The sequence below is a fragment of the Pecten maximus genome, chromosome 5 (genome assembly GCF_902652985.1).
Source record: "Pecten maximus chromosome 5, xPecMax1.1, whole genome shotgun sequence".
NCBI classification, from domain to species: domain Eukaryota; kingdom Metazoa; phylum Mollusca; class Bivalvia; order Pectinida; family Pectinidae; genus Pecten; species Pecten maximus.
Genome location: NC_047019.1, coordinates 1,702,947 through 1,847,125, shown reverse-complemented (window position 1 = coordinate 1,847,125; position 144,179 = coordinate 1,702,947). Strand labels below are relative to the sequence as shown.

The following is a 144,179-nucleotide window of genomic DNA, read 5'->3' as shown; positions in this document are numbered from 1 at the left end:
GGTCAGACTAACCCCATGGTCTGGTGGTGTTTTTTTACCGTGACGACCATTTACACTGCTGCCCCAGGGTCAGACTAACCCCATGGTCTGGTGGTGTTTTTTTACCGTGACGACCATTTACACTGCTGCCCCAGGGTCAGACTAACCCCATGGTCTGTTGTCGTTTTTCACCATAGATCATTTACACTGCTGCCCCAGGGTCAGACTAACCCAATGGTCTGTTGTCGTTTTTAAGGTTTTTCTTTTACTATTGTAAGCAAAGGGAGACTACTCCTTCAATTTCAACGGGTAAATTATATTTATCCTATTATAAAAAAAAAATTAGGGGAAATCGGTATGTACACCTACAATGTTCAGAAAAACGACAAAATAAAAAGTAAATGGAATTTTATACGTGCAATAATTTATAAGAAGGTGAAATATAGTACTTTATATACCAGTTATGGAAACATCATTTAAGTGTATTGATGTACATCACTTAACTCATACTTGTATATCATTTCTAATCTATCATATTGTTCTTAGTGGATTTGGATTGATGTACATGTATTATATGTTGTAACAATTGCATATCTGATCAATAAAATATATATGAGAAAAAGAAAAAAAATTCGTATCGACAGTAACAGACAAAAATATGTAGAGAAAGACAAACTAAGTGAGGAGAGAGGAACAGAGAAAAACAAGATGTCACAAAACCCTTATAGCAATGTGGATTGAAGTTTCCGACTGTTGTAGAAAATGGCGACATTTCCATTTTCCGTGGTGTCGTTCGTAGGAGAAATAAATTGTTCTTTATAAATAAATCTCAGAAACAATTAAGATGTTATTTATATCTTAAAGCTTTGATCAAATCAAGTGTTTGTCATTTGTGTGGAATGACTTCTGCCGATATAATTAAACAATTGATCAGCTGTAGTGAATTGCTAAGACAACGAAACTCAGTTCTTATTGTAGTTGACGTTAACAAACACGATGATAGAATACTGATATTGTCCAACCAGATTGATAAACCAACCAAACTCAAATGGACTTATCAAAACAAGCATGACCCACTACGGGACATCACGTGATTATGTAGAGTACAATTACACATATGTACCTGTTTATATTAGTCACGTGATACCTATAGTTTGCTTATTATGAAATGTTCATCTTTGTATAATCTTTCTTAATATCTGAAGGAAATAAAGAAAATAAATTCCTTCATTAATTCGAGTTCAATGATTCAAATCGTCATTTAGGAATAAGTTTAGTAGTCGTCTTTAGTCTTACGGCATTATATATATAGAGGATATCTAACAGTGTCTTCAGTAATACCAAATATATTTCACGAGTGGGGCTAATATTTTGATATTTTTCACGAGTGCGCAGCACGAGTGAAAAATATCAAAATATCAGCCGCACGAGTGAAATATATTTGGTTTTACTGAAGACACTGTTAGATATTCTGTTTATTACATTTTTTATCAACTAAAACCTGCTAACTAGGACTACAGCGATAATTTGCAAACAAAAAAGTAGTTTCCCCTGTCCAGGTGCTGACATATATGTCGGGCTTTCTGATTGGTCAATTATTTTGGTATTTTCTAATCATTAATTTGATTGGTCAAATCAGCAAAAGTGATATTTTTCACTAGTGAAAAATATGATATTCTTCACTAGTGAAAAATATCACTTTTATATAATGAATAAATTTTGATATTTCAGTGGTAAAAATGTAATAAATAATTATATATAATTAGTCTCTCGCGAGTCGCTACACTTCCACACTGGATAGAAACAGAGAAGGGCATCAACTGTGTACTTTTTATTACATTTCAAATAAGGGTGCCCCAGTTTATCTACAACATTTATACCGGGAGCTAAGTACCGCGGATAATTATCAAACACCCCGAAATCGTCCTAATATTATGAACAATCTTTTATTCCATCGTCCATTATCATTATTATTTCTTTATTTCCTCCAAATTGAAGAGTTACAAAAAGAAATATACATTGTTGTCAAAATACAAATCAAGTATCATCAATTGGTAATTGAATGAACATAAACACACCAGTTGATTACAGATATGAAAGGATAAGGTAATGCATTTTGAAATAGTTAAATAACTACAGAAAGAAAGGTCACGTAAATAGTAAATATTCCACAATTGTTATAATGCATGTGAAGCGTGATGTTTCCAGGGATTGGGGAGAGCCCTACCAGCAAAGTCCTATCAGGCTTTCACACGCATTAACACACACGAAGTAAGAGGGGATATAATGATAATAATAAAAAATAATAACAGTTATTAATTCGGCACTACTCACGTAAAAAACATTTTATGTCATACGTGTATTACAATATTAATGCTGATACAACAGCAACATTTTGTCAACAAAAATAGCACTATGCAGTACAAATATCACATGATCAGATGGACTTAATATGTAGGGAAGACTACCACCAAGTAGTACATGAATTAAGTTATATTCCGATAAGGAGTGTAAGAACACGCTAAATTCTATATCAAAAACAGCACTAATAAGACACCAGAGATCGTCTCTAAGACTTTCAGTTTTTGTACAATGGAGTACTATATGTGATATACGGTCATTATGTAAAATACCACAGAAATGGCACAATTCTATAATGTTTGTTGATCTTAAATCATTACATAATCGAACTATGTTACTTAACTTGCTGAGATGTTCAGAGAATTTTAGTACTGCTCTTCATAAAATATGTGGAGAAATTACATCTTGAATGAGCAAAAACCTACTGAAATCTGAATCGTTATTCATTCTATTGTACATCATTAATTCTTCCCAATTAAAAACAGCTTTATAGACGATTGACTTCCATTTTGAACTACTCGGAAAAACTGTATCTGAAGTATACTTCAACAACTGATTAAACAAATCATACTTGCGAAGTATTCTCACGATATCAGGAATAAAACCAGTTTGACATGATTCCTTCAAAAGATACATGAATAGACGTTTGAGAAATATAGTACGAGTTAAGTATTTACTGTCCAGTCTGCAAAGACAGCCGAGAAATAAAAGTTTTCTGATGTCAATTAAACCTTCTATAGTGGTCCATCCAATTAGGGAAATGGCCATATCAGTTCTAGTTCTAATGTTTAACCCTTAAATGGATTTTACGTTAACATTTTGAGCGCGCTCTAATTTGATTAATTCGGTTCTCGATAATTGCCATAGTTCACATCCATACAGGGCAGCCGGGAAAACTTAATCACCTTTGAAACTGTTAAAGGATTAAGGGTCCTAGGATGAACACCAGATTGAATAAGAGCCATGGTTAAACTCTTCATTCTTTTACATGCAGACTCCGTTCTGTCTGATGAACACAGTTTGAAATTCAAAACAACACCAACGTGCGTAATATTCCCAAAAAAACTGCTAATGCTTTACCACATATATACACATCTGTTACCAAAACTTGTTTTCTGCCTTTTGTAAAAACAAAAAAAATACTTTTATCTACAGAGAATGAATATTTCCAGACTATTAAGAGTAAAATTTTCCGTTTACCTCCATGTGGGTCGGATTATTTGTATACTAGGAATCGCCACAGGGTGCCAAAAGGCGCCGTTGTAGTGGTCTACGGTCAGATTTATATAGGGTAGGTGTGATGGCAGTGGTGAAGACCAATCTCCGTTATCAGAGGCGAGTTCCGTTTAATATCTTACATGATTTAATTGTAGACTTCAATATACTTTTATTTTGTGAGGAGATGGAAACAGTAATATATAAGAAACAACCTCCGATATTGTCAGCTCTGTACAATCATTTTTAAATGCTTACAAGGATAGTCATCAGTTGTCATTGTCTACATAGACTTAGTCATAAGTTGTCAGTGTCTATATAGACTTAGTCATAAGTTGTCAGTGTCTATATAGACTTAATCATCAGTTGTCAGTGTCTATATAGACTTAGTCATAAGTTGTCAGTGTCTATATAGACGTAGTCATCAGTTGTCAGAGTCTATATAGACTTAGTCATCAGTTGTCAGTGTCTATATCAACTTAGTCATAAGTTATCAGTGTCTATATAGACTTAGTCATAAGTTGTCAGTGTCTATATAGACTTAGTCATAAGTTGTCAGTGTCTATATAGACTTAGTCATAAGTTGTCAGTGTCTATATAGACTTAGTCATAAGTTGTCAGTGTCTATATAGACTTAGTCATAAGTTGTCAGTGTCTATATAGACGTAGTCATCAGTTGTCAGTGTCTATATAGACTTAGTCATAAGTTGTCAGTGTCTATATAGACTTAGTCATAAGTTGTCAGTGTCTAAATAGACTTAGTCATCAGTTGTCAGTGTCTATATAGACTTAGTCATCAGTTGTCAGTGTCTATATAGACCTAGTCATCAGTTGTCAGTGTCTATATAGACTTAGTCATCAGTTGTCAGTGTCTATATAGACTTAGTCATCAGTTGTCAGTGTCTATATAGACTTAGTCATAAGTTGTCAGTGTCTATATAGACTTAGTCATCAGTTGTCAGTGTCTATATAGACTTAGTCATCAGTTGTCAGTGTCTATAAAGACTCAGTCATCAGTTGTCAGTGTCTATATAGACTTAGTCATAAGTTGTCAGTGTCTATATAGACTTAGTCATCAGTTCTTAGTATATATGTAAACTTAGTCATAAGTTGTCAGTGTGTGAAGACTTAATCATCAGTTGTCAGTATATATGTAAACTTAGTCATAAGTTATCAGTGTCTATATAGACTTAGTCATAAGTTGTCAGTGTCTATATAGACTTAATCATAAGTTGTCAGTGTCTATATAGACTTAGTCATCAGTTGTCAGTGTCTATAAAGACTCAGTCATCAGTTGTCAGTGTCTATATAGACTTAGTCATCAGTTGTCAGTGTCTATAAAGATTAAGTCATCAGTTGTCAGTGTCTATATAGACTTAGTCATCAGTTGTCAGTGTCTATAAAGATTAAGTCATCAGTTGTCAGTGTCTATATAGACTTAGTCATCAGTTGTCAGTGTCTAAATAGATTAAGTCATCAGTTGTCAGTGTCTATAAAGATTTAGTCATCAGTTGTCAGTGTCTATATAGACTTAGTCATCTGTTGTCAGTGTCTATATAGACTTAGTCATAAGTTGTCAGTGTCAATATAGACTTAGTCATCAGTTGTCAGTGTCTATATAGACTTAGTCATAAGTTGTCAGTGTCTATATAGACTCAGTCATCAGTTGTCAGTGTATATATAGACTCAGTCATCAGTTGTCAGTGTCTATATAGACTCAGTCATCTGTTGTCAGTGTCTATATAGACTCAGTCATCAGTTGTCAGTGTCTATATAGACTTAGTCATCAGTTGTCAGTGTCTATATAGACTTAGTCATCAGTTGTCAGTGTCTATATAGACTTAGTCATCAGTTGTCAGTGTCTATAAAGATTAAGTCATCAGTTGTCAGTGTCTATATAGACTTAGTCATCAGTTGTCAGTGTCTAAATAGATTAAGTCATCAGTTGTCAGTGTCTATAAAGATTTAGTCATCAGTTGTCAGTGTCTATATAGACTTAGTCATCTGTTGTCAGTGTCTATAAAGACTCAGTCATCAGTTGTCAGTGTCTATATAGACTTAGTCATAAGTTGTCAGTGTCTATATAGACTTAGTCATCAGTTGTCAGTATATATGTAAACTTAGTCATAAGTTGTCAGTGTGTGAAGACTTAGTCATCAGTTGTCAGTATATATTTGAACTTAGTCATAAGTTATCAGTGTCTATATAGACTTAGTCATAAGTTGTCAGTGTCTATATAGACTTAATCATAAGTTGTCAGTGTCTATATAGACTTAGTCATCAGTTGTCAGTGTCTATAAAGACTCAGTCATCAGTTGTCAGTGTCTATATAGACTTAGTCATCAGTTGTCAGTGTCTATAAAGATTAAGTCATCAGTTGTCAGTGTCTATATAGACTTAGTCATCAGTTGTCAGTGTCTATAAAGATTAAGTCATCAGTTGTCAGTGTCTATATAGACTTAGTTATCAGTTGTCAGTGTCTAAATAGATTAAGTCATCAGTTGTCAGTGTCTATAAAGATTTAGTCATCAGTTGTCAGTGTCTATATAGACTTAGTCATCTGTTGTCAGTGTCTATATAGACTTAGTCATAAGTTGTCAGTGTCTATATAGACTTAGTCATCAGTTGTCAGTGTCTATATAGACTTAGTCATCAGTTGTCAGTGTCTATATAGACTCAGTCATCAGTTGTCAGTGTATATATAGACTCAGTCATCAGTTGTCAGTGTCTATATAGACTCAGTCATCTGTTGTCAGTGTCTATATAGACTTAGTCATCAGTTGTCAGTGTCTATATAGACTTAGTCATAAGTTGTCAGTGTCTATATAGACTTAGTCATCAGTTGTCAGTGTCTATATAGACTTAGTCATCAGTTGTCAGTGTCTATAAAGATTAAGTCATCAGTTGTCAGTGTCTATATAGACTTAGTCATCAGTTGTCAGTGTCTAAATAGATTAAGTCATCAGTTGTCAGTGTCTATAAAGATTTAGTCATCAGTTGTCAGTATATATGTAAACTTAGTCATAAGTTGTCAGTGTGTGAAGACTTAGTCATCAGTTGTCAGTATATATGTAAACTTAGTCATAAGTTATCAGTGTCTATATAGACTTAGTCATAAGTTGTCAGTGTCTATATAGACTTAATCATAAGTTGTCAGTGTCTATATAGACTTAGTCATCAGTTGTCAGTGTCTATAAAGACTCAGTCATCAGTTGTCAGTGTCTATATAGACTTAGTCATGAGTTGTCAGTGTCTATAAAGATTAAGTCATCAGTTGTGAGTGTCTATATAGACTTAGTCATCAGTTGTCAGTGTCTATAAAGATTAAGTCATCAGTTGTCAGTGTCTATATAGACTTAGTCATCAGTTGTCAGTGTCTAAATAGATTAAGTCATCAGTTGTCAGTGTCTATAAAGATTTAGTCATCAGTTGTCAGTGTCTATATAGACTTAGTCATCTGTTGTCAGTGTCTATATAGACTTAGTCATAAGTTGTCAGTGTCTATATAGACTTAGTCATCAGTTGTCAGTGTCTATATAGACTTAGTCATAAGTTGTCAGTGTCTATATAGACTCAGTCATCAGTTGTCAGTGTATATATAGACTCAGTCATCAGTTGTCAGTGTCTATATAGACTCAGTCATCTGTTGTCAGTGTCTATATAGACTCAGTCATCAGTTGTCAGTGTCTATATAGACTTAGTCATAAGTTGTCAGTGTCTATATAGACTTAGTCATCAGTTGTCAGTGTCTATATAGACTTAGTCATCAGTTGTCAGTGTCTATAAAGATTAAGTCATCAGTTGTCAGTGTCTATATAGACTTAGTCATCAGTTGTCAGTGTCTAAATAGATTAAGTCATCAGTTGTCAGTGTCTATAAAGATTTAGTCATCAGTTGTCAGTGTCTATATAGACTTAGTCATCTGTTGTCAGTATCTATATAGACTTAGTCATCAGTTGTCAGTGTCTATATAGACTTAGTCATCAGTTGTCAGTGTCTATATAGACTTAGTCATAAGTTGTCAGTGTCTATATAGACTCAGTCATCAGTTGTCAGTGTATATATAGACTCAGTCATCAGTTGTCAGTGTCTATATAGACTCAGTCATCTGTTGTCAGTGTCTATATAGACTCAGGCATCAGTTGTCAGTGTCTATATAGACTTAGTCAAAAGTTGTCAGTGTCTATATAGACTTAGTCATCAGTTGTCAGTGTCTATATAGACTTAGTCATCAGTTGTCAGTGTCTATATAGACTTAGTCATCAGTTGTCAGTGTCTATAAAGATTAAGTCATCAGTTGTCAGTGTCTATATAGACTTAGTCATCAGTTGTCAGTGTCTATATAGACTTAGTCATCAGTTGTCAGTGTCTATATAGACTTAGTCATCAGTTGTCAGTGTCTATAAAGATTAAGTCATCAGTTGTCAGTGTCTATATAGACTTAGTCATCAGTTGTCAGTGTCTATATAGACTTAGTCATACGTTGTCAGTGTCTATATAGACTTAGTCATCAGTTGTCAGTGTCTATATAGACTCAGTCATCTGTTGTCAGTGTCTATATAGACTTAGTCATCAGTTGTCAGTGTCTATATAGACTTAGTCATAAGTTGTCAGTGTCTATATAGACTCAGTCATCAGTTGTCAGTGTCTATATAGACTCAGTCATCTGTTGTCAGTGTCTATATAGACTTAGTCATCAGTTGTCAGTGTCTATATAGACTTAGTCATAAGTTGTCAGTGTCTATATAGACTCAGTCATCAGTTGTCAGTGTCTATATAGACTCAGTCATCTGTTGTCAGTGTCTGTATAGACTCAGTCACCAGTTGTCAGTGTCTATATAGACTTAGTCATCAGTTGTCAGTGTCTATAAAGATTAAGTCATCAGTTGTCAGTGTCTATATAGACTTAGTCATCAGTTGTCAGTGTCTATATAGACTTAGTCATCAGTTGTCAGTGTCTATATAGACTTAATCATAAGTTGTCAGTGTCTATATAGACATAGTCATAAGTTGTCAGTGTCTATATAGACTTAGTCATCAGTTGTCAGTGTCTATATAGACTAAGTCATAAGTTGTCAGTGTCTATATAGACTTAGTCATAAGTTGTCAGTGTCTATATAGACTTAGTCATCAGTTGTCAGTGTCTATATAGACTTAGTCATCAGTTGTCAGTGTCTATATAGACTAAGTCATAAGTTGTCAGTGTCTATAAAGACTTAGTCATAAGTTGTCAGAGTCTATATAGACTCAGTCATCAGTTGTCAGTGTCTATATAGACTTAGTCATCAGTTGTCAGTGTCTATATAGACTTAGTCATCAGTTGTCAGTGTCTATATAGACTTAATCATAAGTTGTCAGTGTCTATATAGACTTAGTCATCAGTTGTCAGAGTCTATATAGACTTAGTCATCAGTTGTCAGTATGTGATGAGTTTCGGCTGTAATCAGTCGCTGGCCTATTCCTTAAATAATCGACTGATTTCATTCTTATAGCAATCCCGGATGCTAAAGATATACAAGTATATCTGGTGCTCCTCTGGTCAATTATTTAGAAAGAAAATAATCTGTGTGCTGATTAGGTAGGAAGTAGAACATCAATCACTTATATTAACAAGAAATCGTCCTGATCTGTAGTAAATAAACAGTATCGGAACAACTTTAGATTAATAACACAGACGAGAAATCGTATTTATTTCGTGTAAAACGTTTGGATCGATAATTACAGAATGTAAATTGTTGTCTGTGTTACCGAAGGGAGACAATCGTGCGACATGTTCTGATGATTAGCGAGACTAACCTCCCCTACACTGAACCTGTTGGATGTTGGTTTCAGCCTGATAGTCGTTTACATTCAGGTGAACTTTTAGAAAAAACGCACTTTTACACAACATTTGAATTTCTTAACAAAGTATGTGTAGTAAAGTCGAAAAGTGTTGACATTCGATGTTTGTTCTAAATACTCTTTTCAGTGATAGTTAATTACCAGTAGGTCTGAGGATGTCCGTCATCAGTGATAGTAATGACCAGTAGGTCTGAGGATGTCCGTTATCAGTGATAGTAATGACCAGTAGACCTGAGGATGTCCGTTATCAGTGATAGTATTGACCAGTAGGCCTGAGGATGTCCGTTATTAGTGATAGTAATGACCAGTAGGTCTGAGGATGTCCGTTATTAGTGATAGTAATGACCAGTAGACCTGAGGATGTCCGTGATAGTAATGACCAGTAGGCCTGAGGATGTCCGTTATCAGTGATAGTAATGACCAGTAGACCTGAGGATGTCCGTTATTAGTGATAGTAATGACCAGTAGACCTGAGGATGTCCGTTATCAGTAATGACCAGTAGACCTGAGGATGTCCGTTATCAGTGATAGTAATGACCAGTAGACCTGAGGATGTCCGTTATCAGTGATAGTATTGACCAGTAGGCCTGAGGATGTCCGTTATCAGTGATAGTAATGACCAGTAGACCTGAGGATGTCCGTTATCAGTGATAGTATTGACCAGTAGGCCTGAGGATGTCCGTTATCAGTGATAGTAATGACCAGTAGGCCTGAGGATGTCCGTGATAGTAATGACCAGTAGGTCTAAGGATGTCCGTGATAGTAATGACCAGTAGACCTGAGGATGTCCGTTATCAGTGATAGTAATGACCAGTAGGTCTGAGGATGTCCGTTATCAGTGATAGTAATGACCAGTAGGCCTGAGGATGTCCGTTATCAGTGATAGTAATGACCAGTAGACCTGAGGATGTCCGTGATAGTAATGACCAGTAGACCTGAGGATGTCCGTTATCAGTCAAAGTAATGACCAGTTGGTCTGAGGATGTCCGTGATAGTTAGGACCAGTAGACCTGAGGATGTCCGTTATCAGTGATAGTATTGACCAGTAGGCCTGAGGATGTCCGTGATAGTAATGACCAGTAGGTCTAAGGATGTCCGTGATAGTAATGACCAGTAGACCTGAGGATGTCCGTTATCAGTGATAGTAATGACCAGTAGGCCTGAGGATGTCCGTTATCAGTGATAGTATTGACCAGTAGGCCTGAGGATGTCCGTGATAGTAATGACCAGTAGGTCTAAGGATGTCCGTGATAGTAATGACCAGTAGACCTGAGGATGTCCGTTATCAGTGATAGTAATGACCAGTAGGTCTGAGGATGTCCGTTATCAGTGATAGTTAATGACCAGTAGGTCTGAGGATGTCCGTTATCAGTGATAGTAATGACCAGTAGGCCTGAGGATGTCCGTGATAGTAATGACCAGTAGACCTGAGGATGTCCGTTATCAGTGATAGTAATGACCAGTAGACCTGAGGATGTCAGTGATAGTAATGACCAGTAGGCCTGAGGATGTCCGTGATAGTAATGACCAGTAGACCTGAGGATGTCAGTGATAGTAATGACCAGTAGGCCTGAGGATGTCCGTGATAGTAATGACCAGTAGACCTGAGGATGTCCGTTATCAGTGATAGTAATGACCAGTAGACCTGAGGATGTCAGTGATAGTAATGACCAGTAGACCTGAGGATGTCCGTTATCAGTGATAGTAATGACCAGTAGGCCTGAGGATGTCCGTTATCAGTGATAGTAATGACCAGTAGACCTGAGGATGTCAGTGATAGTAATGACCAGTAGGCCTGAGGATGTCCGTGATAGTAATGACCAGTAGACCTGAGGATGTCAGTGATAGTAATGACCAGTAGGCCTGAGGATGTCCGTGATAGTAATGACCAGTAGGCCTGAGGATGTCTGTGATAGTAATGACCAGTAGACCTGAGGATGTCCGTTATCAGTGATAGTAATGACCAGTAGGTCTGAGGATGTCCGTGATAGTAATGACCAGTAGACCTGAGGATGTCCGTTATCAGTGATAGTAATGACGAGTAGACCTGAGGATGTCCGTTATCAGTGATAGTAATGACCAGTAGGCTTGAGGATGTCCGTGATAGTAATGACCAGTAGACCTGAGGATGTCCGTTATCAGTGATAGTAATGACCAGTAGGTCTGAGGATGTCCGTGATAATAATGACCAGTAGACCTGAGGATGTCCGTGATAGTAATGACCAGTAGACCTGAGGATGTCCGTTATCAGTGATAGTAATGACCAGTAGGTCTGAGGATGTCCGTTATCAGTGATAGTAATGACCAGTAGACCTGAGGATGTCCGTGATAGTAATGACCAGTAGACCTGAGGATGTCCGTTATCAGTGATAGTAATGACCAGTAGACCTGAGGATGTCCGTTATCAGTGATAGTAATGACCAGTAGGTCTGAGGATGTCCGTTATCAGTGATAGTAATGACCAGTAGGCCTGAGGATGTCCGTTATCAGTGATAGTAATGACCAGTAGGTCTGAGGATGTCCGTTATCAGTGATAGTAATGACCAGTAGACCTGAGGATGTCCGTTATCAGTGATAGTAATGACCAGTAGACCTGAGGATGTCCGTTATCAGTGATAGTAATGACCAGTAGACCTGAGGATGTCCGTTATCAGTGATAGTAATGACCAGTAGACCTGAGGATGTCCGTTATCAGTGATAGTTAATGACCAGTAGGTCTGAGGATGTCCGTGATAGTAATGACCAGTAGACCTGAGGATGTCCGTTATCAGTGATAGTAATGACCAGTAGGCCTGAGGATGTCCGTGATAGTAATGACCAGTAGACCTGAGGATGTCCGTGATAGTAATGACCAGTAGACCTGAGGATGTCCGTTATCAGTGATAGTAATGACCAGTAGACCTGAGGATGTCCGTTATCAGTGATAGTAATGACCAGTAGACCTGAGGATGTCCGTTATCAGTGATAGTAATGACCAGTAGACCTGAGGATGTCCGTTATCAGTGATAGTAATGACCAGTAGACCTGAGGATGTCCGTGATAGTAATGACCAGTAGGTCTGAGGATGTCCGTGATAGTAATGACCAGTAGGTCTGAGGATGTCCGTTATCAGTGATAGTTAATGACCAGTAGACCTGAGGATGTCCGTTATCAGTGATAGTAATGACCAGTAGACCTGAGGATGTCCGTGATAGTAATGACCAGTAGACCTGAGGATGTCCGTTATCAGTGATAGTAATGACCAGTAGACCTGAGGATGTCCGTTATCAGTGATAGTAATGACCAGTAGACCTGAGGATGTCCGTTATCAGTGATAGTAATGACCAGTAGACCTGAGGATGTCCGTTATCAGTGATAGTAATGACCAGTAGACCTGAGGATGTCCGTTATCAGTGATAGTAATGACCAGTAGACCTGAGGATGTCCGTGATAGTAATGACCAGTAGACCTGAGGATGTCCGTTATCAGTGATAGTAATGACCAGTATGTCTGAGGATATCCGTGATAGTAATGACCAGTAGACCTGAGGATGTCCGTTATCAGTGATAGTAATGACCAGTAGGCCTGAGGATGTCCGTTATCAGTGATAGTAATGACCAGTAGGCCTGAGGATGTCAGTGATAGTAATGACCAGTAGACCTGAGGATGTCAGTGATAGTAATGACCAGTAGACCTGAGGATGTCCGTTATCAGTGATAGTAATGACCAGTAGACCTGAGGATGTCCGTTATCAGTGATAGTAATGACCAGTAGACCTGAGGATGTCCGTTATCAGTGATAGTAATGACCAGTAGACCTGAGGATGTCCGTTATCAGTGATAGTAATGACCAGTAGACCTGAGGATGTCCGTTATCAGTGATAGTTATGACCAGTAGGCCTGAGGATGTCCGTTATCAGTGATAGTAATGACCAGTAGACCTGAGGATGTCCGTTATCAGTGATAGTAATGACCAGTAGGCCTGAGGATGTCCGTTATCAGTGATAGTAATGACCAGTAGGCCTGAGGATGTCCGTTATCAGTGATAGTAATGACCAGTAGACCTGAGGTTGTCCGTGATAGTAATGACCAGTAGACCTGAGGTTGTCCGTGATAGTAATGACCAGTAGACCTGAGGATGTCCGTGATAGTAATGACCAGTAGGTCTGAGGATGTCCGTTATCAGTGATAGTAATGACCAGTAGACCTGAGGATGTCCGTGATAGTTATGACCAGTAGACCTGAGGATGTCCGTGATAGTTATGACCAGTAGACCTGAGTATGTCCGTTATCAGTGATAGTAATGACCAGTAGGTCTGAGGATGTCCGTTATCAGTGATAGTAATGACCAGTAGACCTGAGGATGTCCGTTATCAGTGATACTAATGGCCAGTAGACCTGAGGATGTCCGTGATAGTAATGACCAGTACACCTGAGGATGTCCGTTATCAGTGATAGTAATGACCAGTAGGCCTGAGGATGTCCGTGATAGTTAATGACCAGTAGGTCTGAGGATGTCCGTTATCAGTGATATTAATGACCAGTAGACCTGAGGATGTCCGTTATCAGTGATACTAATGGCCAGTAGACCTGAGGATGTCCGTGATAGTAATGACCAGTACACCTGAGGATGTCCGTTATCAGTGATAGTAATGACCAGTAGGCCTGAGGATGTCCGTTATCAGTGATAGTAATGACCAGTAGACCTGAGGATGTCCGTTATCAGTGATAGTAATGACCAGTAGGCCTGAGGATGTCCGTTATCAGTGATAGTAATGACCAGTAGACCTGAGGATGTCCGTTATCAGTGATAGTAATGACCAGTAGACCTGAGGATGTCCGTTATCAGTGATAGTAATGACCAGTAGACCTGAGGATGTCCGTTATCAGTGATAGTAATGACCAGTAGACCTGAGGATGTCCGTGATAGTTATGACCAGTAGACCTGAGGATGTCCGTTATCAGTGATAGTAATGACCAGTAGACCTGAGGATGTCCGTTATCAGTGATAGTAATGACCAGTAGGTCTGAGGATGTCCGTGATAGTAATGACCAGTAGACCTGAGGATGTCCGTGATAGTATTGACCAGTAGACCTGAGGATGTCCGTTATCAGTGATAGTAATGACCAGTAGGTCTGAGGATGTCCGTGATAGTAATGACCAGTAGACCTGAGGATGTCCGTGATAGTATTGACCAGTACACCTGAGGATGTCCGTTATCAGTGATAGTAATGACCAGTAGACCTGAGGATGTCAGTTATCAGTGATAGTAATGACCAGTAGACCTGAGGATGTCCGTTATCAGTGATAGTAATGACCAGTAGACCTGAGGATGTCCGTGATAGTATTGACCAGTAGACCTGAGGATGTCCGTTATCAGTGATAGTAATGACCAGTAGGTCTGAGGATGTCCGTGATAGCTATGACCAGTAGACCTGAGGATGTCCGTTATCAGTGATAGTAATGACCAGTAGGTCTGAGGATGTCCGTTATCAGTGATACATGTAGTAATGACCAGTAGACCTGAGGATGTCCGTGATAGTAATGACCAGTAGACCTGAGTATGTCCGTTATCAGTGATAGTAATGACCAGTAGGCCTGAGGATGTCCGTTATCAGTGATAGTAATGACCAGTAGGTCTGAGGATGTCCGTTATCAGTGATAGTAATGACCAGTAGACCTGAGGATGTCCGTGATAGTAATGACCAGTAGACCTGAGGATGTCCGTTATCAGTGATAGTAATGACCAGTAGACCTGAGTATGTCCGTTATAGTAATGACCAGTAGACCTGAGGATGTCCGTTATCAGTGATAGTAATGACCAGTAGACCTGAGTATGTCCGTTATAGTAATGACCAGTAGACCTGAGGATGTCCGTGATAGTAATGACCAGTAGACCTGAGGATGTCCGTGATAGTAATGACCAGTAGGCCTGAGGATGTCCGTTATCAGTGATAGTAATGACCAGTAGGTCTGAGGATGTCCGTTATCAGTGATAGTTATGACCAGTAGGTCTGAGGATGTCCGTTATCAGTGATAGTTATGACCAGTAGACCTGAGGATGTCCGTTATCAGTGATAGTAATGACCAGTAGACCTGAGGATGTCCGTTATCAGTGATAGTAATGACCAGTAGGCCTGAGGATGTCCGTTATCAGTGATAGTTATGACCAGTAGACCTGAGGATGTCCGTTATCAGTGATAGTAATGACCAGTAGACCTGAGGATGTCCGTTATCAGTGATAGTTATGACCAGTAGACCTGAGGATGTCCGTTATCAGTTCCAGTTCCTTTATTAGCTTAAGCTTACAACGTTGCTTGATACATATACAATCTACATTTCACATTTCAATGTCGCATTAATTTAATAAATGGTATTACCTTCAAAATAAAAACTAACTACATATATTAGAAAGTGTCAGTTTGATTAAGTTTATATTATCATCGTACACAACAAAATGTATCCTATCCGGTCCTACCATTCGACCTCTGAGATATCGAGTTCGGATTGTCAACCTGACATAGGATTCTTCCGTTTACTCCGTCTTACAGAAGACTTTAACCGAGAGATGTCCTCTCCAATGGAAGCTATCGTCTGTCTGAGTTCAGTCATCAATGTCTCCATGTTCTGAATCTGTATCAAAATAAATCAAACGTTATATCAAGGTTGTACATCAGTATTAGATACAGTCTGATAATAAACAGGGACAAGGACCTAAGGGACAGGGACCTAAGGGACAGGGACCTAAGGGATAGGGACCTAAGGGACAGTGACATAAGGGACAAGGACCTAAGGGACAGGGACCTAAGGGACAGGGACCTAAGGGACAGGGACCTAAGGGATAGGGACCTAAGGGACAGTGACATAAGGGACAAGGACCTAAGGGACAGGGACCTGAGGGACAGGGATCTAAGGGACAGGGACCTAAGGGACAGTGACATAAGGGACAAGGACCTGAGGGACAGGGGCCTGAGGGACAGGGACCTAAGGGACAGGGGCCTAAAGGACAGGGACCTAAGGAACAGGGACCCGAGGGAAAAGGACCTTAGGGACGGGGGCCTGAGGGACAGGGACCTAAGGGACAGGGACCTAAGGGACAGGGACCTAAGGGACAGGGACCTAAGGGACAGGGAACTAAGGGACAGGGACCTAAGGGACAGGGACCTAGGGGACAGGGACGTAAGGGACATGGACCTGAGGGACAGGTACCTGAGTGACAATGACCTAAGGGACATGGACATGAGGGGCAGGGACCTGAGGGACAGGAACCTAAGAGATAGAGTCTCAAGGGACAGGGACCTAAGGGACTTGAACTTAAGGGACAGTGACCTACACTGCAAGTAATAGAGTCTTAGGGGACAGCGGCCTAAGGGCCAGGAACAGTAAACAATATAAGAACGTGTATGTGTTTGTGTTACACTTGACAGTGGTAGAGGAGCTACGGATATTTCTGGCGAGGCGATTATGTAGAGGTTACACAACGAGTGATTGTTGGATATGGAATAAATTTCACACTCGTAAGTTATTTTCTTCAAAGTTGCAAAAGACACTCGCTTTAAAGGGAAACGTGGCCAAGTATAATTTCGCGTATGCAAATAAAGTGTACTGGTGACGTCCGGGACCCGGTGATGTGACGTCATTCGATTATTGATGACGTCAATGACAATTACAGCTTGGGTCAAAGTTCGAATTTTTGACCAATCAAAAGACCGGAAGGTCATATACCACTTGTGGTATATAACATACAAGTGGTATATAACATATATCTAAGCATTGAACTGCTTTCAGTTGGAAGTTATTGGCTGTTGGCATTAGCGCTTCATGTTGAATTTGCCTTTGTCCAGTTGGCATTCATCAGCCCATAACTACCAAATGAAAGCAGTTCAATGCTTATATTTACATTTGACAACGATTTTTAAAGGCTCTATCCAGGAATTTTGCTTCTATGATGAATAAACAAATTATTATCGTCAAAGACGGAACAGCCTTTTCCAACAGCCATCTTTCGTTATTGCCGACGTTATTGACGTCACTATAATAATGATGTCATAATAAAGATTTGGAATTGATGGACTCGTAACCTTCAAGTGAGCTTGGTAAAGTTATATAGTGGGGCTGCAGTGTAAATGTAAATATTTATCCAACAGTCGGCATATTTATACAATGGCTTGAGAGTGGAAGAACACGGCGTATTGTGGTAGACATATAGTTAGGTACGTAGATCGTACGTTCGAAGCCCGGTCAGAGAACGAGTCATGAAATTATCATCCTTCGTCATTTGTGTTACCATTTTACAGGTACAGGTATATACATTGTTTTACAGACGTATATCAAGATACAGCAGTATCCCCGTATATAACGTGCGTTTGATTTAACAGGTTAACGATTGTCAATGATAGTTATTTGTTATAACGAGGAACACATTATCATTAATTATGTTCAAACTTTCAAGTGACCATTGAAATGTAACGATATGTACCAATATTTGAGATCATTAGTCGCCCCCAGACTGAATGTCGTCACGGATAATACGTCATACCTGGTTTCGCCTCGGTTTCACCTGTAACTCCAAAGCGTCCAGTCCAGCCTTCACCTCCCCGTACTTCGTCCATATGCTGTTCACCTATTGTTTATAAACATTAACACAAAACGCTGTCAATTTGTATATTGTTTTGGTGTAATCAATTTTATTGTTCAGTATAAACATTGTTTATGACCGATTTAAGTTGAGACATTCGATACAATATGACGTGACGAGATCTCGCGATACCGACGGTAATTTCTAGAGTTATGACGTTCTTTAGTTCAAAAGTAAACCTGACCAAAATAAGTACAAACAAATGTATGTGGAATCGCTGTCCTCTGATAGCCTTGTCACCGTGGCTTACAAACACTAGAATTGTGTATTACTCTTTCGTCGAGATTTTAAGCACGGGACATGTGCTAAGACGAAATAAGACGTGAGCTTTTTGTATTTTATAATATATATATATAAATTAAGAAATAATTAACGATGATTCGTGTATTGTTGCAGGATATACAACGAGGACGAGGATGTTTTGCAATTAAATTAATAACGAAGGCCGCAGGCCTGAGTTATTAATTAAAATTGCAAAATATCCGAGTCCGAGTTTGTATATCCTGCAACAATACACGAGTCAAAGTTGATTATTTTTATTCTACCGTGTACTGTTTAGTTCTGAGATCTACCTCTTTCTAATAGAAAAACGGCAAAGAAACTCCAGGAAAACCTCGTAATTTATTTCTTGAATATTGCATTATTTGTTGATAAAATATACATTTCTTTACAGGCACTACAGTACTACGATCACGAACATCTATCATATGGCATTGATTTTGAAAATTTCAAATTAAAGGGATGAAAAAACAACAAAATAAACGGCCTTCGTAGGATTCGAACTCGCATCGTGATAAAAAGTTGATGAGAGACTAACCCATTAGCCCACTCGGCTACAGTAACCGTATAGTTATTTGATGCACATATAGCGTGACTCACGAGCGTGTATTATTGGAAAATAATACATGGTTTTAAACCAATCAAAATTGGCGTTGCATAGCAAACATGGTAGAATATAAGATAATATACACTGTATCATCATGCTGAAAACAATATACTGTATTTGTATTTTAAATCAACCAGGTAAATCATATCAAGAAAGGTTAATCTTTCGATCCGTGTGTGAAAACGATTATTTGTTTTCCTTAGTTGTGAGAACTTCTTAAAAAATAGTATCAAAAATAGAAATATGTTGGGAAAATCTAGAGCTTCAAACATGTCCCTTAATTTTAAAACAAACAGAGGGTCACGTGTAAGGAGAGAGGAAATATATGTAGTCAGGGTAACATGTACGTACAGTGTGATAACTTACCTCCCCGTGTAGGACATCAGACTTACTGTCCGTAAGTAGTCAGGGTTACATGTACGTATAACTTACCTCCCCGTGTAGGACATCAGACTTACTGTCCGTAAGTAGTCGGGGTTACATGTACGTATAACTTACCTCCCCGTGTAGGACATCAGACTTACTGACCGTAAGTAGTCGGGGTTACATGTACGTATAACTTACCTCCCCGTGTAGGACATCAGACTTACTGACCGTAAGTAGTCAGTGTTACATGTACGTATAACTTACCTCCCCGTGTAGGACATCAGACTTACTGACCGTAAGTAGTCTGGGTTACATGTACGTATAACTTACCTCCCCGTGTAGGACATCAGACTTACTGTCCGTAAGTAGTCAGGGTTACATGTACGTATAACTTACCTCCCCGTGTAGGACATCAGACTTACTGACCGTAAGTAGTCAGGGTTACATGTACGTATAACTTACCTCCCCGTGTAGGACATCAGACTTACTGACCGTAAGTAGTCGGGGTTACATGTACGTATAACTTACCTCCCCGTGTAGGACATCAGACTTACTGACCGTAAGTAGTCAGGGTTACATGTACGTATAACTTACCTCCCATGTAGGACATCAGACTTACTGACCGTAAGTAGTCAGTGTTACATGTACGTATAACTTACCTCCCCGTGTAGGACATCAGACTTACTGACCGTAAGTAGTCCGGGTTACATGTACGTATAACTTACCTCCCCGTGTAGGACATCAGACTTACTGACCGTAAGTAGTCGGGGTCACATGTACGTATAACTTACCTCCCCGTGTAGGACACCAGACTTACTGTCCGTAAGTAGTCGGGGTTACATGTACGTATAACTTACCTCCCATGTAGGACATCAGACTTACTGACAGTAAGTAGTCGGGGTCACATGTACGTATAACTTACCTCCCCGTGTAGGACATCAGACTTACTGTCCGTAAGTAGTCAGTGTTACATGTACGTATAACTTACCTCCCCGTGTAGGACATCAGACTTACTGACCGTAAGTAGTCAGTGTTACATGTACGTATAACTTACCTCCCCGTGTGGGACATCAGACTTACTGTCCGTAAGTAGTCAGTGTTACACGTACGTATAACTTACCTCCCTGTGTAGGACATCAGACTTACTGACCGTAAGTAGTCGGGGTTACATGTACGTATAACTTACCTCCCCGTGTAGGACATCAGACTTACTGTCCGTAAGTAGTCGGGGTTACATGTACGTACAACTTACCTCCCCGTGTAGGACATCAGACTTACTGTCCGTAAGTAGTCAGGGTTACATGTACGTATAACTTACCTCCCCGTGTAGGACATCAGACTTACTGTCCGTAAGTAGTCGGGGTTACATGTACGTACAACTTACCTCCCCGTGTAGGACATCAGACTTACTGACCGTAAGTAGTCAGTGTTACATGTACGTATAACTTACCTCCCCGTGTAGGACATCAGACTTACTGGCCGTAAGTAGTCAGTGTTACATGTACGTATAACTTACCTCCCCGTGTAGGACATCAGACTTACTGTCCGTAAGTAGTCAGGGTTACATGTACGTACAACTTACCTCCCCGTGTAGGACATCAGACTTACTGTCCGTAAGTAGTCAGGGTTACATGTACATGACTTACCTCCCCGTGTAGGACATCAGACTTACTGACCGTAAGTAGTCGGGGTTACATGTACGTATAACTTACCTCCCCGTGTAGGACATCAGACTTACCGTCCGTAAGTAGTCGGGGTCACATGTACGTATAACTTACCTCCCCGTGTAGGACATCAGACTTACTGACCGTAAGTAGTCGGGGTTACATGTACGTATAACTTACCTCCCCGTGTAGGACATCAGACTTACTGACCGTAAGTAGTCGGGGTCACATGTACGTATAACTTACCTCCCCGTGTAGGACATCAGACTTACTGACCGTAAGTAGTCGGGGTCACATGTACGTATAACTTACCTCCCCGTGTAGGACATCAGACTTACCGTCCGTAAGTAGTCGGGGTCACATGTACGTATAACTTACCTCCCCGTGTAGGACATCAGACTTACCGTCCGTAAGTAGTCGGGGTTACATGTACGTATAACTTACCTCCCCGTGTAGGACATCAGACTTACTGGCCGTAAGTAGTCAGGGTTACATGTACGTATAACTTACCTCCCCGTGTAGGACATCAGACTTACTGACCGTAAGTAGTCGGGGTTACATGTACGTATAACTTACCTCCCCGTGTAGGACATCAGACTTACTGACCGTAAGTAGTCGGGGTTACATGTACGTATAACTACCTCCCCGTGTAGGACATCAGACTTACTGTCCGTAAGTAGTCAGGGTTACATGTACGTATAACTTACCTCCCCGTGTAGGACATCAGACTTACTGACAGTAAGTAGTCGGGGTTACATGTACGTATAACTTACCTCCCCGTGTAGGACATCAGACTTACTGACCGTAAGTAGTCAGTGTTACATGTACGTATAACTTACCTCCCCGTGTAGGACATCAGACTTACTGACCGTAAGTAGTCGGGGTTACATGTACGTATAACTTACCTCCCCGTGTAGGACATCAGACTTACTGTCCGTAAGTAGTCGGGGTTACATGTACGTATAACTTACCTCCCCGTGTAGGACATCAGACTTACTGTCCGTAAGTAGTCGGGGTCACATGTACGTATAACTTACCTCCCCGTGTAGGACATCAGACTTACTGTCCGTAAGGAGTCAGTGTCACATGTACGTATAACTTACCTCCCCATGTAGGACATCAGACTTACTGACCGTAAGTAGTCGGGGTTACATGTACGTATAACTTACCTCCCCGTGTGGGACATCAGACTTACTGTCCGTAAGTAGTCAGTGTTACATGTACGTATAACTTACCTCCCCGTGTAGGACATCAGACTTACTGACAGTAAGTAGTCGGGGTTACATGTACGTATAACTTACCTCCCCGTGTAGGACATCAGACTTACTGACCGTAAGTAGTCAGTGTTACATGTACGAATAACTTACCTCCCCGTGTAGGACATCAGACTTACTGACCGTAAGTAGTCGGGGTTACATGTACGTATAACTTACCTCCCCGTGTAGGACATCAGACTTACTGTCCGTAAGTAGTCGGGGTTACATGTACGTATAACTTACCTCCCCGTGTAGGACATCAGACTTACTGTCCGTAAGTAGTCGGGGTCACATGTACGTATAACTTACCTCCCCGTGTAGGACATCAGACTTACTGTCCGTAAGGAGTCAGTGTCACATGTACGTATAACTTACCTCCCCATGTAGGACATCAGACTTACTGACCGTAAGTAGTCGGGGTTACATGTACGTATAACTTACCTCCCCGTGTGGGACATCAGACTTACTGTCCGTAAGTAGTCAGTGTTACATGTACGTATAACTTACCTCCCCGTGTAGGACATCAGACTTACTGACCGTAAGTAGTCGGGGTTACATGTACGTATAACTTAACTCCCCGTGTAGGACATCAGACTTACTGACCGTTAGTAGTCAGGGTTACATGTACTTACAGTGTGATAACTTACCTCCCCGTGTAGGACATCAGACTTACTGGCCGTAACCTGGGTTATGTACATTGTCATCAATATAAACACTAGTATTGACTTGTAGATCATGATGTGTAAACTCTCTATCAAAATCCGTGTTCTATATTGTGAATATCTCCGTCAGTCAGTGGAAATCAACACAAATGATCATCGTCCCTGACATTTTAAAGTAATTTTGCAAATATGCGTGATGACATTTCGTGCCAAATTGGCGATCTACTGGAATTCCATTGAGTTTTGTAAACAACTTTAAATGGATTTACCACTTAGATGTTATACTGAACATTCCACCATTTTGTCATCAAACTGGTCTGTAATAATTCTATTGTATGAGCCTGTGAGATATAGTAAACTTGTTTGTGAACATTTGATAAGTATGTCAGTTGATCAGAATCTCAAAGTGGTCTTGTTTAATTCGCTAACTAGAAACATGTGTCATAATTAAACGGGAACGTAGGACAATAACTCACATACCAAGGACGAAACAGTTGTAAAATCAAAGGCCTAGGACGAAACAGCTGTATTAATCACATCCTAGGTCGAAACATTTGTAATAATCACAGGCCAAGGACGAAACAGCTATAATAATCACATACCAAGGACGAGACAGCTTTAATAATCACAGGCCTAGGACGAAACAGTTGTAATAATCACAGTACCGGGGCAAAACAGCTATAATAATCACAGTCCTAGGACAAAACAGCTATAATAATCACAGGTCAAGGAGGAAACAGTTGTAATAATCACAGGCCTAGGACGAAACAGCTGTAATAATCACAGGTCAAGAAGGAAACAGTTGTAATAATCACAGGTCTACGACGAAACAGCTGTAATAATCACAGACATAGAACGAAACAGCTATAATAATCACAGGCATAGGACGAAACAGCTGTAATAATCACAGGCCTAGGACGAAACAGTTGTAATAATCACAGGCCTAGGACGAAACACTTGTAATAATCACAGGCCAAGGACGAAACAGCTGTAATAATCACAGGTCAAGGACGGAACAGCTGTAATAATCACAGGTCTAGGACGAAACAGTTGCAATAATCACAGGTCTAGGAGGGAACAGTTGTAATAATCACAGGCCTAGGACGAAACAGCTGTAATAATCACAGGTCAAGGACGGAACAGCTGTAATAATCACATGTCTAGGACGAAACAGTTGTAATAATCACAGTCCTAGGACGAAACAGCTGTAATAATCACAGGTGAAGGAGGAAACAGTTGTAATAATCACAAATACAGTATAGGACGAAACAGCTATAATAATCACAGGTCAAGGACGGAACAGTTGTAATAATCACAGGCCTAGGACGAAACAGTTGTAATAATCACAGGTCAAGGACGGAACAGTTGTAATAATCACAGACATAGGACGAAACAGCTATAATAATCACAGACATAGGACGAAACAGCTATAATAATCACAGGCATAAGACGAAACAGCTGTAATAATCACAGGTCTAGAACGAAACAGTTGTAATAATCACAGTCCTAGGACGAAACAGCTGTAATAATCACAGGCCAAGGACGAAACAGCTGTAATAATCACAGGTCAAGGACGAAACAGCTGTAATAATCACAGGCCTAGGACGAAACAGTTGTAATAATCACAGGTCAAGGACGAAACAGCTGTAATAATCACAGGCCTAAGACGAAACAGTTGTAATAATCACAGGCCTAGGACGAAACAGATGTATTAATCACAGGTCTAGGACGAAACAGCTGTAATAATCACAGGTCAAGGACGAAACAGTTGTAATAATCACAGGTCAAGGAGGAAACAGTTGTAATAATCACAGGTCAAGGAGGAAACAGCTATAATAATCACAGGTCAAGGAGGAAACAGCTATAATAATCACAGGTCAAGGACGAAACAGTTGTAATAATCACAGGTCAAGGACGAAACAGTTGTAATAATCACAGGTCAAGGACGAAACAGTTGTAATAATCACAGACATAGGACGAAACAGCTGTAATAATCATAGGTCTAGGACGAAACAGCTGTAATAATCACAGGTCTAGGACGAAACACTTGTAATAATCATAAGGCACGACTGTTTAGTGAGATTTCATTTTGAGCTTGGCCTATCCCAAGCTGAAATTTTGAGGGTTTTTTTTACAATAGTGGATAGAGTTGTTCTAAGCAATTCAACACTTCAACGATATTTGAAACGATAGTGTTTAACAATAAGTTCTCGGATATATACGATGTTGCAATATTCATTCTCAATGAATTATAAAATTCTGAACAGAAAAAAAATCTTCGTTCTCGCCCTCCATCTTTACAGTCAGTATCTGATACTCTGAAACCATTTCATCGTCTGATATAACCTGCTTCGCATAATAACGCAATAGTTTCGTGATATTATACAATTATCGACCTGTTTTCAGGTGAATATGATGATTTATAAACTTCAGAAAATGATATTTCCCGTGGCCGAAGGTCATCGTATTCACCTAAAAACAGGTCGATAACTGCTTTATTATATGACAAAACTGCAACATTTTCATATTACAGAATGATTATCATTACCTGTCATAGGATTGAATAAATAATAGTGATCGACTGGAGAAAAGTTCAAAATGACGATTAATAAGTCAAAGTCAGCAATGTCAAAGAATTTAAACTTCATTATTTATTATTGCTTAAATTTCAACAAAATGTATGCTAAAACATTTAAGAATTAAGTCTATTAAACTCTGTCCGGGAGCACATACCTACATGTACATGTAAGCTTACATTTTTGACGAAACGGATAGTTAGAGTTCCCTTGTTACTATATTTGGGTGCGTAATCGAGTTGTTGGATTGTTATGTCACCCTAGATTTGACGTCACGGATTGCGGTCCTTTGTTATTATACTCGGGTACGGACTCGAGTTATTGGGTGGTTATAACACTCTGAAGCGCTGATTCGAGGTTGATATTTAGAATTGGCCAATCAGGAAAGGGGGAAAAACACAGTCATATAATAATACGTAATAACGCGAAAGTTCCGCGATATAACGCGTTAGTTTCGCGTTAAGTTTCGCGTAATAACGCGAAAAAAATATTATTTTCTTCTACGAAAATGGTCCCAATTGGCTTTCGTAGTTTAGCCTTTAATGTGGTCTCGCTGAATGAACAATGCACGTGCGCTACCTGCACACCTGATTTCTTACTCGGGAACTTTCGGCACTTTCCGCCTCTTTCCATAATAGGAGAAAACAATTTCATTCTAATTCATTGCATTTAACCGAAAGAAATGATATTTTTACTTGTATACTGGGCAGTCTGACGGATTGAGTTCCTGCGTGCTGTCACTTTCTCTTCTCGGGTATTTATAGTTAGGTTAGGTTTTAGGTAAATAACGTTAGGAATGGGCCGGGATGAGTTTAGTTTCGTAGGTATTGTCGGGTATGGAGGGTCGGTATATGTAGAATGTAGTATTATTTGTTGGCTAAGCCTAGGCTGATTGTCTCTGTTCATGTGTTAATTGTTGTAAATATGTATGTTATTCATAATAAATTGTTAACTATTATTCAAGTGTCTGTTCTTCCTCTCCCCAACAAACAAGCACATACATAAAGTATAATACCCAATCGAACCTGGGTTGCATCGGTACACAGGGGCGAGTCGGGTGCTTTTTACATACATAAACCGGGCCCAACACGCTCCTGTTACAAATGCTTAAAAGACATCTATTTCAAGGTAGCACTCTCTTAAACTCATAGGATCTACAAAGAAAATACATGAAATTGTTTTGTATTTACCGTTATAATCGTAATTAAGGAAATGTTGACGAGTGCTTTCTGCCAGTTTATTGTGATAATACCGATACTAATCACCTACTGATTTTCAGGTAAATTCAAGGTAAAAGGAAGTCTCATACGGCTTTTCCATGACAAATTACGTATTTATATCGATTAAAACAGATAATATTTTGTGAGAATATTAAGTGATCGTATGTGTTTAACAACATACAGCATGATATGTGCAAATCATTTAAGATCACCAAAGCATTGAGGTGACACGGACCACATGGTAATCTGGACACAGATACGACACTCCATCCGGACATAAACTAGCTATTGTAATAATCATAGCGTACACCGACCTAGTACGGATGGTGTGGGAATCAAACTAGCTATTGTAATAATCATAGCGTACACCGACCTAGTACGGATGGTGTGGGAATCAAACTAGCTATTGTAATAATCATAGCGTACACCGACCTAGTACGGATGGTGTGGGAATCAAACTAGCTATTGTAATAATCCTAGCGTACATCGACCTAGTACGGATGGTGTGGGAATCAAACTAGCTATTGTAATAATCCTAGCGTACATCGACCTAGTACGGATGGTGTGGGAATCAAGCTAGCTATTGTAATAATCCTAGCGTACACCGACCTAGTACGGATGGTGTGGGAATCAAACTAGCTATTGTAATAATCCTAGCGTACACCGGCCTAGTACGGATGGTTTGGTTTGGGAATCAAACTAGCTATTGTAATAATCCTAGCGTACACCGACCTAGTATGGATGGTGTGGGAATCAAACTAGCTATTGTAAAAATCATAGCGTAAACCGACCTAGTGCGGATGGTTTGGTTTGGGAATCAAACTAGCTATTGTAATAATCCTAGCGTACACCGACCTAGTATGGATGGTGTGGGAATCAAACTAGCTATTGTAAAAATCATAGCGTAAACCGACCTAGTGCGGATGGTTTGGTTTGGGAATCAAACTGGCTATTGTAATAATCCTAGCGTACACCGACCTAGTACGGATGGTGTGGGAATCAAACTAGCTATTGTAATAATCCTAGCGTACATCGACCTAGTACGGATGGTGTGGGAATCAAACTAGTTATTGTAATAATCCTAGCGTATATCGACCTAGTACGGATGGTGTGGGAATCAAACTAGCTATTGTAATAATCATAGCATACACCGACCTAGTACGGATGGTGTGGGAATCAAACTAGCTATTGTAATAATCATAGCGTACACCGACCTAGTACGGATGGTGTGGGAATCAAACTAGCTATTGTAATAATCCTAGCGTACACCGACCTAGTACGGATGGTGTGGGAATCAAACTAGCTATTGTAATAATCATAGCGTACATCGACCTAGTACGGATGGCTTGGGGAATCAAACTAGCTATTGTAATAATCATAGCGTACACCGACCTAGTACGGATGGTGTGGGAATCAAACTAGCTATTGTAATAATCCTAGCGTACACCGACCTAGTACGAATGGTTTAGGAATCAAACTAGCTATTGTAATAATCCTAGCGTACACCGACCTAGTACGAATGGTTTAGGAATCAAACTAGCTATTGTAATAATTATAGCGAACACCGACCTAGTACGGATGGTGTGGGAATCAAACTAGCTATTGTAATAATCCTAGCGTACATCGACCTAGTACGGATGGTGTGGGAATCAAACTAGCTATTGTAATAATCATAAGGTACACCGACTAGTACGGATGGTGTGGGAATCAAACTAGCTATTGTAATAATCATAAGGTACACCGACTAGTACGGATGGTGTGGGAATCAAACTAGCTATTGTAATAATCCTAGCGTACACCGACCTAGTACGGATGGTGTGGGAATCAAACTAGCTATTGTAATAATCCTAGCGTACACCGACCTAGTACGGATGGTGTGGGAATCAAACTAGCTATTGTAATAATCATAGCGTACACCGACCTAGTACGGATGGTGTGGGAATCAAACTAGCTATTGTAATAATCATAAGGTACACCGACCTAGTACGGATGGTGTGGGAATCAAACTAGCTATTGTAATAATTATAGCGTACACCGACCTAGTAGGGATGGCTTGGGGAATCAAACTAGCTATTGTAATAATCCTAGCGTACACCGACCTAGTACGGATGGTGTGGGAATCAAACTAGCTATTGTTATAATCATCGCGTACACCGGCCTAGTACGGATGGTGTGGGAATCAAACTAGCTATTGTAATAATCCTAGCGTACACCGACCTAGTACGGATGGTGTGGGAATCAAACTAGCTATTGTAATAATCCTAGCGTACACCGGCCTAGTACGGATGGTGTGGGAATCAAACTAGCTATTGTAATAATCATAGCGTACACCGACCTAGTACGGATGGTGTGGGAATCAAACTAGCTATTGTAATAATCATCGCGTACACCGGCCTAGTACGGATGGTGTGGGAATCAAACTAGCTATTGTAATAATCATAGCGTACATCGACCTAGTACGGATGGTGTGGGAATCAAACTAGCTATTGTAATAATCATCGCGTACACCGGCCTAGTACGGATGGTGTGGGAATCAAACTAGCTATTGTAATAATCATAGCGTACATCGACCTAGTACGGATGGTGTGGGAATCAAACTAGCTATTGTAATAATCATCGCGTACACCGGCCTAGTACGGATGGTGTGGGAATCAAACTAGCTATTGTAATAATCATAGCGTACATCGACCTAGTACGGATGGTGTGGGAATCAAACTAGCTATTGTAATAATCATCGCGTACACCGGCCTAGTACGGATGGTGTGGGAATCAAACTAGCTATTGTAATAATCATAGCGTACATCGACCTAGTACGGATGGTGTGGGAATCAAACTAGCTATTGTAATAATAATAGCGTACACCGACCTAGTACGGATGGTGTGGGAATCAAACTAGCTATTGTAATAATCCTAGCGTACACCGACCTAGTACGGATGGTGTGGGAATCAAACTAGCTATTGTAATAATCCTAGCGTACACCGACCTAGTACGGATGGTGTGGGAATCAAACTAGCTATTGTAATAATCCTAGCGTACATCGACCTAGTACGGATGGTGTGGGAATCAAACTAGCTATTGTAATAATCATAGCGTACACCGACCTAGTACGGATGGTGTGGGAATCAAACTAGCTATTTACTTGTTGTTATATATCGATTCGGTTGACCGGTATCCGAGCTCTTGCACTAGTTCTTACTTAACCATGTCTTCACGTGACCAGCGCGAGGGACTATATACATGTAATAATTAGTTGGTGAAACTGGCCTGTGAATCCAATTATCGCATTTTATTGCGTAAATGAATTTTCTAAAGTATAATTGTTCTTTTCAATTATAGAGATACATGTTGAACACCATTTCAAATATTCATATAATGTTCAAAGTCATAATTGGTAAATCAGAAAAATATTCCTTGACAAATTATAGCATTTTCATAAGAATTCTCGGATTTAGTATTTTTAACTCAAAATAGTTTTTTGTTCAAATTAATTTGATCAGTATCAATTTTGAGTAATATTCATGTTTCAATTTCGGAACTCCTCTATGTTTTTGCCATCGGAGGGCTGCACAGAAACACAACAATCATTGACATATGAATACAAATAGTTCGTATTTCATTTTCGATTTATCAGCACAGTTTATGAGAATACTCGTGTCATAAGCAACACAAATTAAAACTGGGTTAAAATCCACACATACAACATTAACTAGTATTTTACATTTGTACTTAGTACAGAGTTTATGTTTTATGTACAGTAGAAGGCATTAAGTGTTCACGGTGTATAAGGTTAGATGAGCGAGCGTTTCACGGTGTATAAGGTTAGATGAGCGAGCGTTTCACGGTGTATAAGGTTAGATGAGCGAGCGTTTCACGGTGTATAAGGTTAGATGAGCGAGCGTTTCACGGTGTATAAGGTTAGATGAGCGAGCGTTTCACGGTGTATAAGGTTAGATGAGTGAGCGTTTCACGGTGTATAAGGTTAGATGAGTGAGCGTTTCACGGTGTATAAGGTTAGATGAGTGAGCGTTTCACGGTGTATAAGGTTAGATGAGCGAGCGATTCACGGTGTATAAGGTTAGATGAGCGAGCGTTTCACGGTGTATAAGGTTAGATGAGTGAGCGTTTCACGGTGTATAAGGTTAGATGAGCGAGCGTTTCACGGTGTATAAGGTTAGATGAGTGAGCGTTCGAATTGACAGTATCATGTTGGTTTTCCTTACAAGTTTGTTGTTACCTTCAACAGCTGATCCGAACTCAATCACGAATGCATTGACAAAGAGAATGTTGAAGTCTGACTAGTTTTTCGTCAAATAACAATATTACCGGGTATTGTTTGATTTCTTTACACGTTGTACTTATAAACAGTCAATCGGAACCCCTCGTCATTTTCTCCTACGTTCGCAGACGGAGGCGAGGTGTTCCGATTGATAAACAGTGTAACGACATCGGACTGTAAAAATGCAACAAAGTAAAACAGTGTATATTTTATAGGACTAGATTACGCATATTGCGAATTGACTCAGTTGTATTCATTCTTGTGGGGACTTTTTTTTCATAAAATAAGAAAAAGGTACCTTTTCCTTTTTAAGAAATGCAGCCGCAATATAACGCCATCCTATCCAAATTATGGTCCGTTTCTGGACAATATCAATTTTCATTTAAGCTGGAAATCAACTTAATAATATGTAAAATAATCAATGAAAAATTCCCTAAATATGCTAGTCTATGGATCACCGTTTTAATTAAAAAAGAAAGTGAAATTATGTGATTAACTGACCAAAACAGCAATAACAACAGGACACGTCTGGACAGTCACATAAAGTTGTAGCAATAATCCACACAGAAACACTTTTCAACCCAAAATGTTGTATATTAGTATATAGGGGAATCGTGTTAAAATAAACGTTTTTTCTTGATATTATCCCACCAACATGACATTTGAATGACCAGTCAATATATAACAATACTGAATCTATCGCTTAATTCATGTCTATAGATGGAATTCCAACATTCTGATTGAACACCATTCCACACTATTTTCACACTTTGGAATTACCTCAAGTAAAGTTCCAGGAAAAAAATCGACACTTATATGTACATTATTTCTTGTATTTGGAAAATTTCAAATACATCACTTCACATTTTACTTTGGCCAATGGGGGCCATTATCTTCAAAATGCTGGATATTGCATAAAGACAAGGAGGGCCAATAGAGTATACTGGAAATGTGTTAGAAGCAACATTAACAACTATTGATAATATTCATTTTGGGAATTATTGACAGAATCACAGACGTAAAGACTTTGATAGAGAAAATTGAATTTCTGTTTTTGAAAATTTGAAGTCAGCTCTTTAAATTGTAACAAATTATTTTACGGTCACATCAGAGACCTATATACTAGTATATAGGTCTCTGGTCACATGTATAGATAACTTAGTAAGTAACTTTAAGTGCAATTAGTCACCTGTGTTTACTAATGAGTTAATTTATGTTGGTTTGTATGTGATGTAAACTGTCGTCTGTTACAGCTTGCATTGTCATTCTGGTGACTGGTTCACCTGTGTCATGCTTGACTGCCTAACCGGGGTCAAGCATGTGTATCGGGGGTCAGGCACCCAGTGTGGACAGACAGAGCGATAGAAGACCTCAGTTAGTAACACTACAGCGAGTGGAGCAGACGACATGTCGCAGGCTCAGTTAGGGGTGAGTTTACCAACAGTCTAGGGTGAAGTCCACCCCAGAACTTGGTAACTTCTACCCAGGGTGAGAATCCCCTGGTGAGAGTGTGGTAGAATCTGCGGTTGACCTCAACGACACAACTATTATTGTACCTATAAGCAATGTGTAAAGTATAAGAATAAACCTTGTATTATTTTGTACCTCTGTTTTGTGTGATGTTTTCTGTAGGGCCGTGGTGACACCCAGGTTGAAAAGTCATCACAATATTCTCAGGATGAAACTAATTCCAAAATTACCAGCTTCGCAGCAGGAAATCGACCTTCAAGGAAAATGGAAAGAAAGATGCTGGGGAAAGATTTCGTTTAACCGACGGGGTTATGCTCAATGGACAAAGATTTTTGATTTTTGCTACAGATAGAAATTTGTAGCATATCAGTGAATCCCCCATCATTTTCGGAGATGGTACACTCTATTCATGTCATGGACTGTTCTACCAGTTATATACCTTACACGGCCAGGTGCAGCAGTGTTTCCATTTATATACGGTCTATTACCGAACAAGACTCAGCAAACATACAATAGTTTCTTTAGTGCTATTAGCCAGCTTTTGACCGAAAGAAATATTGAGTTGACAACGCATTCAGTTTTATTGGTCTTTGAATTTGCAGCAATGAATGCCGTTAGGGCTGTGTTTCCAGCAGTTCCTGTCAAGTCCTGCTTTTTTTCACTACACACAGAGGATAGCACAGTATTGTGGTCTTGTTACAAGATATAGCAATGACGATGATGTTAAAACACTTGTCCGTAGAGCAGCAGTGCTTCCATTGGTAGCAGTGGATCAGGTTGAGGACGTATGGTTCAACTCACTTGAGAATAGGGGAGAATAATAATAATAGGTAAGTAGCACTAAATAGGCATATGTGACAATGTCATGACCTTAGGGCTTTACAGTTATTGAGAAGAAGTTGAAAATGTGAATTCTTTGCTACGCATGGTGCCAGACAACAGGCGAAAGGCTTCCTAGTTCCGTTTATCTTAAACGGAACTCGGAACTGGTTCCTAGTTTCGTTTTACTTAACGGAACTCGTAACTCGGAACAACTTCAGGCTCCCATTTATAAATTGATGGTGCTGATAAATAAATATTTTAGATAGTATATAACTGTAATAGTTTAGATTATTATTATTACAAGTAACATATACCTTTTATAAACTTAAAATTTTGAAATGTAGAACTGTTATGATCATTTAATTACCAGTGCAATCAAATAATCTCTTTCTTTACATGTTAAATCAATGTTTAATTAATTTCTTTATGTGTTCAGGTTTCTGACTTTAAGCATTGGATGTATACACATAGAAAGTACAACATATATTATAGGCTGAATTAGGTTTTAATAAGCACAATATCACATCAAAAATAAAATCAGGAATATGCTGCTTAATTCAATCTGAAATTAAACTACAATATAAATTAAATGTATCAAATTGAAAATGTTCAAGTAACGATAATTGTTTTCAAATGTTTTACTATATACTTTCATGTGAAGAAAACAAAATTACTGGAATTAAACATGTGAAGTATATAACTGATCAATCAATACAAAATATAAAGTACCAAAAGATAAATGAAACTTGGCTTGAACAATTTAACTTAGTTAAAGGATTTATAAAGTAAATTTGTCTTAACTTAGTTACAGTGTATAATTAACAAGAATAGAAAGGTTGAAATATAACATCAAACTAAACTTCAAAAAACCTTTTTAATAACTCTTTGAATATAACGGCTAGATAGCCTTATATGTAGCCTTGGGTACTGTCCATTACCTGTATGGGGGTTTTGCTGTTCATCACCTCTTAGGGTGTAGTGCACTACTAGTTTACCTGTAGTTTAAATGTAGTGCACTACTAGTTTACCTGTAGTTTAAATGCAGTGCACTACTATTTCACTAGGTGTAACGGTTAGCTAACACTCAACTGTAGGTGCAAGCAGACACTGCTATTTCAAAATAACTGTTCGTTTTATTTGATACGATAGCTATGAATTAAATAAGTGTTACCTTTCGTTGTATTCTAGCACATTGGTGTCTCAACAAATGCGAACAAAATCCAGTCATATTCGATAATCTTCTGTTTTTATTATCGTCATGTTTCTGTCGTCTATAGGTGAACATTACTTTCGGGTCACATTCTGAAATCATGCGCTTCCGGTTACGTCATCAAATGTCATTTCCCGTGAATATATTGTGAATCTAATTTTACCTTTAAAATGAAATAAATAAAGATTATCTAAAATTTAAAAAAAACACATCAATATTGAGTAGAAAATTAAATTTCCCTTGTAAATAATTGCTACGGTGCGCAAACATAACGTATAACCAATTAAAATGAAATGTTTTAAAATATATTTTTCGTTTCTTTTTTATAATTTAAAATTTTTTTGAACACAATATCGTTTATTATTAGAAACTTTGCAGTACTTAGTGTTTCAAACGCACAGATGCTTTGATTTGAACAAAGATGGCGACCTGAAGCTGCCATGCGGTTTTGATTGGAATTAAATTCCGTATTTTCCGGCAAGTAAACATCGTACAATGTACCCGTGTGGTCAGATCATCTAGTTTTTTCAATACATATTCAGAACAGTTGTTGTTTAGTCGCTACGGTCATTAACATAAACATTCGGATTATTATATAAATACTTAAATGCTTAATTAATTATCAATTATAAATGATATATATGTAAGTATTAATAACTGTGATAACTTAATTATTAACAAACTATTTATAACTGGTTAATAAAAAATCATATTAGATAATATAAAAAATGTGGTGACTTAATTTTCTTCTGAGCTTACCTGTATGTCAGCGTTTTTAATGCAAAAAAAACACACCTGTATTGATTTAGTAAAATACACCTATTCTACTCTGGCCAACATTTTCCTCTACCTATTTCTCACCTAAAATCTCAAATGTTAGCTAGACTGTATGACACCATTTGAGTCCGTTTGGCTTGTGTATCAATCACTGTGACATAGTCAGATCGTGTCTCCTTTTTCTCGAACAGACAGACATGTTTGGTTAGAATTGCTACACTGTTTATCAGCTGAAGATAGCATCACATTGTAGACGTGCTGCATTAAAATCCAGTGAAAGTTGAACATAATTCTAACTATTTGCACTCTGAAAAACATGTCACATCTTCGGTCCCTTCCTCAGACATTTAACAAAATAGACGTCTATCGTTTGTGAATCAGAAATGAATCGGTACGATTATTCTGTCTATTCCATTGACATTGAAGACTTGACAGATAAATTTCGTAGGCGGAGTGGTAGTTGCCGCCATGTTTACATTGAACGTAACTATATATCCAGATCTCGTTGAAGTCTCGTTGGATGTGTACATATGACTCTTTCCCCAGATAAAGTCGCCCCAATCGTCATTTTCACGACAGCTGATGGCAGGCTTGGGAGGAACTGAGTGCTTCACAAACAACTTGACAATAACCTACAATAACCGGAAAATTACAGAAAATTAAATACTCCAGCTTAAGTATGGTTGTTACGGTCTCCTAAATGTTCAAAACATAAAAATCACTCAAAAAATCCTCGCAAAATAAATGTTGTACGTGGGACTACATTTTGTTTGTGTTGTTGTTATGACGGTTGCTAAGACCGTGCCAAGAACTGTCTGACAATTTCCCGCAAAAAACGACTGTTCTCTCTCCGACGTCACTACCAGGAAAAAACATGAATAAATGTATTTTATTGTTATTATTGAGTGTTTTAACAGATATCAGGAAACAATCATAATGTACATGGAATTTATTTTGTAACGTAAACGCGATTTATGTCCACAAGCCAATGTTGTTATGACCTGATGAAATTCATTCCTTTTTTAAGTAAACATCATTTACTTCGTCCAAATCGTTCAATTGATGTAAGTCATCCGAGGTATTTGTACTTTTTTTGATACAATTAACTGCTCGAATATTAACAAAAGGACAGTAATATCCGAGTATTTACCGAAGTAAATGGGGAAATAATATGAGTCTTCTGAAAATCACAGATATTTATTTGACGATAATAATGATTACAGACACTCTAACGTTAACCTGTATTATGTGACCCTTTCATACTCACGCTTTCATCTTCTCCCCGATGAACCTCATATTTCAGAAACTTAGGTGGAACAACAATTCTCGTTGGTAAGGACAGTCTGCGTTCGATTCCGTTGGAGGTTGCCGCACAAACGAAGCTGATATTACCTATTTCTGGTACGGTTGGTTTGATCACGAGCATGACGGTTGTGATGTATTCCCGGTTAGATACCACCGATCTATACCCGGTGCTGGTCTCGTGACCATCTCTGTTCAGTTTCAGTATAGCCATTCTCGGTCTGGGATTACCCATTGCAGAACAGTATAACAAGTTACTCTCTCCAATACAAAGTCTGGAATACCTGGGAAATAAATCTCTGAGGTAAACCAGTGAACCCTCGGGTAACGTAGCAACGCCTTGTCGAAATGTTTCAGAGTCATGCATGACGTACTTCACACTGTTGAACACGTCATCAAACCTTGTGATCGTAAGTGTGTAAGTCAGTATCCCACCGTTGTCATGAACCATCTTGAGAAGTTCGTATGTGACCTTGTAAATATCTCCTTCTATAGAACCACTGGTGACATTAAGAATCCTCCCTGGTCCCATTGGTTCTCCGTCCGAACCTAACCAACTTCCGGCCGATATACACTCATACGGAATATCACTTCCGTTAAGCCCGAAAAAATTCACTGACGGATTGAAGTCTCTGTTTGGAAGTATTTTAGATCGTATTTCAAAGTAACCGGATGTGACGTTATTTTGTTCATGAACCGGTCCAATTCTGTACGATAGTGGATAGTCATGAACGCGAACAAAACTGTGTTTAGTTGCATGGAACTGGAATGTCAATCCATGAAATTGATTTTGAATTTGGAGTGAGATGACTTTGTTTCCATTCCGGATAGCGGATGACTGATTTCCACGGAGTTCCAAAGTGTGGACATTGTCTGCTGCGAAGTGAACACGGATAAACAAGTCGTTATCTGGAAGGTAAACACACATCAATGATACATGGCTTATAGCACACGTGGTCATTTTAATGATTTATAAAAACGTCCGATAGGCGCTCTCTTATCCGTGGACACAGATATCATATCATAATAAATGATCGAGGAAACCTAGAACGATTAGTCATAATAGACAATGACCAGTACTGTCCTTACAACCACTGACCAGTACTGTCCTTACAACCACTGACCAGTACTGTCCTTACAACCATTGACCAGTACTGTCCTTACAACCACTGACCAGTACTGTCATTACAACCACTGACCAGTACTGTCCCTACAACCAGTACTGTCCCTACAGACAATGACCAGTACTGTCCCTACAGACAATGACCAGTACTGTCCCTACAGCCAACGATCGGTATCGTCCATAAAACTACTGACCAGTAATGTCCCTACAACCACTGACCAGTACTGTCCCTACAACCACTGACTGGTACTGTCTCTACTACCACTGACCAGTACTGTCCCCACAACCACTGACCGGTACTGTCCCTACTACCACTGACCAGCACTGTCCCCACAACCACTGACCGGTACTGTCCCTACAACCACTGACCGGTACTGTCCCTACTACCACTGACCAGTTCTGTCTCTACAACCACTGACCGGTACTGTCCCTACAACCACTGACCGGTACTGTCCCTACAACCACTGACCAGTACTGTCCCTACAACCACTGACCAGTACTGTTCCTACAACCACTGACCAGTACTGTCTCTACAACCACTGACCAGTACTGTCCTTACAACCACTGACCAGTACTGTCCCTACAACCACTGACCAGTACTGTCCCTACAACCACTGACCGGTACTGTCTCTACTACCACTGACCAGTACTGTCCCTACTACCACTGACCGGTACTGTCCCTACTACCACTGACCGGTACTGTCCCCACAACCACTGACCGGTACTGTCCCTACAACCACTGACCGGTACTGTCCCTACTACCACTGACCAGTATTGTTCCTACAACCACTGACCAGTACTGTCCCTACAACCACTGACCATTATTTTCCCTACAGCCACTGACCAGTACTGTTCCTACAACCACTGACCAGTACTGTCCCTACAACCACTGACCATTATTTTCCCTACAGCCACTGACCAGTACTGTTCCTACAACCACTGACCAGTACTGTCCCTACAACCACTGACCAGTATTTTCCCTACAACCACTGACCAGTACTGTTCCTAAAACCACCGACCAGTACTGTTCCTACAACCACTGACCAGTACTGTCCCTACAACCACTGACCAGTATTTTCCCTACAACCACTGACCAGTACTGTTCCTGCAACCACCGACCAGTACTGTCCCTACAACCACTGACCAGTACTGTTTCTACAACCATTGACTAATACTGTTTCTACAGTCAATGACCAGTACTGTCCCTAAACCACTGACCATTTTTCAACTTATTTTAACTAAACACAGACCTTTAAAGAATCATTTGCAGTGATGGCATATAGGCTATGATGGATCTCCAAGAATGTATCAAGATGATGAACTATTTAGCCTGAGGCTCTGAATAAATTTAGATTTAGTCTTTCAAAAATTAAAACGATTTTTTTAATAAAAACGACCACATTAGATATCACAGATGTTTGTAATAGATTTAATCTGGAGATTTCTGAAATCCTTCTTTTTGTTTTTAGGTTACAACAGCTTTGTATATTATGAAGCAGACATTCCCTTGGATAATGATGGAATGATTTGATCTGATTTTCAGCGAAGTTTATATATATTCCATTCTTGTCGGCTAACATTACACTTAGAACACAGGGAGAGATACAGGTAGATTAAAACATAGAACACAGGGAGAGATACAGGTAGATTCCCTTGTCACCCTCCAATCATATTTCCTTGTGCGGTAAGTCAGTTGTATTCCATTTTATCTAACATGTCAGTTATACTGTTACGGCCCCACTTCGCATTTCTGAGAGCTGGACATTTATCATTTATCATAGGAGTTGAAACGAGGGTACACCTACATGTATTATTGTGTAATCAATGTATAAGATTGAGGAATTACATCGATATCTTGTTTTTATTGAGACTGTGAAGTCATTAACACCTGTATAATGTAATACTGATTCTAAATGTATCATCAAACCAACACAATTAATAAAGCAATTATAGCATTTTAATATAGGTCGATACATGGTCATATCTACAAAAAGATGAAATATTGACCTCGTCCTCATTTATTATTTTCATTAGGTTGATATAATCATGTATAGACCTCATCAAAATGCTATATTTGTATAAGGTATACAATACCTAAGATAGGTAAACCGTTCTCGAACCAAATGTAGGAAAAGGTCGATGTGGTCTGTACATCAACAGTCAGGACAATGTAGGACGCATTCATCTGAACAGAACCTCTCTTCATAGTAAATGGAAATTCCTTCCACACAGGATTCTCTGTAGTCTGTAGAGAAAGTATTTCATTATAATATTTGTAAACCATTCATCTATCAGTACGTAACGAATGTTGTATCCCGAGAAAGCGAGAATATACAGTAAACATGTCTTAGTGAAGTTTTTCTCTGTCAATGTATCTTTATTATAAACTTGTTCTCCTGCTGTCTCGGGTGACCTATTCTCGTGACAACTAAAACACAAGAGGCCAATGGCCTCGTAGATCTATGGCAATTGACTTTCTATCATTAAAGTACACACATCATATTTGTATAATGTCAACTGACACAGTATGCGGTCAAATGTTATAGTTCATCAAGATAAGCTCACTATACATACTACTGACTAGATTTTCTATGGAAACAATAATCAATATCATTTTTGGTCAATGTTATTCTAATTTTATTTTGCAATGCACCAGTCATTTCACTCAAGAGAATCTACAGGTACCTTGTATGTACTAGTAGGCAATAGCAGTGAATTGTAATCAGTTTATTGGTCTGGTTTACATTTTGTCTTACTTATTATTATTATTATTTAGTGGATCTTTGTAAGCGGGCGACAGTCGACTAAAGTTCATACCAAGCTGTTTTGGTTTGGTTTGGTTTGGTTTATTTTGTTTAACGTCCTATTAACAAATAAGATCAATTAAGGACGGCCTCCCGTGCGTGCGACATGCATGCGTGTGGTGAGTGCGTATGTGTGTTTTAGGAGGCTGCGGTATGTTCGTGTTAAGTCTCCTTGTGATAGGCCGGAACTTTTTATAGTGCTACCTCACTGAAGCATACTACCGAAGACACCCAGCAGGACACCCCACCCGGTCACATTATTCTGACAACGGGCGAACCAGTCGTCCCACTCCTGATAAGCCCTATATGCAGGGCAGCTGTTCTGGTAATTAAGTTGCTATTCCGATTCTGTGATATTTTTGCTAAGAGTGACCTCGACCTCGGATTATTTGCTGGGGACATTAAACATCGTATTGACACCAGGGATGCTGCGCCAGTCCGGTAGATAATGAGGACTCCGTTAGGGTTCGAGGAAGAGGAGGAGAAGCACCTTAGACAAATGTTGCAGAGGGGGGTTATCCAGCCCAGTTCCTCTGAGTGGGCAGCGCCACCAGTCTTAGTCAGGAAGAAGGATGGCAGCTTGCGGTACTGCATTGCCTACAGAGCGCTTAATAAGGTGACTCTGAAAGCCTTTCCTCTTCCGAGAATCGGGAGCTGTTTGGACGCGCTAGCAGGTAATCTAGTTATGAGTACTTTGGACATGGCTGCCGGGTACTGGCATGTTGAAGTCGACGAACGGGATAGACATAAGACTGTATTCGTTACTAAGTATGGGTTGTTTGAACACCGTCGATTACCGTTCGGGTATGTTAATAGCCCCTGCCTAACATGTACATTCAGTCGTTGTTGTATTCGTTACTAAGTATGGGTTGTTTGAACACCGTCGATTACCGTTCGGGTTATGTAATAGCCCTGCTACATGTACATTCAGTCGTGTTGTCCAACTTGTCCTGTGTGGCCTTAGTTGGAAAGAATGCCTAGCGTACCTGGAAGACATTATAGTTCTCGGTACGACATTTCATTTTCATCTGACTAACCTGACTGAGGTTTTATCGCGACTACAGAATTACAACCTGAAATAGAAACTGAGGGCATCTGTTCCGAAGTGAAGTATTGTTCTTAGGAAAGGTTTTCAGCTCAGAGGGAGTATATCTTAATCCCAGCAACCTCAAAACATTAGAGGAGTGGCCTGTGTTAACTAACAAGAAGGAGGTTGATCTTTCTTAGGCTTGGGGGACATATGTTACCTCCTCCTTACTAGATTAACTGTAACAGGAGAGGCTGGCGGGACATGTTACCTCCTCCTTACTAGATTATCTATAACGGGAGAGGCTGGCAGGAACATGTTACCTCCTCCTTACTAGATTATCTATAACGGGAGAGGCTGGCGGGACATGTTACCTCCTCCTTACTAGATTATCTATAACAGGAGAGGCTGGCGGGACATGCTACCTCCTCCTTACTAGATTATCTATAACGGGAGAGGCTGGCGGGACATGTTACCTCCTCGTTACTAGATTACCTGTAACGGGAGAGGCTGGCGGGACATGTTACCTCCTCCTTACTAGATTATCTGTAACACGAGAGGCTGGCGGGGTATGTTACCTCCTCCTTACTAGATTATCTATAACAGGAGAGGCTGGCGGGACATGTTACCTCCTCCTTACTAGATTATCTATAACAGGAGAGGCTGGCGGGACATGTTACCTCCTCCTTACTAGATTATCTATAACAGGAGAGGCTGGCGGGACATGCTACCTCCTCCTTACTAGATTATCTGTAACACGAGAGGCTGGCGGGACATGTTACCTCCTCCTTACTAGATTATCTGTAACGGGAGAGGCTGGCGGGACATGTTACCTCCTCCTTACTAGATTATCTGTAACACGAGAGGCTGGCGGGACATGTTACCTCCTCCTTACTAGATTATCTGTAACGGGAGAGGCTGGCGGGACATGTTACCTCCTGAGAGGCTGGCGGGACATGTTACCTCCTCCTTACTAGATTATCTATAACGGGAGAGGCTGGCGAGACATGTTACCTCCTCCTTACTAGATTATCTATAACAGGAGAGGCTGGCGGGACATGTTACCTCCTCCTTACTAGATTATCTGTAACGGGAGAGGCTGGTGGGACATGTTACCTCCTCCTTACTAGATTATCTATAACGGTAGAGGCTGGCGGGACATGTTACCTCCTCCTTACTAGATTATCTGTAACACGAGAGGCTGGCGGGACATGTTACCCCTCCTTACTAGATTATCTGTAACACGAGAGGCTGGCGGGACATGTTACCTCCTCCTTACTAGATTATCTGTAACACGAGAGGCTGGCGGGACATGTTACCTTCTCCTTACTAGATTATCTATAACGGTAGAGGCTGGCGGGACATGTTACCTCCTCCTTACTAGATTATCTATAACGGTAGAGGCTGGCGGGACATGTTACCTCCTCCTTACTAGATTATCTATAACGGGAGAGGCTGGCGGGACATGTTACCTCCTCCTTACTAGATTATCTGTAACGGGAGAGGCTGGCGGGACATGCTACCTCCTCCTTACTAGATTATCTATAACGGGAGAGGCTGACGGGACATGTTACCTCCTCCTTACTAGATTATCTATAACGGGAGAGACTGACGGGACAGGTTACCTCCTCCTTACTAGATTATCTATAACGGGAGAGGCTGGCGGAACATGTTACCTCCTCCTTACTAGATTATCTATAACGGGAGAGGCTGGCGGGACATGTTACCTCCTCCTTACTAGATTATCTATAACGGGAGAGGCTGGCGGAACATGCTACCTCCTCATTACTAGATTATCTATAACGGGAGAGGCTGGCGGGACATGTTACCTCCTCCTTACTAGATTATCTATAACGGGAGAGGCTGGCGGGACATGTTACCTCCTCCTTACTAGATTATCTGTAACAGGAGAGGCTGGCGGGACATGTTACCTCCTCCTTACTAGATTATCTGTAACGGGAGAGGCTGGCGGGACATGTTACCTCCTCCTTACTAGATTATATATAACGGGAGATGTTGGCGGGACATGTTACCTCCTCCTTACTATATTATCTGTAACAGGAGAGGCTGGCGGGACATGTTACCTCCTCCTTACTAGATTATCTGTAACGGGACCAAATTGACCAAATATTTTCGAGTTGTACATTGACATTATAAACAAAATAAAAAACATGATGAGATTTCTCGAATGATAGATAGCCAGAAACCTACGAGACCATTGGCCTCTTGTTGTTTGCGTCATTCGTAGAGAAATGTTAAACCGAATTAACAGTTTTAATCATTAATCACATTATCTGTCAGTCAAATAATATGTTCACAATAACAATTACGACACTAACCGTTTCCGTCAAGTACGGCGATACAAGGGGGCTGCATTTTACAACAAGTTTTAACAACTTATATCAATCACTCTTGTTGCCGAAGATTGAGGAACGTGAGTGGTCTTCCTGTGAAAAGAAAGTCGGAATATCTGGGGAAAGGTGACCCCATACCCTTTCACGCCCGATCGGGGAGTCGAACCCCGATCGCCTAGATGGAAGGCAAGTGCGCTACCGTCTTCTTAATTTCTGTTTACAGGCTGTCAGTACTACGAACGTGATGACGTGGTTCTAATCAGTTTGATATATGATAACGTGGTTCTAATCAGTTTGATATGAAACTGTCCTCAGTAACAAATGACTGTTACAAATTGTAGAAATGGACATTTTTGATAACGCAATGTCTTTATGTCCTCGCTGGTACATCGCCCCTCTATTGTAACCAGAAGGCACATGGCCTCTCTCTCGTGCTATCCGTTATTCCCGCCGCATTGTTTATTATAACGACCATCAGGTACCACCGCCTCCTAATCCTCGTCCGCCTTGGAAGGAGACCCACGACAATGATACCTTTCTGAATAAGACCTTCCGCGGGACGAATTCTCCCCTGTTGTGGCTGCGATTATAGCCATCGCCTGTTGTAATGACGTCAGCGATTCTGCAGTAAAATCCTAAACATAACGGGCTGTGTCTTTGCTGCTCATGCACAATCAAGCCAGCGTGTTATATATCGCACTTGTGCTAGCTGTATATATTTGCTGTAAATGATCATTTGTCTCCCTACTGATATCGTCCAGTTTTAGAGTGGTCTTTACATATCGCATACAGTTCCTGATCACTGTCAAGTGCGCTTAATCCTCCCGTTTTATTCCCTGTCTGGACGTTTTTAAGTTTGAATGGAGTTTTACATTGTATACAGTCATAGTCTCCCTTCATGCGGACACTATTCATCGGGACCCGGTCACTGTCCATGTGATACGGCCTTATTGAGAGTAGATTATTCATAAATTTAATACTGTTGTGAGTCACTTTGAATACTATTTTGTTCCAATCAGAACAATGCTTCTTTGTTTTCAGTATTCTGTGTCTCCTGTGTCTTCTGTGACCGTCGGGAATCTTATTTAGTTTTGTCTATTATACCCCTAACAACTCCGGCGGCTCTGTCATAGCTGACGGAGGAGATGAGCAGTGACGTGTTGCTACGTCACCAGAATAGTGTAATAGTATGACGTGGTACCCAATTGCACTGGCTACAAACTAAAATCTTGAAGTTCAAGATGGCTGCGCCCTAAGCGGATTGGTTACAGTAAGCTCCGTATTCGATTTATATACATTTCTGCTTTACATTTGTGTCGCGATTCGGCAGTTAGGGAGGGTCAATCTGTTATGATGCCAATATCTTCCATTTTGACCCGATAGTGGTGTAAATTTGGATTTGTGAACGTTTGAAATTTTCAAATGCATTATATATATATTGCATTACACCTGTGTTGAAGTTTGACCCTCCACAGGCACATTATGTGATACATCGGCGCTGTCCTTGTTTTTAATGGATCATCTTTATGTTCTCACTTCATTGAAAGCATCAGCCATACCTAGTCTTTTAGTTTTACAAAACTGACCCCCTTTACCTCTTAACCGCATCCTGTTGTAGGCCTAAACATTTATCTCCCAGCTGACTTGAAAATTAAACCAGATGTAACTATTCGTGAATATAATCAAGGGCCCGGATCGCCGGATCGCCGGACTCATGTCTGTGACGTCTCAGAAGGATCGGTCTACTTTAATACGAAATTTTGCTTAACTTCATCACATAGATTCGATAAGTTGATGATAATTTGTGAAGTTTGATTTCATAATGAGAACAAAACAGAAGCACAACATGAATAAGAATGCGCTGTTTTAACGTGAATAGAGTGATACTAATTACCGACGAATGCGGAAACACCGTATAACATGAAACGGCACTGGCATGTGTTGTCGACAAATTAGCAGCATATAGGGTTCGCTTTAGATACACATTTTATCAGATTCAAAAAGTTAAAAACCTGTCAATTATTAAGGAAAAACAATAAGTTTTTAAAGTGAATACCTATTCTGGTAAATTTTCCCTTTTTTCGGGGGAGGAAATTTTTTTTATAGCCTTAAAAATGGAGAGAAAAAAAAATTGGGCTCGCGCCTACGGCGCTCGCATTATCACTAACTTACTGCCCCCCCCCCCCCCCCCCATTTCGAAAGTCCTGGATCCGCGCCTGATCCTGAATGATTGCAAATTTGCTATATTCATTTTCCGCTGGGGGGGAGGGGGGGGGGGGGAGGGGCTTCGCCATCCTGGGGCCTGCTGGGCGGCCCCCAGACCCCTCGCAAAAAGGGGGGAAAATCGGCTTGCGCCTACGGCGCTCGCATTATCACTAAATTACTGGACCTCCCCCCCCCCCCCCCCGCCCTTTCGAAAATCGTGGATCCGCGCCTGGTGATTCAACTATAAATAATATATCCTGATTTCCGTAAAGAACTTATTTTGTACTACATAAATTATCATGGGATGTTGAAATGATAATTATTGGCTAATTTTGCGGAGATGGCATACGATTTGTTTAGTGCGTAAAATTTAAGATTAAAAACAAATATTGTAAAGTTGTAGCCACCCGGAAATAAATACGAGAACAGCCTCCTAAACTAGCTTCCAGAGAAGAAGAAAATGGCATAAAAACTCTTCAAGAAGCAGTTGCGGCTCTGCAAACTGATGTCCATAACTTAAAAGCTAGTTATATTTCATATGTCTCTGATCTTGAGTGCCTTACTACACAGTTGAAAACACTACAAAAAGACAAAGATAACGCAAGGGAGAGAGCAAAGAAATATACAGAGGAACTTAAGTCCATGCAGTGTAAACTCAACAAAATAGAGAACACTGACTTAACAGTCAAAGTAAGTGTGCAAGCTGAAGAATTAAACGAACAGATTGAAAGCAACAAAAACTTGGAAAAAACTGTGACAGAGGCTTTAAAGCTAGCTAGAAATATAAAACTAAGAGCAGTGGAGACGTCGTTAAAAATTTCGGATTGCGAAAGAATCGCTCAGAAATTAAACGACGAACAATCCAGTGGGATTGAAGGATTCAAAAATAAGTTGAAATCTGTCCTCCAAACAACGAAATATTGCGTTAACGACGTCACTCTCATTAACGACAGCCTTGAGTCGACGTCACGATCCGTTGAACTGAATAAACAGAAAGTTGCTACACTACAGAAGCAGTTAAATGAAGACCAGCAACACGTAAAGCAGCGTTACGATGAACTTTTACTGCAGTCCCCGACCTCCGCCAAGACATGATGCTTCGGACCTTCAAAACCTCCTACACCACCATCAGTTACCAAGGACAAGGTTCCTGAAATTGCTCGTCTTGTCTACGATGAGCATAATCTTGTACCGCGTCATATTGACAACACCGACAACTCGTTAAGGAATACAGCGCCGGTCCCGGTACCTTTTCCATCTTCTGTATGTGATTCCGGTAAACTGACAAAAGTTAAGCAACGCAATGCAATACCAGTAGTTTCTTCTAGTTCACTGATTCGTACCTAAAAAGAAAAGGAGAGTCAGACGATATTACATTCATGGAATAGACAAGAATGTGTCATCCGAGCGTGCTTTGCGGGACTACTAATGTGACAACTCTATCTCCTATACTTATCTACGGTACTTCACTCGGTCACGGAAGCACACTGTTTCGGCTCAACTCAATGTGGCGGACGAAGATGATACCATAAACCTCATAGAAGATCTGGCCGGCAGGAGTTCACGTAAGAGAGTGGGTACCCAGAACTTTCTCTCATATCTCGCCATGTTGGATAGAGTTTGCCCATGTAAGATAGTGGGTACCCAGAACTGTCTCCATAATCAACATGATGTGACACACTAACTTCAACTTCATGTGTTGGAAAATTGAAGGCATTATGGCCGGTATGTCCTACCTTCTTGACTGCTTGCATACATATGATATTGATGTTTGTGGTATATCGGAACATTGGATCAGGGAATGTAACATTTCATTCTTTGAGTCGTTCAAAAAACTGGTTACTCGTGTTTCGTGAAACCTGTCATTGAAATCGACCAATTGTGCTATCGTTGTAATATAAGAGGCGGAGTCTGTATGCTAGTGAAGGACAGGCTGACAGTACAAGAAGTTATTGTGATAGTCCAAGAATATTAGGTATTTGATGTTCAAATACCAAATAGTGAGTATCTTTACGTTTTTTCAGTGTACATGCCTGCTGCATCTAGAAGCGGTTGATGTTTTGTAGACCAAATAGATATTTTAGAATCTTTGATTTCTGTATATTTAGAGAAAGGAAAAGTTGTTCTAATCGCGATATGAATATACAAATTAAAAGTAGCCGATGCCATTTTGTTGATAATGAAAGAACTATGAAAGTTCAAGATTTTATAGAGAATACCAATATGATGTCAGTAAACGTGACGGCCAAATGTGTAGGTCCAATGTACACTTTTTACCCGACGACGGGACATCATACTATTATAGATGACATTATCATTGAAGTTTTCTCGATCTGATTACACATTGTGAGGTTTTAGATGATCACGTGTTAAATGTTTCGGAACACAACCCTGTAGTTTGCTCGATGGTCTTACTTAAACAATTTTGCAAGGTCTTAAGTCCAGAATGTGTCAAGTTTAATTGGAAGAAAGCTAAAAAGAACAGTTCAATTAATCTATACAGAAACCAAGTAAATAACCTGCTTGAAAATGTAGAAATACCCAATGATGTTCTAAATACTGTCGATATTGACATTTTTTATAACAAAATCAAAAGTTGTTTACTAGAGGCAGCTGAAAAATTCATTAAGAGAAGTTCTTTTAAAAAGTGCTTAAAACCTTATTGGAATAAAGAGTTATCGAAACTCCATAATGAAATGATTTTCAAGAGGTCATTTTGGATTGAGTTAGGCAGACCAAGAGGGACTGATAATTCGTTCATCGATTATAAAACTGTGAAAACGAAATTCACACGAGATCTGCGTCTTGCTTTTAATAATTATATGAAAGAACAATTTGCCGAAATAACTAAATCCGGAGATGTCGACCAAAATCTCTTCTGGAAACTATTCAAAAATCGTTCTAGAAAAGGCTGTAGCCAAACAGAAATGATGTACATTGACAAAACAGTGCGAGATCCCCAACAGATTGTAGATGCATAGGGGTCATCATTTGAGTAAATTATTTGATAATGAAACTCTTCACAATTTATGAGTTGCAGTCAGTAGCAAAGCTGGCGGATACGATAGCCTAGTCTACGAACATATTAAGTATGGAGGTGATTGTTAAACTATATAACTGTGTTGTTCAATTTGATTGTTTGATATGAACATACACCCGAAGAGGAACATTTTTTACTTTGTCGTGGGAAATAGAAAGCCAAAAAATGACCCAAACAGCTCCAGAGATATAACTCTAATACCAATCTTTTTTGAAATATTTGAGTCAGTTTTGTCTCTGAGGATTGATATTTTACTAGACTCTGAAGTGTATCCGAATAGACAACAATCTGCATATAGGAAAAATGTATGTAGTTTATGTACCTCTTTTAACTTACAAGAAATGTGTGAAAAAATTATTTTGAAAATGGCTCGGAATCTTTCGTTGCCGTTTTAGATAGAAAGAAAGCTTTCGAAACCGTCTGGCATGATGGCTTGCTTCTCAAGCTGTACAACATAGACTTTATTAAGAAAAATGTACTGGTTTTGTTAGCTATGTTGCCTTGTTCTCATGAAGAGAGGTATCTTACAAGGCGGGTCGTTGTCAGCAAAATAGACTTAGTTTTTATTGATGATTTACTTAGTGATGTAGAATTGTCAGGGAATGGAGCATTTTTACTCGATTCCAAAGTTAATATACCTACACAAGCTGATGAGATATGTTTGATCAGCAACACAGTGGTCGGTTTACAAGATATGGTCACAATTTGTGAAAGCTATAGTTTCATATTCTGCTGACAAAAGCAAAATCATCATTTTTACGAAAAATAGAAAGCATGTCTTAGCAAAAGGCATTTACTTGTATGGTAAATCTTTACCGGTTGTAGAACAAATTATGCATGTTGGAGTTATTTTGAATTTTAATTTTTGTTCAATAGACAGAACGGAATCAGCATGTAAGAGACTAACAAGCGGAACCATGTCACTCGTTAGATCAGATGCTTACCCTAAAACCCTTAATCCTCTAACTGTCGCAAAGGTTATCAAATCAAAAGGTTTTCCGTCTGCTCTTTATGGATGCGAACTTTGGCAGCTGTCTAAAACAGAGCTAATCAAATAAGAACGTACTCAAAACTTCATTGTAAAATCTATTCAAGTCCTTAACACTAGAACTGATATGGCGACTTCCTTGATTGGATGGACCTCCATAGAAGGCTATATTGATATAAAGAAACTTTTGTTTCTTGGTCGGCTCTTTAGAATTGATAATTTAATATTTATTTCACACTATTATTCTCAAACGGTTATTACTGTAGTTTTTTTTTAATAAGTCTTGTCAAAATAGTTCTATTCCTGACATTGCAACAATACTACACAAGTACGATCTGTTTAGTTACCTATTGCAATATTCTGTAGATACAGTTTTTCCAAGTCGTTCATCATGGAAGTCAATTGTTTATAAAACTGTCTATCATATGGAAGACATAACCATGTTTATTAGAATGAATTGTTATTCAGATTTTGATAGATTTAGTCTCATTCACGATGTAATCACTCCAAATATTCTATGGAGAGTCACACAAAAGTTTCCTGAACACCTCAATAAGATTAACAGTTATTGTTAATTTACGTTTATTAAATTCTTTTGAGCTGTGTCATTATTGTGGTATTTTTCATAATGACCGTATAACACATGAAATATTACAGTGTACAAAAACTGAAAGCATAAGAGATGATGTATGGTGTCTACTTTGCTTAAATTTTGATTTGGAATCAAACACCCTTCTACTCTCGTTGTCTGATTACAACTTAATCTATGTACTTCTGAGAGGAATCCCTCCTCACATATTAAATTTTCAAGATCGTGTGAAATTTACCCTAGATTGTGCAATTGTTATTGGCAAAATGTTACATTTATGTCACATCAGTGTTGATGGAATTTGATAGGAGCCATGCATTGTAACTACATGTATATTATGTATATATTTATATTTTCTAATTTTGTTTGTAATTAACAATTTTCTGATTTACATGTAAGGGTTAGCACTTTTGTATTCGTATATTGTATATATTTATATTTTGTATGTAACTCTTCAATTTGAAGGAAATAAAGAAATAATAATAATAATAGCTGACGGAGCACTTAGGAGATGAGCAATGACGTGTTGCTACGTCACCAGAATAGTGCAATAGTATGACGTGGCACCCAATTGTACTTACTACAGACTAAAACCTTGATACATAAACGTCAGAAAAAGATACATCGTGTTTAAAATACAATTTATAGACTTTTAAAATTACATAAATAACCAGAACAGCCAAACGTTGATGGGAGTTTTAATACTTACATTGGTATCATCGTCCTGTGTTTGATCTGTTTCCAGAATACTCTTCAGGTCGTCAGCGATTTGAGTTATCTCCCCTTCGATGTCACCTACAACTTCCTGTAGTGTTGTCAGTTGTTGTTGAATAGCTTCGATCTGATAATCAATTAATGATTAGCCTTAAGGTTTAATGGCTGATGAATTCTGATGAACTGTATGCAATATTGCTCGTACTTATATAACAGGTATACCGTATATATGTTTTATTCCCGACAGTCAACGTTCAATGGAAGTTTGATAAACTAGTATCCTCACTGAAGTTTAATTTTCATTAAGATGCCTTTTACTTTCCAACGCAATGATAAAGTAATCCGTACATCGGTATTTGATATGAATTTGGAGAAAGCTGTCGTTAACTTACTTACTCGTTTGCACTGTAAATGTTACACCTCAAATAGTCTGTAATATCATCTTATAGGAGGATTTCTGACATATATGTACACAACGCAATTAGTGTTTAATATGGTTATTCATGTTTATAACAATATCAGAGAGTATGCCTCACAGTTTTGTTTAAATCCATTTCATTGTACTAACACCATGAAAGCCGCCTTGAGTAACTCTATCGTCGAACGAAGCGTCTTTACTTAATTCTAATAACCTTTAAAGAAAAAATCGAGCAAATATTGTTATTGATAAATTATGTACTGAAAACAATAAAGTGAAAATTGGCTGCACCCTGATACATTTTCATTATTGAATTTTTTATTTATCTTTTGGTGGTGTGTTAGCCCTACCGTTTTAGCAACAACTTTAAGAAGTAAAATCTATTTGAACATCCAGTCTGTTTTTATGGCGCATTGAAGTGAGACATACCAGAAAATGTTTGGTTTTTCCCTGTTCCTTTTACAGTTAACTATTGATAATCTTATATAATGAGGCACGACGAGGTCATATACACCTTTTTTTACCTGAACTGTTTGAACGACATGTACATAGCACATATAAGTGTTTAAACAGAAGTTACCTTATAATCTCTACACAGTCCGGCTTCAGAGAAAAACATTCTTGCGAAACAGCACTTTTAAATATTGTTAATACATGGGCCAAAAATATTGATGGTCTTTTAACCGGAGTTGTATTTTTATATTTTAAAAAGTATCTTTGACTTAGCGAACCACAATGTTCCTATTGGTTAGTTGAAATTATACAGAGATGACCCTAATACGGTGCCTGGTTAACATCTTACCTTATAAATAGATCACAGAAAGTATCTATCACAGGGAGTTTATCAAAGGCAGTGGATGTAACACGCGGTGTTCCTCAAGGTTCAATACTAGGTCCTATGACGTACTACACGCGGTGTTCCTCAAGGTTCAATACTAGGTCCTATAACGTACTATTGTGTATAAAATCACAAACTGACATGTATGCAGATGACTGTAGTTTAAATTGAATATGTCCAGTAACAAATTCAGCACGATCTATCTCACGCTGAGATTTGGTGTAATGCAAATTATTGTATATGTTAGTAAGACCAAATGTATGTTAGTTGCTTCATATAAAAACTTATCACTTTAACATTGTGTATGAAAGATGATCCTTTGGAGCAGGTTCGTCAAGAAAAGCTTTTAGGTGTAAATGTAGATAAATGTCCGTCATTCCATTGACATCCGTTGTTACCAAAATCAGACAGCGTTTACGACCGTCAATATTTCCCTTTTACTCGGACACATTCACATATATCTTAATTTCATGTATTGTAGCTGTTTGGTTAGGGTTTACAGCTACATTAATTCATCAACTATTCATAGCTCTAACACAGGCAAACTTAATTATTCTTGAAGTTCAATATGACACGCCTTCAAAGGATATGTTTGTAACCTTGAAATGGATGCCTATTGAAAAATTTCTGAAATTCAGAACATTATGAATGATTTTTTAAATGCCTACATTGAACTGTACCTGAATTATATTAATTCTCTGTTAATTCTAGACATACAACGTTTACGGAGTCCCGGAAACATAAAACAACATTTTATTCGAAACAGTTTATTATTGCTGGTATCCAACATTGCAATGGACTCTCAGATGAATTGAAGACTGTAAATACATTTTCCAGTTGTAACAAAAGCTCGTAAGACATCTCCATTCATTTAAGAATAGTCTCTTAATCTGGTTATACTTATTTTAGATTATGCCATGTTAGCATATAACTAGGTTATATTTGATGTTTTACTATATTAGCATATAACTAGGTCAAATTTGATTGAATGTTAAATTTTCATATCAAACAAATATTTATAACTATACTATGTACTATATAAAATCTCATATCTTTCCAAAACAAAAGAAGTACCTGTTATATCACTTTAAAAAGACAAATAACTAGAATATCAAATAAGAACTAACTAGAATATCAAATAAGAACTAACTAGAATATCAAATAAGAACTAACTAGGCCATCAAATAAGAACTAACTAGTATATCAAATAAGAACTAACTAGAATATCAAATAAGAACTAACTAGTATATCAAATAAGAACTAACTAGAATATCAAATAAGAACTAACTAGAATATCAAATAAGAACTAACTAGAATATCAAATAAGAACTAACTAGAATATCAAATAAGAACTAACTAGAATATCAAATAAGAACTAACTAGAATATCAAATAAGAACTAACTAGAATATCAAATAAGAACTAACTAGAATATCAAATAAGAACTAACTAGTATATAAATAAGAACCAACTAGAATATCAAATAAGAACTAACTAGAATATCAAATAAGAACTAACTAGTATATAACTAGTATATCAAATAAGAACTAACTAGAATATCAAATAAGAACTAACTAGAAAATCAAATAAGAACTAACTAGTATATCAAATAAGAACCAACTAGAATATCAAATAAGAACTAACTAGAATATCAAATAAGAACTAACTAGGATATCAAATAAGAACTAACTAGATATCAAATAAGAACTAACTAGTATATCAAATAAGAACTAACTAGAATATCAAATAAGAACTAACCAGTATATCAAATAAGAACTAACTAGAATATCAAATAAGAACTAACTAGTATATAACTAGAATATCAAATAAGAACTAACTAGAATATCAAATAAGAACTAACTAGAATATCAAATAAGAACTAACTAGTATATAACTAGTATATCAAATAAGAACTAACTAGAATATAAAATAAGAAACATCACTAGTATATAACTAGTATATCAAATAAGAAACTAACTAGTATATCAAATAAGAACTGAACTAGTATATCAAATAAGAACTAACTAGAATATAACTAGAATATCAAATAAGAACTAACTAGTATATCAAATAAGAACTAACTAGGATATCAAATAAGAACTAACTAGGATATCAAATAAGAACTAACTAGAATATCAAATAAGAACTAACTAGTATATAACTAGTATATCAAATAAGAACTAACTAGTATATCAAATAAGAACTAACTAGTATATCAAATAAGAACTAACTAGTATATCAAATAAGAACTAACTAGTATATCAAATAAGAACTAACTAGAATATCAAATAAGAACTAACTAGAATATCAAATAAGAACTAACTAGAATATCAAATAAGAACTAACTAGTATATCAAATAAGAACTAACTAGTATATCAAATAAGAACTAACTAGTATATCAAATAAGAACTAACTAGAATATCATATCAGAACTAACTAGTATATCAAATAAGAACTAACTAGTATATCAAATAAGAACTAACTAGTATATCAAATAAGAACTAACTAGAATATCAAATAAGAACTAACTAGTATATCAAATAAGAACTTACTAGAATATCAAATAAGAAACTACTAGTATATCAAATAAGAACTACTAGTATATCAAATAAGAACTAACTAGTATATCAAATAAGAACTAACTAGAATATCAAATAAGAACTAACTAGAATATAACTAGAATATCAAATAAGAACTAACTAGTATATCAAATAAGAACTAACTAGGATATCAAATAAGAACTAACTAGGATATCAAATAAGAACTAACTAGTATATCAAATAAGAACTTACTAGTATATCAAATAAGAACTAACTAGAATATCAAATAAGAACTAACTAGAATATCAAATAAGAACTTACTAGTATATCAAATAAGAATTAACTAGAATATCAAATAAGAACTAACTAGAATATCAAATAAGAACTTACTAGTATATCAAATAAGAACTTACTAGTATATCAAATAAGAACTAACTAGTATATCAAATAAGAACTAACTAGAATATCAAATAAGAACTAACTAGAATAAAAAGTAAGAACTAACTAGGATATCAAATAAGAACTAACTAGTATATCAAATAAGAACTAACTAGTATATCAAATAAGAACTAACTAGAATAAAAAGTAAAATAAGAACTAACCAGTATATCAAATAAGAACTAACCAGTATATCAAATAAGAACTAACCAGTATATCAAATAATGATACCTTTCTTCTGTCGACTGATTCTTGTGACTCCAGAACTGCCAACTGACCTTTAACCTCTCCATATTTGTTCCATAATAAGTCGAGCTGAAAATAAACTACATCTTTGTAAGCTAAGATTATCATGTTCAAATGACATTTTTCTCTACAGCAGTTTTAGTCTTGATTGGCAAGCAATCAAAAAATAGAACACAAGAGTGTAGAATGATTACTTTTACTTTGTTTCCGTTAAGTCGGAATGATGATAGAATCGGGTTTGCTACCGTTTAACACTTTATCAGCAGCTACAATGTATATGTTATATAACGCCTACCATCAAAATTTAACTGTTGACAGAAAATTTCATTTGACTATCAGTGATTATCTAGACCATGAAGGGTCAATAACTTGAAGGAAAAGAGATAATTGGTCAAATAGATTATTTTACATCTTACCAAAAAAATCCCAATATGCTTAATTATGACCTTGTCTGAAAACTTTTTTCAAAAATGTTTTTTGAGCGAAATCCTCATTTGTGGCATGTTCAAAAGAAGTTAACACTCTTTCTTAATTTTATTTAAGTGTTCTTAAGTGTTTATATAAGTGTTTGTTCATGGCAGGTTTCACAATAAGAAAATCGATGAAACTTAAAATCTACTAAAATAGTCATTTGAACTCGTTTCGGGAGGCTTCATTTTAAAATCTATTTCTTTTAGAAAAAAAAACAGGGAAAGGATTCAATTAAATAAAATCTTTCAGCATCATAATAGATTTTTCTTATTGTTGAATAGGACTGATAGTGATAGATTTTGAGATTTTTGACAAAACTCAACCCCACCCCACTTACCTTAAAACCACCTAGCCACTCAACTGTATTTGGTAAAATCCCTCTTTTGAATCATACAGTTTATTTATATATATGTGTGTATGTATCTAGTTTAATAGCTTCTAAACATTCGCAGTATTTCCAATGAACCTATCAAATATAATGTCTCTATTTTTTCCCTCATACCCATCAACTTTCTCTTCAAACCACCTTTTCTAAACATAAATATGTAACTTATTTATTTTGATAATTGAAAAACTGAGGATAGATAAGATAAAAGATATTCATGATATCAGTTTATTTAAAATTACTGCTCCTTTTTTCTACATTAATCTATATTTATTATTTTTCGGACATGGTTGAAGAGACCCCTGATATCTGCAACAGACGCGCGTTTATTTATCGATCGAAGGAATTCCACCTCAATGTGGTGGGAAGGAAACAATGAATCATAAGGAATTTTGTGTGTTTTTTATAGTATCCATGTTATATATAATAAATATTTTATAGTATCCATGTTATATATAATAAATATTTTTTATAGTATTCATGTTATATATAATAAATATTTTTTATAGTATCCATGTTATATATAATAAATATTTTTTATAGTATCCATGCTATATATAATAAATATTTTTTATAGTATCCATGCTATATATAATAAATATTTTTTATAGTATCCATGCTATATATAATAAATATTTTTGTGTCTAAATTAAGAAAAAAATCATCTGCTTTGTAGTGCAGGTATGTAGGGTGGTTATGTAGGGTGGTTATGTAGGGTAGGGTGTATGTAGGGTGGGTATGTAGGTGGGTATGTAGGGTGTATATAGGGTGGGTATGTAGGGTGGGTATGTAGGGTGTATGTACATTGTAGGGTGTATGTAGGGTGGGTATGTAGTGTGGGTATATAGGTTGGGTATGTAGGGTGGGTATATAGGGTGGGTATGTAGGGTGTATGTAGGGTGGGTATGTAGGGTGTGGTTGTGGGTGGGTATGTGGGTGTGTCTGTCGGTGTGGGTCTGTTTCGTGGGTTTGGGTCTGTGGTTCTGTTGTCGGGTGGGTCTGTCGGTGTGTCTGTCGGGTGGGTATGTCGGGTGTCTGTCGGGTGGGTCTGTGGGTGGGTCTTCGGTGGTGGTCTGTCGGGTGGGTCTTCGTGGTGGGTCTGTCGGTTGTGTCTGTCGGTGTGGGTCTGTCGGGTGTCTGTCGGGTGTCTGTCGGGTGCTCTTCGGTGGTGTGGGTCTGTCGGGTGTCTGTCGTGGTGTGGTGTTGTCGGGTGTATGTCGGGTGGGTCTTCGGGTGGGTCATGTCGGGTGGGTCTGTCGGGTGCGTCTGTCGGGTGGGTCTGTCGGGTCTATGGTTCGGGTGTGTCATGTGGGTGGTCTGTCGGTGGGTCTCTCGGGTGGTCTGTCTGGTTGTTGTGGGTGTCTGTCGGGTGGGTCTGTCGGGTGGGTCTGTCGGGTGTCTGTCGGGTGTCTTGGGTGGTCTGTCGGGTGGGTCTCTCGGGTGTCTGTCGGGTGGTCTGTCGGGTGGTCTGTCGGGTGGTGTTCTTCGGGTCTGGGTGGGTCTGTCGGGTGGGTTCTTCGGGTGGTCTGTCGGGTGGTCTGTCGGGTTCTGTCGGGTGTCTGTCGGTGTTGGTTCTGGTGTCGGGTGGGTCTCTCGGGTGGGTCTGTCGGTGGGTCTGTGGGTGTCTGTCGGGTGGGTCTGTCGGGTGGTCTGTCGGGTGGGTCTGTCGGGTGTCTGTCGGTGGGTTGTCGGTGGTATGTAGGGTGTATGTAGGGTGGGTATATAGGGTGGGTATGTAGGGTATATATAGGGTGAGTATGTAGGGTGGGTATATAGGGTGGGTATGTAGGGTGGGTATGTAGGGTGTATGTAGGGTGGGTATGTAGGGTGTATGTAGGGTGGGTATGTAGGGTGTATGTAGGGTGGGTATATAGGGTGGGTATGTAGGGTGGGTATGTAGGGTGGGTGTATAGAGTGTATGTAGGGTGGGTATGTAGGGTGGGTGTGGGTATGTAGGGTGGGTATGTAGGGTGGGTATGGTCTAGGGGAGATAATCTTGTGTATACGATTTATTTCTCTTCATCATCAATCTTATTGTTAGTGAGATAAATCTGGGGATTCAGATCAACGACTGATCAAACGCATTTGTGATTTATGTGAACTGACGATGTAAAAGCTAATTCCTCCATCCTCTCAATCATTTAATCAGCCCGACCGGGGTCAGTAACTGAATTAGGTGTTGTTCACAAATATTTTATGCAACAGGTGTTATAAAACTTCACAATAAAAGAAGTTGTCGTTTTAGTATAAAATGTCCACTTCAGACTAAAAAACACCAATTTGTACAAATTAACATGTTAGGCTAACCCAGCTCATTGTCGTCTGCTGGATATCACAGGAACGCCAAAACATCGCGAATTCTCGTGAGCTTTATACAAAAAGATGCATTAAGGAACGATAACGCTTGTGCGTTCCATTAAAGAAAAGTGACATCTTTAAAGCAGCATGGACAGGTGTAGGTAACCACCTTAAAGACAGCCTCCTCTGTGTTAGAAATACGTGTGAGATGGACAGGTGTAGGTAACCACCTTAAAGACAGCCTCCTCTGTGTTAGAAATACGTGTGAGATGGACAGGTGTAGGTAACCACCTTAAAGACAGCCTCCTCTGTGTTAGAAATACGTGTGAGATGGACAGGTGTAGGTAACCACCTTAAAGACAGCCTCCTCTGTGTTAGAAATACGTGTGAGATGGACAGGTGTAGGTAACCACCTTAAAGACAGCCTCCTCTGTGTTAGAAATACGTGTGAGATGGACAGGTGTAGGTAACCACCTTAAAGACAGCCTCCTCTGTGTTAGAAATACGTGTGAGATGGACAGGTGTAGGTAACCACCTTAAAGACAGCCTCCTCTGTGTTAGAAATACGTGTGAGATGGACAGGTGTAGGTACCACCTTAAAGACAGCCTCCTCTGTGTTAGAAATACGTGTGAGTGGCGAGTATGTGTGTTCTGGGGAGGCTGACGTATGTCCGTGTTTGTATGTTTGAAATAGCGCGGTACTGATGTTGACTTTATAGTGCTGCATCACTGAATCATACAGCCGAGAAGATCTAACAGGACAACACATCCGGTCTGATTGTCCTGACAACAGGCAAATGAGTGGTCTCATTGAATACTGAACGTTGATCTACCGATTTGTTAGACTCTGGTGTGTCTCGGTGTAAGACTCTGGTGTGTCTCGGTGTAAGACTCTGGTGTGTCTCGGTGTAAGACTCTGTTGTGTCTCGGTGTCAGACTCTGGTGTGTCTCGGTGTAAGACTCTGGTGTGTCTCGGTGTAAGACTGGTGTGTCTCGGTGTAAGACTGATGTGTCTCGGTGTAAGACTGGTGTGTCTCGGTGTAAGACTGGTGTGTCTCGGTGTAAGACTGGTGTGTCTCGGTGTAAGACTCTGGTGTGTCTCGGTGTAAGACTGATGTGTCTCGGTGTAAGACTGGTGTGTCTCGGTGTTAGACTCTGGTGTGTCTCGATGTTAGACTCTGGTGTGTCTCGGTGTAAGACTCTGGTGTGTCTCGGTGTCAGACTGGTGTGTCTCGGTGTAAGACTCTGGTGTTTCTCGGTGTAAGACTCTGGTGTGTCTCGGTGTTAGACTGGTGTGTCTCGGTGTAAGACTCTGGTGTGTCTCGGTGTAAGACTCTGGTGTGTCTCGATGTAAGAGTCTGGTGTGTCTCGGTGTCAGACTCTGGTGTGTCTCGATGTAAGACTCTGGTGTGTCTCGGTGTAAGACTGGTGTGTCTCGGTGTTAGACTGGTGTGTCTCGGTGTAAGACTCTGGTGTGTCTCGGTGTAAGACTCTGGTGTGTCTCGGTGTAAGAGTCTGGTGTGTCTTGGTGTAAGACTCTGGTGTGTCTCGGTGTAAGACTGGTGTGTCTCGGTGTTAGACTGGTGTGTCTCGGTGTAAGACTCTGGTGTGTCTCGGTGTAAGACTAGTGTGTCTCGGTGTAAGACTCTGGTGTGTCTCGGTGTAAGACTCTGGTGTGTCTCGGTGTAAGACTGGTGTTTCTCGGTGTAAGACTCTGGTGTGTCTCGGTGTTAGACTCTGGTGTGTCTCGGTGTAAGACTGGTGTGTCTCGGTGTAAGACTCTGGTGTGTCTCGGTGTAAGGCTCTGGTGTGTCTCGGTGTAAGACTCTGGTGTGTCTCGGTGTAAGACTCTGGTGTGTCTCGGTGTTAGACTGTGGTGTGTCTCGGCCAGTGAACAAGAGCATTATCTCAAACAAACAACTAAAGATCTAAAAGTAAGGCAGTGCCAACGGATATATTGAAGAGACGAACAATGTTTAGAGAGAAAAGAAAAGATAGGAACCAAAATGTGGACGTATTTTATGATTTCAAGTTTCAATATTATCTCCCTTTATCAAGACTGAAAAGGCCGTCAATGGCACGGAAAATATTACAAAACTGTTAAAAAAAGGGATTTCCTTGTGGGAACCTGTTATCAATAAACTGTTAAGTGTATCCTTGTGGGAACCTGTTATCAATAACACTGTTAAGTGTGTATCCTGGTGGGAAGCTGTTATCAATAACACTGTTAAGTGTGTATCTTTGTGGGAACCTGTTATCAATAACACTGCTAAGTTCGTCCTTGTGGGAACCTGTTATCAATAACACTGTTAAGTGTATCCTTGTGGGAACCTGTTATCAATAACACTGTTAAGTGTATCTTTGTGGGAACCTGTTATCAATAACACTGTTAAGTGTATCTTTGTGGGAACCTGTAATCAATAAACCGTTAAGTGTGTATCTTTAAGGGAACCTGTTATCAATAAAACTGTTAAGTGTGTATCCTTGTGGGAACCTGTTATCAATAACGCTGTTAAGAGTGTATCCTTGTGGGAACCTGTTATCAATAACACTGTTAAGTGTGTATCCTTGTGTGAACCTGTTATCAATAAAACTGTTAAGTGTGTATCCTTGTGGGAACCTGTTATCAATAACACTGTTAAGTGTGTGTCCTTGTGGGAACCTGTTATCAATAACGCTGTTAAGTGCGTATCCTTGTGGGAACCTGTTATCAATAAACTGTTAAGTGTATCCTTGTGTGAACCTGTTATCAATAAAACTGTTAAGTGTGTATCATTGTGGGAACCTGTTATCAATAACACTGTTAAGAGTATCCTTGTGGGAACCTGTTATCAATAACACTGCTAAGTGTATCTTTGTGGGAACCTGTTATCAATAAAACTGTTAAGTGTATCCTTGTGGGAACCTGTTATCAATAAACTGTTAAGTGTGTATCTTTGTGGGAACCTGTTATCAATAAACTGTTAAGTGTGTATCTTTAAGGGAACCTGTTATCAATAAAACTGTTAAGTGTGTATCCTTGTGGGAACCTGTTATCAATAACACTGTTAAGTTCGTCCTTGTGGGAACCTGTTATCAATAAAACTGTTAAGTGTATCCTTGTTGGAACCTGTTATCAATAAACTGTTAAGTTCGTCCTTGTGGGAACCTGTTATCAATAAACTGTTAAGTGTGTATCCTTGTGGGAACTTGTTATCAATAAACTGTTAAGTGTGTATCCTTGTGGGAACCTGTTATCAATAACACTGTTAAGTGTGTATCCTTGTGGGAACCTGTTATCAATAAACTGTTAAGTGTGTATCCTTGTGGGAACCTGTTATCAACAAAACTGTTAAGTGTATCCTTGTGAGAACCTGTTATCAATAGCACTGTTAAGTGTGTATCCTTGTGTGAACCTGTTATCAATAAAACTGTTAAGTGTGTATCCTTGTGGGAACCTGTTATTATCAATAACACTGTTAAGTGTGTATCCTTGTGGGAACCTGTTATCAATAAACTGTTAAGTGTGTATCCTTGTGGGAACCTGTTATCAATAACACTGTTAAGTGTATCCTTGTGGGAACCTGTTATCAATAAAACTGTTAAGTGTGTCCTTGTGGGAACCTGTTATCAATAAAACTGTTAAGTGTGTATCCTTGTGGGAACCTGTTATCAATAACACTGTTAAGAGTATCATTGTGGGAACCTGTTATCAATAACACTGCTAAGTGTATCTTTGTGGGAACCTGTTATCAATAAAACTGTTAAGTGTATCCTTGTGGGAACCTGTTATCAATAAACTGTTAAGTGTGTATCTTTGTGGGAACCTGTTATCAATAAACTGTTAAGTGTGTATCTTTAAGGGAACCTGTTATCAATAAAAATGTTAAGTGTGTATCCTTGTGGGAACCTGTTATCAATAACACTGTTAAGTGTGTATCCTTGTGGGGACCTGTTATCAATAAACTGTTAAGTGTGTATCTTTAAGGGAACCTGTTATCAATAGCACTGTTAAGTGTGTATCCTTGTGGGGACCTGTTATCAATAACATTGTTAAGTGTGTATCCTTGTGGGAACCTGTTATCAATAAAACTGTTAAGTGTGTCCTTGTGGGAACCTGTTATCAATAAAACTGTTAAGTGTGTATCCTTGTGGGAACCTGTTATCAATAACACTGTTAAGAGTATCCTTGTGGGAACCTGTTATCAATAACACTGCTAAGTGTATCTTTGTGGGAACCTGTTATCAATAAAACTGTTAAGTGTATCCTTGTGGGAACCTGTTATCAATAAACTGTTAAGTGTGTATCTTTGTGGGAACCTGTTATCAATAAACTGTTAAGTGTGTATCTTTAAGGGAACCTGTTATCAATAAAACTGTTAAGTGTGTATCCTTGTGGGAACCTGTTATCAATAACACTGTTAAGTTCGTCCTTGTGGGAACCTGTTATCAATAAAACTGTTAAGTGTATCCTTGTTGGAACCTGTTATCAATAAACTGTTAAGTTCGTCCTTGTGGGAACCTGTTATCAATAAACTGTTAAGTGTGTATCCTTGTGGGAACTTGTTATCAATAAACTGTTAAGTGTGTATCCTTGTGGGAACCTGTTATCAATAACACTGTTAAGTGTGTATCCTTGTGGGAACCTGTTATCAATAAACTGTTAAGTGTGTATCCTTGTGGGAACCTGTTATCAATAAAACTGTTAAGTGTATCCTTGTGAGAACCTGTTATCAATAGCACTGTTAAGTGTGTATCCTTGTGTGAACCTGTTATCAATAAAACTGTTAAGTGTGTATCCTTGTGGGAACCTGTTATTATCAATAACACTGTTAAGTGTGTATCCTTGTGGGAACCTGTCATCAATAACACTGTTAAGTGTTTCCTTGTGGGAACCTGTTATCAATAACACTGTTAAGTGTGTCCTTGTGGGAACCTGTTATCAATAACACTGTTAAGTGTGTATCTTTGTGGGAACCTGTTATCAATAACACTGTTAAGTGTGTATCTTTGTGGGAACCTGTTATCAATAACACTGTTAAGTATGTATCCTTGTGGGAACCTGTTATCAATAAAACTGTTAAGTGTGTGTCCTTGTGGGAACCTGTTATCAATAACATTGTTAAGTGTGTATCCTTGTGGGAACCTGTTATCAATAAAACTGTTAAGTGTGTCCTTGTGGGAACCTGTTATCAATAAAACTGTTAAGTGTGTATCCTTGTGGGAACCTGTTATCAATAAAACTGTTACGTGTGTATCCTTGTGGGAACCTGTTATCAATAAAACTGTTACGTGTGTATCCTTGTGGGAACCTGTTATCAATAAAACTGTTACGTGTGTATCCTTGTGGGAACCTGTTATTATCAATAACACTGTTACGTGTGTAACTTTGTGGGAACCTGTTATCAATAACACTGTTATGTGTTTATCCTTGTGGGAAGCTGTTATCAATAACGCTGTTAAGTGTGTATCCTTGTGGGAACCTGTTATCAATAAACTGTTAAGTGTATCCTTGTGGGAACCTGTTATCAATAACACTGTTAAGTGTGTATCCTTGTGGGAACCTGTTATCAATAACACTGTTAAGTGTGTGTCCTTGTGGGAACCTGTTATCAATAACACTGTTAAGTGTATGCTTGTGGGAACTTGTTATCAATAAACTGTTAAGTGTATCCTTGTGGGAACCTGTTATCAATAACACTGTTAAGTGTGTATCCTTGTGGGAACCTGTTATCAATAACACTGTTAAGTGTGTATCCTTGTGGGAACCTGTTATCAATAACACTGTTAAGTTCGTCCTTGTGGGAACCTGTTATCAATAAAACTGTTAAGTGTATGCTTGTGGGAACCTGTTATCAACAAATCTGTTAAGTGTATCCTTGTGTGAACCTGTTATCAATAAAACTGTTAAGTGTGTATCATTGTGGGAACCTGTTATCAATAACACTATTAAGAGTATCCTTGTGGGAACCTGTTATCAATAACACTGTTAAGTGTATCTTTGTGGGAACCTGTTATCAATAAAACTGTTAAGTGTATCCTTGTGGGAACCTGTTATCAATAAACTGTTAAATGTGTATCTTTGTGGGAACCTGTTATCAATAAACTGTTAAGTGTGTATCTTTAAGGGAACCTGTTATCAATAAAACTGTTAAGTGTGTATCCTTGTGGGAACCTGTTATCAATAACACTGTTAAGTTCGTCCTTGTGGGAACCTGTTATCAATAAAACTGTTAAGTGTATCCTTGTGGGAACCTGTTATCAATAAACTGTTAAGTTCGTCCTTGTGGGAACCTGTTATCAATAAACTGTTAAGTGTGTATCCTTGTGGGAACTTGTTATCAATAAACTGTTAAGTGTGTATCCTTGTGGGAACCTGTTATCAATAACACTGTTAAGTGTGTATCCTTGTGGGGACCTGTTATCAATAACATTGTTAAGTGTATCCTTGTGGGAACCTGTTATCAATAACACTGTTAAGTGTGTATCTTTGTGGGAACCTGTTATCAATAACACTGTTAAGTGTGTATCCTTGTGGGAACCTGTTATCAATAACACTGTTAAGTGTGTATCCTTGTGGGAACCTGTTATCAATAACACTGTTAAGTGTGTATCCTTGTGGGAACCTGTTATCAATAACACTGTTAAGTGTGTATCCTTGTGGGAACCTGTTATCAATAAACTGTTAAGTGTATCCTTGTGGGAACCTGTTATCAATAACACTGTTAAGTGTATCCTTGTGGGAACCTGTTATCAATAACACTGTTAAGTGTGTATCTTTGTGGGAACCTGTTATCAATAACACTGTTAAGTGTGTATCCTTGTGGGAACCTGTTATCAATAACACTGTTAAGTGTGTATCTTTGTGGGAACCTGTTATCAATAACACTGTTAAGTGTGTATCCTTGTGGGAACCTGTTATCAATAAAACTGTTAAGTGTGTATCCTTGTGGGAACCTGTTATCAATAAACTGTTAAGTGTATCCTTGTGGGAACCTGTTATCAATAACACTGTTAAGTGTGTGTCCTTGTGGGGAACTGTTATCAATAACATTGTTAAGTGTATCCTTGTGGGAACCTGTTATCAATAAAACTGTTAAGTGTATCCTTGTGGGAACCTGTTATCAATAACACTGTTAAGTGTGTCCTTGTGGGAACCTGTTATCAATAACACTGTTAAGTGTGTATCCTTGTGAGAACCTGTTATCAATAAAACTGTTAAGTGTGTATCCTTGTGGGAACCTGTTATCAATAACACTGTTAAGTGTGTATCTTTGTGGGAACCTGTTATCAATAACACTGTTAAGTGTGTATCCTTGTGGGGAACTGTTATCAATAACACTGTTAAGTGTGTATCCTTGTGGGGAACTGTTATCAGTAACACTGTTAAGTGTGTATCCTTGTGGGGAACTGTTATCAATAACACTGTTAAGTGTGTATCCTTGTGGGAACCTGTTATCAATAAAACTGTTACGTGTGTATCCTTGTGGGAACCTGTTATTATCAATAACACTGTTAAGTGTGTAACTTTGTGGGAACCTGTTATCAATAACACTGTTAAGTGTTTATCCTTGTGGGAAGCTGTTATCAATAACACTGTTAAGTTCGTCCTTGTGGGAACCTGTTATCAATAAAACTGTTAAGTGTATGCTTGTGGGAACCTGTTATCAACAAATCTGTTAAGTGTATCCTTGTGTGAACCTGTTATCAATAAAACTGTTAAGTGTGTATCATTGTGGGAACCTGTTATCAATAACACTGTTAAGAGTATCCTTGTGGGAACCTGTTATCAATAACACTGTTAAGTGTATCTTTGTGGGAACCTGTTATCAATAAAACTGTTAAGTGTATCCTTGTGGGAACCTGTTATCAATAAACTGTTAAGTGTGTATCTTTGTGGGAACCTGTTATCAATAAACTGTTAAGTGTGTATCTTTAAGGGAACCTGTTATCAATAAAACTGTTAAGTGTGTATCCTTGTGGGAACCTGTTATCAATAACACTGTTAAGTTCGTCCTTGTGGGAACCTGTTATCAATAAAACTGTTAAGTGTATCCTTGTGGGAACCTGTTATCAATAAACTGTTAAGTTCGTCCTTGTGGGAACCTGTTATCAATAAACTGTTAAGTGTGTATCCTTGTGGGAACTTGTTATCAATAAACTGTTAAGTGTGTATCCTTGTGGGAACCTGTTATCAATAACACTGTTAAGTGTGTATCCTTGTGGGAACCTGTTATCAATAAACTGTTAAGTGTGTATCCTTGTGGGAACCTGTTATCAATAAAACTGTTACGTGTGTATCCTTGTGGGAACCTGTTATCAATAACACTGTTAAGTGTGTATCCTTGTGGGAACCTGTTATCAATAACACTGTTAAGTGTGTAACTTTGTGGGAACCTGTTATCAATAAAACTGTTACGTGTGTATCCTTGTGGGAACCTGTTATCAATAACACTGTTAAGTGTGTATCCTTGTGGGAACCTGTTATCAATAACACTGTTAATGTGTATCCTTGTGGGAACCTGTTATCAATAAAACTGTTACGTGTGTATCCTTGTGGGAACCTGTTATCAATAACACTGTTACGTGTGTATCCTTGTGGGAACCTGTTATCAATAACATTGTTAAGTGTATCCTTGTGGGAACCTGTTATCAATAACACTGTTACGTGTGTATCCTTGTGGGAACCTGTTATCAATAACATTGTTAAGTGTATCCTTGTGGGAACCTGTTATCAATAACACTGTTAAGTGTGTAACTTTGTGGGAACCTGTTATCAATAACACTGTTAAGTGTGTATCCTTGTGGGGAACTGTTATCAATAACACTGTTAAGTGTGTATCCTTGTGGGAACCTGTTATCAATAAAACTGTTACGTGTGTATCCTTGTGGGAACCTGTTATTATCAATAACACTGTTATGTGTTTATCCTTGTGGGAACCTGTTATCAATAAAGCTGTTAAGTGTGTGTCCTTGTGGGAACCTGTTATCAATAACGCTGTTAAGTATGTATCCTTGTGGGAACCTGTTATCAATAAAACTGTTAAGTGTGTGTCCTTGTGGGAACCTGTTATCAATAACACTGTTAAGTGTATGCTTGTGGGAACTTGTTATCAATAAACTGTTAAGTGTATCCTTGTGGGAACCTGTTATCAATAAACTGTTAAGTTCGTCCTTGTGGGAACCTGTTATCAATAAAACTGTTAAGTGTGTGTCCTTGTGGGAACCTGTTATCAATAACGCTGTTAAGTATGTATCCTTGTGGGAACCTGTTATCAATAAAACTGTTAAGTGTGTGTCCTTGTGGGAACCTGTTATCAATAACACTGTTAAGTGTATGCTTGTGGGAACTTGTTATCAATAAACTGTTAAGTGTATCCTTGTGGGAACCTGTTATCAATAACACTGTTAAGTGTGTATCCTTTTTGGAACCTGTTATCAATAACACTGTTAAGTGTGTGTCCTTGTGGGAACCTGTTATCAATAACACTGTTAAGTGTGTATCCTTGTGGGAACCTGTTATCAATAACACTGTTAAGTTCGTCCTTGTGGGAACCTGTTATCAATAAAACTGTTAAGTGTATGCTTGTGGGAACCTTTTATCAACAAAACTGTTAAGTGTATGCTTGTGGGAACCTGTTATCAATAACACTGTTAAGTGTGTATCCTTGTGGGAACCTGTTATCAATAAAACTGTTAAGTGTGTATCCTTGTGGGAACCTGTTATCAATAACACTGTTAAGTGCGTATCCTTGTGGGGAACTGTTATCAATAAAACTGTTAAGTGTGTATCCTTGTGGGAACCTGTTATCAATAACACTGTTAAGTGCGTATCCTTGTGGGGAACTGTTATCAATAAAACTGTTAAGTGTGTATCCTTGTGGGAACCTGTTATCAATAACACTGTTAAGTGCGTATCCTTGTGGGAACCTGTTATCAATAAAACTGTTAAGTGTATTTATATGGGAACACTGTTATTAATGAAAGAATTCATGCATAATCATGAATAATTACTCACCTCTGTCACCAAGGGAGGCTTTCTGGCCGACACCACTAACACACAAGAAAGAAATGTTACCATGGTGATGAGATGAGGTATAGCGGCCATTATGGTATAGACATTACCGCTTTGCCTGGGTGTCGACTATTAATCCTCTTGATACAATGACTACATTTAAGTCGGTCAAATATCCTACTGCAGCCGGTGACATTTAAAAACAACTCTTGTGGAGACATTTGGCAATAAATACTCATCCCGTCCATCAGAACTCCGGGCACGTGACGAGGTGAAATGTCGGAAAGCTGATGATCAACTGGTGTCACGGTAACATGATATAATCATGTTTATCTCTGTAGACTGAATGTGAGTGAAGACAATTTTGACAAAATAAATTTCATGTTTATGATAGAAGTTTTATGACACAACCAATATGATAATTAAGAGTGTGACGTTTCCATGACTACACTGTCACTTTCATCAGACTAATGACCAATATGAAGTTTATTAGCACTGTATTATGTAGTGTCCGAGATATACTCTTTCGTCATAGTCATGATTCTATTGACACTAAGTTGGAAAATAATGTGACGAGATGGTAAAAATGAAATAGATTCAAACAAGTGTACGAGATGGTATGATGTACTGTAGCCGAATCTTCTACGGTTTGTATAACACTTGACCATAGATGTCCGCGAGTTTGTGGCCCCGTCGTCCCTGTTTAGTACTGGACCGCTGTGGTATATCCAGATGGCCTCCCTGATCAGCCGCCTTGACAGGTTGTTTTCCCTATCGACACTTTTTGAATCCCCCCAGTCAATTATGTGGTTTTGCTTCACAGAATGGTCTGTACGTGCCGATTTCTTGAGCTTGGACTGAGATTGCTTCCTCTCTAATCTGGTTTATTTTTTGCCTTCTTGGGATTCCACGTCTTTCTGGTATCGTTAAATCGGACCCAAAATCTTCTGCCCTCTCGTTTTGTTCTTTTCTTTGGTGTTCTGCCTCCTGGTCGTCTCTGTGCTTTCCTTAAGGTCGCTGTTAACTTTCTGGATTGCCCAGTCGGGGTAACAACATCTGTTTACAGCGCTATAGATGTAAGTATACTCTTGCTTCTTGTCTTGATCTTTTGTGACAATCGTTTCACATCTGTTGAGCAGAGTTCGTACCACGCCCAATTTCTGGTGTAAGGGGTGATGTGATTGGACGTTGGGGTATTGGTCTGTGTGAGTCTTTTTCCTATAGACCAATACTCTGATAGTTCTGTTATCTTTCTTAACCAGGAGAGTATCAAGAAATGGTATAGTGGTATCTGTTTCTTCTTCACAGGTGAACTTGACGCTGTTGGCAGTATCTACAGTGGTGATATGTGCAGTCAAATCCTTGTGTGACCCCTTCTTCACTATTTCCAAAATGTCATCAACATATCGTTTCCACAGGCTAGGTTTGCATTCCATAGGGACCATGGCTATAACATCCCTTTCCAGGTGCCCCACGAATAAATTGGTCACAATCGGAGACATTAGACTGCCCATGGCTGTACCAAACCTTGTTTGAGTTTTGATAAGATAGATACTAGTCGCCGTTTGAATCTCTGGGTAGTGTTGTTCTAAGTCTGTCATATGTGTTACTGTCGTCGGGCAAAGCGACAGCTTGGTTCTCATATTCGTCAGTGTCCGCGACAACTGTGTGTTGTCCTTGTCTGCTGGTAAAATCATCATTGATTTGTCCTTGCTTTGTTGTCCGAGTGCCAGGCGTTCTTCCTTTGATATGTTGTATACTAATTTCGTAGATTTTAATAAACCGGTCAAACACGCCTGTTCTGTGGCCAATCATCTATGACCAAGTGTAAGCGTAGCCGATTCGACTACAGTACATCTTACCAACTCGTCACACTTGTTTGATTCTTTCTTATTTTTACCATCTCGTCCCACTATTTTCGAACTCTGTGTCAATAGGAACATAATTTAGACGAAACATCCTTCAGAGTATATTGAATCTTGTACCATCTCCGTTCGACACTACATACAACAGTGCTAATACGCCGCACATTGGTCATCACATCAGTCTGATGAAGGTGACAGTGTAGTCATCGAAACGTCATTCTCTTAAATGTCATATTGGTTGTGTCATATAACTTCTATAATATCTACTTTACAAACCTGAAGACAATGTTCCAGAATATATCTCATGTGTGTTTCTTAATCATTGAGGTAGTTGTAAACAAGATGATAAAATAAAACAAAGTAAAACCACACAGCAAGAGGCACATTGGGCTGACCTGTCACCTCAGTCTTATATAGGACCCTAGGGTCACGAAATGCCCAATTTTGGTAAAGCATTTTAAGACCTTCCAGCTTTGAAGGGTATTTCATTCTACCTTTCTTCGGAATTGAGAAGAAATTTTGTTTTGAAATTGCAGTCAATTCGACCCCTTTTGGACCCGCCCATCAGCCCCTGGCAGTTAGCAGACATATACAACTGCAGTTGTTTGTTTACGAAATAATGAAACCATATGTAACCTTATTCAGATTTCCATTTACCTATTTTGACCATTACCGCTAACAATGTAAGTGACCAGACGGATTTAACTTGGGTGTAGTGTATTTTCGTGATGTTTCTGCCATTATGATGTAAATCTCACCATGACTAAATTACTAACAAATGTTATTTCATGAGAAGTTCATTTCATATGGCACTGAACAATATCGACAGGAATCTGTTAAAATCACTGTCCCCACGATATGTGATATGATGTCAAATTGTATCATCATTTTGATATTAACAGTCCAATATATACAAAAGATCATTTTCAGTGTTTCCAAATATGTTCTCAATATGACCCGGTCAGGATTGGGAATCCATGATAACATAAGTAAGTTATTACCTTGTTTTACATGTCGTCATCATTATGGGATTCTGTCTTGATTAACCTCGTCGGTATCGTCTATGAATCAGGTAACACTTATCATCCTTGTACATGGATTCATTACGTCTACGATTGTGAGCTAGAAGGGTCATTAGCCCTCTACCGGTGAAAACAGAGAGACTTATAGGTCTCCTGTCTTTCTGTCTGTCCGTCCATCAGTCTGTTTTTTGCACTTTTCTCAGTCATGCTTCAAGGTATGTTGTTGAAAGTTGGTATGAAAAAGCTACAGATCAAATATCTGGTTTCATGGTTTTTGGGTCAAGGTCAAGGTCACTGTTACCATTTTTAGCGGGCGCTGGTATGAAATATGTTTTGCTTCAGGCAATACTCTCAGAATGTTTTTGTTCAGTCATTATGGAGTAACCTGTTAATATGTCCAGACGTGGGAGACGTTTTTGGTACCAATTACCTTCATCCTCTATCACTAGTGTTTCATCCTTAACTATTATGATGGCTATAAATATAATTCCGTTGGTTTACAAACAATTTGGACTCTGTTATGTTACTTGATAAGTACCAGTCACTTATGTTTTCGAGTGTATCTTACCTCTAGTATACAAGTAGCATTATCAATTCTACAGTACATTGTTTATTTGTGAAGTCTTGAATTGAAATCTTGATGTGTGGTCACGTGATAATTTGTTATTTATCCCGAAATGTTTATGAAAATTTGCTGTTTTGTTGATTTTGTGTTTGAGTCGACTATAAGTTTTGTTGATTTTGTCTTTTGAGTCGAGTATAAGTTTTGTTGATTTTGTATTTGAGTCGAGTAGACCCTTTTTTTATTTTGTCTTTGATTTGAATCGAGTATCAGTTTGGTTGACATTTTTGTGGCGCCTTTAACGGCGTGTTTAGGTTCATGATGTTTATGAAAATATTTTGAATAGGACATTGTATGTATTACTAACTCACATTTTATGTATAACCATAAGCGTCTGCTTCTTGTTTGCATTAATAGAACAAAAATATTAACCCCTTCTACAATATCAACAAGTCGATGAGGAGTCAGCTTCGATTCACTTACAATTAAAGTTCAATCCGACTAAAAATTCACACAAACTTCAGTAACGTACCTTGGTTTAGAATCCTTAAATAAACAATGCATGCTATATTTCTGTCGTGTGACAATGATTTAAAAATGCAAAAATGGACCAAAAGCGGTCGTGATAGTCGACGATGGATCGACTGTGGAACGGAAGTAGTTTGTATATTTTAGAGTGGAATGCAAGAAGCAATCTGATTGGTCGACAGCTCTATGACCAGTACTAACAAAAACTGTCGACCAATCAACAGCCTACTTCCTTTCTATGATGCATCGTCTGATATGCGAGTGTTACACCTTGTTAGTATAGTAAAAGTAAGGGTTACTATTTTCTATAAATAAACGCCTGTGGTATTATTAATTCACATAATATACAATATCTAACTCACAATATTAAAAACGCCATTTGAAGAAGTAAAAACCAACACACCTGATCCTCCAATCCCATCTTATATGATAAAACTATTATTCAACAGCATCGGTGCGTAACAGTGTAAGAGAATCTTGATACATTTCCACTACATATAAATAAATATCTCTACAATAGTGAACATAATCCAGCCCTACACACGTGTGTCACATACAAAAGTGTTATTGTTCAAATATGTCTACCTTGTATATCAAAAATTAATAACATCCAGGATAAACCAGGCATGAACATAGACTCCGGACTATTATTCATAGAAATATATTTATAAAAGATTTCTTTTGTCTCAAAAATAGGATTTTGAATAGATGAGTTGCCGATTTGTTATCAAGTCCGACTTCGAACAATTAGAGTAGTGCAGGGAAATGCTGACGTCATGTAATGTTACGTCACGCTAGAGTGACCATTACACGATTTATCATGTTCACTTTCAAGGACAAAAAGTTCATAACCTTGGCAAAGATAACGCACGATGTACGTAAACACTATATTCCAACTTTCACGCACTTCCGGTATAAATTCCTCTCCAATCGCTGTCTCCCAGACACTCATTAACACTTTTATATATACAGCGAAATATTCAATGTCAAATCCGTCGAAGGTGGCGTGTCGGGCACCAAGCATCAGCAATGTCTGTTGAATTTCAGTTTTAGGCTTCTCCAAACTATCCACAACTGAATCGACCACCTGCATGAATTTCGTCACGTGATCCAAAAAAATCTTCGATTGTTTCAGGTTATTTTCGTCCATATACCTGAAATTATTAAAAAAAAGATTTTAAAGCTGACAGTGCAAGTTTAAAAGCATCCAATTGAGATAAAAAAAAATAATACATGTACAGATTTCCAAAAATTGTTCACGAGACAACTTTTACGTTTCTAATTTTAAATTTCTCCACTGACACTGTCTCTCATCAAGTCCCCACTGACACTGTCTCTCATCAAGTCCCCACTGACACTGTCTCTCATCAAGTCCTCACTGACACTGTCTCTCATCAAGTCCTCACTGACACTGTCTCTCATCATCTCTCATCAAGTCTCCACAGACACTGTCTCTCATCAAGTCCCCACTGACACTGTCTCTAATCAAGTCCCCACTGACACTATCTCTCATCAAGTCCCCACTGACACTGTCTCTCATCAAGTCCTCACTGACACTATCTCTCATCAAGTCCCCACTGACACTGTCTCACAGCAAGTCCCCACTGACACTCTCTCATCAAGTCCTCACTGACACTGTCTCTCATCAAGTCCTCACTGACACTGTCTCTCATCAAGTCCTCACTGACACTGTCTCACATCAAGTCCCCACTGACACTGTCTCTCATCAAGTCCCCACTGACACTGTCTCTCATCAAGTCCCCACAGACACTGTCTCTCATCAAGTCCCCACTGACACTGTCTCTCATCAAGTCCCCACTGACACTGTCTCTCATCAAGTCCCCACTGACACTGTCTCTCATCAAGTCCTCACTGACACTGTCTCTCATCAAGTCCCCACTGACACTCTCTCATCAAGTCCTCACTGACACTGTCTCTGATCAAGTCCCCACTGACACTGTCTCTCATCAAGTCCTCACTGACACTGTCTCTCATCAAGTCCCCACTGACACTTTCTCTCATCAAGTCCCCACTGACACTGTCTCTAATCAAGTCCCCACTGACATTGTCTCTCATCAAGTCCCCACTGACACTGTCTCTCATCAAGTCCCCACTGACACTGTCTCTCATCAAGTCCTCAATGACACCGTCTCTCATCAAGTCCCCACTGACACTGTCTCTCATCAAGTCCCCACTGACACTCTCTCTCATCAGGTCCTCACTGACACTGTCTCTCATCAAGTCCCCACTGACACTGTCTCTCATCAAGTCCCCACTGACACTGTCTCTCATCAAGTCCCCACTGACACTGTCTCTCATCAAGTCCCCACTGACACTGTCTCTCATCAAGTCCCCACTGACACTATATCTCATAAAGTCCCCACTGACACTGTCTCTCATCAAGTCCCCACTTACACTGTCTCTCATAAAGTCCCCACTGACACTGTCTCTCATCAAGTCCCCACTGACACTGTCTCTCATCAAGTCCCCACTGACACTGTCTTTCATCAAGTCCCCACTGACACTATCTCTCATCAAGTCTCCACTGACATTGTCTCTCATCAAGTCCCCACTTACACTGTCTCTCATCAAGTCCCCACTGACACTGTCTCTCATCAAGTCTCCACTGACACTGTCTCTCATCAAGTCCCCACTGACACTGTCTCTCATCAAGTCTCCACTGACACTGTCTCTCATCAAGTCCCCACTGACACTGTCTCTCATCAAGTCTCCACTGACACTGTCTCTCATCAAGTCCCCACTGACACTGTCTCTCATCAAGTCTCCACTGACACTGTCTCTCATCAAGTCCCCACTGACACGGTCTTTCATCAAGTCCCCACTGACACTGTCTCTCATCAGGTCTCCACTGACATTGTCTCTCATCAAGTCCCCACTTACACTGTCTCTCATCAAGTCTCCACTGACACTGTCTCTCATCAAGTCCCCACTGACACTGTCTCTCATCAAGTCTCCACTGACACTGTCTCTCATCAAGTCTCCACTGACACTGTCTCTCATCAAGTCCCCACTGACACTGTCTCTCATCAAGTCCCAACTGACACTGTCTCTCATCAAGTCCCCACTGACACTGTCTCTCATCAAGTCCCCACTGACACTGTCTCTCATCATCTCTCATCAAGTCCCCACTGACACTGTCTCTCATCAAGTCCCCACTGACACTGTCTCTCATCAAGTCCCACCTAACACTGTCTCTCATCAAATCCCCACTGACACTGTCTCTCATCAAGTCCCCACTGACACTGTCTCTCATCAAGTCCCCACTGACACTGTCTCTCATCATCTCTCATCAAGTCCCACCTAACACTGTCTCTCATCAAGTCCTCACTGACACTGTCTCTCATCAAGTCCCCACTGACACTGTCTCTCATCAAGTCCTCACTTACACTGTCTCTCATCAAGTCCCCACTTACACTGTCCCTCATCAAGTCTCCACAGACACTGTCTCTCATCAAGTCCCCACTGACACTGTCTCTCATCAAGTCCCCACTGACACTGTCTCTCATCAAGTCCCCACTGACACTGTCTCTCATCATCTCTCATCAAGTCCCACCTAACACTGTCTCTCATCAAGTCCCCACTGACACTGTCTCTCATCAAGTCCCCACTGACACTGTCTCTCATCAAGTCCCCACTGACACTGTCTCTCATCAATTTCCCCACTGACACTGTCTCTCATCAAGTCCCCACTGACACTGTCTCTCATCAAGTCCCCACTGACACTGTCTCTCATCAGGTCCTCACTGACACTGTCTCTCATCAAGTCCCTACTGATACTGTCTCTCATCAGGTCCTCACTGACACTGTCCCTCATCAAGTCCCCACTTACACTGTCTCTCATCAAGTCCCCACTAACACTGTCCCTCATCAAGCCCCCACTGACACTGTCTCTCATCAAGTCCTCACTTACACTGTCTCTCATCAGGTCCTCACTGACACTGTCTCTTATCAAGTCCTCACTGACACTGTTTCTCATCAAGTCCCCACTGAAACCATCTTCGCTAGTAAAGGCTTCTGATTATTGCACTACAAGAACCCTTGACGGATATAGTCGTGTTGAAACCGTCGTACCCTGGAATCTCAGGGCATGCAATCAAATCGCGTTTTACATTCACCGATAAAGTAAATCGGTAACGCTAGTTTTGATTGGTCGAAAATTTCATGGTTAAAGGATGGTAATTTCGAATCTCCACTAGAGGGCCAGAATTGACACCTATTTCTGCCAAGGGTTCATGGAATGCAACGCAATCAGTAGCATTGACTAGCGGAGATGCACTGACACTGCCTCTCATCAAGTCCCCACTGACACTGCATCTGATTAAGTCTGACCCGTACATCAGCCGGGAGACGTTGCTGTATTGGAATTTCGGGATAATGTCTTCGTAAACACTCTGGTCATATGAGAACGAGTGAAACGAGACTATGATAGGAGAAAATAAAGCACAGAAAATGACAATGATTCTAAAGTAAAAGACAAAAACCCGCGATCATCTCGGGGCAGCCACAAATGGACGGCGCTAACGACAAGCAGTCAGTAAATGCTGTCCCCATAGCAACACGTTGAGCATGTGCGTGTTCCTTTCTTGTCTGACTCCTCTGCCTTTATTTGTGCACCTCTCGTGTGAGCTTGGCTGTTCCGAGGATGTTTTTATACGAACAAAGACAGTCGGGATCGCTGTGTTATAATAACTGGTACACAGACGAGGTGAATCCTATTGTGATTTCACTTGTTACTACCCCAATAAATACTTACGAGAAATTCTTAAAGACGCCTTTGATCCTCGGTTCCTCCAGGAATATCCTCAGGAAGACCTTCTCTCCGATCCCAGGCATGTCGCGTGCCAGGATCGGCCACGTGCTTCGTATAGTGTCTATCTGGTTGTCGGAGAAATCGGCCGCCTCGTCCTCACCACCAATGACGTCATTTACCTCAACACTCTTACTGACGTCACATCCCATCCTGTGACGACGATTGGCTTACACACATCATACGTCCTGTCTGAAATGATATTTAACGATTAAGATTTTTCCTTGATGATTAGGACAGGAACTTACAGTTTAGAAATACTGTTGTGGTTTACTTAAGACGGTGGTATATTTAGTACGGGGGTACATTAATTACGGGGGTACATTTATGACGGTGGTACATTTAGGACGGTGGTACATTTAGTACGGTGGTACATTTAGGACGGTGGTACATTTAGGACGGTGGTACATTAAGGACGGTGGTACATTAAGGACGGTGGTACATTTAGTACGGTGGTACATTAAGGACGGTGGTACATTTAGTACGGTGGTACATTTAGTACGGTGGTACATTAAGGACGGTGGTACATTTAGGACGGTGGTAAATTTAGGATGGTGGTACATTAAGGACGGTGGTACATTTAGGATGGTGGTACATTAAGGACGGTGGTACATTAAGGACGGTGGTACATTTAGTACGGTGGTACATTAAGGACGGTGGTACATTTAGTACGGTGGTACATTTAGTACGGTGGTACATTAAGGACGGTGGTACATTAAGGACGGTGGTACATTAAGGACGGTGGTACATTAAGGACGGTGGTACATTAAGGACGGTGGTACATTTAGGACATTAACAATGTTGTTTTCTTTATCAGTTATCTCCAGCGCTCGATATATTTTCTCTATGGCTCGGCCTAGATCTTACACTAAAGGATCAAGGTAAGATTAAAAGGGTGGGTCTGTGCTGTCGTGGTTATGACTTTGAGTGAGATACTATACTCTAGTTGCTCAGGATGACATACGACTGGCTCCCGTATGTTGTTCAGTGAGGTATTCACCAACTACTACAAGGAGACACCGCTCAAAATAACCCTGGCTGCTCACGAGGCGATAATCCAAAAACACAAAAATGAATCAAACCTTGGTACAAACTAATAAAGCACACACACTTTGTGTCAATCAATACATTAAGTTAGAATGTGTAAGTGGATGCTTATTACGGTAGCATACTTACGATATGGACAATATCTGTACATTTCCTTCTTTTACATTATCATACCTTTCCTTATTTTACATTATTATACCTTTCCTTATTTTACATTATCATACCTTTCCTTATTTTACATTATTAATACTTGAGCAGACCGGGCAGTGAGTGACATGGAGCAGACCGGGCCGGAGGGGACGACAGACCGGGTCCGTGAGTGGACAGTGTAGGATACCGGGCCGTAGGGTGTACAGTAGGAGACATGTCCGGAGGGGACAGGCAGACCGGGCCGGAGGGTACAGGAGGAGACCTTGCCGGCGGCGGACAGAGTAGACGCTGGCCTAGGGGACAGGAGTCAGACCTTCCGGGGATTACAGTATCATACCGTGCCGTAGGGGACAGAGCAGACCGGGCCGGAGGGGACAAGGAGGACGGGACATCTCGGAGGGGACAGGAGAGACCGGGCCGGAGGGACAGGAGAGACCGGCGGAGGGGACAGGAAACCGGCCGGAGGGGACATGGAGCAGACCTGGCCGGAGGGGACAGGAGGCAGACCGGGCCGAGGGTGACAGGAGCAGACCGGCCGAGTTTACAGACAACCCCGGGGGGAAACTATACTCTAGTTGCTCATCCTTATTTTACATTATTATACCTTTCCTTATTTTACATTATCATACCTTTCCTTATTTTACATTATCATACCTTTCATTATTTTACATTATCATACCTTTCCTTATTTTACATTATCATACCTTTCCTTATTTTACATTATTATACCTTTCCTTATTTTACATTATTATACATTTCCTTATTTTACATTATCATACCTTTCCTTATTTTACATTATTATACCTTTCCTTCTTTTACATTATTATACCTTTCCTTATTTTACATTATCATACCTTTCCTTATTTTACATTATCATACCTTTCCTTATTTTACATTATCATACCTTTCCTTATTTTACATTATTATACCTTTCCTTATTTTACATTATCATACCTTTCCTTATTTACATTATTATACCTTTCCTTATTTTCCATTATTACACCTTTCCTTATTTTACATTATCATACCTTTCCTTATTTTACATTATCATACCTTTCATTATTTTACATTATCATACCTTTCCTTATTTTACATTATCATACCTTTCCTTATTTTACATTATTATACCTTTCCTTATTTACATTATTATACATTTCCTTATTTTACATTATCATACCTTTCCTTATTTTACATTATTATACCTTTCCTTCTTTTACATTATTATACCTTTCCTTATTTTACATTATCATACCTTTCCTTATTTTACATTATCATACCTTTCCTTATTTTACATTATTATACCTTTCCTTATTTTACATTATTATACCTTTCCTTATTTTACATTATCATACCTTTCCTTATTTTACATTATTATACCTTTCCTTATTTTCCATTATTACACCTTTCCTTATTTTACATTATTATACCTTTCCTTATTTTACATCATCATACTTTTCCTTATTTTACAATATTAAACCTTTCCTTATTTTACATTATTATACCTTTCCTTGTTTGACATTATTATACCTTTCCTTATTTTATATTATTATACCTTTCCTTATTTTACACTATTATATCTTTCCTTATTTTACATTATCATACATTTCCTTATTTTACATTATTATACCATTCCTGATTTTTCATAAATGTGCTATTAACCCATAATGATCTATTTAACCCGTATTTAAACTTGTAGATTTTTTTGTTTGTTTTGTTTTTGTAACTCTGATTGGACAATGCATTTGTCATATCCATTCGGATTGTCTCTACCACTTTCCCTTGAAAATCGTTCAAATGATTGCTACATGCACATTTCAGGAAATGGCTTCATCTACAAGATTCGATAATCTGGATGAAGAGGCGTTGAAGATGATCGTTTCTGAAAAGACAGCGCTAACACACAACAAATAATAAAACGGCAGTCAACATACATTGTAGTGAAAGACTATGATCGGGGACAACATCAGGCCCTGGGAACACTGGAGGATATATAAACACTCTATATGTTCGGGGACAACATCAGGCCCTGGGAACACTGGAGGATATATAAACACTCTATATGTTCGGGGACAACATCAGGCCCTGGGAACACTGGAGGATATATAAACACTGTATATGTTCGGGGACAACATCAGGCCCTGGGAACACTGGAGGATATATAAACATTGTATATGTTCGGGGACAACATCAGGCCCTTGGGACACTGGAGGATATATAAACACTGTATATGTTCGGGGACAACACCAGGCCCTGGGAACACTGGAGGATATATAAACACTGTATATGTTCGGGGACAACATCAGGCCCTGGGACCACTGGAGGATATATAAACACTGTATATGTTCGGGGACAACATCAGGCCCTGGGAACACTGGAGGATATAAAACACTGTATATGATCGGGGACAACATCAGGCCCTGGGAACACTGGAGGATATATAAACACTGTATATGTTCGGGGACAACATCAGGCCCTGGGAACACTGGAGGATATATAAACACTGTATATGTTCGGGGAAAACATCAGGCCCTGGGGACACTGGAGGATATATAAACACTGTATATGTTCGGGGACAACATCAGGCCCTGGGAACACTGGAGGATATATAAACACTGTATATGATCGGGGACAACATCAGGCCCTGGGAACACTGGGGGATATATAAACACTGTATATTTTCGGGGACAACATCAGGCCCTGGGAACACTGGGGGATATATAAACACTGTATATGTTGGGGGACAACATCAGGCCCTGGGAACACTGAAGGATATATAAACACTGTATATGTTCGGGGACAACATCAGGCCCTGGGGACACTGGAGGATATATAAACACTGTATATGTTCGGGGACAACATCAGGCCCTGGGAACACTGGAGGATATATAAACGCTGTATATGTTCGGGGACATCATCAGGCCCTGGGAACACTGGAGGATATATAAACACTGTATATGTTCGGGGACAACATCAGGCTCTGGTAGAACTTAAGGATATATAAACACTGGTAAGAGAGGCGGACTAATTTAATTCCGGATGAAATAAAACAGCTATTGTATTGGTATTTCTGAAAATAACACTTGTATTGTTCTCGTTTCCGTGAACTATTTTCCAGGGCGAAGCCGAGGGAAATAGTTATTGTTTTGAGGGACAATAAAAGTGTTATTTCCCCCGCACCTATTAAATTCAGGTTCACAATTGATTAAGGAGTACCCGGAGAAAAACCACCGACCTACGGTCAGTACCTGGCAATTGCCCCACGTAGGTTTCGAACTCGCAACCCAGAGGTGGAGGGCTAGTGATAAAGTGTCGGGACACCTTAACCACTCGACCACCTCGGCCCCCTGCACCTGGACGACTATTAACCTGCTATAGTATGTAAAAATTACTGGTCAAAAGTCTAGACGTCACCTATAAAACCGAGAACACATAGTTAAACCATCTTTATAGACCGGTACTGGTATTGTAAAATACCAATCTGTAAACCTCCATAATTAGGTTTCAGGGTCAACATATTCCTTCGCCTGTTCACTGTGAAATCGTGTAATTGAAATGATCTGTCCATGTTGATCTGGTAACCACACTAATTAACCCGGATCGATAAGACACGGTTATAAGGATTAATTCCAATCCGCCTGAGGGTGATCAAATAGCCTGGAATCCCCTCCTTGATTGGACTAACATGACGGCTGTTATATCCCGGTAGTGGGGCCGATACCACAAAAAAGTATTCCACCTTCATTAGCAACATAACGTACTAACAAGAAAAAATGGCGTTTTATCGATAGTAGTCTTAGTCTCCAGTTATATGATGACGTCATAATGACACAGAAATAACCGTAACCTTTCCATAAGCAACCAATTACGTTGTGTTGAAATTGACCCACCGCCAACATGGCCGACACCTATTCATGGATCGGTGTAAACAATGTGTCTGTCGGCAGAGTTTGTTAGCCATGTCTCATGTACTGTTAAAGTACAAACTTAAAACGCGACGCACATGAAAAACCATCTATTGTTAAGCGAACCAGCGACAATGTACCACGAAACCAACTGTTTGTTTACTTTCTGATCACGTCACACATTCGTTATTGACAGTGTACAGTTTGTACATCAGTACTCCTTACGAACTGCATTGTCCAATGATTTCACGTGCTTTCTAATAAATTAGTAGGGGGGTCTTAATTGTACAACCAACATTTTAAATGCAAATGAACTATGACCTGCTAAGACATGGGTAAGCTAGTAACTATGGCCTTTGATCACGCGCAAACCCGTATAATTATGTAAGTAAAGATAGATTTGTATTCGAAGAAACAGTTGATATTTAAAAGGGACACTGAAAAATCTGTATCGTTTTTGAGCTCTTACCTGTTATTATGTCCCCCAAACAAAAACTTGTATCATCATTGAGTTTGTACCTGTTATCATGTCCCCCAAACAAAAACTTGTATCATCATTGAGTTCTAACTGTTATCATGTCCCCCAAACAAAAACTTGTATCATCATTGAGTTCTAACTGTCATCATGTCCCCCAAACAAAAACTTGTATCATCATTGAGTTCTAACTGTCATCATGTCCTCAAACAAAAACTTGTATCATCATTGAGTTCTAACTGTTACCATGTCCCCAAACAAAAACTTGTATCATCATTGAGTTCTAACTGTCATCATGTCCCCCAAACAAAAACTTGTATCATCATTGAGTTCTAACTGTTATCATGTCCCCAAACAAAAACTTGTATCATCATTGAGTTCTAACTGTTATCATGTCCCCAAACAAAAACTTGTATCATCATTGAGTTCTAACTGTTACCATGTCCTCAAACAAAAACTTGTATCATCATTGAGTTCTAACTATTACCATGTCCTCAAACAAAAACTTGTATCATCATTGAGTTCTAACTGTCATCATGTCCCCCAAACAAAAACTAGTATCATCATTGAGTTCTAACTGTTAACATGTCATGTTCATACTTTCCGTCGTAATTTGTTGTTTTGCACGGTTATTTATTGTCATATTTACCTTGTTCCAAGTTTACATCAACCCTTATATTAATCGATAAAATAAGAATTATTAGTCGTACATCTTATATCAGCTAATCTATTAGTAGTTCAGCTGTTGTAAAGCTGTTCAATACAATTAGTAACGTGGTTTTGTTCATAAAAATTACGTATGGAAGCCGTGAGTGACAGACTACTTGTATACTTGTTATCTAATTAAAATTAGATGTTCATTATCTGCTCCATAAACTCCGAATGAACAGCTAACAACTTCCTATTGGAGGTCACGCCAGGGGTCAAATTTCCCGCATAAATTTATGTTGAATTTGACCAATTACTATAGATTCAGATTATTTTATTTCCTTGTGTTACGAGACACATTGGAGAGTAGACATATACATATATAATAATACAATAGTACAGATAGTGATGGACACATTGGAGAGTAGACATATACATACACAATAATACAATAGTACAGATAGTGATGGACACATTGGAGAGTAGACATATACATACACAATAATACAATAGTACAGATAGCGATGGACAATCATATCATTATATCAATCAAGAATATATATATCTTGATATAGAAGAACACATTACATGGTATATCATTAAAAAATAGCACAATGTATTACATTTACTTAAATTCGTGCACTGATATTTTAACATTCACTACGTTGACCACAAAATTTTCAGGATTTTTTAAAAGAAATTCTTCATACAAATCCTCGATATAAGCCCCAGGATAAAATCTATATGAACGCTGACATATTTATTAAGTATAGATAATATTCATATACATTTATCATAAATGCATAATAAAGTAATATAGTATACAATATGTTTCATTGATAATACAAGCATCATATAGTATACTAGTACTATAGAAACGGTAAATAGTGCCAATCCTTACTTTAAGTATATACATATACGATTTTACATATTAGCTTTATAAGGACCACTGATTCGTAGACAGGAAGTACACTGATATATACCTTTTATCCTATAATTATACAATCTCAACCATTCGACATGTCTTTTAAACTGATATAAAATTTAAATAAAAGTACAGGTCTGATATGTTTGTATCAACCTATCTTGAGGCAAAATTAGATATAATTATTTCGGCGCTTAAAACACAAAGATATATATTTGCCTAACTTATTTAATTCTCCAATATTCCGGGTATTTAATAGAAGGATCAACTTAAAAACACTGGGACGTCTGTAATAATATGACTTAATGTACTTTTGCCTTAAATCAGTATAACAGTTACACCTTAGAAGAAAATGAAATTCATCCTCAACATCATTAGAATTGCATACTTCACATATCCTATGATCTCTAGGACGGTTTCTATACCGTCCTTGTTCAATATTTAAATTGTGTGAACTAAGTCTAATACGTGCTATATTCTTTTGGTAAGAACTACTAATAGGTTTAGTTAAATAAAATTGTAGTGTAAAATTATCGATAAGATGTCGGTATAGAAAACCCTTTGGAATTGCTTGTATGTTTGATAAAAGTTCTTGACGATAAACGTCGTAAAATCTATTTTCAATAATTTTATAAGCTTTCCTATCATTGCATGTTATATTGTTCCAAAGATAAGATAATCCTAATTTGTCTAATTCTGCTCTTATGTTTAAAATCCAACTGTTCTTCCGCTCTGAGTATACGTTAATGAACACTTAATTTTAATTAGATTGGTACACTTGAACTGATGTGATTGCACGCTGATGAAAATTCTATGGAAGCCCGTTAGTATCGTAGCAGTATGGCGTTAGCGATATCTTATGTCAGCTATATTTGATGTAGAATTGTATCACGGACCTTAGAATATAAGCTATTTGTATTAACATATGAGCATTGAGAGAATAAGTGTTTTATGTAAATTTGATTTATAGACACTTTATAGATTGTTAGATATAATCTATACGAGTATGGACGGATGGATGTTTATCTTTTATTTTTGTTATTTTTTAAAGCTTCACATGATGGGCCAGCATACATGGTAGCCCAGGCCGCGCAGTAAGGTGCCGACCAGGGCCTCGCTTCAGGTAACTATGGTAAAGGTCAGATCTCCAGATCAGGCGCGCATATGGCTGTCCTCACGATAGGTGAATCTTGTCTGTGGTCACGTGACTGTCCTCACGAAAGGTGACTTTTGTCTGTGGTCACATGACTGTCCTCACGATAGGTGACTCTTGTCTGTGGTCACGTGTCTCGTCAGAAGCGGTTTCATTGATTCATTGTGATTAATTACATTGCTCAGGTGCAGAGCTGATTGTGATCTCCGTAAGACCGTGAATGGATACATAATTGTACACTCGTGAATTTCTGAGTAAAACAACAAACATTTGAACATGAAAACACTATGAATACAACATGAACACATCGTTTCACGTGCTGATTTTCCACGTAATACATTAGTTAAATATAAATACGCCAGAAAAAATAGATACCGTTTCATTTCCGTAAATTGTGTTTTCTTTGCCATCAATTCACACAAAATAATTCTAACTTAACACGAATTATTTTATTTGATGTTATTTGATATATTTTTGTTTTGAATGAAATTGCTTTAGATAAAGATGGACACGACATTTGACTCCTGGACGTGAAGAACACAATAACCAGTTGACGTTTCAGAAATCTATAATCATTCTATCATTCTGTCTATAATCTACTGAGGCAGGATTGTGTCCGAAAAGGACACATCCATTTTACGACGAGTGTCAGGGTCACCTTAACATTATCAGGATGTCATGTCTTGATTTTATTTTGACAAATAGCATAGTTCCAAAATTGACAGCCTTTTGTAAAAAAAAAATAATAATACTGTTATCTGAATTAGCTGTAACCAGACATGACCTATTGCCTGTAATACGAGAACCCGTTAAGCCATGGGTATGCTAGCAAAATTGGATATTGTTCAAACTATTATGAAACTGAAGCATGTTTTTTTTTGTTTTTTTTAAGGTTCTAAGCTTTTGAGTTTCAACAGTTTTATCTTTATGTCCTCATGACTTTGGCTTAGTCAGCAGTCATTTATTGATATCAACTTATTGACATAAATATAATAAATATATACTATTTTAGGATTTCGTGATATAATATTTGGTGATATAATAAGTTTGTGACACGGCAGTACCAAAGTTTATGCTGGCGTGCTATAGGGAGTACAATTGTCATGCTCCACCTTCAATCATCCCTCGAAAAATCGTTTGGGTTACGGAAATTGATGAGAATGATTGGAATATCGTGATTATCACATCAAAGATATTGTAAATGACACCAACAGACTTCCACACTAGGAAGGAAAACAAGGAGGTGCTGAAGTTTTGATGATGATAAATCAGGGTGTGATTCAATAAACTGGCAGCTATTGAGTTGAAGCATGGCTCGTATTTTTGCATTTTTCCTGTATCAGACGTTTTGGCAATGTTTGATACCGCTTATAAAATAAAACAATGTCGTTTGGCACTGGTGGAGAAATGTGTGCCGATTTCTAGTGTCATATCCCTTGATATGATTTCTGTGGTACTTTTGAAAAACCAAATGTTCGCTCTATTTTTTATTATTACATTTTGTTATGTTTTATGTATAAGGGTTTCGATATCCTTGGGCGCAATTATAAAATTATTTTTATATTGATAACATGTCGTAACGTTTTATACATCTACTCAAATTCTGCCCTGAAAAGAGAAAATGTAGGGAATGAGACAACATACATTTCAGATTTAAAAGTTTCCTTTATCGCGAGGTCGGTTCCGATTCCGATTGCTCACGTTTCACGTTTTTTTCTGGAAAACAACGCGACATATATTTTATCAGAATTGTTTCAAAGGGAACATTTTCCGAATCAAATCAATAGATATTTTGAAGTATGCATTGTAAGAGCCATGAGAACATACTTTAATGTTATAACATTGGAGGTAGACGAATATTGCCGGGGGAAATGTCATCATAATTTTCCCAACCTAATTACTGTGTGGTTCGGCGGTCATGAATTAGCATATTTTGTGTTCTCGTAAGTGGTAATGACGTAGTGTTAAAGGCCATTCGGTTACTGTCGTCGTGTATTTTCGATTCTTTTGTTACTTTATACAATTGGTTTAGTTGTTATCTATTAATTGATAAGCTTAATATTTATATCTACCCAGAGAACACAATTCCTTAACATTTTCAACTCAAAGTAATCGAATCAACTTAAATGCTGATGGAGTTTTCGAAATCAATGTGCTTCTTCCTTCAATTCTTAAATGCAAAACATTGATGATTATAACTATATTTGTCTTGATCAATTGCCCCTTGTACACATATTAAGAATATTCAGTAGACGCTTTGAGAACATGGAATTGCCACATATCGCTTAGGCTTACTGAACTATGTAATATACTACTCGTGTGAAAAAAGACCAGGTGTTCCAATTGAATAAGCGTCCTTTTGCTTCCTCGATAACAGCCGCTATCCGAACCAAGGTAACATTCTTAAAACGGGAACTAGGGTGAAGACAACAGAACCACTAGGTATATCACCAATAAAACGAGAACTAGGGTGAAGACAACAGAACCACTAGGTATATCACCAATAAAACGAGAACTAGGGTGAAGACAACAGAACCACTAGGTATATCACCAATAAAACGAGAACTGGGGTGAAGACAACAGAACCACTAGGTATATCACCAATAAACGAGGACTAGGGTGAAGACAACAGAACCACTAGGTATATCACCAATAAACGAGGACTAGGGTGAAGACAACAGAACCACTAGGTATATCACCAATAAACGAGGACTAGGGTGAAGACAACAGAACAACTATAGGTATATCACCAATAAACGAGGACTTGGATGAAGACAACAGAACCACTAGGTATATCACCAATAAACGAGGACTAGGGTGAAGACAACAGAACCACTAGGTATATCACCAATAAAACGAGGACTTGGATGAAGACAACAGAACCACTAGGTATATCACCAATAAACGAGGACTTGGATGAAGACAACAGAACCACTAGGTATATCACCAATAAAACGAGGACTAGGGTGAAGACAACAGAACCACTAAGTATATCACCAATAAACGAGGACTAGGGTGAAGACAACAGAACCACTAGGTATATTACCAATAAAACGAGGACTAGGGTGAAGACAACAGAACCACTAGGTATGTCACCAATAAAACGAGAACTAGGGTGAAGACAACAGAACCACTAGGTATATCACCAATAAAACGAGAACTAGGGTGACGACAACAGAACCACTAGGTATATCACCAATAAACGAGAACTAGGGTGAAGACAACAGAACCACTAGGTATATCACCAATAAACGAGGACTAGGGTGAAGACAACAGAACCACTAGGTATATCACCAATAAAAAGAGAACTAGGGTGAAGACAACAGAACCACTAGGTATATCACCAATAAAACGAGAACTAGGGTGAAGACAACAGAACAACTAGGTATATCACCAATAAACGAGAACTAGGGTGAAGACAACAGAACCACTAGGTATATCACCAATAAACGAGGACAAGGGTGAAGACAACAGAACCACTAGGTATATCACCAATAAACGAGAACTAGGGTGAAGACAACAGAACCACTAGGTATATCACCAATAAAACGAGAACTAGGGTGAAGACAACAGAACCACTAGGTATATCACCAATAAAACGAGAACTAGGGTGAAGACAACAGAACCACTAGGTATATCACCAATAAAACGAGAACTAGGGTGAAGACAACAGAACCACTAGGTATATCACCAATAAACGAGAACTAGGGTGAAGACAACAGAACCACTAGGTATATCACCAATAAACGAGAACTAGGGTGAAGACAACAGAACCACTAGGTATATCACCAATAAACGAGAACTAGGGTGAAGACAACAGAACCACTAGGTATATCACCAATAAAACGAGAACTAGGGTGAAGACAACAGAACCACTAGGTATATCACCAATAAACGAGAACTAGGGTGAAGACAACAGAACCACTAGGTATATCACCAATAAAACGAGGACTAGGGTGAAGACAACAGAACCACTAGGTATGTCACCAATAAAACGAGAACTAGGGTGAAGACAACAGAACCACTAGGTATATCACCAATTAAACGAGAACTAGGGTGAAGACAACAGAACCACTAGGTACATCACCAATTAAACGAGAACTAGGGTGAAGACAACAGAACCACTAGGTATATCACCAATAAAACGAGGACTAGGGTGAAGACAACAGAACCACTAGGTATATCACCAATAAAACGAGAACTAGGGTGAAGACAACAGAACCACTAGGTATATCACCAATAAAACGAGAACTAGGGTGAAGACATCAGAACCACTAGGTATATCACCAATAAAACGAGGACTAGGGTGAAGACAACAGAACCACTAGGTATATCACCAATTAAACGAGAACTAGGGTGAAGACAACAGAACCACTAAGTATATCACAAATAAAATGAGAATTAGGGTGAAGACAACAGAACCACTAGGTATATCACCAATAAAACGAGAACTAGGGTGAAGACAACAGAACCACTAGGTATATCACCAATAAAACGAGAACTAGGGTGAAGACAACAGAACCACTAGGTATATCACCAATAAACGAGAACTAGGGTGAAGACAACAGAACCACTAGGTATATCACCAATAAAACGAGGACTAGTGTGAAGACAACAGAATCACTAGGTATATCACCAATAAACGAGGACTAGTGTGAAGACAACAGAACCACTAGGTATGTCACCAATAAAACGAGTACTAGGGTGAAGACAACAGAACCACTAGGTATATCACCAATAAAACGAGAACTAGGGTGAAGACAACAGAACCACTAGGTATATCACCAATAAAACGAGGACTAGGGTGAAGACAACAGAACCACTAGGTATATCACCAATAAAACGAGGACTAGGGTGAAGACAACAGAACCACTAGGTATATCACCAATAAAACGAGGACTAGGGTGAAGACAACAGAACCACTAGGTATATCACCAATAAACGAGGACTAGTGTGAAGACAACAGAACCACTAGGTATGTCACCAATAAAACGAGAACTAGGGTGAAGACAACAGAACAACTATAGGTATATCACCAATAAAACGAGAACTAGGGTGAAGACAACAGAACCACTAGGTATATCACCAATAAAACGAGAACTAGGGTGAAGACAACAGAACCACTAGGTATATCACCAATAAAACGAGAACTAGGGTGAAGACAACAGAACCACTAGGTATATCACCAATAAAACGAGGACTAGGGTGAAGACAACAGAACCACTAGGTATATTACCAATAAAACGAGGACCAGGGTGAAGACAACAGAACCACTAGGTATATCACCAATAAAACGAGGACTGGGGTGAAGACAACAGAACCACTAGGTATATCACCAATAAAACGAGAACTAGGGTGAAGACAACAGAACCACTAGGTAGGCCTATATCACCAATAAAACGAGAACTAGGGTGAAGACAACAGAACCACTAGTTATATCACCAATAAAACGAGGACTAGGGTGAAGACAACAGAACCACTAGGTATATCACCAATAAAACGAGGACTAGGGTGAAGACAACAGAACCACTGGGTATATCACCAATAAAACGAGAACTAGGGTGAAGACAACAGAACCACTAGGTATATCACCAATAAACGAGGACTAGGGTGAAGACAACAGAACCACTAGGTATATCACCAATAAAACGAGAACTAGGGTGAAGACAACAGAACCACTGGGTATATCACCAATAAAACGAGAACTAGGGTGAAGACAACAGAACCACTAGGTATATCACCAATAAACGAGAACTAGGGTGAAGACAACAGAACCACTAGGTATATCACCAATAAACGAGAACTAGGGTGAAGACAACAGAACCACTAGGTATATCACCAATAAAACGAGGACTAGGGTGAAGACAACAGAACCACTAGGTATATCACCAATAAACGAGAACTAGGGTGAAGACAACAGAACCACTATAGGTATATCACCAATAAACGAGGACTAGGGTGACGACAACAGAACCACTATAGGTATATCACCAATAAAACGAGGACTAGGGTGAAGACAACAGAACCACTAGGTATATCACCAATAAAACGAGGACTAGGGTGAAGACAACAGAACCACTAGGTATATCACCAATAAAACGAGGACTTGGATGAAGACAACAGAACCACTAGGTATATCACCAATAAACGAGAACTAGGGTGAAGACAACAGAACTACTAGGTATATCACCAGTAAAACGAGGACTAGGGTGAAGACAACAGAACCACTAGGTATATCACCAATAAAACGAGGACTAGGGTGAAGACAACAGAACCACTAGGTATATCACCAATAAAACGAGGACTTGGATGAAGACAACAGAACCACTAGGTATATCACCAATAAACGAGAACTAGGGTGAAGACAACAGAACCACTAGGTATGTCACCAATAAAACGAGGACTAGGGTGAAGACAACAGAACCACTAGGTATGTCACCAATAAACGAGGACTAGGGTGAAGACAACAGAACCACTAGGTATATCACCAATAAAACGAGAACTAGGGTGAAGACAACAGAACCACTAGGTATGTCACCAATAAACGAGGACTAGGGTGAAGACAACAGAACTACTAGGTATATCACCAGTAAAACGAGGACTAGGGTGAATACAACAGAACCACTAGGTATATCACCAATAAAACGAGGACTAGGGTGAAGACAACAGAACCACTAGTTATATCACCAATAAAACGAGAACTAGGGTGAAGACAACAGAACCACTAGGTATATCACCAATAAAACGAGAACTAGGGTGAAGACAACAGAACCACTAGGTATATCACCAATAAACGAGAACTAGGGTGAAGACAACAGAACCACTAGGTATGTCCCCAATAAAACGAGAACTAGGGTGAAGACAACAGAACCACTAGGTATATCACCAATAAACAAGAACTAGGGTGAAGACAACAGAACCACTATAGGTATATCACCAATAAAACGAGAACTAGGGTGAAGACAACAGAACAAACTAGGTATATCACCAATAAAACGAGGACTAGGGTGAAGACAACAGAACAAACTAGGTATATCACCAATAAACGAGAACTAGGGTGAAGACAACAGAACCACTATAGGTATATCACCAATAAAACGAGAACTAGGGTGAAGACAACAGAACCACTAGGTATATCACCAATAAAACGAGAACTAGGGTGAAGACAACAGAACCACTAGGTATATCACCAATAAACGAGAACTAGGGTGAAGACAACAGAACCACTAGGTATATCACCAATAAACGAGGACTAGGGTGAAGACAACAGAACCACTAGGTATATCACCAATAAACGAGAACTAGGGTGAAGACAACAGAACCACTAGGTATATCACCAATAAACGAGAACTAGGGTGAAGACAACAGAACCACTAGGTATATCACCAATAAACGAGGACTAGGGTGAAGACAACAGAACCACTAGGTATATCACCAATAAACGAGAACTAGGGTGAAGACAACAGAACCACTAGGTATATCACCAATAAAACGAGGACTAGGGTGAAGACAACAGAACCACTCGGTATATCACCAATAAAACGAGAACTAGGGTGAAGACAACAGAACCACTAGGTATATCACCAATAAACGAGGACTAGGGTGAAGACAACAGAACCACTAGGTATATCACCAATAAACGAGGACTAGTGTGAAGACAACAGAACCACTAGGTATATCACCAATAAAACGAGGACTAGGGTGAAGACAACAGAACCATTAGGTATATCACCAATAAAACGAGGACTAGGGTGAAGACAACAGAACCACTAGGTATATCACCAATAAAACGAGGACTAGGGTGAAGACAACAGAACCATTAGGTATATCACCAATAAAACGAGAACTAGGGTGAAGACAACAGAACCACTAGGTATATCATCAATAAAACGAGAACTAGGGTGAAGACAACAGAACCACTAGGTATATCACCAATAAACGAGTACTAGGGTGAAGACAACAGAACCACTAGGTATATCACCAATAAAACGAGAACTAGGGTGAAGACAACAGAACCACTAGGTATATCACCAATAAAACGAGAACTAGGGTGAAGACAACAGAACCACTAGGAATATCACCAATAAAACGAGGACTAGGGTGAAGACAACAGAACCACTAGGAATATCACCAATAAAACGAGAACTAGGGTGAAGACAACAGAACCATTAGGTATATCACCAATAAAACGAGAACTAGGGTGAAGACAACAGAACCACTAAGTATATCACCAATAAAACGAGAACTAGGGTGAATACAACAGAACCACTAGGTATATCACCAATAAACGAGAACTAGGGTGAAGACAACAGAACCATTAGGTATATCACCAATAAAACGAGAACTAGGGTGAAGACAACAGAACCACTAAGTATATCACCAATAAAACGAGAACTAGGGTGAATACAACAGAACAACTATAGGTATATCACCAATAAAACGAGAACTAGGGTGAAGACAACAGAACCACTAGGTATATCACCAATAAAACGAGAACTAGGGTGAATACAACAGAACAACTATAGGTATATCACCAATAAAACGAGAACTAGGGTGAAGACAACAGAACCACTAGGTATATCACCAATAAAACGAGAACTAGGGTGAAGACAACAGAACCACTAGGTATATCACCAATAAAACGAGAACTAGGGTGAAGACAACAGAACCACTAGGTATATCACCAATAAACGAGAACTAGGGTGAAGACAACAGAACCATTAGGTATATCACCAATAAACGAGAACTAGGGTGAAGACAACAGAACCACTAGGTATGTCACCAATAAAACGAGGACTAGGGTGAAGACAACAGAACCACTAGGTATATCACCAATAAAACGAGAACTAGGGTGAAGACAACAGAACCACTAGGTATATCACCAATAAACGAGGACTAGGGTGAAGACAACAGAACCACTAGGTATATCACCAATAAAACGAGAACTAGGGTGAAGACAACAGAATCACTAGGTATATCACCAATAAAACGAGGACTAGGGTGAAGACAACAGAACCACTAGGTATATCACCAATAAACGAGAACTAGGGTGAAGACAACAGAACCATTAGGTATATCACCAATAAAACGAGGACTAGGGTGAAGACAACAGAACCACTAGGTATATCACCAATAAAACGAGAACTAGGGTGAATACAACAGAACCACTAAGTATATCACCAATAAAACGAGAACTAGGGTGAAGACAACAGAACCACTAAGTATATCACCAATAAAACGAGAACTAGGGTGAAGACAACAGAACCACTGGGTATATCACCAATAAACGAGGACTAGGGTGAAGACAACAGAACCACTAGGTATGTCACCAATAAACGAGAACTAGGGTGAAGACAACAGAACCACTAGGTATATCACCAATAAACGAGAACTAGGGTGAAGACAACAGAACCACTAGGTATATCACCAATAAACGAGAACTAGGGTGAAGACAACAGAACCACTAGGTATATCACCAATAAACGAGAACTAGGGTGAAGACAACAGAACCACTAGGTATATCACCAATAAAACGAGGACTAGGGTGAAGACAACAGAACCACTAGGTATGTCACCAATAAACGAGGACTAGGGTGAAGACAACAGAACCACTAGGTATATCACCAATAAACGAGAACTACGGTGAAGACAACAGAACCACTAGGTATATCACCAATAAAACGAGGACTAGGGTGAAGACAACAGAACCACTAGGTATATCACCAATAAAACGAGGACTAGGGTGAAGACAACAGAACCACTCGGTATATCACCAATAAAACGAGACCTAGGGTGAAGACAACAGAACCACTAAGTATATCACCAATAAAACGAGGACTAGGGTGAAGACAACAGAACCACTCGGTATATCACGAATAAAACGAGGACTAGGGTGAAGACAGCAGAACCACTGGGTATATCACCAATAAAACGAGAACTAGGGTGAAGACAACAGAACCACTAAGTATATCACCAATAAAACGAGAACTAGGGTGAAGACAACAGAACCACTAGGTATATCACCAATAAACGAGAACTAGGGTGAATACAACAGAACCACTAGGTATATCACCAATAAAACGAGAACTAGGGTGAAGACAACAGAACCACTAAGTATATCACCAATAAAACGAGAACTAGGGTGAAGACAACAGAACCACTAGGTATATCACCAATAAAACGAGAACTAGGGTGAAGACAACAGAACCACTAGGTATATCACCAATAAACGAGGACTAGGGTGACGACAACAGAACCACTAGGTATATCACCAATAAACGAGGACTAGGGTGAAGACAACAGAACCACTAGGTATATCACCAATAAAACGAGAACTAGGGTGAAGACAACAGAACCACTAAGTATATCACCAATAAAACGAGAACTAGGGTGAAGACATCAGAACCACTAGGTATATCACCAATAAAACGGGAACTAGGGTGAAGACAACAGAACCACTAGGTATATCACCAATAAAACGAGAACTAGGGTGAAGACAACAGAACCACTAGGTATATCACCAATAAAACGGGAACTAGGGTGAAGCATGGAACACGTCCGACTTCATATCACGATATCGACTACATTAAAATCCTCATGTTATTCATCAACCTGCATGTTCCCAAACCTTGTGCTGTTAGGTTGTTTTCTCGTCAGTAGTCTGTCACAGAAACAGTGTAGACCCAGAAACAGTTACATACTGCAGTGTAGACTACCAGATTGCAATATTAACTATCTGCAGAACATCGATATAAGATGAGATCAAATGGAGACGAATGCAGAAAAAATTACTCGTAGCACAAATATCCAAGGTAAGATAGGAGTTAATCAAGAATAAACGGAAATTCGTGAAAGTCCAGGTGATTTGTACATAGTAGGACACTCCTAAGTACATAACCTACCTTCAGAGGTCGACTCAGTCCAGGTCCATTGAATTCCTGGCAATAACGTCTGTAGCGCCCAAAATAGCAGCTAACTTATTTTTGCCTCATGTTTCAAAAGAGAAAATACAACATATGACAGCCCTCTCATTACCAAAGACAGTTTGGATTATGAACCACCTTACTGTATATCGACCGATACTTTAATTCATGTTCGATGTCACTTAATAATCAATCGAGTCCCTGGCTACATACTGTGTCACCTCAATGGGCATTATAAGTGACTGGTAATCGACCTCGACTGAACACGCTCTTCAATCTAACACCGATAGAAAACAAACTAATATTAGAGACATGCATCACATGTAAAGGTTTAACGTGGAACTAATCGTATTGATACGGAACTCCATTGCAGCATAGCACGCTCACTCGCTCTCAATCAATTTAGTAGGTTCACGCACAAATAATTGTGTTCGATTATATATGTCAGATATTGCAGCTATCAAACTGATAAAGTCTGCAGCCAGACGAAATAACGTTTTTTACGGAATGAGGACCACTTGTCGCGGTCTCTAAAGTATACCACCAGTAGACAATCACAAAGGCTGTAAGGGACTTACAGAGGGTTGTTTACTTTGTAATTATAATGGTATTTAGGTGTGACAGCCATTACGGTCATCAGTGTCTAAAGAAGGAATTCCGCCAATGTCTATGTATAATATATATCAAATATAAAATATACAGCACATTCCAGAATGAGGCATCAATCTTGTAACGGCTGTCCACTCACGTCAACACCCAGACAGAAGTGAATACGAATGGCGGACACATGGTATTGGTCCTTCAGTTCTCAAGTATCATAAATATAAAAAGAAACTGTTAAATTCCACCTATCGACATTTTGGTCCCACCTCGTCTTTTGATTTCTGTATCGTCACTGGATCTGTAGTACAGACGTAAGTTGTTTGTATTTATTGTATTAAGAATCTATTTTTAATTTATACCCGTAAAACAAACACCAAAGGGAATAGATAGATTAACACTGGTTATAGGCCATTGGCCGTCATGTATATTACGGTATTCATTTGGCGGAGGCAGAAATTGGTGCTGATTATTTTTGTATATTTGGTACTGTTAGATGGCTATAAAGATAGATCTGTCAAAATGTTTCATAAGACATATAGTTTCTCAATAATTTGCTGTACATTCTGAAATTTCCTTCTGTTAGAGTTGTTTTGTGGTAAGATGCATCGGTAAACAATTATAAGTCACACAACTAATAATACCTGAACAATAACTATGACGTCATGCTAACAAGCAAAACCACACAATAGGTTTTGACTTTATATATGTATAAACACTTATTTTGTTTTGACCTTAAGAATAATAATACACAGCTATTACATAAAGGGAGGTATTTTAATAATAAACATGCTACTATTTCATACTCTTAAGATACTTGAGATTATAGTTAGAAGGTAGTTTTCAAGACGAATAGTTTTACTTGGAGTATGGGGCCTTTTTTTATTTTACTATGTCTTTGTCACGAGAAGAAGATTTTTGAATTTGAGCAAATGTGCCATTGAATTACAATGAACTAAATTGTCTTTAATTAACGAACTTCTAGATTTTACGGATTCGTAAATTGAAATATGCATGGGATACAAGAGAATGCCAGTTTTCTTAATTAGGGATAAAAATTGTTCCTCCGTAGCTAAGTGGTTAGAGTTTAGGATTGTATTTGTGAGAGTTCGATCTCAGATCTCTACATTTCATTTCATTTGGTTTTTACTTTAAACAACCTAAATACCTAAGGACATCATCTCCCTTATCTCAGTTCGATCTCGCCTAAATCAAGGCGTCTCTGAAACCCGAATCATGATCAAACTCCGCCATTATTCCTCAGTTTTATTTTCTGCGTCAAGCAGTTCGGACGTATTTTGTAGCTAAGTATTTGTTGGTTTGATTATAGGCAATAATTTGTGGGGCTGAGAATGTCAGCTTGTACTTCTATATCACGGGGGAATACTGTTACAGAGGCTACACAAGGTAGGTCTCAAAAGAAGGGGGGGGGGGGGGGGGGATCCTCGACTCGAAAAAAAAAGGATGCTGAGGAATTTGGAGAGTCGCAGGAATGTTTGGCTCGATTCTCAGGCGGAAACATTTTTCGGCACTGGACGAAATGTTAGCGAGATTGGTAGAAATAACGGAGCTGATTCAAGACACACGTGTACCGGGGCGGAAGTCTCGTAGACAACGAGAACTAGAAAACAACGTGGTCTCGGACAGCGAACCCCATAAGACTTCCACTGTTGGTAAATCCTCTCACTCGGGCAAACCAAAAGGACAGGTATCCAAAGGGTTTTCAATCTGACAGCTTCTCGGCCTGTCTTTCAGGAATAAGGGTTTTTCAAAACACACTGGAACCTTGCTAGTCTAGGAGACTTTGTAGATGGCATGATAAACGGGAAAAAAATATCCATATGCAGCATATTTAGTTGATTGTGCAAATATCTATTTTCCCTTCATGTAGAGGGTTTGAAATATAGAACTTTTGGTGGTTACAGGTCGATGCTTTCATCAATTTTGCCACCAGTTGATATAAGTCCCGATTGGACAACATCCATCCATTATAGACTACTCAGTGTGGTGTTTAATCCTCGACCTCCTGTTAACAACCTGGTGCCAGACTGATACTTACCCAAAGTGTTGGACATGCTAGAAAAGTCTCTGAACCTATGATAAATGCCGGTTTGTAATACATAACTTTCAAAACTGTGTTCACGACGTTCAGGCGATGGTCGGACTTATCATCACTGAGACTAGGAGAAGGCTGGGTGAGAGTTACTGAGACTAGAGAAGGCTGGGTGAGAGATACTGAGACACGGAGAAGGCTGGGTGAGAGTTACTGAGACTAGGAGAGGGCTGGGTGAGAGTTACTGAGACTAGGAGAAGGCTGGGTGAGAGTTACTGAGACTAGGAGAGGGCTGGGTGAGAGTTACTGAGACTAGGAGAGGGCTGGGTGAGAGTTACTGAGACTAGGAGAGGGCTGGGTGAGAGATACTGAGACTAGGAGAAGGCTGGGTGAGAGATACTGAGACTAGGAGAAGGCTGGGTGAGAGATACTGAGGAAGGCATTACTTCCATCAGACAGGATAGGTCAGGTCATTCTGGTACTGAGAGTTTTTCTTCTTTTTAAGGTAAAGGAGCCAGATTACAGGTTGTTTTAGAAGCAGAAGACTGGAGATTCTAAAGAATGTGAATATAAATTTTTTAAAAAAATCATAGAATTGTAACTTGATAATCAAATTTTCTAATTTTCTTAAACTGTTAAATATATTTTTTTAAATATTATTAAATCCTAAATAAGTTTTTTCTGTGTTTGTTCCTGTTTTGTCTATATATGTTTTGTTTGGCTGTTGTTAACATTTGTTATCCAGGTATTGATTTGATTGGTATAAGATATAGTATGATAATGGATGAACGTGTTGAATGGGTGTCTAAACTGTCTTGTGTCATGTTGAATGGGTGTCTAAACTGTCTTGTGTCATGTTTAATGGGTGTCTAAACTGTCTTGTGTCATGTTTAATGGGTGTCTAAACTGTCTTGTGTCATGTTTAATGGGTGTCTAAACTGTCTTGAATCATATTTAATGGGTGTCTAAACTGTCTTGTGTCATATTTAATGTATAAATATGCTGGACATTGCTTTCAAGTTACATGTTGATACAAAGGGGCATTTCAATGCTTTATATTTAGGTTTTGTTGAAAAAATAAACAAAGCTATATTATGCTGATTTCCATTTAAATGTCCCTATATTGTTCCTTTCATATTGGTTTCTTTTTTTCATTTTTCAGTAGAAACTTTTTTTCCCAAGTAAACGTAAACATTGCAAAAAAATACTTTTTAAACACTGTTATCCATATATAATGTACTTTTAATAGCTCCTAAAATTAAAATTCACTGTTAACGGGAATGAATGCTTGAGCGAACCAAGGCTATCCTACACTATTTACATGTATATGGGTCGGACGAATGGTTATAGTGTTGAACGCAATATAATCGTCAATAAGAAGAATATTATTTTGAGATATCTTAATGTTAATCGATGTATTTCAAGTAGAGTGATTATTTACAGGCATAAATGTTGTTGATTTATTAGTATATAGTATGTAGTAACCCCAAATCTGTACAGTGTTAGCATTACGTGCTGTTTGTTACAATAGAAAAATAAGAATCCAACTACACAATTATCTAACAAAGGTATATTTTCTTAGTTTCATTTGGCAGTTTAGAAACAGTAATATACAGATGTATAAATATTTATCCTGATTAACTTGTGATAATGATAATAATTTGGAGTTTTATAAACCGCCATATTACAGCAACATAACAGTCACAAATTAAAGCGGTTCACAAATTGTTATCCCTAGTAATTGAGCCTTTAACAACCAACAAATGTCTTAACTCCCTGAGGAGCACACAGCCGGTGCTTTCATTCCGGCGCTAAGAGCTAACACACATTTCCTACACGGCCCTACTACGTACTCGTTTACAGCTGAGTCGACTGGAACACAATGGACTAAGGTAGCTTGTTAAAGGATACAACACAGCGCCCCCGCCCAGACTCGAACTAGTGACCCTTAGGTGACGTAGACCAGTATCCTACCACTAGACCGTAATGCCACCAATAACATCCATTTCTGAATTTTTTTTTATCGAAAGCAAAATTAATTCTTTTATCATATTATTCCGGAACTCTGTAATAGTTGCCATTGATAAGCTGATGATTCATAAAAGAAAGAAAAATCTCTAAAAAAACAAACGAACGAACGAAGGAACATAACCTACAAGGAAAATGTGAAATGAATATGTATGGAAATGAGGTTAGAATCCGTCCCTGAGTATTAAAACACAAAACTGAAAGTTAAGACATTATTGAAAACAACAAAAGAATCATGAGCAAAGTCGATGTTAATCTATGTTACTAACGTGTGTGACTGGACCTTCGTAACCACTTACTAGTAGCCAAATAGAATCAAACTCAATCTTCGCCATTATTGAAAACCGTAATACGACCAGTGGCCTATACACCGTGAATCACAGCGTTTATTTTGTTTAAACGTCCCTTGATATTTACATAAATGCTGTTATTACGTCATCATTGAGAAACTTGATTATCAATGTAAAAATGTTATAACGCCATGGAACATGATACTTACGTCCTTTATAATGTCGGTTGTGTCTGCTGTACAATAATTTGATAATAATTTGAGAATGTAGATCGTATAACTGCTGGTGGATGTTTGTATAATAATCTACGATCGCAGACTATAAACATTACTGTTGGACTCCTGTAAACATCACTGTTGGACTCCTGTAAACATTACTGTTGGACTTCTGTAAACATTACTGTTGCACTTCTGTAAATATTACTGTTGGACTTGTGTAAACATTACTGTTGGACTTGTGTAAACATTACTGTTGGACTTCTGTAAACATTACTGTTGCACTTCTGTAAACATTTCTGTTGCACTTCTGTAAACATTACTGTTGGACTCCTGTAAACATTACTGTTGGACTTCTGTAAACATTACTGTTGGACTTCTGTAAACATTACTGTTGGACTTCTGTAAACATTACTGTTGGACTTCTGTAAACATTTCTGTTGTTTTCTATAACTAACCGTTAATTAGGTTTACAATATCTGGTATTGTTTTCTATAACTAACCGTTAATTAGGTTTACAATATCTAGTATTGTTTTCCATAACTAACCGTTAATTAGGTTTACAATATCTAGTATTGTTTTCCATAACTAGCCGTTAATTAGGTTTACAATATCTGGTATTGTTTTCCATAACTATCCGTTAATTAGGTTAACAATATCTGGTATTGTTTTCCATAACTAACCGTTAACTAGGTTTACAATATCTGATATTGTTTTCTATAACTAACCGTTAATTAGGTTTACAATATCAGGTATTGTTTGTCTATAACTAACGTTAATTAGGTTTACAATATCAGGTATTGTTTGTCTATAACTAACCGTTGATTAGGTTTACAATATCATGTATTGTTTTCTATAACTAACCGTTAATTAGGTTTACAATATCTGGTATTGTTTTCTATAACTAACCGTTAATTAGGTTTACAATATCTGGTATTGTTTTCTATAACTAACCGTTAATTAGGTTTACAATATCTGGTATTGTTTTCTATAACTAACCGTTAATTAGGTTTACAATATCTGGTATTGTTTTCTATAACTAACCGTTAATTAGGTTTACAATATCTGGTATTGTTTTCTATAACTAACCGTTAATTAGGTTTACAATATCTGGTATTGTTTTCTATAACTAACCGTTAATTAGGTTTACAATATCTGGTATTGTTTTCTATAACTAACCGTTAATTAGGTTTACAATATCTGGTATTGTTTTCTATAACTAACCGTTAATTAGGTTTACAATATCAGGTATTGTTTTCTATAACTAACCGTTAATTAGGTTTACAATCTTGAGTTGCAGGCAAATCTATACATGTATCTTATCTATAAATAGCCTTGCTTATTGTGTCACAGAGTAAGGAGAAGACGCTCACATGTAATAGCAGCATGTGACATTGAATGAGCCGAGGACATCAATATCAGATCTTAATCCAGATAGCAAACAGTTTCAATACCGAGTATATAACGACAAGCCATGACACACAAGCTGTACAACACGACACACCGATAAAATATCAACGTGCCAAGGTCACCCATAGAGGCTGTGTTAAGATGAAAGGGGAAAAGCAAGTGGTATATAGATACAAAATGGCAGGACATAAGAAGACAGTTTTGTTCTCGTCGGGATATGAAAAAAAAAATCAACAAACTGGCCACGTAAATGGTGAAATGATGAATACCTAAAGGCTCTTTGATTGCTGCTTGGTGACATGCTATTAGCTTCTGTGAGAGAATTCACGGACCAATGTACACTAATTAACCGAAGACAATGCCGCTGTATGACCTTTAGTATTTATCCTGGAGAAGTCAAGGTCAGGGTTTATACACTACGCAGCCAGCGATAAATCTATTTCAAATTCTCCGACCTGTTCCATTAGTGCCATGAATATTTTATTGCAGCAAAAACGTTGGAATCAGCGGCCTGTTAAATATCCTGTTTCAGTGGAGTCGTGTCCGTAGATCATCCACGACAGTTGTAGTGATAAATACTGATAATGTGGCAAAAGTGCTTCAGCCAAGTAACAAGTTGTTATTGATTTTTAGTGACACTAACTATTAAACAAAATGTGTATGTCCAGTTGACGTCATGATCATCAGTCGAGTCAGTCCCCTACGACAAATATGGATCTTGGAAGACTCCTCCGTCAAATGTAACAATCAAAAAGAGCGCATTACTGGCGATAAGTTATAATATCAGAAAAAATTCATTCACTGCAGAATATCCCAAGAAAATCGAAATGTAACTATTTCACTACAATTCAAGGATTTTGTCAAACTGGCACCTTGTCTTTAGTATATAAATGGGTTACCATGGTATTTGTAACTAAGGGAATTCGTTTACAATCAGCTGTCTTCCGACATTACGATCTATTCACCTGATGGATAATGATATCAAATTATAATTTAATACCCCAATCACTTCCCACCTGGGAAAAACGATTTAATTGATCAATACAAGGGTGTCACTCGGTCGTTATAACCTTCAGTAATTGTTGTACATACACAAATGGTGTTACAAGCCGTTCTAGTCGTGTATAGGGGTTAACCCTCCTTTTGTTGTCGGAACTCAATGGTTCCTAAAATTAAGGGGTTCATACATCTTTTGATAATGAAACTCAATGGTTCCTCAAAATAAAAGGGCCCCTGACATTTTTGACAAAGCAAATAGTCTGAACGTTCTGATAAAGAACCACATGAGATTTCAAGACGTTTTGAGAAAATGCATGATTTATAAGACACCATGAAGTAAAAATAAATCGAACTTATTTTGATAAAGTAGGGATAATTACGAATGACAACTGTAATAAGGACAAAATGTCTGACTAGTTCAATAACAGTGTGAAAAGGTGTTTGAGTTAAGGTAAAGCTAACGTAATTTTTCGTAAAACGTAAAAGCCTCTTTATATTAATGTAAATGTAATATAGTGGATCCAAGCCTACTTTTATTTAAAGTAAAGGCAGCCTGTTTCAAATTTTGTTTTTTATAGAGTAAAAGGTTTTCAGAGCTCTGTTTTTCGAAACAAACTTTATTGAAATAAAGGCAATTCCAACGCATAATGATTAAGTAGGTAATGAAATGCTTTCTTTAAGTACGCCATCAAATTAATTAGATGATAATTGAATGATTGAAATAGACTTTCTATTTCAGATATCAGCATTAGGAATGGATTGAGATCTTTGTGATCTGGAATGTTCTTTGATGTCTCCCACACCAGTTGCCCATGGCTACCTCCACATACCAATACAACCTCACGTCAATAAGACTCAGTTTAATTAATTTTCCGAGTCGCGCTGACTACTCCACTGTAATACCTCCTGGTTACATTAAGTTGTGTCCACAGTAAGTTATGTCCACAGTAAGTTGTGTAAGTTGTGTCCACAGTAAGTTGTGTCCACAGTAAGTTGTGTCTACAGTAAGTTGTGTCTACAGTAAGTTGTGTCCACAGTAAGTTGTGTCAACAGTAAGTTGTGTCCACAGTAAGTTGTGTCCACAGTAAGTTATGTCCACAGTAAGTTGTGTCCACAGTAAGTTGTGTCTACAGTAAGCTGTGTCCACAGTAAGCTGTGTAAGTTGTGTCCACAGTAAGTTGTATCCACAGTAAGTTGTGTCCACAGTTAGTTATGTCCACAGTAAGTTATGTCCATAGTAAGTTGTGTCCACAGTAAGTTGTGTCCACAGTAAGTTGTGTAAGTTGTGTCCACAGTAAGTTGTGTCCACAGTAAGTTGTGTCTACAGTAAGTTGTGTCTACAGTAAGTTGTGTCCACAGTAAGTTGTGTCCACAGTAAGTTGTGTCCACAGTTAGTTATGTCCACAGTAAGTTGTGTCCATAGTAAGTTGTGTCCACAGTAAGTTGTGTCCACAGTAAGTTGTGTCCATAGTAAGTTGTGTCCACAGTTAGTTATGTCCACAGTAAGTTGTGTCCATAGTAAGTTATGTCCACAGTAAGTTGTGTCCACAGTAAGTTGTGTCCACAGTAAGCTGTGTAAGTTGTGTCCACAGTAAGTTATGTCCACAGTAAGTTGTGTCCATAGTAAGTTATGTCCACAGTAAGTTGTGTCCACAGTAAGTTGTGTCCACAGTAAGTTATGTCCACAGTAAGTTGTGTCCACAGTAAGTTGTGTCCACAGTAAGTTGTGTCCACAGTAAGTTATGTCCACAGTAAGTTGTGTCCACAGTAAGTTGTGTCCACAGTAAGCTGTGTAAGTTGTGTCCACAGTAAGTTATGACCACAGTAAGTTGTGTCCACAGTAAGTTGTGTCCACAGTTAGTTATGTCCACAGTAAGTTGTGTCCATAGTAAGTTGTGTCTACAGTAAGTTGTGTCCACAGTAAGTTGTGTCCACAGTAAGCTGTGTAAGTTGTGTCCACAGTAAGTTGTGTCCACAGTAAGTTGTGTCCACAGTAAGTTATGTCCACAGTAAGTTGTGTCCACAGTAAGCTGTGTAAGTTGTGTCCACAGTAAGTTATGTCCACAGTAAGTTGTGTCCACAGTAATTTGTGTCCACAGTAAGTTGTGTCCACAGTAAGTTATGTCCACAGTAAGTTGTGTCTACAGTAAGTTGTGTCCACAGTAAGCTGTGTAAGTTGTGTCCACAGTAAGTTGTGTCCACAGTAAGTTATGTCCACAGTAAGTTATGTCCACAGTAAGTTGTGTCCACAGTAAGTTATGTCCACAGTAAGCTGTGTAAGTTGTGTCCACAGTAAGTTATGTCCACAGTAAGTTGTGTCCACAGTAAGCTGTGAAAGTTGTGTCCACAGTAAGTTGTGTCCACAGTAAGTTATGTCCACAGTAAGTTGTGTCCACAGTAAGTTGTGTCCACAGTAAGCTGTGTAAGTTGTGTCCACAGTAAGTTGTGTCAACAGTAAGTTGTGTCCACAGTAAGTTATGTCCACAGTAAGTTATGTCCACATTAAGTTGTGTCCACAGTAAGTTGTGTCCACAGTAAGTTATGTCCACAGTAAGTTATGTCCACATTAAGTTATGTCCACAGTAAGTTATGTCCACAGAAAGTTGTGTCCACAGTAAGTAGTGTCCACAGTAAGTTGTGTCCACAGTAAGTTGTGTCCACAGTAAGTTGTGTCCACAGTAAGTTGTGTCTACAGTAAGTTGTGTCCACAGTAAGTTGTGTCTACAGTAAGTTGTGTCCACAGTAAGTTGTGCCCACAGTAAGTTGTGTCTACAGTAAGTTGTGTCCACAGTAAGTTGTGTCCACAATAAGTTGTGTCCACAGTAAGTTGTGTCCACAGTAAGTTGTGTCTACAGTAAGTTGTGTCCACAGTAAGTTGTGTCCACAGTAAGTTGTGTCCACAGTAAGTTGTGTCCACAGTAAGTTGTGTCCACAGAAAGTTGTGTCCACAGTAAGTTGTGTCCACAGAAAGTTGTGTCCACAGTAAGTTGTGTCCACAGAAAGTTGTGTCCACAGTAAGTTGTGTCCACAGAAAGTTGTGTCCACAGTAAGTTGTGTCCACAGTAAGTGTGTCCACAGTAAGTTATGTCCACAGTAAGTTATGTCCACAGTAAGTTGTGTCCACAGTAAGCTGTGTAAGTTGTGTCCACAGTAAGTTATGTCCACAGTAAGTTATGTCCACATTAAGTTATGTCCACAGTAAGTTATGTCCACAGTAAGTTGTGTCCACAGTAAGTTGTGTCCACAGTAAGTTGTGTCTACAGTAAGTTGTGTCCACAGTAAGCTGTGTAAGTTGTGTCCACAGTAAGTTGTGTCCATAGTAAGTTATGTCCACAGTAAGTTGTGTCTACAGTAAGTTGTATCCACAGTAAGTTATGTCCACAGTAAGTTATGTCCACAGTAAGTTGTGTCCACAGTAAGTTGTGTCCACAGTAAGCTGTGTAAGTTGTGTCCACAGTAAGCTGTGTAAGTTGTGTCCACAGTAAGTTGTGTCCACAGTAAGCTGTGAAAGTTGTGTCCACAGTAAGTAGTGTCCACAGTAAGTTGTGTCCACAGTAAGCTGTGTAAGTTGTGTCCACAGTAAGTTGTGTCCACAGTAAGTTATGTCCACAGTAAGTTGTGTCCACAGTAAGTTATGTCCACAGTAACTTGTGTCCACAGTAAGTTGTGTCCACAGTAAGTTATGTCCACAGTAAGTTATGTCCACAATAAGTTATGTCCACAGTAAGTTATGTCCACAGTAAGTTGTGTCCACAGTAAGTTGTGTCCACAGTAAGTTGTGTCCACAGTAAGTTATGTCCACAGTAAGTTGTGTCCACAGTAAGCTGTGTAAGTTGTGTCCACAGTAAGTTGTGTAAGTTGTGTCCACAGTAAGCTGTGTCCACAGTAAGTGTGTCCACAGTAAGCTGTGTAAGTTGTGTCCATAGTAAGTTATGTCCACAGTAAGTTGTGTCCACAGTAAGTTGTATCCACAGTAAGTTATGTCCACAGTAAGTTATGTCCACAGTAAGTTGTGTCCACAGTAAGTTGTGTCCACAGTAAGCTGTGTAAGTTGTGTCCACAGTAAGCTGTGTAAGTTGTGTCCACAGTAAGTTGTGTCCACAGTAAGTGTGTCCACAGTAAGTTGTGTCCACAGTAAGTGTGTCCACAGTAAGTTGTGTCCATAGTAAGTGGTGTCTGGTGACCTGGTAGGGAGCAATCATTATCCGATATCACACGCTAAAATCAGTATGGAAAACAATTAGAAAAATAAAAACTTTTCTTTAGTTTATATTTTTATCGACAGAGCGTAATAAAATAATGCAGTGTTGAAAAGAAATAATCATTTAAGGTGAAGTGGACGTTATCTATCAGTGGGGTCGAATATCAACTTAACGTACAGTTAAAGTGGACGTTATATATCAGTGAGGTCGAATATCAACTTAACGTACAGTTAAAGTGGACGTTATCTATCAGTGGGGTCGAATATCAACTTAACGTACAGTTAAAGTGGACGTTATCTATCAGTGGGGTCGAATATCAACTTAACGTACAGTTAAAGTGGACGTTATCTATCAGCGGGGTCGAATATCAACTTAACGTACAGTAAAAGTGGACGTTATCTATCAGTGGGGTGGAATATCAACTTAACGTACAGTTAAAGTGGACGTTATCTATCAGCGGGGTCGAATATCAACTTAACGTACAGTTAAAGTGGACGTTATATATCAGTGAGGTCGAATATCAACTTAACGTACAGTTAAAGTGGACGTTATATATCAGCGGGGTCGAATATCAACTTAACGTACAGTTAAAGTGGACGTTATATATCAGTGAGGTCGAATATCAACTTAACGTACAGTTAAAGTGGACGTTATCTATCAGTGGGGTCGAATATCAACTTAACGTACAGTTAAAGTGGACGTTATATATCAGTGGGGTCGAATATCAACTTAACGTACAGTTAAAGTGGACGTTATCTATCAGTGGGGTCGAATATCAACTTAACGTACAGTTAAAGTGGACGTTATCTATCAGTGGGGTCGAATATCAACTTAACGTACAGTTAAAGTGGACGTTATCTATCAGTGGGCGAAAGTGGACGTATATCAGTAGGGTCGAATATCGCTTAACGTACAGTTAAAGTGGACGTTATCTATCAGTGGGGTCGAATATCAACTTAACGTACAGTTAAAGTGGACGTTATCTATCAGTGGGGTCGAATATCAACTTAACGTACAGTTAAAGTGGACGTTATCTATCAGCGGGGTCGAATATCAACTTAACGTACAGTTAAAGTGGATGTTACATGTACCTAACAGTGAGGTCGAATATAAAGTTGAACCCACAAAACCTTATTCATACGATGGCGCAATGCTGAATAAGGTTTCTGTCGTTGGCGTTATGAAGGTAATTTGTTGCATGGAGAATATTAACTTAAAGTACAACAAGAACATCCCAAAGTGCAATGAACTTTGAACTAGTAATTGGAAATCCAAGGGAGTGTGATGTGGGTTACAACATACTCAGAATCAATAAATACGAGCTCTATAGCTGTCCCGTCAGTTACAGGACTCCTCAGTGATGTTATACGGGCCAGAATCTCGGAAATATAGAGAAGATGGAAAATAAAAAAAAATGGATTTGGTCAGTCTAACACTTTATAAATCATCATAGCAACTCCACGGAATACTGAAACAAATACAGACTTTTTATCAATGGACATTTACTTTGCTCTCTATTAGCTTTTCTTTACATGTCAACATCAGTAATCAGTCCGGGTTCTCATTAGTTTCTGTATATTATCTAAGTACGCCGTCCGGGTTCTCACTAGTTTATCAATTTAAAATTATTCAATAGCCTACCTTTTATATATTGCGGGGATGTCAGGAAGTTACGAAGTTTTGATTCATCATAATTGATTGGGAAGATAGTTAAACACACAATAGGCTTAATATAATACGTCATCGACTACTGGTAAAACACACCGGGACGACCAAATATATAGTTTGTTTGTTGTCAAGGAAACGTTATTGATTAATGATTGCAGTTATTGAGATGTCAACCCCGAAACTGAATGAAGCACTTTATGAAAAGGAATTTATATTTACATAAAGACAGGTCAATATGTGTTTAAACTTAATCCCTACATCGAATTATATAAATGTTAATTTACTTTGTTTGTCCTATAGATGATATCGTGTGCTACAAGACAGATATAGCAGATCAAATGACTCAATAAACCTATACAAACCCTCCCTGTGTACACATCATCATCATCAGTAAATTACCAGTAAAATCCTGATGGCAGAGATGGATATTCATACACAAGGGATACACTTTTGAGCATATCCGAGACTTTCCGTAATAAGTTATGGACAATGAAGTCATCCGGTGGTCCACCCTCGGCAACTATTGTTTTAAAATGTTTGTTGAAATTGCAGGGTATTTGTAAGAGCAGTCGAGATCAGTCACTCGCCTGGAAGACTACACGCCATTCGACGCTGACCCGGTACAAGAAATATTGGCCTTATTTCTGCAGAAGTATAGTTCATAGATACCAACGAAAAGGGAAAACACACACCACAGCGCCATATAACATGAGGACATACTAAAAGGTGGACAGACAATTGTTGATAGCAAAGTAAAACATCACCAAATACAGTAATACCCGATCGGTGTTATATGTTAATTCCGTTAGTAAGATAGTAAGGTTTTTCTCAACCCTTGTCAAATCCAGTACACACACAACTGATGCCTGGTTGTGTTAAACTGTAAACCGGTGTCGATATCATAGACCAGAAGAGGTGTAATGTCAATATTCCTGGACATGACAGAACAATAACACTTATAGCAATTGGTGCTTCACTATCAGTCGTTAACAGTATGTTACTGTGATGACATAGAGGTCGTTTATACTGGCCCTCAGCGGCACGCCTGGCAGATAGCAATGGCAGAGATGCCAAAACAGATATACACGGACAGTGTACATGGTATCTGATGTTTCAAGTGAGGACAATCGTTATGAATTATTCCGTACATTAACAAATTAACAATCAGTGTGATACATGGTCAACACGATGATGACGCGATAGACATCAATGGAGAGATCAGTAACACCAACCAAGACTTCCACTCCGTTTGTGGGACTTCATAATAAATAACCTTAATATAGGTTAATACAAGGATGTGTTAACCTTCGGAAGTTGTTATACCCTCGACCCTCGGGTATGTTATTCCCTCGACCCTCGGGTATGTTATTCCCTCGACCCTCGGGTATGTACTCGACCCTCGGGTATGTTGTTCCCTCGACCCTCGGGTATGTACTCGACCCTCGGGTATGTTGTCCCCGTCGACCCTCGGGTATGTTGTTCCCTCGACCCTCGGGTATGTTATTCCCTCGACCCTCGGGTATGTTATTCCCTCGACCCTCGGGTATGTTGTCCCCGTCGACCCTCGGGTATGTTGTCCCCTCGACCCTCGGGTATGTTATACCCTCGACCCTCGGGTATGTTATTCCCTCGACCCTCGGGTATGTTGTCCCCGTCGACCCTCGGGTATGTTGTCCCCTCGACCCTCGGGTATGTTGTCCCCTCGACCCTCGGGTATGTTATTCCCTCGACCCTCGGGTATGTTATACCCTCGACCCTCGGGTATGTTGTCCCCTCGACCCTCGGGTATGTACTCGACCCGCGGGTATGTTATACCCTCGACCCTCGGGTATGTTATACCCTCGACCTTTGGGTATGTACTCGACCCTCGGGTATGTTATTCCCTCGACCCTCGGGTATGTTGTTCCCTCGACCCTCGGGTATGTTATTCCCTCGACCCTCGGGTATGTTATACCCTCGACCCTCGGGTATGTTATTCCCTCGACCCTCGGGTATGTTATACCCTCGACCCTCGGGTATGTTATTCCCTCGACCCTCGGGTATGTTATTCCCTCGACCCTCGGGTATGTACTCGACCCTCGGGTATGTTGTTCCCTCGACCCTCGGGTATGTACTCGACCCTCGGGTATGTTGTCCCCTCGACCCTCGGTTATGTTGTTCCCTCGACCCTCGGGTATGTTGTCCCCTCGACCCTCGGGTATGTTGTTCCCTCGACCCTCGGGTATGTTATTCCCTCGACCCTCGGGTATGTACTCGACCCTCGGGTATGTTATACCCTCGACCCTCGGGTATGTTATTCCCTCGACCTTCGGGTATGTTGTTCCCTCGACCCTCGGAGGTGTTACTCGACCCTCGGGTATGTTATACCCTCGACCCTCGGGTATGTTATTCCCTCGACCCTCGGGTATGTTGTTCCCTCGACCCTCGGGTATGTTATTCCCTCGACCCTCGGGTATGTACTCGACCCTCGGGTATGTTATACCCTCGACCCTCGGGTATGTTATTCCCTCGACCCGCGGGTATGTTATACCCTCGACCCTCGGGTATGTTGTCCCCTCGACCCTCGGGTATGTTGTCCCCTCGACCCTCGGGTATGTTATTCCCTCGACCCTCGGAGGTGTCATTTCCTTGACACTCGGGTATGTTATACCCTCGACCCTCGGGTATGTTGTTCCCTCGACCCTCGGGTATGTTATTCCCTCGACCCTCGGGTATTTTATACCCTCGACCCTCGGAGGTGTCATTTCCTTGACCCTCGGGTATGTTATTCCCTCGACCCTCGGGTATGTTATACCCTCGACCCTCGGGTATGTTATTCCCTCGACCCTCGGGTATGTTATTCCCTCGACCCTCGGAGGTGTTACTCGACCCTCGGGTATGTTATTCCCTCGACCCTCGGGTATGTTATTCCCTCGACCCTCGGGTATGTTATTCCCTCGACCCTCGGAGGTGTTACTCGACCCTCGGGTATGTTATTCCCTCGACCCTCGGGTATGTTATTCCCTCGACCCTCGGGCATGTTGTTCCCTCGACCCTCGGAGGTGTCATTCCCTCGACCCTCGGAGGTGTCATTCCCTCGACCCTCGGGAAATATTGCCTTTCTTTCGAAGGTTAACAATTCCTTGTATTATTTAACCTTAACTAAGTTGTATAATAATATAAGACTCTATCATATGTGGTCATGTAGGATAGGGATATTCCACCACATTTTGTGACCCAGAGGGTGGAATATCCCTATCCTACATGAACCACATATGATTGAGTATTTTTCTCTCATTCCCCAACCTAAAATATGCAAAGATAGGCACTATCTGTCGATAGCTTTCTCAGATAGACGCCATTTTTTCTCAATCCAAACTTTTTTTCTACTGCATATAATAAAAAAAGAACAGCGCCAATCGATTTACCATACCCCATATATGCAAACGTCGTTTGCTGTTCTAAAAACGAAGGAAACCATTCATTTCCACAGTCTAACGTTGTTTCAGCAGCCCTGTCATTGCAAGCGAAGCCAAATCACTTGATGTCGGCCAAGCTAGTGTGTCCTTTCGCGTGAAAATATAGTTCCATGTTTTATTAATAAAAACAATAAAAGAACGTGTGTTTTTTTACATAATTTATATCATAAATAAAAAAAATATTATCTGATTACATATCTTAATTCCATGTATTGTTGAAATGTTTAAATCATGTAGATCTACTTTCGGTTCGGCGACCTACTTTTGTATCATTGCGCGCGCGTGGCTATCCTACACCGGAAGCGAGGTAATACACACACAGCAAGCATGGGTGTATTTACCTGGACAGACCAGTATGATGCCGATAGGGATGAGAGAATGACCTGTTAAATATTAGCCTGTTGTTTAACATTGCGTTTATGACGTCATAATCTTTGTGACGTCACAATGTCCCAGTGTAAACCTGTTATACAAGACAAATCCATAATGCAATGTTTAACCTTTTACAAACAACTTCCATATCGTATATAGATTAAGGATTTTTGACTCCGTCAAAATTGTGTGATACCAACCTGACAGAATCTGATATGCTGACCTCGGACTTGGCCTCCGGTTGATACCAGGATGGTAAAACACCATATTGACCTCACCAGAGGTCCATAATTAACTTTTAATACAGGATGTAAATATTTGGTTACCTGGGATGGTGCCTACTGTTACCATATATGGTCATAATTACGTTCCATTGTGCGTTCCCTCATCAATACAAACTAATTACATAGCTGTTAAGTGCGAAACTTCAACAGATGTAATTGTATCTAACAAAGTAGCTATTTATAGAGAAATAATTTCTATCTTCAGCATTCTAACACCGGTAAGCCTGTTTAAGTGCCCTGACTCTACATAAAACTACCTACTAGCCCCCCGTGATACCACAGTACTCATTATACCGGAAACACTAGTGATGGATGGAGCAGTTTTGTATGAGAAAAACAATCGCTTAATTCCCTACAGAATTCCCTACAGAGAAACAAGTTTAGTCAACCCAACTTTTGTGTTATTCTTTGAAGTTATCGATATTTCTTCGAGATTAAATTCCTTCCAAACATGGTAACAGAAGTTCAATGAAAAGCATGCTAGGCCAGTGTCATTAATGACGTCACACCTCGTTTTCTCTTCCGTAGCCCCGGATGTAAAATGATGGAACATATAACAATGAAGTAGGACAGTTAGCTTCTCCCTTCAATGTCGCGGTGGCCGAGTGGTTAAGGTGTCCCGACACTTTAACACTAGCCCTCCACCACTGGGTTGCGAGTTCGAAACCTACGTGAGGCAGTTGCCAGGTACTGATCGTAGGCCGGTGGTTTTTCTCCGGGTACTCCGGCTTTCCTCCACCTCCAAAACCTGGCACGTCCTTAAATGACCCTGGCTGTTAATAGGACGTTAAAAAAAATCAAACAAACAATCAAACAAACCCTTCAATGTCTGTCTCTTTCTTGTATTACACCAGCAGTACCTTTCATTAAACATTTATTCACGGAGAATTGAATGTTGAATCCAACCATACCTATTTTATTGTAAAGTTGTAAAGACAGCATGCCTTAGAGTTAAAGTGACTGACATTCCAGTGTCAGTATAATGGACCAGAGAGATTTCAATGTCCCTGGGACCTGACATTCCAGTGTCAGTATAATGGACCAGAGAGATTTCAATGTCCCTGGGACCTGACATTCTAGTGTCAGTATAATGGACCAGAGAGATTTCAATGTCCCTGGGACCTGACATTCCAGTGTCAGTATAATGGACCAGAGAGATGTCATATCAATGTCCCTGGGACCTGACATTCCAGTGTCAGTATAATGGTCCAGAGAGATGTCATGTCACTGTCCCTGGGACCTGACATTCCAGTGTCAGTATAATGGACCAGAGAGATGTCAATGTCCCTGGGACCTGACATTCCAGTGTCAGTATAATGGACCAGAGAGATTTCAATGTCCCTGGGACCTGACATTCCAGTGTCAGTATAATGGACCAGAGAGATGTCATATCAATGTCCCTGGGACCTGACATTCCAGTGTCAGTATAATGGACCAGAGAGATGTCAATGTCCCTGGGACCTGACATTCCAGTGTCAGTATAATGGACCAGAGAGATGTCAATGTCACTCGGACCTGACATTCCAGTGTCAGTATAATGGACCAGAGAAATGTCATGTCAATGTCACTCGGACCTGACATTCTAGTGTCAGTATAATGGACCAGATAGATGTCATGTCAATGTCCCTGGGACCTGACATTCCAGTGTCAGTATAATGGACCAGAGAAATGTCATGTCAATGTCACTCGGACCTGACATTCCAGTGTCAGTATAATGGACCAGAGAGATTTCAATGTCCCTGGGACCTGACATTCCAGTGTCAGTATAATGGACCAGAGAGATTTCAATGTCCCTGGGACCTGACATTCCAGTGTCAGTATAATGGACCAGAGAGATTTCAATGTCCCTGGGACCTGACATTCCAGTGTCAGTATAATGGTCCAGAGAGATGTCAATGTCCCTGGGACCTGACATTCCAGTGTCAGTATAATGGACCAGAGATATTTCAATGTCCCTGGGACCTGACATTCCAGTGTCAGTATAATGGACCAGAGAGATGTCATGTCAATGTCCCTGGGACCTGACATTCCAGTGTCAGTATAATGGACCAGAGAGATGTCAATGTCCCTGTGACCTGACATTCCAGTGTCAGTATAATGGACCAGAGAGATGTCAATGTCCCTGTGACCTGACATTCTAGTGTCGGTATAATGGACCAGAGAAATGTCATGTCAATGTCCCTCGGACCTGACATTCCAGTGTCAGTATAATGGACCAGAGAGATTTCAATGTCCCTGGGACCTGACATTCCAGTGTCAGTATAATGGACCAGAGAGATTTCAATGTCCCTGGGACCTGACATTCCAGTGTCAGTATAATGGACCAGAGAGATGTCAATGTCCCTGGGACCTGACATTCCAGTGTCAGTATAATGGACCAGAGAGATGTCAATGTCCCTGGGACCTGACATTCCAGTGTCAGTATAATGGACCAGAGAGATGTCATATCAATGTCCCTGTGACCTGACATTCCAGTGTCAGTATAATGGACCAGAGAGATGTCAATGTCCCTGTGACCTGACATTCAAATGTCAGTTTAATGGACCAGAGAGATGTCATGTTGATGTGGCTGGTACCGGACATTAAGTGCTACTATACAGTGACCCTTGATCTGGTCCTGTTGGTATCAATTAATGACGTAATCACGGGGGTAACAACTAACATCATTTTATTACCGACAGGGAATACAACTGAGAAAATGAAGCAAGATGAAGTCGTCAAGACGTGATCAGATCTGACCAGTGCGTGGTATACCTGATTCTTTACATATTTAAGGAGATACGTCATACATAGCTCGCGCCAGCTGAACGAACCTAAAATAGAACACATCAAAAATAAAATCGAACCTGGGGAATTCTCAATAATGACATATACTTATAGTATTGATATTGGTTCGATTGATTTTACATTATACTTGTTTAGATCTTTATTCCTGGTCTTTATTTATTGATCAGTTTATGAATTACTGCAGAGTATCGATCAAAATTCTATTTAAAAATATTGATTTTTCCAAGGAAAAGAAAAAGGCAAGGACAGAGTGTCGACATGGTGTTGTGTAATTATCGAGTATGTCCTCAAGGTGTGTCTATATGAAAAGCCGCACAGGGATTATGATTGCCTTGTTCAAGTATTGACCAATCAGATTGTCCATAAGAATATAGACCATATATACTAAGATTTCGCCTGACGTCCAGAAAACATTCCCAAGTACTGTAAAATATTCGGGGTTATTCAACAGAACGTAGTGATGATATCGTTATCTTAGAAATGCTTATATTTTTTTAACAGTTGATGAAGATAATGGGAATTTGGTCAGGTCGACATCATGACCTCATTGGAGCCTATTTCCTTGTTCGATATGGAGACAGACGTGTCCGGTGATTGTTGTCTAGTGGCTCCGTTTTCAATACCCTTGTTCTCTTTTTGAGAACGTGACTTGACCCAGATTTGAATTAGAGATTTGACAACTCGTTTTTCATCCTGATATATTTATTTTATGGGGGTACAGTTACTTACACACTTTATTTACACTGTTTTCACGTGTTATTTCGGCTGGTTTGTACTATTTAACTGTTTTCACCGTGTTGATTATCATATCTGGTCGTGACTCTGCTTAATTGTACAGACACAAAATAATAATTCAGATATGTAATCCATTTTAAAACTGGATTTTTGTCTCTGATCACGAATACGGAATGGTTTCCTCTTGACTGAGTCTGAGTGGTGATGTATTATATAAAATTTTCACGTAGAATATGAGAGGAAATCACTGGTGAAGCTACACAACAGTTTAACAGACGGAAATTAACAGACTATAAACTATGCTGAAGACCCATGTTCTCCGGCTTAAGAATCCGTATCACGTCAGCAGGTTTGTATTTTACTGTACCATCTCTCACTTCCGGTATTTCGATATCCATTTCATTCACGTCGTTTGTCCATTATCCAGAGATGTGAGTGTGAAACCAATATAAATAACAGCAGGCGAGAACACCAACTGTAGTAATGGGTAAATGAGTTGATTAATCCAGTATAGAACTTTTAGTATATTAAACCAGGCCAATGACTCACAAATATATGAATAGTAATAAGTCGAACTGTACATTGTAAGATTCTCACTCAACCATTCACAAATGAACACTAAAATTGTCCAGTCTTGTTGTAATGTGCCATTGAATCCGTGTTCTTAGACAGTATGTTTACTGTACTTTATCACATCATACAATATTATAGCAATGTAAGTCAACCACATTTCGGCTCCCTCGCGTTAGTATAATTAGAGGAAGTGGCGTTTGATGACATTAATAAACGTTAAGACCACATGTGGACATCTTTTCGTAACAACGGTGCCTGAAAGGTCAAATCGGGGTATATTTTTGCATTCGGCGCCTAAGAGAACAAACAAAACCCACAGAATCCTGATCAACATGGGAACATAAGGATACAGACAGCCAATGTTCTATGTGTTGGTTAAATTATGATTACAAATGGTTTGTTCCTCGGGCGTCTGTACGTTAATTAGTCGATCACAGTTGATCTGTAGCCAAGTCGATATTCCATAACCTCTGATGACTTTTTTACCCTTTGTATCCTTTTATAAACTAAAGGTATTTATCGTGAGTACTGAATTTAACGCTTTATTAAGCAGAAACTACAAACATATTTTCATACGGGTTTCCTCATTAAAGAGCAAAACGTCATAATTATCAACTCAAAATTGATCAGCAAAAAAATCAATTGTTTTTAATCACATGGAGACCATAAAAAAACTATCAAGGATGATGCTACGACCTGGTCGATCTTATTAAAATAAGATGTTCATTATCCACTCCGTAAACTGTGGGATGTTGTCAGATGTTCATACGGAGTTTACGGAGTGGACAATGAAAATCTGATCGTAATTATATTGCAAACTGGTGTTCCCGGGGGGGTTCTGCTTTCTGCTTCATGGACATCACCGGTCCTTTTAAGGCACATCCTTACAACACAGAATACCGACGACATCATCACGAACCAATGATTCAAACTCAGGATCTCTAAAACGAGGACAAAATATAAAAAATTATATCTATTTATATGGGGACTCATGAAGACGTACAGGCTGAACACCACACAGGTAAGACCATGTGGTCCAGGGGTATATTCTGTTTCATCATCCGTCATACAAATCAAATCTAGATTCGGGGTAGAGACAACTGACCAAATCGACTGTCATGGTCAAGCCTATCGAACACGTGGAATTTCATACTGGACTAGAATCCTATTATTTAAAAGAATATTTTCACAAAAAGCATAATGTAATTGTTAATTTTCAGCATTCATCAGGGAGATCATGATATTCGGTAAGGGCCCCAGAATACTGTAACTCCGCCAGGTTAATATATGTTATGGAAGCAGGACTGTTACTATCCGTAAATGTGAACTTTATATACAAGTTGAAATACATTAACAAATCATTAATATCATTTGTAAACTATACCGGTTGGTTAACACATTAGTTTGGAATGATTGACATCAGGATATTCAAACTTTACATATCATTTTCAATCTTGACTTTCCATGATTCTATCACATAGTTTTTATATATACGAACATTAAACACAGTTTAAAATGTTCATTTTAAATAGTAAAGATATATTTCAAATTCCGTAAAGTGATTAAATGATAATTTCTATGTGCGATTGTCTAGTAGTAAATGTTATAACGTTCTCGTAGCATCATCAATGTCCTTCTACAAAAACGTAGACAACACACTTATCACCATGGTTCCCATCAAAAGCGAGAAAACACCTCACTGAAATCAGAGACAATCGAAATACAATGAAGGGTCGGAGTCATTGTAGTTCTGGTAAAACAAAGCAGCTTTTGAAAATGTCGAGGTCAAAAGGAAGTCTGACAGACAAAAATAAATACCAACAACGTCGAGAACACAAGGAATACTCTCACTATCGAGAACACAAGGACAATTCTCACTATCGAGAACACAAGGACAATTCTAACTATCGAGAACACAAGAAATATTCTCACTATCGAGAACACAAGAAATATTCTCACTATCGAGAACACAAGGGGTACTCTCACTATCGAGAACACAAGGACAATTCTCACTATCGAGAACACAAGAAATATTCTCACTATCGAGAACACAAGAAATATTCTCACTATCGAGAACACAAGGGGTTCTCTCACTATCGAGAACACAAGGACAATTCTAACTATCGAGAACACAAGAAATATTCTCACTATCGAGAACACAAGAAATATTCTCACTATCGAGAACACAAGAAATATTCTCACTATCGAGAACACAAGAAATATTCTCACTATCGAGAACACAAGGGGTACTCTCACTATCGAGAACACAAGGACACTTCTTACTATCGAGAACACAAGGAAGACTCTTACTATCGAGAACACAAGGACAATTCTTGCTATCGAGAACACAAGGGGTACTCTCACTATCGAGAACACAAGGAATACTCTCACTATCGAGATCACAAGGAATACTCTCACTATCGAGAACACAAGGACACTTCTTACTATCGAGAACACAAGGAAGACTCTTACTATCGAGAACACAAGGACAATTCTTGCTATCGAGAACACAAGGGGTACTCTCACTATCGAGAACACAAGGGGTACTCTCACTATCGAGAACACAAGGACAATTCTAACTATCGAGAACACAAGAAATATTCTCACTATCGAGAACACAAGGAATACTCTCACTATCGAGAACACAAGGACACTTCTTACTATCGAGAACACAAGGAAGACTCTTACTATCGAGAACACAAGGACAATTCTTGCTATCGAGAACACAAGGGGTACTCTCACTATCGAGAACACAGGGAATCCTCCCTCTATCGAGATCACAAGGAATACTCTCTCTATCGAGAGCGCAAAACAATTATAACATCTCCTCTTGCCGAGAGACACAACAAAAACTATGACAGTCCTTTGCCGTGTAAATATAACCTATTCTACTGGTGTTAATGGAACATTTGTTTGTTTTCTAATTAGGAACTTAACAGTTTCCAATATTTATGCATATTGATATTTTTTAGAACTTACCCGTCGTTGATAATAAAAATAGCGAGTGACGTAACAAGAAATTTTAAATAATTGATTTCGTGTTAGAATGCTTTAAATTGTAAGGCGGTACGTGTTGTGTTGGGACGTTTTCATTCGTACCGATACAATATTCATACCGTGTACTAAAGTTGGCCATTATGTTATAACGCAGGTTAATGGAGACCAGGGAAAGTAGGAAATATTAACGTCTAGTGGTTCCTTTGTCACCTCTCTAGTAACGTCTAGTGGTTCCTTTGTCACCACCCTAGTAACACCTAGTGGTTCCTTTGTCGCCTCCCTAGTAACACCTAGTGGTTCCTTTGTCACCTCCCTATTAACACCTAGTGGTTCCTTTGTCACCTCCCTAGTAACACCTAGTGGTTCCTTTGTCACCTCCCCCCTAGTAACACCTAGTGGTTCCTTTGTCACCTCCCTAGTAACACCTAGCGGTTCCTTTGTCGCCTCCCTAGTAACACCTAGTGGTTCCTTTGTCACCTCCCTAGTAACACCTAGTGGTTCCTTTGTCACCTCCCTAGTAACACCTAGTGGTTCCTTTGTCACCTCCCTAGTAACACCTAGTGGTTCCTTTGTCACCTCCCTAGTAACACCTAGTGGTTCCTTTGTCACCTACCTAATAATACCTAGTGGTTCCTTTGTCACCTGCCTAGTAACACCTAGTGGTTCCTTTGTCACCTCCCTAGTAACACCTAGTGGTTCCTTTGTCGCCTCCCTAGTAACACCTAGTGGTTCCTTTGTCACCTCCCTAGTAACACCTAGTGGTTCCTTTGTCGCCTCTCTAGTATCACCTAGTGGTTCCTTTGTCACCTCCCTAGTAACACCTAGTGGTTCCTTTGTCACCCCCCTAGTAACACCTAGTGGTTCCTTTGTCACCTCTCTAGTATCACCTAGTGGTTCCTTTGTCACATCCCTAGTAACACCTAGTGGTTCCTTTGTCACCTCCCTAGTAACACCTAGTGGTTCCTTTGTCACCTCCCTAGTAACACCTATTGGTTCCTTTGTCGCCTCCCTAGTAACACCTAGTGGTTCCTTTGTCACCTCCCTAGTAACACCTATTGGTTCCTTTGTCGCCTCCCTAGTAACACCTAGTGGTTCCTTTGTCACCTGCCTAGTAACACCTAGTGGTTCCTTTGTCACCTCCCTAGTAACACCTAGTGGTTCCTTTGTCACCTCTCTAGTAACACCTAGTGGTTCCTTTGTCACCTCTCTAGTAACACCTATTGGTTCCTTTGTCACCTCCCTACTAAACACCTAGTGGTTCCTTTGTCACCTCCCTAGTAACACCTAGTGGTTCCTTTGTCACCTCCCTAGTAACACCTAGTGGTTCCTTTGTCACCTCCCTAGTAACACCTAGTGGTTCCTTTGTCACCTCCCTAGTAACACCTAGTGGTTCCTTTGTCACCTCCCTAGTAACACCTAGTGGTTCCTTTGTCACCTGCCTAGTAACACATAGTGGTTCCTTTGTCACATCCCTAGTAACACCTAGTGGTTCCTTTGTCACCTCCCTAGTAACACCTAGTGGTTCCTTTGTCACCTGCCTAGTAACACCTAGTGGTTCCTTTGTCACATCCCTAGTAACACCTAGTGGTTCCTTTGTCACCTCCCTAGTAACACCTAGTGGTTCCTTTGTCACCTGCCTAGTAACACCTAGTGGTTCCTTTGTCACATCCCTAGTAACACCTAGTGGTTCCTTTGTCACCTCCCTAGTAACACCTAGTGGTTCCTTTGTCACCTCCCTAGTAACACCTATTGGTTCCTTTGTCGCCTCCCTAGTAACACCTAGTGGTTCCTTTGTCACCTCCCTAGTAACACCTAGTGGTTCCTTTGTCGCCTCCCTAGTAACACCTAGTGGTTCCTTTGTCACCTCCCTAGTAACACCTAGTGGTTCCTTTGTCACCTCCCCCCTAGTAACACCTAGTGGTTCCTTTGTCACCTGCCTAGTAACACCTAGTGGTTCCTTTGTCACCTCCCTAGTAACACCTAGTGGTTCCTTTGTCGCCTCCCTAGTAACACCTAGTGGTTCCTTTGTCACATCCCTAGTAACACCTGGTGGTTCCTTTGTCACCTCCCCCCTAGTAACACCTAGTGGTTCCTTTGTCACCTCCCCCCTAGTAACACCTAGTGGTTCCTTTGTCGCCTCCCTAGTAACACCCAGTGGTTCCTTTGTTGCCTCCCTAGTAACACCTAGTGGTTCAATTGTCACCCACGTAGTAACACCTAGTGGTTCCTTTGTCGCCTCCCTAGTAACACCTAGTGGTTCCTTTGTCGCCTCCCTAGTAACGCCTAGTGGTTCCTTTGTCACCTCCCTAGTAACACCTAGTGGTTCCTTTGTCACCTCCCTAGTAACACCTAGTGGTTTCTTTGTCACTTTAATAGTGATATCCAGTGATTCCTTTAATTTGTCACCTCCCTAGTAACACCTAGTGGTTCCTTTGTCACTTTAATAGTGATACCCAGTGATTCCTTTAATTTGTCACCTCCCTAGTAACACCCAGTGGTTCCTTTGTTGCCTCCCTAGTAACACCTAGTGGTTCAATTGTCACCCACGTAGTAACACCTAGTGGTTCCTTTGTCGCCTCCCTAGTAACACCTAGTGGTTCCTTTGTCACCTGCCTAGTAACACCTAGTGGTTCCTTTGTCACCTCCCCCCTAGTAACACCTAGTGGTTCCTTTGTCACCTCCCCCCTAGTAACACCTAGTGGTTCCTTTGTCACCTCCCCCCTAGTAACACCTAGTGGTTCCTTTGTCACCTCCTCCCTAGTAACACCTAGTGGTTCCTTTGTCACCCCCCTAGTAACACCTAGTGGTTCCTTTGTCACCTCTCTAGTATCACCTAGTGGTTCCTTTGTCACATCCCTAGTAACACCTAGTGGTTCCTTTGTCACCTCCCTAGTAACACCTAGTGGTTCCTTTGTCACCTCCCTAGTAACACCTATTGGTTCCTTTGTCGCCTCCCTAGTAACACCTAGTGGTTCCTTTGTCACCTCCCTAGTAACACCTATTGGTTCCTTTGTCGCCTCCCTAGTAACACCTAGTGGTTCCTTTGTCACCTGCCTAGTAACACCTAGTGGTTCCTTTGTCACCTCCCTAGTAACACCTAGTGGTTCCTTTGTCACCTCTCTAGTAACACCTAGTGGTTCCTTTGTCACCTCTCTAGTAACACCTATTGGTTCCTTTGTCACCTCCCTACTAAACACCTAGTGGTTCCTTTGTCACCTCCCTAGTAACACCTAGTGGTTCCTTTGTCACCTCCCTAGTAACACCTAGTGGTTCCTTTGTCACCTCCCTAGTAACACCTAGTGGTTCCTTTGTCACATCCCTAGTAACACCTAGTGGTTCCTTTGTCACCTCCCTAGTAACACCTAGTGGTTCCTTTGTCACCTGCCTAGTAACACATAGTGGTTCCTTTGTCACATCCCTAGTAACACCTAGTGGTTCCTTTGTCACCTCCCTAGTAACACCTAGTGGTTCCTTTGTCACCTGCCTAGTAACACCTAGTGGTTCCTTTGTCACATCCCTAGTAACACCTAGTGGTTCCTTTGTCACCTCCCTAGTAACACCTAGTGGTTCCTTTGTCACCTGCCTAGTAACACCTAGTGGTTCCTTTGTCACATCCCTAGTAACACCTAGTGGTTCCTTTGTCACCTCCCTAGTAACACCTAGTGGTTCCTTTGTCACCTCCCTAGTAACACCTATTGGTTCCTTTGTCACCTCCCTAGTAACACCTAGTGGTTCCTTTGTCACCTCCCTAGTAACACCTAGTGGTTCCTTTGTCGCCTCCCTAGTAACACCTAGTGGTTCCTTTGTCACCTCTCTAGTAACACCTAGTGGTTCCTTTGTCACCTCCCCCCTAGTAACACCTAGTGGTTCCTTTGTCACCTGCCTAGTAACACCTAGTGGTTCCTTTGTCACCTCCCTAGTAACACCTAGTGGTTCCTTTGTCGCCTCCCTAGTAACACCTAGTGGTTCCTTTGTCACATCCCTAGTAACACCTGGTGGTTCCTTTGTCACCTCCCCCCTAGTAACACCTAGTGGTTCCTTTGTCACCTCCCCCCTAGTAACACCTAGTGGTTCCTTTGTCGCCTCCCTAGTAACACCCAGTGGTTCCTTTGTTGCCTCCCTAGTAACACCTAGTGGTTCAATTGTCACCCACGTAGTAACACCTAGTGGTTCCTTTGTCGCCTCCCTAGTAACACCTAGTGGTTCCTTTGTCGCCTCCCTAGTAACGCCTAGTGGTTCCTTTGTCACCTCCCTAGTAACACCTAGTGGTTCCTTTGTCACCTCCCTAGTAACACCTAGTGGTTTCTTTGTCACTTTAATAGTGATATCCAGTGATTCCTTTAATTTGTCACCTCCCTAGTAACACCTAGTGGTTCCTTTGTCACTTTAATAGTGATACCCAGTGATTCCTTTAATTTGTCACCTCCCTAGTAACACCCAGTGGTTCCTTTGTTGCCTCCCTAGTAACACCTAGTGGTTCAATTGTCACCCACGTAGTAACACCTAGTGGTTCCTTTGTCGCCTCCCTAGTAACACCTAGTGGTTCCTTTGTCACCTGCCTAGTAACACCTAGTGGTTCCTTTGTCACCTCCCCCCTAGTAACACCTAGTGGTTCCTTTGTCACCTCCCCCCTAGTAACACCTAGTGGTTCCTTTGTCACCTCCCCCCTAGTAACACCTAGTGGTTCCTTTGTCACCTCCCCCCTAGTAACACCTAGTGGTTCCTTTGTCACCTCCCCCCTAGTAACACCTAGTGGTTCCTTTGTCACATCCCTAGTAACACCTAGTGGTTCCTTTGTCACCTCCCTAGTAACACCTAGTGGTTCCTTTGTCACCTCCCTAGTAACACCTAGTGGTTCCTTTGTCACCTCTCTAGTAACACCTAGTGGTTCCTTTGTCACCTCCCTAGTAACACCTAGTGGTTCCTTTGTCGCCTCCCTAGTAACACCTAGTGGTTCCTTTGTCACCTCCCTAGTAACACCTAGTGGTTCCTTTGTCGCCTCCCCCCTAGTAACACCTAGTGGTTCCTTTGTCACCTCCCCCCTAGTAACACCTAGTGGTTCCTTTGTCACCTCCCTAGTAACACCTAGTGGTTCCTTTGTCGCCTCCCTAGTAACACCTAGTGGTTCCTTTGTCACCTCCCTAGTAACACCTAGTGGTTCCTTTGTTACCTCCCTAGTAACACCTAGTGGTTCCTTTGTCACCTCCCTAATAACACCTAGTGGTTCCTTTGTCACCTCCCTAGTAACACCTAGTGGTTCCTTTGTCACCTCCCTAGTAACACCTAGTGGTTCCTTTGTAGCCTCCCTAGTAACACCTAGTGGTTCCTTTGTCACCTCCCTAGTAACACCTAGTGGTTCCTTTGTCACCTCCCTAGTAACACCTAGTGGTTCCTTTGTCACCTCTCTAGTAACACCTATTGGTTCCTTTGTCGCCTCCCTAGTAACGTCTAGTTGTTCCTTTGTCACCTCCCTAGTAACACCTAGTGGTTCCTTTGTCACCTCCCTAGTAACACCTAGTGGTTCCTTTGTCACCTCCCTAGTAACACCTAGTGGTTCCTTTGTCGCCTCCCTAGTAACACCTAGTGGTTCCTTTGTCACCTCCCTAGTAACACCTAGTGGTTCCTTTGTCACCTCCCTAGTAAAACCTAGTGGTTCCTTTGTCACCTCCCTAGTAACACCTAGTGGTTCCTTTGTCGCCTCCCTAGTAACACCTAGTGGTTCCTTTGTCACCTCTCTAGTAACACCTATTGGTTCCTTTGTCGCCTCCCTAGTAACGTCTAGTTGTTCCTTTGTCACATCCCTAGTAACACCTAGTGGTTCCTTTGTCACCTCCCTAGTAACACCTAGTGGTTCCTTTGTCACCTCCCTAGTAACACCTAGTGGTTCCTTTGTCACCTGCCTAGTAACACCTAGTGGTTCCTTTGTCACCTCCCTAGTAACACCTAGTGGTTCCTTTGTCACCTCCCTAGTAACACCTAGTGGTTCCTTTGTCGCCTCCCTAGTAACACCTAGTGGTTCCTTTGTCACCTCCCTAGTAACACCTAGTGGTTCCTTTGTCACCTCCCTAGTAAAACCTAGTGGTTCCTTTGTCACCTCCCTAGTAACACCTAGTGGTTCCTTTGTCGCCTCCCTAGTAACACCTAGTGGTTCCTTTGTCACCTCTCTAGTAACACCTAGTGGTTTCTTTGTCACTTTAATAGTGATACCCAGTGGTTCCTTTGATTTGTCACCTTCCTAGTAACACCTAGTGGTTCCTTTGTCACTTTAATAGTGATTCCCAGTGATTCCTTTGATTTGTCACCTCCCTGGTGACGCTAAGTGGTTCATTTGTCGATTGATGTAGGATCTAGGGACGCAAATCAGACACCGAAATAAAGTGCCTCTCAGGGAAACACAGCTATAAACCATGATATATAAATAGATTGAAAATTGAAGAAGGAATTTCCCGCGCAAAAATTAAATACCGAAATAAACAAAGGGCAATGACTTTTGCAAAAATAGTCTGATCAAAATTATCTTCAGAGAAACACACAAAAATATCATGATATATCATAATTATAATATATACCAATGTAACAAAAAGATGAGGCAATACATCTCCGGACAAACGTCATTTTACGCCGGTCGGCCGGTCGAACGGTCAAGGTTGACTATTGTTTCGTCTGTCGACTTGTGGGATGTATTGTTTGTCCATCGACTTGTAGGGGTGTATTGTTTGTCCGTCGACTTGTGGGGTGTATTGTTTGTCCGTCGACTTGTGGGGTGTATTGTTTGTCCGTCGGCTTGTGGGGTGTAATGTTTGTCCGTCGACTTGTCGGGGTGTATTGTTTGTCCGTCGACTTGTAGGGTGCGAATTTCAAAATTTGTTTTCATTTCCGTTCAGTCCGGTCCATTGCTAAAAAAAGTATATGCGCAATGAATTTAATGCTGGAATAGGGTAAACAATCAAATCCCTCTCCTATAGGAGACGAACATATTTTGACGAAATGAATCAGTGAATACACTCCAATGTTGAATGTATGCACGGACGACGCCAAACCATAAAACTAACGATGTATAAAAACAATCAATATTATATTCGGGTTTTTATGCTGGAATAAACTCCCAATTCCCTCAATGACTAACGTGTCAATGTATTTAATGACTGTCCAGTATTTCCGAAACTTACGAATATTGATTAAAAATTGGTGACTATTAAAATAATGAATTGTAAACAAAACACTCTGTCAGGTAAGGACGGGAAACTGTATAGAACCATCACTTACCGCTGCTACACGAATGCGCATGCTCCTGGATCGATATAAATCTGACATCTGGCTTGTGATGGATATCTTTGGATATACACTATAGTCGATACCGTAATGGGTTTATACGCCCGCATTATAGTCCGCCAAATCTCGTCACGACGGCCAGATGATTAGTCTTGATTTTGTCCTTAAATCAGGATGAATCGCTATCCGTTAATTGAAATAAACTGATGTAGAATTTCTGTCATAGCGGTAACACTGTGCACAACAGTGTAGACTGTAGGTGATTGTTACAATATCGGTTCTGTACCTCCCGAATTATTACAAAAAAAAAATGTCTACCTGTATGTATAGGTGACAATAAAATATCATGTCTACCTGTCTGTATGTATATATGTCTACCTGTCTGTATAGGTGTCTACCTGTATGTATGTATAGGTGTCTACCTGTCTGTATGTATAGGTGTCTACCTGTCTGTATGTATAGATGTCTACCTGTCTGTATGTATAGGTGTCTACCTGTCTGTATGTATAGGTGTCTACCTGTCTGTATGTATAGATGTCTACCTGTCTGTATGTATAGATGTCTGTCTGTATGTATAGATGTCTACCTGTCTGTATGTATAGGTGTCTACCTGTCTGTATGTATAGATGTCTACCTGTCTGTATGTATAGGTGTCTACCTGTCTGTATGTATAGATGTCTACCTGTATGTATAGATGTCTACCTGTCTGTATGTATAGATGTCTACCTGTATGTATAGATGTCTACCTGTATGTATAGATGTCTACCTGTCTGTATAGATGTCTACCTGTCTGTATAGGTGTCTACCTGTATGTATAGGTGTCTACCTGTCTGTATGTATAGGTGTCTACCTGTATGTATGTAAAATGTCTACCTGTCTGTATGTATAGATGTCTGTCTGTATGTATAGATGTCTACCTGTCTGTATGTATAGGTGTCTACTTGTCTGTATGTATAGATGTCTACCTGTCTGTATGTATAGATATCTACCTGTATGTATAGGTGTCTACCTGTATGTATAGATGTCTACCTGTATGTATAGATGTCTACCTGTATGTATAGGTATCTACCTGTATGTATAGATGTCTACCTGTATGTATGTATAGATGTCTACCTGTCTGTATAGGTGTCTACCTGTATGTATGTATAGATGTCTACCTGTATGTATAGATGTCTACCTGTGTGTATAGATGTCTACCTGTCTGTATGTATAGATGTCTACCTGTCTGTATGTATAGGTGTCTACCTGTCTGTATGTATAGATGTCTACCTGTCTGTATGTATAGATGTCTACCTGTCTGTATGTATAGATGTCTACCTGTCTGTCTGTATAGATGTCTACCTGTCTGTATGTATAGATGTCTACCTGTCTGTATGTATAGGTGTCTACCTGTCTGTATGTATAGGTGTCTACCTGTCTGTATGTATAGATGTCTACCTGTCTGTATAGATGTCTACCTGTCTGTATCTATAGATGTCTACCTGTCTGTATCTATAGGTGTCTACCTGTATGTATAGATGTCTACCTGTATGTATAGATGTCTACCTGTCTGTATGTATAGATGTCTACCTGTCTGTATGTATAGATGTCTACCTGTCTGTATGTATAGATGTCTACCTGTATGTATAGATGTCTACCTGTCTGTATCTATAGATGTCTACCTGTCTGTATCTATAGGTGTCTACCTGTCTGTATGTATAGATATCTACCTGTATGTATAGGTGTCTACCTGTATTTATAGGTGTCTACCTGTATGTATAGATGTCTACCTGTCTGTATCTATAGGTGTCTACCTGTATGTATGTATAGATGTCTACCTGTATGTATAGATGTCTACCTGTATGTATGTATAGATGTCTACCTGTCTGTATGTATAGATGTCTACCTGTCTGTATGTATAGATGTCTACCTGTATGTATGTATAGGTGTCTACCTGTCTGTATGTATAGATGTCTACCTGTCTGTATGTATAGATGTCTACCTGTATGTATAGATGTCTACCTGTCTGTATGTATAGATGTCTACCTGTCTGTATGTATAGATGTCTGTATGTATAGATGTCTACCTGTCTGTTTGTATAGGTGTCTACCTGTCTGTATGTATAGATGTCTACCTGTATGTATAGATGTCTACCTGTCTGTATGTATAGGTGTCTACCTGTCTGTATAGATGTCTACCTGTCTGTATGTATAGGTGTCTACCTGTATGTATAGATGTCTACCTGTCTGTATGTATAGATGTCTACCTGTCTGTATGTATAGATGTCTATCTGTATGTATAGATGTCTACCTGTATGTATAGATGTCTACCTGTATGTATAGATGTCTACCTGTATGTATAGATGTCTACCTGTATGTATAGATGTCTACCTGTATGTATGTATAGGTGTCTACCTGTCTGTATGTATAGGTGTCTACCTGTCTGTATGTATAGATGTCTACATGTCTGTATGTATAGATGTCTACCCCTATGTATGTATAGATGTCTACCTGTCTGTATGTATAGATGTCTACCTGTATGTATAGATGTCTACCTGTATGTATAGATGTCTACCTGTCTGTATGTATAGATGTCTACCTGTATGTATAGATGTCTACCTGTATGTATGTATAGGTGTCTACCTGTATGTATAGATGTCTACCTGTATGTATAGATGTCTACCTGTCTGTATGTATAGATGTCTACCTGTATGTATAGATGTCTACCTGTATGTATAGGTGTCTACCTGTCTGTATGTATAGGTGTCTACCTGTATGTATAGATGTCTACCTGTCTGTATGTATAGGTGTCTACCTGTCTGTATGTATAGATGTCTACCTGTCTGTATCTATAGATGTATACCTGTATGTATGTATAGATGTCTACCTGTATGTATAGATGTCTACCTGTCTGTATGTATAGATGTCTACCTGTATGTATAGATGTCTACCTGTCTGTATAGATGTCTACCTGTCTGTATGTATAGATGTCTACCTGTATGTATAGATGTCTACCTGTCTGTATGTATAGATGTCTACCTGTATGTATAGATGTCTACCTGTCTGTATCTATAGATGTCTACCTGTCTGTATCTATAGGTGTCTACCTGTATGTATAGATGTCTACCTGTCTGTATAGATGTCTACCTGTCTGTATAGATGTCTACCTGTCTGTATCTATAGATGTCTACCTGTATGTATAGATGTCTACCTGTATGTATAGGTGTCTACCTGTCTGTATGTATAGATGTCTACCTATCTGTATGTATAGGTGTATACCTGTCTGTATAGATATCTACCTGTATGTATGTATAGATGTCTACCTGTCTGTAAGTATAGAGGTCTACCTGTCTGTATGTATAGATGTCTACCTGTCTGTATGTATAGATGTCTACCTGTCTGTTTGTATAGGTGTCTACCTGTCTGTATGTATAGATGTCTACCTGTATGTATAGATGTCTACCTGTCTGTATGTATAGATGTCTGTCTGTATGTATAGATGTCTACCTGTCTGTATGTATAGGTGTCTACCTGTATGTATGTATAGATGTCTACCTGTCTGTTTGTATAGGTGTCTACCTGTCTGTATGTATAGATGTCTACCTGTATGTATAGGTGTCTACCTGTCTGTATGTATAGGTGTCTACCTGTCTGTATGTATAGATGTCTACCTGTATGTATAGATGTCTACCTGTCTGTATGTATAGGTGTCTACCTGTCTGTATAGATGTCTACCTGTCTGTATGTATAGGTGTCCACCTGTATGTATAGATGTCTACCTGTCTGTATGTATAGATGTCTACCTGTCTGTATGTATAGATGTCTATCTGTATGTATAGATGTCTACCTGTATGTATAGATGTCTACCTGTATGTATAGATGTCTACCTGTATGTATAGATGTCTACCTGTATGTATGTATAGAGGTCTACCTGTCTGTATGTATAGGTGTCTACCTGTCTGTATGTATAGATGTCTACATGTCTGTATGTATAGATGTCTACCTGTATGTATGTATAGATGTCTACCTGTCTGTATGTATAGATATCTACCTGTATGTATAGATGTCTACCTGTCTGTATGTATAGATGTCTACCTGTATGTATAGATGTCTACCTGTATGTATGTATAGGTGTCTACCTGTATGTATAGATGTCTACCTGTATGTATAGATGTCTACCTGTCTGTATGTATAGATGTCTACCTGTCTGTATCTATAGATGTCTACCTGTATGTATGTATAGATGTCTACCTGTATGTATAGGTGTCTACCTGTATGTATAGATGTCTACCTGTATGTATCTATAGATGTCTACCTGTCTGTATGTATAGATGTCTACCTGTCTGTATAGATGTCTACCTGTCTGTATAGGTGTCTACCTGTATGTATAGATGTCTACCTGTATGTATGTATAGGTGTCTACCTGTATGTATAGATGTCTACCTGTATGTATAGGTGTCTACCTGTCTGTATCTATAGATGTCTACCTGTCTGTATGTATAGATGTCTACCTGTCTGTATAGATGTCTACATGTCTGTATAGGTGTCTACCTGTATGTATAGATGTCTACCTGTCTGTATGTATAGATGTCTACCTGTCTGTATGTATAGATGTCTACCTGTCTGTATCTATAGATGTCTACCTGTATGTATAGATGTCTACCTGTCTGTATGTATAGATGTCTACCTGTATGTATAGATGTCTACCTGTCTGTATGTATAGATGTCTACCTGTCTGTATGTATAGGTGTCTACCTGTATGTATAGATGTCTACCTGTCTGTATGTATAGATGTCTACCTGTCTGTATGTATAGATGTCTACCTGTCTGTATGTATAGATGTCTACCTGTATGTATAGATGTCTACCTGTCTGTATGTATAGATGTCTACCTGTATGTATAGATGTCTACCTGTATGTATGTATAGGTGTCTACCTGTCTGTATCTATAGATGTCTACCTGTCTGTATGTATAGATGTCTACCTGTATGTATAGATATCTACCTGTATGTATAGATGTCTACCTGTCTGTATGTATAGATGTCTACCTGTCTGTATAGATGTCTACCTGTCTGTATGTATAGATGTCTACCTGTCTGTATGTATAGATGTCTACCTGTATGTATAGATGTCTACCTGTATGTATAGATGTCTACCTGTCTGTATGTATAGATGTCTACCTGTATGTATAGATATCTATCTGTATGTATAGGTGTCTACCTGTCTGTATGTATAGATGTCTACCTGTCTGTATGTATAGATGTCTACCTGTCTGTATGTATAGATGTCTACCTGTATGTATAGATGTCTACCTGTATGTATAGATGTCTACCTGTCTGTATGTATAGATGTCTGCCTGTATGTATAGATGTCTACCTGTATGTATAGATGTCTACCTGTCTGTATGTATAGATGTCTACCTGTCTGTATGTATATATGTCTACCTGTATGTATATATGTCTACCTGTATGTATAGATGTCTACCTGTATGTATAGATGTCTACCTGTATGTATAGATGTCTACCTGTATGTATAGATATCTACCTGTATGTATAGGTCACAATAAAATATCATCTAATTCAATTCGATAAAAAAAAATATTCATTTCTTAAACACATTTCTAATTATTCTGCTTACGCGCGGTCCAATAAATTTCAGAGTTGACCTTCCCTCACTTTGGAATGTATTGCTATAATAGTCTGATATACCTGGTAATCTACTTAACTAGAAATACATATTTTTACATTTCCTTCCCTTTTCATGTTTCCTGTTATTATTTGCTCAAATAAAATAAATAGGCAAAAATTGGTTGGCAGCATTTTCCAGAAGAGATTTAAAAGTGGAATAATTTTGAGTGATTTTATATCAAATTATCTTCCATGTCATTTAAAATCCAACATGTTCCCACCTCTCTTGTCTCATATGGGCTGCTTACATAAAATATACCAGTTCCTCTAAGACCATCGAGATTATATCTAATATCATATCCAGATTATATATATTATATACAGATTGACTGCTACCCGCTGTTTGGGCCGAGATTTGCGGGACGAAATGTACATATCGCGTAAAAAAAAACAATAACAAAAACCTTCACGACATAGCACGCGCTGCCATCACATCGAATCAACCCGCGATGTTATTTTGTTAAACCTTTAAGTTATATTATTTATCTATTTATTTATTTATTTATTTACTTTTACCATCTGTACACCACCTAAGAAGTTCCCCAATTAATCATAATAGGCCCTCGGCGAATTAAGTATCGGCCGAGGGGGATCATTTTTACAACATTACGATATTTTTTGTTGTTTATACCTACTATATTTGTGTAACTGTTCCATGTTCTATGTCTATATGTGATCGTATGTAATTTACCTGTGTCTTGATAAAGGGGCAGACTGCCTCGAAAAATCGACAATTTACTTGTCTGTACTGTCGTTATTAATACTTGACATATATTATATACAGATTATATATAATATAATAGCTAGATTATTTCTAATATCTTAACCACATTATATGTAATACACATCCAGATGATATATCATATTGTATCCGGATAATATATAATGCATATCCAGATTTTATATAATATTATATCTAGATTATATATAATAATATATCTAGATTATATATAATATTATATCCAGTTATATATATTATTAAACAACATGAATATTTTAACACAGTCCAAACGTTTGTAATCCCCTTTTAACATATTCCAAACGTTTGTCATCCCATTATAACACAGTCCAAACGTTTGTCATCCCATTATAACACAGTCCAAACGTTTGTAATCCCCTTTAACACAGTCCAAACGTTTGTAATCCCCTTTTAACACAGTCCAAACGTTTGTAATCCCCTTTTAACACAGTCCAAACGTTTGTCATACCATTTTAACACAGTCCAAACGTTTGTCATACCATTTCAACACAGTCCAAACGTTTGTCATCCCATTTTAACACAGTCCAAACGTTTGTCATCCCATTTTAACACAGTCCAAACGTTTGTCATCCCATTTTAACACAGTCCAAAGGCTTGTCATACCATTTTAACATAGTCCAAAGGTTTGTCATCCATTTTAACACAGTCCAAACGTTTGTCATCCATTTTAACACAGTCCAAACGTTTGTCATCCATTTTAACACAGTGCAAACGTTTGTCGTCCCATCTTAACACAGTCCAAACGCTTGGCATCCCATTTTAACACAGTCCAAACGCTTGTCATCCCATTTTAACACAGTCCAAACGTTTGTCATCCATTTTAACACAGTCCAAACGTTTGTCGTCCCATCTTAACACAGTCCAAACGCTTGTCATACCATTTTAACACAGTCCGAACGTTTGTCATACCATTTTAACAGTCCAAAAGCTTGTCATACCATTTTGACACAGTCCAAACGTTTGTCATCCATTTTAACACAGTCCAAACGTTTGTCATCCATTTTAACACAGTCCAAACGTTTGTCATACCATTTCAACACAGTCCAAACGTTTGTCGTCCCATTTTAACACAGTCCAAACGCTTGTCATCCCATTTTAACACAGTCCAAACGCTTGTCATACCATTTTAACACAGTCCAAACGTTTGTCATCCATTTTAACACAGTCCAAACGTTTGTCATACCATTTCAACACAGTCCAAACGTTTGTCGTCCCATTTTAACACAGTCCAAACGCTTGTCATCCCATTTTAACACAGTCCAAACGTTTGTCATCCATTTTAACACAGTCCAAACGCTTGTCATCCCATTTTAACACAGTCCAAACGTTTGTCATCCCATTTTAACACAGTCCAAACGCTTGTCATCCCATTTTAACACAGTCCAAACGTTTGTCATCCCATTTTAACACAGTCCAAACGTTTGTCGTCCATTTTAACACAGTCCAAACGCTTGTCATCCCATTTTAACACAGTCCAAACGCTTGTCATACCATTTTAACACAGTCCAAACGTTTGTCATCCATTTTAACACAGTCCAAACGTTTGTCATACCATTTCAACACAGTCCAAACGTTTGTCGTCCCATTTTAACACAGTCCAAACGCTTGTCATCCCATTTTAACACAGTCCAAACGTTTGTCGTCCATTTTAACACAGTCCAAACGCTTGTCATCCCATTTTAACACAGTCCAAACGTTTGTCATCCCATTTTAACACAGTCCAAACGCTTGTCATCCCATTTTAACACAGTCCAAACGTTTGTCATCCCATTTTAACACAGTCCAAACGTTTGTCGTCCATTTTAACACAGTCCAAACGCTTGTCATCCCATTTTAACACAGTCCAAACGTTTGTCATACCATTTTAACACAGTCCAAACGCTTGTCATCCCATTTTAACACAGTCCAAACGTTTGTCATCACATTTTAACACAGTCCAAACGTTTGTCATACCATTTTAACACAGTCCAAACGTTTGTCATCACATTTTAACACAGTCCAAACGTTTGTCATACCATTTTAACACAGTCCAAACGTTTGTCATCACATTTTAACACAGTCCAAACGTTTGTCATACCATTTTAACACAGTCCAAACGCTTGTCATACCATTTTAACACAGTCCAAACGTTTGTCATCCCATTCAAACAGAGTCTAATATGTTTGTGCCTAACGATGACACGTTTATATAATGACATTTTCCTAATCCCTACATTTTCACATTCTATGTTCCATTTACCTATCTGACGTTAGTAAACCAAGTTGTATTCATGAGACTGTATACTACAATTTACAGTGATTCGGTCAGTGTAGGAAAACAGCTCCGAGTGTTCTATGTAAAACAAACGTTACCAAGGGAACATTGAGTCTAAGCTTATCCGTGCAATATCTGTTCAACGCCGCATCACTTCTAAATAATAACAGTAAAACTCTTTAATTTCAAGCGACGAACTGAATTATTCAATTTGAACAATTAAACAATTTTATGATGTATATACGGGTATATGAAAGAGATAATATAGCTAAGTAGATACGAGGAACTGAATGATTTCTTCTGGAACTTACTGACGTCATATATATGATCAGCGGGAAATTCAAACTCATTTTTTGCTTCAGTCCAGAAAAATGAATATGAATGTTTATGTACGGTTTAAATTCTAGTATACAACTAATGGGCGACATCATATCTATCTGCCACCAAACTGTATTCATATCGACTGTACACTAGCGTTTGTTAACAGCTCAATACTTGGATATATGGTAATTTCAAAATGTCGATTGATCTATCTGGTTGCTAAGGATACAATAATTACTGGTTTGTATTTAAACTTCATTATAGGATTGTATAGACAATCCGATTTTATATTGACAGGATTAGTGATTTATAATCCTGAAATATCTGTTTATATATCTGGCTTTAATTAACTGAACCTTACTGGGAGAGAGATGTGAACAGTGAGTCTGATGAGGAATCGATCTTTGAAGTGTCTAGCAATACAGCATAGAGATTCAGTATAAACCTTGACATTTTACTTCTGACACCAAGTCACTCAATGGAACAGTACAGGAAAAAAAGATAGTTCATATATGTTTCATTTGAAATTCAGTGAAATCTAGTTGAATAATTTCTCCTATTTTTACATTATTTCGTTAACTGAACGGAAGAGTAAAAATCAATGAATATGCTGATGATGCCTATGTTAAGAAAATATATGTCGCCACCGGGGTGGACACATACAGGGTTTGTCGCCGCCGGGGTGAACACGTAAAGGTGATGTCGCCGCCGGGATGGACACATATAAAGGTGATGTCGCCGCCGAGGTGGACACATAAAGGTGATGTCGCCGCAGGGGTGGACACATAAAGGGTATGTCGCCGCCGGAGTGGGCACATACAGGGTATGTCGCCGCCGGGGTGGACACATAAAGGCGATGTCCCCGCCGGGGTGGACACATATAAAGGTGATGTCGCCGCCGGGATGAACACATAAAGGTGATGTCGTCGCCGGGGTGGACACATACAGGGTTTGTCGCCGCCGGGGTGAACACGTAAAGGTGATGTCGCCGCCGGGATGGACACATATAAAGGTGATGTCGTCGCCGGGGTGGACACATACAGGGTATGTCGCCGCCGGAGTGGACACATAAAGGTGACGTCGCCGCCGGGGTGGACACATACAGGGTATGTCGCCGCCGGGGTGAACACATAAAAGTGATGTCGCCGCCGGGGTGGACACATAAAGGTGATGTCGCCGCCGGGGTGGACACATAAAGGTGATGTCGCCGCCGGGTGAACACATAAAGGTGATGTCGCCGCCGGGGTGGACACATAAAGGTGATGTCGTCGCCGGGGTGGACACATACAGGGTATGTCGCCGCCGGGGTGGACACATAAAGGTGATGTCGCCGCCGGGGTGGACACATAAAGGTGATGTCGCCGCCGGGTTGGACACATATAAAGGTGATGTCGCCGCCGGGGTGAACACATAAAGGTGATGTCGCCGCCGGAGTGGACACATACAGGGTATGTCGCCGCCGGGGTGGACACATAAAGGTGATGTCGTCGCCGGGGTGGACACATAAAGGTGATGTCCCCGCCGGGGTGGACACATAAAGGTGATGTCCCCGCCGGGGTGGACACATACAGGGTATGTCGCCGCCGGGGTGGACACATAAAGGTGATGTCGTCGCCGGGGTGGACACATAAAGGTGATGTCCCCGCCGGGGTGGACACATAAAGGTGATGTCGTCGCCGGGGTGGACACATACAGGGTATGTCGCCGCCGGGGTGGACACATAAAGGTGATGTCGTCGCCGGGGTGGACACATAAAGGTGATGTCCCCGCCGGGGTGGACACATAAAGGTGATGTCGCCGCCGGGGTGGACACATAAAGGTGATGTCGCCGCCGGGGTGGACACATATAAAGGTGATGTCCCCGCCGGGGTGGACACATACAGGGTATGTCGCCGCCGGGGTGGACACATAAAGGTGATGTCGCCGCCGGGGTGGACACATAAAGGTGATGTCGCCGCCGGGGTGGACACATATAAAGGTGATGTCGCCGCCGGGGTGAACACATAAAGGTGATGTCGTCGCCGGGGTGGACACATACAGGGTATGTCGCCGCCGGGGTGGACACATAAAGGTGATGTCGTCGCCGGAGTGGACACATAAAGGTGATGTCGCCGCCGGGGTGGACACATAAAGATGATGTCCCCGTCGGGGTGGACACATAAAGGTGATGTCGCCGCCGGGGTGAACACATAAAGGTGATGTCCCCGCCGGGGTGGACACATATAAAGGTGATGTCCCCGCCGGGGTGGACACATATAAAGGTGATGTCCCCGCCGGGGTGGACACATAAAGGTGATGTCGCCGCAGGGGTGGACACATAAAGCAGATGTCGCCTGTGCACCACCAAGAAGGTAACCCAGTCTGTACACGACCACGTTAGATAACCCAGTCTGTACACGACCACGTTAGATAACCCAGTCTGTACACGACCACGTTATATAACCCAGTCTGTACACGACCACGTTAGATAACCCAGTCTGTACACGACCACGTTATATAACCCAGTCTGTACACGACCACGTTAGATAACCCAGTCTGTACACGACCACGTTATATAACCCAGTCTGTACACGACCACGTTATATAACCCAGTCTGTACACGACCACGTTATATAACCCAGTCTGTACACGACCACGTTAGATAACCCAGTCTGTACACGACCACGTTATATAACCCAGTCTGTACACGACCACGTTATATAACCCAGTCTGTACACGACCACGTTAGATAACCCAGTCTGTACACGACCCATTATATAACCCTGTCTATACACGACCACGTTAGATAAGGTAACCCAGTCTGTACACGACCACGTTATATAACCCAGTCTGTACACCACCACGTTAGATAACCCAGTCTGTACACGACCACGTTATATAACCCAGTCTGTACACGACCACGTTATATAACCCAGTCTGTACACGACCACGTTAGATAAGGTAACCAGACCAATGTTTTAATATTGCAATTCAAGTAATAAGCAGCACCGATCCAATTAACTGTTTAACAAAATTATAGTAAAACCTCTTCTGCTTAAACTATACTTAGAACCGTGTAGCCATATAAGAAGGGATAATTGTACTATTTCGAAATAAACGTATCAATTATCCGCAATTACAAACAAGCCGTCCTCTTCTGGAGTTTCTATATTCGCTTCTAACAAAACAGCGATGCTCTGTAGAACACAATTGGAAAGGTTTATAGCCGTGATCACATATTGCTTGAGCGTGATTTCTATATATATCTGTCGTGTACCATTGGCCGTGTCACGTACTGCCCTGCTGGGTTCCGGTTCTAATTTGTCTTTGCCATTGCTTGGACCTAAGGTACTGATACAGAGCTCGCCGTTTGATGTTTGGATTGTCGCATATTGATTATACAGCCACCATACACATTATATAATACACTGAAGCATTGCTGCTTGTTTTGTTGTTGTCCATTATTGTCACTTTAAACAAATATTAAACGACAAAAAAGAACATAATTTTATCCAAATTAGCAACATGTATAGGCCTGATCTCACACAAAATGTAATTACTTGGACATTCATGTTTGGTAATAAAACACATTTTTGACAAATCGATAATGTCAATACAGTAGATACAAATAAAAAGTATGAAATACCATAGAAAGAAATATCGGGAGCATTAATTTCGCTCATTGTGGAATTTGTCAACACAGTCAACGTAAACCAAACAGTCCTGTGTTTTAGTCAGTCCATTCCCGGCACCTATCGGAACTGTACCCATAACGACACAACACTAACCTAATTATCACATCTGTGATTAGTTAAATTGACATTTACTTAATTAACGAAATAGTATACATTGATTACTAAGACGAAGAAAAATGATCTTGAAGAACTTTCTTCGTAAAGTTAATATACATATATACTGTATATATGTTATGTTTCGTAGACAACACTTTCTTTGGTAAAAGATTACTATAAGAAACACCACTGTAGATAAAGAAGCTTACCTTATTTAGTATGTGGACTCCGACAGTGTAGTAAGCCCTTACAACATAACCCCGGCGAGCTGTGGCCCTGAGAGACTCCCACACCCGAGGAAGGACATTGTGTTCGGCTGAAGACTATCGGATGTGTTGCCCACCTTTGTGAGTTGTTATTCCACCTCACCTAAGTCACGGTCAACATTGGCTAGTCTCCAACACACAAATTCTTTACTTAAAGTCCCATGTTATCCATTCAGGGAAGCAAACAGCATTGACGTTTTCTCCGGCGTGTTCAGCAGCAGCAGCAGTAGTATTGGTACTGTACCTGTGTGGCACTGCCTATAGGTAAACATATCCACACTTACACGTAGTAGCTACATACACACGCGTGCTACCCGCTTAATCTTCATATAGAATATCACCAGATACGAACGAGCTGTCATATTTCTGTTTCAAGCTTAAATGTCACTTTCGATATCTTACACTTATACTTTATTATCTATAGACAGTGACAAACACCTGTTACAGCCGGGAACTTGATATCGGCTTATTACCATGAAAACAGTATTACCCGGGTTTTTTTACTCCCAGGTAGACTGGCTCTTGGTACTACTGATAGCTCAGACAATGGTACATGTATCTGGTAGCGTAACAAATTTGTCCCACTGCCCTCCACCTGAACAAGTTCAACAAAAAACACAAAACACCTTATATGTAATTATCACCGGAGGTTGTCAAGCAGAAATGCACATAGCAGTGATTTCACGAAAAATCAATGCTATGTAATCGGTTATGCTGTGTCAAGTTTACCAGAAACAATTTGTAGTATATTGAGGATTGTTAAAACACCATTGTTGTTTGATAATTGTCTACGTGTAGTACACGTACGTGTGTTGTATCATATATCAATCTCACTGGAACATGTGGAGTTCAATGACAGTGACACAATCGTTTTAATAAAATATTCATTCACAGTTACGTTGAAAGCGACGGAAATAAACGTAGCCCCTGGAGTATCGAGAAATGTGACACTGATATACTTATTTCAATTGTGAGTGAATTTTAATGTTATGAAGAAGTTTCTTCACAATGTCACAACCGTATTAGATACTTGCTGATTAGTTTCGGAGGTCAGTCAGAAGAAAATGAACTGATTTTAGCAATGTCGAGACGGAACCATTGTGTCAAAGTCACGTATTCCTAACATATCGTCATCAACCTTTATCAATTGCAAAGAAAAGTGAATCTTTTTTTCCATATTTAATTAGACAAAGCACTAATGCTCGGCTTTAAAAGCCGACGTCATGATAAAGGATGACGAACTTACACTCAGTCATCTGTTAATATATATTTCTGTGTCTGTAGACAAATCATCCAACAATTTTATACTTATCTGCAAATACGTTATATCTATTTGGATAGATTTGGTTACTACGGAAACTCTTCAAAATTAAAAATACATTAGTTTGAAAGACGAAATACTGTCTAACTTGCCTCGTTTGTATTGGATTCTGGGTTAATAGTTTCTTGCTGTTGATGCCCTGGTAAGTTCCTTTTTACGCTTCTCTTAAGTCCTTTATCATTTTTCAATGGTAGGCTATCTGCGCAACCTTTACCCATATTCTCATCACCGTTTAATTATGCCACCCAAATAAAATTTACATATTGTTTTTGTTCTGTTTCTTATTATCATATCTGTTTACAACAGATGCATATATTATGATGATATTATTTTGATCTAGAGTTAGGAGAGGGAAAAGGCAAAAACTTAGACTCGAACATGAGACCCCCAAACTCAAGATGTTTTGACCCTAGATCTCTCTATTATTGAGAAAAAGTTGTCAAATGATTTAACACATTTTCCCCAGTGACCTTGAATGACGGCCAATGTCATTAATTTGATCAAACTTGGTTGTCATTTATCTCGGCAAACTACTGACCCAATATCAGTACCCTCGGCTACTTTATGATGAGATGAAACCATTTAACACATTTGACCCCTGTGATCTTAATAGTTAGTGAGCATGACAAACTTGCCAGTCCTTATTTACATAATACCACTGGCCTTGAGGCCTCTTGCTTATTGAAGCTGTTGAAATGTAACTGTTGATGCAATCTGGATGATTGACAACTGCACGCTAGCATTAGCTCACTTTCCCAAATAATAGGGATCATTTCAACACACGAGGGTACACGCCCTACATTCGTGCATGTCACTGCATACCAATGATTTGGTGCTGGCCCTATTTTTGAAGGAAAAAAGTGTTTTTTTTTGTATACTTG

General features: G+C 39.4%; 3 protein-coding genes across 4 annotated transcripts; 1 reads left to right on the top strand and 2 right to left on the bottom strand.

Annotated features, from left to right (window-relative positions):
• Positions 1 to 34,985: 34,985 nt before the first annotated feature.
• LOC117326815 lies at positions 34,986 to 55,960 on the bottom strand. Its single transcript, XM_033883551.1, has 5 exons — positions 55,811 to 55,960; positions 51,341 to 51,472; positions 39,719 to 39,869; positions 36,467 to 37,410; positions 34,986 to 35,831 (listed from the first exon to the last, which is right to left on the bottom strand). The coding sequence occupies exons 1-5, from the start codon at positions 55,931 to 55,933 to the stop codon at positions 35,577 to 35,579; spliced, it is 1,605 nt and encodes a 534-aa protein (XP_033739442.1). The 5' UTR covers positions 55,934 to 55,960; the 3' UTR covers positions 34,986 to 35,576.
• A 17,394-nt stretch (positions 55,961 to 73,354) lies between these two features.
• Positions 73,355 to 142,232, bottom strand: LOC117326814 (globin C, coelomic-like). Of its 2 annotated transcripts, none has more exons than XM_033883548.1 (3): positions 141,921 to 142,232; positions 77,725 to 77,970; positions 73,355 to 74,104 (listed from the first exon to the last, which is right to left on the bottom strand). In XM_033883548.1, the coding sequence occupies exons 2-3, from the start codon at positions 77,928 to 77,930 to the stop codon at positions 73,735 to 73,737; spliced, it is 576 nt and encodes a 191-aa protein (XP_033739439.1). In that variant the 5' UTR covers positions 77,931 to 77,970; positions 141,921 to 142,232; the 3' UTR covers positions 73,355 to 73,734. The 2 variants fall into 2 exon arrangements, with proteins under 2 accessions (XP_033739439.1, XP_033739441.1); XM_033883550.1 differs by lacking the exon at positions 141,921 to 142,232 and adding an exon at positions 96,980 to 97,112.
• On the top strand, positions 120,451 to 121,575 carry LOC117326695 (putative uncharacterized protein DDB_G0281733). Its single transcript, XM_033883417.1, has one exon. It carries the CDS (start codon positions 120,451 to 120,453, stop codon positions 121,573 to 121,575), a length of 1,125 nt encoding a protein of 374 aa, XP_033739308.1.
• Positions 142,233 to 144,179: the final 1,947 nt, after the last annotated feature.

Excerpts from the sequence above, each read along its gene's own strand:
- LOC117326815 (XM_033883551.1), bottom strand. The coding sequence starts at position 55,933 with ATGATAATCTTAGCTTACAAAGATGTAGTTTATTTTCAGCTCGACTTA. Across the intron at positions 51,473-55,810 it reads AATCAGTCGACAGAAGAAAG|ATCGAAGCTATTCAACAACA; the intron begins GTATCATTATTT and ends ATTGATTATCAG. Across the intron at positions 39,870-51,340 it reads CACAGGACGATGATACCAAT|ACTACAGAGAATCCTGTGTG; the intron begins GTAAGTATTAAA and ends CTTTCTCTACAG.
- LOC117326814 (XM_033883548.1), bottom strand. The coding sequence starts at position 77,930 with ATGGGATGTGACGTCAGTAAGAGTGTTGAGGTAAATGACGTCATTGGT. Across the intron at positions 74,105-77,724 it reads GGCGTCTTTAAGAATTTCTC|GTATATGGACGAAAATAACC; the intron begins GTAAGTATTTAT and ends TAATAATTTCAG.
- LOC117326695 (XM_033883417.1), top strand. The coding sequence starts at position 120,451 with ATGTCGAGGTCAAAAGGAAGTCTGACAGACAAAAATAAATACCAACAA.